This window comes from Oncorhynchus nerka, linkage group LG8 (assembly GCF_034236695.1).
Source record: "Oncorhynchus nerka isolate Pitt River linkage group LG8, Oner_Uvic_2.0, whole genome shotgun sequence".
In the NCBI taxonomy this organism is placed as follows: domain Eukaryota; kingdom Metazoa; phylum Chordata; class Actinopteri; order Salmoniformes; family Salmonidae; genus Oncorhynchus; species Oncorhynchus nerka.
The window spans coordinates 58,584,313-58,713,981 of NC_088403.1; the positions used below are offsets into that span (position 1 = coordinate 58,584,313).

Below are 129,669 nucleotides of genomic sequence, written 5' to 3' on the forward strand. Positions count from 1 at the left end.
AAAGCGAGCATAGAAGTTATTTAGCTCGTCTGGTATGCTTGTGTCACTAGTCAAGGTGAGACTGAACATGGACAAGGCGCAGGAGAAACAGAACAAGAGCTATTTGCACACAAAATAACCCGAAGCTAGTTTTAGTTGTTTCCCTAACACTTATATCTTTTCCTCGTTGTCCTCCGAGGTTTACCTCAGTGGAAGCCAACAATATTATACTGTTGGAGTAGTTGGACGCCCTACACTTCAGTGAAGCTCAATAGACAAGGTATGTTAAACTTTGGTTGACATTTGAGAACGCAATAAATTGTAGTTATGCTAAGCTTATAAAAATAAATAAAAGGATCCCGTCCCCCAGAACCAGTGAGTTTGTATCAGTCTGATTTTCAATGCTCTGAGTCGAGGGGAACCAGCTTGAGGTAGGCTATACCTTCCAAAAGGGTTGAAAAGTATCTCCTCTTTAGAGCACTGCGCTAATCGTAGTCTTAGAGTTAGAGCGTTGGGCCAGTAACCGAAAGGTTGCCGGATCGAATCCCCGAGCTGACAAGGCAGTTAGCACACTGTTCCCCGGGAGCGGGAGACATGGATGTTGATTAAGGCAGCTCCCCGCACCTCTCTGATTCAGAGGGGTTGGGTTAAACAGCAGGAAAACACATTTCAGTGCACAACTGCCAAGGTAATCCCCCTTTCCATCAAATGTTCTCACAGTAAAGTGTAACCTGTGTGTTTGCTTGTTTATGTGTCTGTCTCCTACCGGGTTACCTTTAACTCTGCTCCAGTTCTCCAGGACCAAGGGGTTCTGCCGGGTCCACCGGATGTCCTCCATTACCAACCACCCTCCAACTTTTCATTACATCATCAATAGTTACTGTTTTCATGATCTGCTGAGAAAGTTGTTGCTCTATCATACTGGGCACCTAATATGTGAGTTACACAGATGAACTAAACATACTAGCACTGCAAACACAAAGAGAGCAGCAGTGCCTGGACTTTGCAGCCTCCCTCTTCTGAGACTGGCTGCCTGTTGAGAACAAGTGACAGGCAGAACCTCCCACCCACACAGCAACACCACCGCTATATTCCACACACCAGAATTCTGTATTTTAGTCTGATTGCAATGTGAGTGCCCGCCCCCCCCCAAAAAAACTGTGATAAATGAATGACACTTTACTAAAAATAATCCAAGTTTATATTAAAATATTGGCAGGTTGGTTCACAAGGTGTTCATTGTTGTAAGTTATCCTTTGATGGTATTTATTTGTTCCACATTAATCAGTGTTGTATCCTAGGACCCCCACACACACACACACACACACGAAGTCAAAAGTTTACATACACCTTAGCCAAATACATTTAAACTCAGTTCACAATTCCTGACATTTAATCCTAGTAAAAATTAGGTCAGTTAGGATCACCACTTAATTTTAAGAATGTGAAATGTCAGAGTAATAGTAGAGAGAATGATTTCAGCTTTTATTTCTCTCATCACATTCCCAGTGGGTCAGACATTTACATACACTCAATTAGTATTTGGTAGCATTGCCTTTAAAATTGTTTAACTTGCATCAAACCTTCTTAGTAGCCTTCAACAATAAGTTGGGTGAATTTTGGCCCATTCCTCCTGACGGAGCTGGTGTAACTGAGTCAGGTTTCTAGGCCTCCTTGCTTGCACATGCTTTTTCAGTTCTGGCCACACATTTTCTATAGGATTGAGGTCGGGGCTTTGTGATGGCCACTCCAATACCTTGACTTTGTTGTCGTTAAGCCATTTTGCCACAACTTTGGAAGTATGCTTGGGTTCATTGTCCAGTTGGAAGATCCACTTGTGACCAAGCTTTAACTTCCTGACTGATATCTTGAGATGTTGCTTCAATATATCTACATAATTGTGATTCCTCATGATGCCATCTATTTTGTGAAGGGCTCCAGTCCAGCAAAGTACCCCCACAACATGATGCTGACATGCCCGTGCTTCACGGTTGGGATGGTGTTCTTCGGCTTGCAAGCCTCCCCCTTTTCCCTCCAAACATAATGTTCATTATGGGCAAAAAGTTACATTTTTGTTTCATCAGACCAGAGGACATTTCTCCAGAAAGTACGATCTTTGTCACCATGTGCAGTTGCAAACCGTAGTCTGGCTTTTTATGGCTGTTTTGGAGCAGTGGCTTCTTCCTTGCTGAGCGGCCTTTCATGTCGATATAGGACTCGTTTTACTGTGGATATAGATACTTTTGTACCTGTTTCCTCCAGCATCTTCACAAGGTTCTTTGCTGTTGTTCTGGGATTGATTTGCACTTTACGCACCAAAGTACGTTCATCTCTAGGAGACAGAACGCATCTCCTTCCTGAGAGGTATGATGGCTGCGTGGTCCCATGGTGTTTATACTCGCGTGCCATTGTTTGTACAGATGAACGTGGTACCTTCAGGCATTTGGAAATTGCTCCCAAGGATGAACCAGACTTGTGGAGGTCCACAGTTTTTTTCCCCCTGAGGTTTTGGCTGATTTATTTTGATTTTCCCATGATGTCAAGCAAAGAGGCACTGAGTTTGATGGTCAGCCTTGAAATACATCCACATGTACACCTCCAATTAACTCAAATGATGTCAATTAGCCTATCAGAAGCTTCTAAAGCCATGACATCATTTTCTGGAATTTTCCAAGCTGTTTAAAAGGCACAGTCATCTTAAACTTCTGACCCACTGGAATTGTGATACAGTGAATTATAAGTGAAATAATCTGTCTGTAAACAATTGTTGGAAAAATGACTTGTGTCATGCATAAAGTAGATGTCCTAACCGACTCAACCACAAAAGTGTACCAATGAGTAATGCGAGAATATTTTCTTCTATCATAATAGAGGACTAGTGAAATGCTACTATTTCAGTGTAGATAAGGGCAGATTGAAATAAAAACGACAGCCAGACAAGCCAGTGTCTGAATGAATGAAGAATGAATCCAACGGATTTGCACATGAATGGAGTGGAAATTAGCTTCGTGATCTGTAATGGTAAGAAACTTTAATGTGTCAGGCAGATTGCTACGTTTCGAAAATGGCAACGAAAACATGTCATTTTGAAGACATGGATTTCATGTTGTAATGTTAACAAGGTACCCAAAAGTAGTTTGAATTAATGTTTTCATTTTATTAGCTAAACAAAAAAAAGCTAAATTGGCGTGGAAATCAGCCGTTTGCATAGCGATGATGAAAAGAACAGCATTTAGGCTGTAATGATCTCCAAATTGTTCATCATTAGGTAATTACACCGTTGATATAGCAACGGATGCTAATAGTTTATCGAATACCATTGTGACATAGGAGGGGGACAGTAGTTGGCCCGGGGGACATTATTTGATATGACAGGCCCTGCAAAAGGCACTGTCAGAATAGCTACTGCATTCAGTGATGACTAAAATATCCACCACCGGGAACAAAACAATAACAAGGTGTTAGCGAGAGGACAGAGATGAGAGAGAGCGAGAGAGAGGACAGAGATGAGAGAGAGAGAGAGAGGACAGAGATGAGAGAGAGAGAGGACAGAGATGAGAGAGAGAGAGGACAGAGATGAGAGAGAGAGAGGACAGAGATGAGAGAGAGAGGACAGAGATGAGAGAGAGAGAGGACAGAGATGAGAGAGAGAGGACAGAGATGAGAGAGAGAGAGGACAGAGATGAGAGAAAGAAATGACTGGCAGAAATAGAAAAAGAGACCGACAGTGAAGAGCAAGATGCTAAGACCAGGCGCAACAGTGGACAGACACACAGAACATTTTATAAATAGATACAGAACGACTGAAATAGACAAATGAAACAGACACACAGAGAGCGCGAGACAGAGACGGACAGAGAGTCCCTGTGTGGCAGCCTCGGGGCTCTAGAATAGCTGTGGCAGGAATAGAGAGTTGTGGGCGGCAGCGTACGACGGAGATAAGACACCAAAACAACAGTCAGTTATCCCAGCGTGAGAGGAACACAGAGATTTACACAGACACAAATGAGAGGGGTAAAACAATAGTTCTGGTGTAAAATACCCAGTAGCTCTGGAGGAGGAGTGCACGGAGGTGTGGTTATTGTATTGTCGTCTATAACAAGCTGATGATTTCCAGCGCAGTCCCAACATCCACAATGATCATAGCAGTCTGCATTATCTAACAGGAACACCGCTAACAGAATACAGAACAGCTTCAGTAAATCATCACTGTTTAAAAAAAGACATTAGTTCTACATAAAAGACAAGTGCTTGGAGCTGAAGAAGTATGTAATATAACAGAACTTCAACAGGACATAAAGAATCATATTTCAGACACACATTGGTGGTATGGCAACTGCTCTGCATCGGACGTTAAGGCACTAGAGGTTAGTGCGTACAGCCCAGTACATCACTGGGGCCAAGCTTCCTGCCATCCAGGACCTATATACCCCCCCCCCCCCCACAAAAAGAGACTCCAAAGTCATTGACTGCTCTCTGCTACCGCACGGCAAGCAGCTCCGGGGCTCCGCATGGCAAGCCGCCAAAAGGCTCCTAAACAGCTTCGACCCCAAAGCCATAAGACTGCTGAACAATTAATAAAATGGCTACCCGGACTATTTACTTTGACCCCCCCACTGAAGCTACTAGCTGTTTATCATCTATGCAGTCACTTTACAAATGACCTCGACTAACCTGTACCCCCGCACATCGACTCGGTACACAGTGTGTGACAAGATCTCACAGACATCCAGGGGAACATCTTAGAGAGCCACACACGAGAGAGAGAGGCACATAACACAACACCGGGTGTAGCCTTCGCTTTGCAACAGAAATACAATCAAATAACAACTTGTTGTGTACATTTCAAGGTATTTTCATTGTAAAGAGTAGGGCCGGGACGATACCAGTGTCTCGATACTCGTTAGTATCGTGGCAAGGAAACAAAACACAAAGTGGATTTAACTTAAACAAACATCATTATGTTGTCATCCAGAGTCACATTTCTTTATTTTCCAAGCTACAGCACTAAGGTTGCAAGGGGAGAATATTTTACTGGAAATGTGTACCAGTAAACTACCAGAATGTTTGTATCGTTCAAGGATTTTATTTAAATCTATCACAAGACATCTAGTGGTCATTTAGGGTACTTCAGATCACAGGTGTCTAATTATCTCTGGCTCTATTGCCGTCTCACATGTCAAATATGTAATAAAGTGTGACTACTATCGTCAACATTATGCTTGTAGAGTAGAGGATGGCTCAGTGTAGAAGTGACAGCTAGAGGGACTGTGAAAACAGTTTGACACCTCGTCTCAGTGAGCACGGAAGGACACTCAGTGTTTCGGTCCAGCAAAGAGGCACACTACCCACAATGCTGCAGGGTGTCTCGCCACAGCATGGTGTGAAAACGCTGCGTTGTGAGGATCATGCGCCAATGACAACACACCATTGCAGAGCTGTGATCGTGAAAACAAACGCTCTCTGAATGACTAGCGATGATGGCACATTATAAGACTGTACAATCACAAACCTGCTTTAGATAATATGCTCTCAAGGGGCATTTAGTGTAATTTGCCAGGCGTGACTTGGATACCTTGGTTTTTAATTTCTCGCACGAAAAAAAGGATTTCATTACTGAATATAAGACTTCCCCTTGATAGCTCAATGTCAATCAGAATCAGGGAGAGACAGAGACCAGACGTATTCATTATACAGCACACACACACACCTCTCTCTACAGTAGGTATTACTTCCACTCGAACAGCCGCTCCACTGATGAGCATATAGCAGTCGACAGTAGAAGGCTCCCAGCTGGTCCCGTCAGGAAATTGTGAGATTCCAATGAGCGCTCAAATGTCAATAGATTCTCAAGGCCCTGTACTGGCTAGGAGAATATACAGTATTTACAACAGATCTAACCAATCCTGTGAAATATTATTGCTGCTCTTAAAGTGAAGCTAAATGATAATGGTGACATGGTATTAACCTCACAACACTGGGCAACATGCCCTATTCAAGCTCAGAAACTACAGTACAGCATATGACATCCCTACATCCGTGGTGACTAATGGTGTCAGTGGTGGGATTTCGATGGATCACACAAGGAGACGGAGAGCCTGGCGTCTATTTTTTTCTGCTACATCACGGCAAGCAAAACAGATGCAGCGAGTCTGGAACCAACAGGACCCTGGACAGCTTCTACCCCCAAGCTATAGGACTGCTAAATTGTTAACCAATAGCTACCCGGACTACTTGCATTGACCCTTTTTGCACTAACTCTTTTGACTCATCAAATACGCTGCTGCCACTGTTTATTATCTATCCTGTTGCTTAGTCACTGTATCCATACCTAGATGTACATACACTACACGGCCAAATGTACGTGGGCACCTGCTCGTCAAACATCTCATTCCAAAGTCATGGGCATTAATATGGAGTTGGTCCCCCCGTTGCTGCTATAACAGCCTCCACTCTTCTGGGAAGGAGTCCCACTAGATGTTGGAACTTTGCTGCGGGGACATTGGTCCATTCAGCCACAACAGCATTAGTGAGGTCGAGCACGGATGTTGCGCGATTAGGCCTGGCTCTAAGTCGGCGTTCCAATTCATCCAAAAGGTGTTCGATGGGGTTGAGGTCAGGGCTCTGTGCAGGCCAGTCAAGTTCTTCCACACCATTCAACAAAATATTTCTACATGGACCTTGCTTTGTACACCGGCCATTGTCATGCTGAAACAGGAGAGGGCTTTCCTCAAACTGTTGCCACAAAGTTGGAAGCACACAAATACATTCTCGGTGATTCTATGCTGTAGCATTAAGATTTCCCTTCACCAGAACTAAGGGGCCCAGACCCAACCATGAAAAACAGCCCCAAACCATTATTCCTCCTACATCAAACTTTACAGTTGGCTCTATGTGTTTGGGCAGGTAGCATTCTCCAGGCATCCGCCAAACCCAGATTTGTCGGTCGGACTGCGATGGTGAAGCGTGATTCATCACTCCAGAGAACGCATTTCCACTGCTCCAGAATCCAATGGCAACAAGGTTTACACCACTCCAGCCGACGCTTGGCGTTGCGCATGGTGATCTTCGGCCTGTGTGCGGCTGCTCGGCCATGGAAACCCATTTCATGGATCTCCTGACAAACGAAGTCACTCTTTTTCAGTAAGGCCATTCCAATGCCAATGTTTGTCTATGAAGATTGCCTGGCTGTGTGCTCAATTTTATACACCTGTCAGCAACAGGTGTGGCTGAAATAGCAGAATCCTTTAATTGTAAGTGGTGTACTTTTTATATATAGTGTATCAATTTCCTCGTACCCCTGCACATCGACTCGATACTGGGACCCTGTGTATATAGCTACTCATTGTGTATTTATTCCTCGTGTTATTATTTCTCTGCATTGTTGGGAAGGGCCCGTAAGTAAGCATTTCCCTGTTAGCCTGCTGGTTACAAAGCATGTGACTGATATCAATCAAATAGTTTTGGTGAGCGATAGCAGGGATAGTGCTGACAGTGTCCCCCTGAAAGTTCCAACTGGCTGGGAGCCAAGCGGCCTCTGGCCCTCATATCTCGAACTGGCAGACTGTGTGTATATGGATGGGATAGCCGACACGTGTTTGAGCCGTGATATGGATAAAGCTGGACGGGTCTGGAGGGTAGTGCTTCCTGGTTATGGTGATATTAAAATGTTCAGTACCACAGAGGGCTTTCTTTAGCAATAGTGAGAGATTGCGTGAGGTTTATGGGAAGTTTGTTAGATACAGTGACCACAACTCCGGCATAAACTTAAACTCATCATCTTGTTTATGAGACTCCGTACACACTTCAAAAGGAGTAAGTCAAACAGCTAATTTTGTATGGTAGCCTAAAAAAACACCAATACCCACAATTCCAATGGGCCTCCAGCCAGCCCAGGTGAAAAGGAGAAACTCACTCCATCTTTTATTTGATTCTCCTCTTTTCTCTCTCCACAGAGATATTTCTGTCAAAGATCTCTGGAACATTCTAGGATGTCAAAGACACTGGCAGTAGAGACCCTCGCAAACTTAAGTGAACAGAGTCATCTACATGCAGATTTTTTAGTGTCCTGTCAAGAGTTTGTCTGTTCTGAAGCTGCAGTGAGTGACACTGACAAATGCATACTCTCTCTGGCATTGGGCTCATTATCGTCAACAGAGCTCTTAGCAGAAGGAAATGGCCCAAAGATGTTCTTGAAAACCCCCCTCTACAACCTCTCTTGGACCCAACATGTGGGGACGAGGAGCTTGAGAAACTCTTACCAAATTCAAAAACGCAGCGCATCCAAGTCTATCAGCACAATCTGTATGTGCTTTAAAAGGACACAGTATCTTAGTCAAGTGGAAATGTGTCCAAAACGACTTGAATGTGAGTCAATACAGACACTTCTCACACACTGGGGCCCCTGTGTGTTTCACGATCAACTACACAGGGACAGTCAGATATGACGGTCGATATCCCACGGCGTAGCAAGAACAGCACTTCCTCCCAAAACATCTAGGCCGTTTCCCAGGCAAGCCTCCTCTATTGGACATCACGCCATTGATTTGACATTTCTCCTGTGAGAGTGGTGGATATCCAGTAGAGAAATGACTGGACTGATCCATCTGTCTATCAGTACAATTTGTACTGTGATCGACCTGGGTTAACCGTTGATTAGTGTGTAGCTGTGTAAAAAAAAAAAGAAAATAAAAAAAGGGCCCTTGACAGAAATCAGAGTTATGAAATGATCGTCAAAAGATGGTGGAAATGGAGTAAGAGGAGTTTGTCAAGATGGGGAACACACAGCAGCTGCCAGCTGCATAATCAAAGCTGTGAAAACCGTATTGAGAAAACCACAGGGGACGGGGGATAAATGGAAGAAGTGTTCTTTTGGGGGTAGACACCCTGATAGGATTATTAAAAAGATGGAGATTGAGATAGAGGCTGTGGAGAGAATGAAGATGGTGTGGAGACAGGAACAAAAAAAACAAAAAAAAAGAGGGAAAGTGGGCGAGAGAAACGATGAAAGAGAAATGAGGAGGAATAAAAATAGTGGTCTCGTTGAGGTGAAATGTAAAGAGTGATGCTAGGTGAGAGAAAGGAGAGTTAGTGAGACTGAGGAGGGTGGAGGGGAATGAAAATGGCTCTCTGCACGATAATTACATTTAATGTCTTTCCATTTCCCTAAATGTACACGAGGCCCGGGCAGCCATTCAACGACTGCTGGTTTGGAGCAACACTGTGGTCCTGTAGTAAAACACACCACTGGCACAAATGGGGAATTTTGGGGGGGAAAACAGCAGTAAGCCAATTAGATCCAGAGTCAGAGGAACATCACAAGTGAGGATATTTAGACAAACAGAAATGCCCAGTAGGCCTACAAAGCAAATTACACATTTTCAGGAATCACAATACAGTATGTTACATTACTTTTACTTCAGACATTAGAAGGTAGAAACCCAAAATATCTTACATGCTGAGGTCATCTCAAGTGTTGATGTGTATTGTAGATATACAATGACCTTATGCGTTGCTCTAGGCTTATATCCATTCACAATGAACTGTGTTAGCTAAATGTATGTAAGGGGAAATTTGTCATCTCGGTTTTCATTAGGGTAAATGCAACTCAACTTTGTGTGTGGTGGTGGGGGCAGTGTGCTGCGAGGTGGCAGGGGCAGCGCCGATGACATCGCCCCAGGTGACGGTGGTACACACAACTGTCTCCATGGAAACCCCGAAACAAAAAGTTGTCATTTCATGTTAGCTTCAGCATCCCTCCCTCTACTTCTCTCCCTAATCCTTCACTCGCTGAGAGCAGGCTGGCTTTTAGGTGAACTCCTGTAGGGAGGGGGGGGCAGAGGGTTCAGACGCTATGCTCTTTAACAACATCATGGACACTGAATGAGACGAAAAAATGAAGGTAGAGGGTGACAGTTTCATCACAGGTACATTACTAGAAGTCATAGAGTAGAGCTTAAGAACTATTTATGAGATGTTTCATCACATGTTTTTACAGTAGAGCTTAAGAACTATGTATCAAATGTTCCATAGCATGTTGTTTCTACAGTAGAGCTTAAACTATGTATCAAATGTTCCATAGCATGTTGTTTCTACAGTAGAGCTTAAACTATGTATCAAGTGTTCCATAGCATGTTGTTTTTACAGTAGAGCTTAAGAACTATGTATGAGATGTTCCATCACATGTTGTATTTACAGTAGAGCTTAAGAACTATGTATCAAGTGTTCCATAGCAAGTTGTTTTTACAGTAGCCTGGCAGATGTTGTCCCAAACATCGATAGTAGACTAACATCCCTCTGTTTCTCTCCCAGTCTCCATTTCTGCAGGTCAAAACAAGATTTAGCCTACAGATGGAATGGACCTAAATACTCTGCAAAAATGTCTGGGTGTGGCACTGCATTTTATTCCTGACACACACACACACACACACACACACACACAGTACTGTCATCCAGACTTTTAAGGATAAAGGTTAACATCCAAAGCCTAGAGGAGGAGGACAAGTCTGTGACATCACAGTGGCAGGCCTGCTCACATTTCTACACTTCCATATAGATACATACCAACAGACTCTTAAAAAGAGACAGGGACTGGGGAAATAACCACATGCTGTGTACAATCCTGTACCCCATTACAACATGTGCCAGTTGTGTGTGTGTGTGTGTGTGTGTATGGACAAGACTAACACTGAACAGAGGTTTCGCACTCAGCTCCCACATGTGAGGCTGCATTCATTTGATGACCAGAATTGAAAAATCATTTAGGTTTGAGGCTGTGACTGGACATATTCCAGCTGTAGGAGAGCGAGCCAACACTAACTCAACACTAAAGCAGCCCAGGGACCAACACAACACTAAAGCAGCCCAGGAACCAACACAACACTAAAGCAGCCCAGGAACCAGTTCATTAATTACTCTTAGTAATTGCTGCTGGCTGTTCTTCTAAGTGGAATGTTTTTAATCCACCAACTCTGTTGATAATCTAAAAATACAAAGCTTTGCCATTCCAGGAATGACGAAAGACCAATGAACAGCCAAGAAAAGACAAAAATAACCATTTTGATTAAAATAGAGATGAAGGGATTGTTCTCTCGCTAACATCTAGAACACGTTGGGCTCATTGTGTGATGACTGTTAACGAAGAGACGCACTGATTGACGAGGCTGTAGTAAAGCCCTGGGGACAGATTCATTATGGTGGAATTTGGGCCTGGTGGAGTTTAAAATGTCAACTGTCTGAGCTGCACTGATCTCCAGCCAAATCAAAGTAATCAGGATGGTGTTGTGTGATGCATTGCCCCCATCAGATTATGTTACTATCCGAGCGCCAGTAATCATAAAATCATGTTCCCCAACTAAACTGATGTGATCTATACAGATGTTGTCTCATTCTGTTTATCCTGGTGTTCTGAGCATGATGGCTGATGAGATCTGTCCTACACAATGCTATTGTAAGGAAGTTGAGCCTGATGCTTGAGACCTAAAGCTCACTGGAGGTCAGGTTCAAAGTCAACCTCTCAAGTTTCACACATCCAATGACTAAATCTTTTAGATCCGGATTCGGGAGGATTCTGCTTTTTAATTTAAAAACTGTGGAAACATGTACTCTTCACCCAGGATTTAATGTTTTTCTACTTTAAACCGTCCTACATATAGATGTGTTGGCATGTGAACAGGGGATAGTGTCTGGGATCAAAACAGTCCCGATGTAATCCCTTATCTCTGGAAAACGCATGCCTAGATCCCCACATTCTGTCATGACCTGTAGCAAGTCGTGAATTCCCAGAATTACAGCTATATGGGATTTGTGGATTCAGAGCTTGCCCACAACATTGACTGTAGACCAGAGCCATTCTAACCCCCCATCATTTCCCAGAAAGTTGTAACTACATTAGAATACAGTCTTTACATTGCAAATCCTACCCCAATGAATTTCAGGGATCTGTCATATACATGCACAATTCCCTGGTATTTGTTTTATTTTAGTAGGGTCTCTGCAGGGTAAATATTCCATGTTGTTTTTAGTTTTTTTTACAGGAGAGTTTAACATTACTGGGTAGAAAAGAACATTAGCCTGCCTTCTGAACAACTTAACCTAAGCAGTCTCAGAGAACACTTCATTTACAGAGAAGCTGAGAGGTCTCGTGCGATTAAATCCACCCTGTTTTCTTAGGGAGAGCCAGAGAAACCCAGAGGGGACTAGGTTTCAGTCATGTTGAGACTAGCCTACTAATATAGCTTTAATGTATTATTATTCTCATTTACCATTGTTGTCATATCATTACCTCTACTGTCCGACTATTGTTGTGTACTTTGAACATTTAAGTAATTTAACTTGCCATGCCAATAGAGTCTATTGAATTGAGAGAGCGAGAGAACAAGAGAGATCACACAGGAACGAGAGAAAAGGAAAAGGCGGGAGAAAGAATGAGGTGGGTGTGTCCAACTGAAGCGAAACTCACAAGAAAGTGTGAGCGTGCTACACAAACACAGCTGTGATTAACATCGGTAGACCTTGGCAGGCAGCTCCATGTTTGCAGGAGAGAACCAGGGCAGACATGTTATCTCCAAACCGTCTCCCCCACTCCGGAGTGCTCTCGGCTTGGGAAGCACGAGCGACGTTCAACCTCTCTCCCCCTCTCTGGGGGTATGTTTAAAGGGTGACTCACTAATACCAGAGAGCTGAGGGTTGGTTCTATGAGTCAACGTGTTGGCTGCTCACATTGCTGGTCGCGGCACAGAGCTGGGCTTGTGTTGTGCAGGAGGAAATTTCCCCATACATAAAAGCTTCTTTCTCAGCTACTGTAAGTGGTCCAGTTTTAACAAGACATTGGACTGGGGAAGTGGGAATTATTTACACCTCCAACTGGACATAGGGTCTAACGGGTCGTGTTTTGATACACGGTACGAAAGACTAAGTGACTCAAACTCGTGACATTTTTTAAAAATTCAAGCTCTGTGACGCTTGTGTAGGAGAGTTAAAATGGTCATTCCATCAAATTTAACAAATTATTAAAATAGTGCACTACGCAGAACAACCAGGTTAAGGGCCAGTGACCCAAACCTACAAAAAGGAATATTCCAAGTTTAGACAGAAGGGGAGAGTCAGAGCTCTATGATCTTTACTTTTGGTTTCTATTTTCAATTGTTGCACTACTAGTACTGCCTGTTGATGTTAAGTAGGCAGCTACAGTAGCTGGATGATATCAACATCTTCGATTTTTATTTCATTAAATGCATTTGATTTCATCTGGGTGCTTACGTCACCTAACACTCTGGTACTACCCGTAGCACCCGTTCTCCGCAGTCCGAGAAAACAGAAAAAGTATGTCGCAGATTAGAAATCCATTATGTTAAATAAACAAAGCATCCCAAGGTTAATGCTATAGGTATTGTTATGAGTGTGAGACTATTGAAACATGCAACTTTCAGAGTTTATCATTGTTATTGATATAGTTTTACAGAGTGTCAAAGTATCTTAATACTGTCAACACTGAAAGCAGCTGGCAATGTATTAGAGACAAAGGACAAATGATTGTGGACTACAGGAAAAAGAGGACCGAGCACGCCCCCATTCTCATGGACGGGGCTGCAGTGGAGCAGGTTGAGAGCTTCAAGTTCCTTGGTGTCCACATCACCAACAAACTAACATGGTCCAAGCACACCAAGATAGTTGTGAAGAGGGCACGACAAACCTATTCCCCCTCAGGAGACTGAAAAGATTTGGCATGGGTCCTCAGATCCTCAAAAGGTTTTACAGCTGCACCATCGAGAGCATCCTGACAGGTTGCATCACTACCTGGTATGGCAACTACTCGGCCTCTGACCGCAAGGCATTACAGAGGGTAGTCTATATGGCCCAGTACATCACCGGGGCCAAGCTTCCTGCCATCCAGGACCTCTATACCAGGCGGTGTCAGAGGAAGGCCCTAAAAATTATCAAAGACTCCAGCCTCCCTAGTCATAGACTGTTCTCTCTGCTACCTCATGGCAAGCGGTACCAGAGTGCCAAGTCTAGGTCCAATAAGCTTCTAAACAGCTTCTACCCCCAAGCCGTAAGACTCCTGAACAACTAATCAAATAGCTACCCAGACTATTTGCATTGCCCCCCCCCCCTTTTTTTTTTACACCGCTGCTACTCTCTTATCTATGCATAGTCACTTTAATAACTACCTACTTGTACATATTAACTAACTGGTGCCACCGCACATAGACTCTCTACCGGTACCCCCTGTATATAGTCTCACTATTGTTATTTTGCTGCTGCTCTTTAAATTACTTGTTACTTTTATAAGTAAGAATTTCACTGTAAGTTCTACGCCTATTGTATTCGGCGCATGTGACTAACAACATTTTATATGTGAGACAGGATGTGTTTTACCTTTCTTCATGCTCCTCTATAGAACAACTCGTCAGATGGTGCGTTGGAGACTGATGTGTTCCTGTCCTGTCTTTTCATAATATTACAGATCTATGTAAAAGCCCATAAAGAGAGTGGTGACGCTCTTCACTTCTTGGTTCTTCTGTTGTACATAAAGACCGTTACACTTGCATTTAATATTCATAAAATATATTTTAGATGAGCTTTTTAAAAAAAAGAGCCCATGCAAGCTCCGACACATACTTATCTAATCTACACTTGTGTTTCTGTAATGAAAGCCTTTCATTTTGATCAGAGGTCAGCGGGGGTGAAAAATAACTGCTGTCTCAGTGCAGCAGGAGTCCCCCACCCAAACCCACAAGAAGGAATGAGTGGGAGACATGGTCTGATGCCAGACTAAGAAGAGAGCAGTCCACTAATCAGAGTCCGTCTGTGTGATTAGAGTGGAGAAAGTGATCAGCACGGATTTAGCTTTTCCAGAAAGAACAAGGGAGTAATACTAGTCTTGCGTTGCCATGCCTTCAAAATAACATTGTTGAGAGAATTTTGTTTTGCAAAAACAGTTTGAATTGTTCGGTGATTTTGATTGGATGTCACATTTCAAGAACACTCCCCCACGCCCGTAGAAGGGTTGTTGTTGACTATGCTACTTTGAAGTGCTAGTTTTCAAGTGTGGCCGACAGCCTGCGATTTATTTTGAAATTGGATTACGCTGGTAAAGTCAAATGTCACAACACGTTCTAAAATCGCTCTGATGCCAAAGATCTTTTTTCCTTGTCTCCATTCAACCACATGGTTGTGCTATCTTGATGTAATTATTGTAAATTAAAAACACGGTCTGCAAATGCATTTGTAGATAACTGCCATGGAGGAGGGGGAAATTGCAGCTCCAGCTGTCAGTAAAATGAGAGTGTTGGCTACTGGATAGGACTGGCCATTTTGAGAGAGGACATTAGGAAAAGATTCTCCAGTCCCTCGAGGGTTCAACTTTGAGGACAGAGATAATAGAAACATAATCTTCTGTTTAATTGGAGTATAATGCAGAGGTGAAAGTAAGGCGGTGCGGTCTGGTAAGGCGATCCGGAAAAATAAGTAGTGGAGGGGGGGGGGGGGTACGCCGTACTGGTAAAACATGAGCCGATCACAATAATTAAAACAAAATGTCAAGAAAAGTGGTATAATAGCCTACAGTTATCAGTACTGCATGTCAGCAACATGAAAAACTTGCCAATGAAGTGGTGGTAGACCGATAGCCTAAGCTCTGTGGTTCAACGAAAACACGTAATATTGATATGGCCAGAATGGGAGACTATGTCCTCTTGCTGCGGTTCAGCTCATCTCTAAACAGATAAATGCTGTGAACCCGCGTGCTGCTAACATTCTAAAATGGTTGTGTCACCAGCGGTTGTTTTGTTGGCATGTTTAGTCCTCACTGTTGCTCCTACGGCACTAATCTGGTGAGCACCTTTGAAGCTCCGCGCCACTGATTTACACCGGGTTCTGACCAGTCTTTAGCCGATTTCCGCCATGGAACTTCCCCAGGCTAGTGTAACACTAACATACAGTAACACGTTTGGTTGTTTTGGCTCTGTACTCCAGCACATGGGATTTGAAATGATACAATGACCAACTAGGAGGTTAAATTGTAGCCTGACCGTTTTAATTTGAGAGTATTTTCATCCATATTGAGTGAACCGTTTAGAAATGACATTACTTGTATGTAGTCCACCGCAGTTTTGGCCCAGCATCCGGGTTAGGAGGCCGTCATTGTAAAATAATAATTTGTTCTTAACCGACTTGCCTCGTTAAATACAAATAAATTATATTTGTGCGTCTATAACTTTCTCTTTAAAAAAAAAAATGTTATACCCCTTTTTCTCCCCAATTGGTAGTGTCTACAGTCTTGTCTCATCGCTGCAACTCCCGTACGGACTCGGGAGAGGCGACGGTCGAGAGCCATGCATCCTCCGAAACACAACACAACCAAGCCGCACGGCTTCTTGACACAACGCACATCCAACCCGGAAGCCAGCTGTTGGAGGAAACACCGTGCGACCTGGTTAGCGTGCACTGCGCCCGGCCCACCACAGGAGTCGCTAGTGCGTGATGAGACAAGGATATCCCTACCGGCCAAACCCTCCCTAACCCGGGCGACACTAGGCCAATTGTGCATCGCCCCACGGAGCGGACGGCTGCGACAGAGCCTGGGCACGAACCCAGAGTCTCTGGTGGCACAGCTAGCACTGCGATGCAGTGCCCTAGACCACTGCGCCAACCGGGAGGCCTGCACTCCCGTAACATACAAAGACTGTCTTTACACAGGAAGCCCAGTTATGGTATTTCACCTGATTATTGGCAAAATATCAGAATTGGGCTGCCTGTGTAAATGCAGCCAAACAAACCCTCATCCCAATCTGCCCGTGTCTGTCATTAGTCCAAACCACTTCCCTGGGGGCTTTTGACAGATTTATGAATGTGATTAGTACACTGGAGCAGGAATTAAAACAGTGTAATCCAGCCATCTGGGGTAGAGAGAAGATGCAGTCAGCCTGTGACGCTCTGGCAATGATGCTGAGACTAGAATTCATTGTGATTATACCAATAAAAATAAATCACCTCGTCTATGAAACAGCAATACAGGTAGGTTTGACCTCGGAGACCAGCCAACCCGGACAGCGGATGAAACGAAAGAGAATTACGGTCTGTAATAAAGCACTTTTGTGGGGAAAAAAAACTCATTCTGATTGGCTGGGCCTGGCTACCCAGTGGGTGGGTCTGGCTCCCACGTGGGTTGGCCTATGCCCTCCCAGGCCCACCCATAGCTGCGCCTCAATCCTAATCCATAGATTAGGGCCTCGAATTTAATTGACTGACTTACTTATATGAACTAACTCAGTAAAATCATTGAAATTGTTTCATGTTGCCTTAATAGTTTTGTTCAGTATTAGATAAATGTGCAAATGTTTTTCTAGTGTGGCCCTTATTTTAAAATGTTACATTTTCCCCATTGGAGTCCTCTGAAAATAAGTAATGCGAGTACTCCAACAGTCAAAGGAAAAATGGCCATCTCGATTACCCACATACGTATTTAATACAGACTCTTCAGACACAAAATCATATTTTGCTTCCTCGAAGAGATAACTAGATTTGTAGTAATGAGCGTCTAGATTGGAACGTCCCGGAAACAAACCCCAAACACGGTGATAAGACAATGCAGTAGAAGGCAATACGTCTCAGTCTGCTATATGTCTGTCGAAGAAGTGGGTGACTCATTGCTAAAGCAGAGCCACAAAGCGATGTTGGCTAGGGGTAGAGGAACACACACACACTCATCTGGGATTGTAATGGGTTATTGTTATCATTAGGACAAATGTGAGAGACCTTCACGCAGGGATCATATGCACACTATATCCTTTGATTAATTCGTCTCAACTTGTCGTTGTGAACGAGTTTCAACATTCAAACTGTTTCCCTTTCATTTGACTGAGTGTGTCACCTACATAGGCACATTTGCATATAGGACATGCCAGAACAAGCTAATCAAAAGTGATATGAATCCCAATAGGCAGTGCATTAACGTGTGTGTACACACTCCCGCTCTCTTTCTCCCATTGACGTCGTAGAACTGAGTCATCTTTAACCGGAGGTGGTTCATCTCAACAGCAGTGTGCATCACAACGTCAATTATCTCAAATTGCTTACGAATGTGATCTGCATAATTGCAAAAACTAAAGTCTAATGACAAACTTTCCCTCCATAATCTGAAAAGTCCAAACAGTGTTACAGTGAGTCATATGATACCAGTGTTTCCCCTATATTCATTTTGTTAAATTGTTGGCACCGTACTTTTAAAATGCATAGTCGTAGCTAGCATACAGGCTCATCTCTGACCACACAGAGAATATGCATACAGGATAGAACCCTCATTCTCAGGAAATGGGAGACGGTGGGGCTAAAGCGAACATAGCACTGCCCTCAAAAGGACCTCTTGTTTTTTTTCTCCTCTCAGGACTAGATCGATCAGTCCAGTAGGATGGTGAGAGACGCAGCAGGTGCAGTGGCCCATCGTGTTGACTGGTGGTGGCACAGCATCTGAGGAAGACGCTAGTGGTCACATGGTGAGATTCTCTGCCAGGAGGTGCAGTGGCCCATCGTGTTGACTGGTGGTGGCACAGCATCTGAGGAAGACGCTAGTGGTCACATGGTGAGATTCTCTGCCAGGAGGTGCAGTGGCCCATCGTGTTGACTGGTGGTGGCACAGCATCTGAGGAAGACGCTAGTGGTCACATGGTGAGATTCTCTGCCAGGAGGTGCAGTGGCCCATCGTGTTGACTGGTGGTGGCACAGCATCTGAGGAAGACGCTAGTGGTCACATGGTGAGATTCTCTGCCAGGAGGTGCAGTGGCCCATCGTGTTGACTGGTGGTGGCACAGCATCTGAGGAAGACGCTAGTGGTCACATGGTGAGATTCTCTGCCAGGAGGTGCAGTGGCCCATCGTGTTGACTGGTGGTGGCACAGCATCTGAGGAAGACGCTAGTGGTCACATGGTGAGATTCTCTGCCAGGAGGTGCAGTGGCCCATCGTGTTGACTGGTGGTGGCACAGCATCTGAGGAAGACGCTAGTGGTCACATGGTGAGATTCTCTGCCAGGAGGTGCAGTGGCCCATCGTGTTGACTGGTGGTGGCACAGCATATGAGGAAGACGCTAGTGGTCACATGGTGAGATTCTCTGCCAGGAGGTGCAGTGGCCCATCGTGTTGACTGGTGGTGGCACAGCATCTGAGGAAGACGCTAGTGGTCACATGGTGAGATTCTCTGCCAGGAGGTGCAGTGGCCCATCGTGTTGACTGGTGGTGGCACAGCATCTGAGGAAGACGCTAGTGGTCACATGGTGAGATTCTCTGCCAGGAGGTGCAGTGGCCCATCGTGTTGACTGGTGGTGGCACAGCATCTGAGGAAGACGCTAGTGGTCACATGGTGAGATTCTCTGCCAGGAGGTGCAGTGGCCCATCGTGTTGACTGGTGGTGGCACAGCATCTGAGGAAGACGCTAGTGGTCACATGGTGAGATTCTCTGCCAGGAGGTGCAGTGGCCCATCGTGTTGACTGGTGGTGGCACAGCATCTGAGGAAGACGCTAGTGGTCACATGGTGAGATTCTCTGCCAGGAGGTGCAGTGGCCCATCGTGTTGACTGGTGGTGGCACAGCATCTGAGGAAGACGCTAGTGGTCACATGGTGAGATTCTCTGCCAGGAGGTGCAGTGGCCCATCGTGTTGACTGGTGGTGGCACAGCATCTGAGGAAGACGCTAGTGGTCACATGGTGAGATTCTCTGCCAGGAGGTGCAGTGGCCCATCGTGTTGACTGGTGGTGGCACAGCATCTGAGGAAGACGCTAGTGGTCACATGGTGAGATTCTCTGCCAGGAGGTGCAGTGGCCCATCGTGTTGACTGGTGGTGGCACAGCATCTGAGGAAGACGCTAGTGGTCACATGGTGAGATTCTCTGCCAGGAGGTGCAGTGGCCCATCGTGTTGACTGGTGGTGGCACAGCATCTGAGGAAGACGCTAGTGGTCACATGGTGAGATTCTCTGCCAGGAGGTGCAGTGGCCCATCGTGTTGACTGGTGGTGGCACAGCATCTGAGGAAGACGCTAGTGGTCACATGGTGAGATTCTCTGCCAGGAGGTGCAGTGGCCCATCGTGTTGACTGGTGGTGGCACAGCATCTGAGGAAGACGCTAGTGGTCACATGGTGAGATTCTCTGCCAGGAGGTGCAGTGGCCCATCGTGTTGACTGGTGGTGGCACAGCATCTGAGGAAGACGCTAGTGGTCACATGGTGAGATTCTCTGCCAGGAGGCTCAAAAGTAGAGTACAGAAAACAATAGCTTAGACATAAAATAGAAAATATCCTGAAAATAACCAAACAGCTTCTTCTGCAATAAAATCTAAGAACATATTGTAGGTTAGAGGTTGGCAGTTACACCAAGGAGACCTTTTTCAAAGGCTAATTCAAATGACCTACATCTAGTTGTCATAAGTATGCTACAACATTGGTATTCCTTTTTAGGAAACCTACTGGAAAACAGAAATCGCCGGCTGGCTTCTAGATGTTCTGGAATCCTGGGTTGAGTGAGTTCAGTTTCTCCGCATGGCCTGAGAGTTTAGCTCGACCAGCTAGCCATCTGTTCCTTGAAATCTCCCCCAGTCATCACACACTAATTAGCTCAGGGAAAAATACAAGAGAAAAAAAATATAATAAATAAAGAAGTTCCCTAACAGAGAGCCAGCAACTAAATGAGTGAGGAGACCGTTTTTAAGAAGCCAGAAACTGCATTTACATTTAACAAGTGTGGTCTTTAAGTGATAAACACATGGAAGCCAAACAGGCAAGTTGTATATCGTTATCAAATATAACGTAGGTCCATTTCTCAATGCTCAACATCCAGGCGAGACTCTAGGTTCTACTTATCACAGTAAGAATTCAGACACTATGAAAGCTTAAACCAAGTTTATTCTTCCCAAAAAGGATCTGAACCGACAAAAACATATTTACAACGGTGGTGGTATATGTAGCCCACTTTGGGTGGAGTCTCCTCCTTCTCGCTAAACCTGCTAGGCAGGAAACGAGACGGGCAATAAACTGTTCCTTCTCCCTTAACGTGACCTGACCTCCACCCCCTTCATCACTAATCCATGACTCCCTTTATCAATGTGATTGTTTCCCCTACACTCAGTACATTCCAAGCTTAATTGCCTCCACCATATACCTTCCCCTTACAGATAACCATTAACTTCTGCTGTAAACCCTCTAAACCATGGGACTCAATATTTCAATAGGATACCTGATAATTAACCTTATTTCAGGTTTAGGAGTCAGGACCCAGAATTCATCACTAGAAAGCCGATGCGGACATTGTACGCAACGCTGACCTCTGACCTCAACAGCTTTCGGACTGAACTTGGCAGGACATGTCGTCTAAAAGGTAAACAAACTAAAGCTATCTAAAATTCCCAAGAGAGCATGCATTCCAGCTGTGGTGTGTGTTTACACCATTTCTAAATGTATAAATCTGAGAATGTCTGAATACAGCACATCACTTAGGCTGCGTTTACACAGGCAGCCCAACTCTGATCTTCTGCCCAATTATGGGCAAAGGATCTGATCGGTCAAAAGACCAAATAGTGGCAAAAGATCAGAATTGGACTGCCTGTGTAAACACAGCCTTAGATTAGGCTTTGAACAGCATTGGGAAGTGGTCAAGGTTGGTGGAGCAGTTGCTCACGGCAAGAGCAGATAGCAGTGGTTAAGGCTAAGGTAACCACAGGTGGCTAACCATAGCCACCAGAGAGTACCTGGTAGAGAGCCTATAATGATTGGCAGCCCTGACTCATGGAGCAAGAATGTGAGGAGGACAGTGGTCCAACAGTACAGGTGAGGAGATTTACACTACGGCAAGATAAAAAATAAATACCAGAGGGTTGACTTTATTGATTTAACTGGGCAAGTCAGTTAAAGTCAATAAGAACAAATTCTTATTTACAATGACTGCCTACTCCGGCCTAACCCGGACGATGCTGGGCCAATTGTGTGCCGCCCTATGGACTCCCAATCACAGCCAGCTGTGATACAGCCTGGATTTGATACAGGTACTATAGTGACGCCTCTTGCACTGAGATGCAGTCCCTTAGACCGCTGCGCCACTCGGGAGCCCCTGTGTTTGGGCGTGTGCGTTTGTTCGCCCTAACACAATCGACTGGGTGGCTTGACCTCACAGGGAACAGCATGAGAATAACCTGCTACTACACAGATCCTAACAAACGTCTCATCTCGGTTTGGTGACAGAATGATTGTACTTTACTCCTCTAGTCTCACACCCAGTCAAGATGGAGGGAGAGAGACAGAGAGCTCCTCTAGTCAGGCACCCAGTCAAGATGGAGGGAGGGAAAGGAAGCTCCTCTAGTCAGACAACCAGTCAAGATGGAGGGAGGGAAAGGAAGATCCTCTAGTCAGACAACCAGTCAAGATGGAGAGATGGAGAGACTGCTCCACCAACCTTGACCACTTCCCAATGCTGTTGAAGCTCGCATCCGCTACAAGACCATGGTGCTTGCCTACGGAGCTGTGAGGGGAACGGCACCTCAGTACCTCCAGGCTCTGATCAGGCCCTACACCCAAACAAGGGCACTGCGTTCATCCACCTCTGGCCTGCTCGCCTCCCTACCACTGAGGAAGTACAGTTCTCGCTCAGCCCAGTCAAAACTGTTCGCTGCTCTGGCCCCCCAATGGTGGAACAAACTCCCTCACGACGCCAGGACAGCGGAGTCAATCACCACCTTCCGGAGACACCTGAAACCCCACCTCTTTAAGGAATACCTAGGATAGGATAAAGTAATCCCTCTCACCCCCCTTAAACGATTTAGATGCACTACTGTTCCACTGGATGTCATAAGGTGAATGCACCAATTTGTAAGTCGCTCTGGATAAGAGCGTCTGCTAAATGACTTAAATGTAAATGTAAATGAGAGAGAGAAAGGAAGCTCCTCTAGTCAGACAACCAGTCAAGATGGAGAGAGAGAAAGGAAGCTCCTCTAGTCAGACAACCAGTCAAGATGGAGAGAGAGAAAGGAAGCTCCTCTAGTCAGACAACCAGTCAAGATGGAGAGAGAGAAAGGAAGCTCCTCTAGTCAGACAACCAGTCAAGATGGAGAGAGAGAAAGGAAGCTCCTCTAGTCAGACAACCAGTCAAGATGGAGAGAGAGAAAGGAAGCTCCTCTAGTCAGACAACCAGTCAAGATGGAGAGAGAGAAAGGAAGCTCCTCTAGTCAGACAACCAGTCAAGATGGAGAGAGAGAAAGGAAGCTCCTCTAGTCAGGCACCAAGTCAAGATGGAGGGAGGGAGAGAGCTCCTCTAGTCAGACAACCAGTCAAGATGGAGAGAGAGAAAGGAAGCTCCTCTAGTCAGACACCAAGTCAAGATGGAGGGAGGGAGAGAGCTCCTCTAGTCAGGCACCCAGTCAAGATGGAGAGAGAGAACAAGCCATCACCAGCATCAAGCCTGCTCTCAATTTCCCTGACACTGCATTGGCTGGGTCGCATACAGTAGCAATGGGTCACAAACCGTTCTGTCGCTCGAAGAATAGCTTTTACAGCTACATTATGTCTGTGGACTCTCGAGGTGAATCATGCATCGTTAAAAACACCCTTAATTAGCCTCAGTGTGAACGGTTAATTACCAAGGGAGCGCATGAGGGGCGGCAGGGTAGCCTAGTGGTTAGAGCATTGGACTAGTAACCGGAAGGTTGCAAGTTCAAACCCCCGAGCTGACAAGATCTGTCGTTCTGCCCCTGAACAAGGCAGTTAACCCACTGTTCCTAGGCCGTCATTGAAAATAAGAATTTGTTCTTAACTGACTTGCCTAGTTAAATAAAGGTCAAATAAAAAAATGGAGGTGGCTGGTCTACCACATCCGGGTCATTACTGATGGAGTGGTGCCTGAACATTGACCCTGAAGTTTGTATGAGAGGAACTGATTCCCGGCTCATTAAAGCTCTGGCGTGACAATGTGGCTGATGAACAGAAGAGACGTCATATGACAGATACAAAATGCTACATTGGGGGTAATGTAGAGCAGTAATGTAGCATAAGAGGCAGTGATGACAATCACAGCTTTGAGTTATATACAGTATGATATCAGATGTAGGTTATGAACGCAACACGTGAGGAAACACACACACACACAGGTTCCTCCGCAGTCTATAGACAGGGTTGCACATTTTGGGGAATATTCAGAGGTGGAAACTTTCTGTGGGAATTAACAGAAATATATGCAAATGAATATTAATACCATTTAAATGTAGATGTCTTTTTTGCATTGGAGAGATATATATATATATATATTTACCATATCACATGGAGACAGAAACATAAACCTTATCATAAGTAGACATAATTGCAAATGATAAAATCCCTCCAATAGAAATAAAAACAATTTATTTACGAATTAAACTTTAATTAAATGAGGTGACTCTTCACATGGGATGATTTCACTGAACAACAAAAGATAGGGAATATTGAATGATCCTCAACGATCCGTCGCATCTCCCAAACACGTTTTCAACATACATCTGTAAAATGATAGTCTAGAAACTAAAGCTTTGGTTGTCTTCCTCTCAGGCTTCCATGTCTTCTCCCTGGACCTCCTCAATGTCCACCTCTTGAACGTCAGACTCTTGAGGCCTCATCTTCACTGTCCAACCTTGTTGAGGATAGCTCATTGTCAGGCTGGTTTGAATGATGTCTGTGAGTATAACAGAACTCATACGGCAGGCGACAACCTGAGAAAAATCCAACCAGGATGTGGGAAATCTGAGGCTTGTATTTTTTTTTTAAACTCAGCCCCTATTGTAGATACAGTGGGATATTGGTTATGTTGCACTATCTAAGGCTTCCACTAGATGTCAACCGTCTTTAGAAACTGGTTTGAGGATTCTACTATAGAGGGGCATATGAGAGCTGTTTGAGTAAGTGGTCTGGCAGAGTGCCTTGGGCTTTTGACGCGAGTTAGCTCTCGTTCCATTGCTTTTCTACAGACAAAGGAATTCTCCGGTTGGAACATTATTGAACATTTATGTTAAAAACATCCTAAAGATTGATTCTATACTTAGTTTGACAAGTTTCTACGGGCTGTAACGGAACTTTTTGAACATTTAGTCTGACATTCTGCGCAACCTGAACGCGCTTTTGGATTTGTTTACCAAACGCCCTAACAAAAGAAGATATTTGGACATAACTAATGGACATTATTGAACAAATCAAACATTTATGGTGGAACTGGGATTCCTGGGAGTGCATTCTGAAGAAGATCAAAGGTAAGTGAATATTTATAACGCTATTTCTGACTACCAAATATGGCAGATATCTTTTTGGCTGCTTTGTTGTCTGAATGCTGTACTCAGATTATTGCGTGGTTTGCTTTTTCCGTAAAGTTTTTTTTTTTTTTTTTTTTTTTTTTAAATCGGACACAGTGGTTGCATTAAGGAGAAGTATCCCTCTAATTCCATGTGTAATACTTGTATTCTCATCAACATTTATGTTGTGTATTTCTGTAACTTGATGTGGCTCTCTGCAAAATCAATGCATGTTTTAGAACTACTGAACGTAACGCGCCAATGTAAAATTAGATTTTTTTTATATAAATGTGCACTTTAGCGAACAAAACATATTGTGTAACATGAAGTCCTATGAGTGTCATCTGATGAGGATCATCAAAGGTTAGTGATTAATTTTTATCTCTATTTGTGCTTTTTGGGACTTCTCTCTTGGCTGGAAAAATGGCTGGATTTTTCTGACTTGGTGGTGACCTAACATGACCTAATCATTTGTGGTGCTTTCGCTGTAAAGCATTTTTGAAATCAGACACTGTGGCTGGATTAACGAGAATTTTATCTTTAAAATGGTGTAAAATACTTGTATGCTTGAGGAACTTTAATTGTGAGATTTGTTGTTTTGAATTTGGCGCCCTGCACTTTCACTTGCTGTTGGCGAGGTGGGTCCCACGTATCTCAGAGAGGTTAACTACGCCATCTAATTCCCTGCTCAGCAAGGAGGGGGGGTCACTGACTGCCTGGCCATGTGCCCTCTGCACACAGACACATCACATATGTGGCTGTGTGGAATAAAAATGCATGGCCTGGTCAGGGACAAACCCAGTGCAGCTGGGGTTAACTCCTTCCACCTCACCAGAGACAGCTAGAATAACAGACCCATGAATACATTCATTCAGATGAGGAAGGTAGAATACACTAAGGTGGGGGAGGAGTGAAAGAGAACAGCTACATTCTGCTTGTATTAGGGAGCGTGTAGGACAGACTCGGCTTGGAACATAAGCTAGACTAAAGCACCTGACACTTGCAAGACTGTGTAGCCCGCCGTGGAAGAATGACATGGCGATTGAGAGGATGACTGGTGTCGAGAGGGGATATTCGCAGTGTATATCATACATCTATACGAGTCTCATTACTGCGGTGCGTTTCTACAGGTAGTTCCTGACGCTCACCTCAACACAGAAGACATTTACATGTAACCTCTCTCACAGCAGCCCTAAGGACAGCAAAAGACACCAAGGGTCAGAGGTCAAGGTAAAAAATATATATGATTCCTTGAAAGTTTCCATTCCGTTAGATATCAGAGAGAAAGACAGACACATGACCATAGAAGGCCCGGTGAAGGGTGCCATCGTTCATTAAGAGTGGGAGAGCACCTCTGGGCTCCTGTGGAGTGGCCCCTCTCCCAGACAAAGGCTCTAATTAAGGGAGCCCCCGTCCCCCCTGACTCCCCACTGAGCCTACTGGCCTACTTGCCTAAATGAGGATTTAGACTGAAGCCCCAGGGAAAGGTCACATTTATGGAAATAGACAGATTCATCAGGGACGACAGGCTTTGCTTACATAGATTGGATCCGGGGTTCGATTCAATGTGATACACACAAACAAACGTTGTGTGTGTGTGTGTGTGTATTGGTGTGTGTTTGCACAAATGCAAATCAAAACCTCTTACACATGGTACAAGCTGAATTATTTTGCATTCATTCATGAACTGAAAATCCCTCCTCCCAAGCCCCCTCTGGTAAAAAAACAAAACAGAACAGGAATTCTGAATCAACTTTGATTTTCAGCTGTTTTTTTCTGTATATTATATGAGTGCTGCTACACCTGGCTATGCTATAGTGAAATGGAGGCTTAGATAGCTACCGCTCCATGGGGAGTTCACGTCAGGTCTGAAAATAAACCGAGCACACACCGAAAAATTTGACGCAAACAGGGCTGTTTTAGTCAACTGGAAAATGAGCTTGGAAACAGGCAAAGGAGAGAAAAGGACAGAACTGTTGTTGTTTTTTAAATCACACATGACACATGATCAGTCAGTTTTGTTTTAGTATTAGCGGTGATGGGAGAGTGGATATCTGATAGCCCTAAACACATCAGTCTGGGAAACAAGCGCTTGTGTGTGTATTGAGTGGTGCATAATCCATCGCGGTTATCATTCACAATGAGAAGAGACACTAACTAATTCATATTGATGGCGGTTCCCTCTTTAGAGTCAAGCGATCGATAACTTATCCATCCCCTTGGCAACAAACAAAGCATTTCATGGTTTTATCTAAATGACGAAACAGTAAATCAAAAGACCTGCCACCTCAAAAAAAATATATATATATTTAAGACAAAACATATGGATTTCATGACAAACAAAAACAGACGCATATAGTCTTTCCTGAAAGCACAGGAGACTGCGGTTGAAACCCTTCCTAGAGACGCCAACCCCGTGGTGAGACCAGATTCCATCTCTGGGATTTTCAAATCAAATTGTATTTGGCACATGCGTCAAATAAACCAGGTGTAAGACCTTAGTGAAATGCTTAATTACAAGCCCTTAACCAACAATGCAGTTAGGAGGCTATATCAATGTGGAGGCTATATACAGGGAGACCAGTACAGAGTCAATGTGGAGGCTATATACAGGGAGACCAGTACAGAGTCAATGTGGAGGCTATATACAGGGAGACCAGTACAGAGTCAATGTGTCAATGTGCGGGGGAACCGGTGTCGAGGTAATTGAGATAATTATGTACATGCAGATAGGGTTGTTAAAGTGGCTATGCATAGATAATAACAGAGGGTAGTAGCAGCGTGAGAGGGGGGGGTTGCACAAATAGTCTGGGTAGCTATTTGATTAGCTGTTCAGGAATCTTATGGCTTGGGGGTAGAAGCTGTTTAGAAGCCTTTTGGACCTAGACTTGCCGCTCCTGTACCGCTTGTCATGCGGTAGCAGAGAGAACAGTCTATGACGAGGGTGGCTGGAGTCTTTGGCAATTTTTAGGGCCTTCCTCTTACACCGCCTGGTATAGAGGTCCTGGATGGCAGGAAGCTTGGTCCCGGGAATGTACTGGGCCGTACGCACTACCCTCTGTAGTGCCTTGCGGTCGGAGGTCGAGCAGTTGCCATACCAGGTAGTGATGCAACCTGTCAGGATGCTCTCGATGGTGCAGCTGTAGAACCTTTTGAGGATCTGAGGACCCATGCCAAATCTTTTCAGTCTCCTGGGGGGAAATATGTCGTGCCCTCTTCACGACTGTCTTGGTGTGCTTGGACCATGCTAGTTTTTTGGTGATGTGGACACCAAGGAACTTGAAGCTCTCAACCTGCTCCACTACAACCCCGTCAATGAGAATGGGGGCATGCTCGGTTCTCCTTTTCCTGTAGTCCACAATCATCTCCTTTGTCTTGATCATGTTGAGAGAGAGGTTGTTGTCCTGGCACCACACAGCCAGGTCTCTGATCTCCCCCCTATAGGCTGTCTCATCGTTGTCAGTGATCAGGCCTACAACTGTTGTGTCATCAGCAAACTTAATGATAGTGTTGGAGTTGTGCCTGGTTGTGTAATCATGAGTGAACAGGGAGTACAGGAGAGGACCGAGTACACACCCCTGAGGGGCCCCCGTGTTGAGGATCAGCATAGCGGATGTGTTGTTAGCTACCCTTACCACCTGGGGGCGGCCCGTCAGGAAGTCTAGGATCCAGTTGCAGAGGGATGTGTTTAGTCCCAGGATCCTTAGCTTAATGATGAGATTTGAGGGCACTATGCTGTTGAACGCTGAGCTGTAGTCAATGAATAGCATTCTCACATAGGTGTTCCTTTTGTCCGAATGTGAAAGGGCAGTGTGGAGAGCAATAGAGATTCTTATGTTTGTTTAAGCAATTTCCCTTCGACACGCCGGCTAATAACATGTTCCGATGCACATGTGGCCAAGGCGTAGTGGCTTCCTGTCGTCATGTATCGTTCATGCTGTTCTGGTCTCTTCCCCCACAACTGTTCTTGTCACCGTTTGGCAGAAATGGAATGAAAATAAAAACCTGGACTATATTTAGCGATTCGTCGATGCGACCCAATTTAGGCTACAAATAAATATATTTGATTGATTGATTTGGTCATTCATTGAACATTGTGCAGTCAAATATAAAATAGCTTTGCTAAGGATCTATGAATAGTTTGCTCATTCTGATAGTTCATCACTGACAGACACCATCTCACTCGATCCAGCTCTTCCTCATCTCCCTCCCTCGGTTTCTGTTGTTTAAATGACATATTTTTAGCCTGCCCGTGAAACGCTCAGTCGGGGGGGGGACTGCCAATACACACACGTTCTCCTGACGCCATACCAATCGTTACATCTTTTCATTCCTCTGGTGTTCTAGAACTGCTCGGGGAATGCTCCAGCTTAGTAAAATATCCAGTGTGCTGATTGGCTCTGTCATGTAAAGCATTGAACTTCAGACACACACTATTCTGTAAGATGAGGGCTAAATGGACTGAGGGCTTTGCTCTTACACAAATACAGATTTACAGGAAATAAAACGAAACACTGTTTGTGACTCAACCCCCCCGTCCGTGAGTGTGAGAAGAGAGCAGAGAGCGAGAGAGACAGAGCGAGAGAGACAGCGCGAGAGAGCGAGGATAAGAGAGACCGAGAGAGAGCGAGCATAAGAGAGACCGAGGAGTGCAAGAGAGAAAAAGGAGAGAAGAGCAACAGACAGAGAAAGAAGAGCGAGAGATGGAGAAAAAGAGAGACATACTTAAATACCTCACAGGAGGTATACATGGAACAGAGTGAGAGAAAAAAAATCCCTCACACCTTGGGGAACCTTACAGCACAGTGAGTGCCCCAGATCCCCATATTAGACAGAGCTTTGGGGTGATTGAGTCATCTGTATTCATGCTGGTGTGAACATTCCCAGACACCAAGGTCAGCCATATTGGTCAGGCCGGGGTGACTTGTATTTATGGTGGGCTGTGTGCACGTGTGGAGAGGGGATTCTCAGTCTGTCCTTAACCCGCCGCTGGGCCAATTGTGCGCCGCCCTATGGGACTCCCAATCACGGCCGGTTGTGGTACAGCCTGGAATCGAACCAAGGTCTGTAGTGACACCTCTAGCGCAGACGCAGTGCCTTAAACCGCTGCGCCCCTTGGGAGCCCCCAATTAACCCATAATGTCTGTGTGGGTCTACACCCCTTTCATTAGCAGACAATGAGCCTGACAATGAGCCTGGTAGGATAGCCACAACTTTATGACATTCAGTTGGCTTCAAAAACACATCCTTCCTCATCTAACCACAAAGCAAGAGGCACAAAAACCTATACATACTAAATGCTAACCAATTTATAGAAGGGGGAAGTCACCAAGTGAGAGACAAGAAGAAGTGCAACAAGTCAAAAACACTCCCAAAGCCCATGCATTGACATAAGTGTGTGAGGAGATATAGGTCTGCACCTTCAACACACCTCCACACAGCGAGCCAAAAGGAGTGTGGGTTACCAGGGAGGGTCTATTCCCTAAGGAGTCCTACTATCGCACGAGACTCTGAATTTAGCCTCCCGTCTATCAGAAGTCACACGACCCACTTTGGGAATCCCCAGCGCAAAGAGTAACCTTGAATGTCCGAACTGTAGAACTCATTCCCTCAAACATAAAGTAAGACGGCTGTTATTAGATCAGTGCTCGTGGTGGACACAGAGAAGGGGGGGGACACACATATAGGGACAGACTGATTTGCTAACACATGATCTAACTAAGTCAATACAGAGATTAGATTGCTGAGGTGTTGAATAGAGGGTGGCACAGAGAGGGTTGAGAAAGTGTATTGGTGTTTTTTCCCCCATGATTGATCCCATTCTAGGATTGGCTCCACTGAGCCACGCCCGGCCCATACCCGAGAGAAGATGAGAGGCAAAAGGAGCGGGGAGATAGAGGGAGTGAAATAAATTGCAGTGAACCAAAAACCAATCCACTGTCTATATTTCTGTGCTTTGATAAGGCTTTAATAAACACCCTATAGGGGTATAGATAAAGATCACCCAATTGACAACAATATACAGGTTGGCAGAAGTAGATCACCCTGCATCCCACAGCTGGGATGTAATACCACCCCGGTGTCATGGCTAAATTCCCAACCTGGCCCCATTCCATCATGGCCACCTAATAATTCCTCTCATTCCTAATTGGGAAAATCCTGTATCACTCCTCACCTCGATAGATGATGAGGTGGGCGTGTGGTGAGCGTCCAGGCACAAAAATGTTTGCTGTGCATTGTGAGTGCTGCACATTGCTGGTGGATGAGGTGAGTTTGAGAGGTTTGGTTAAATGCAGAAGACACATTTCGGTTGAATGCATTCAGTTGTACAACTGACTGGGTATCCCCCTTTCTAGTATGTTCCTCCAGTCCTGCCCCTGGTATCTGACTGATACACAGACCTGGGGTTTCCCTCCTCCAAGGTCACCTTCAGCTGAGGAAGGGAGAGATCTCTCCTCCTCATCTCGCCCCACTCGCTTTATCTCTTAAATTCATTCCATTTCTGTCTCTCACAAAATCTTGCACATCAACTCACTTTCCCTCACCCATCTCTCCTCCCATTCCAATTTATTTCACTCCCTCTATCTCCCCGCTCTTTTTGCCTCTTTCATCTTCTCTCGGGTAGGGGCCGGGCGTGGCTCAGTGGAGCCAATCAGTCAAGCCAATCCTAGAATGGGATCAATCATGGAAAAAAAACACCAATACACTTTCTCAACCCTCTCTGGGCCACCCTCTATTCAACACCTCAGCAATCTAATCTCTCTTTACTCTCTGTACCATAAAGGGGATTGTGTAAGGAATTTGCTACAGCTTCCTCTCTCCAGCTATATTCTCTATCCAGTTATTCGTGTTCTGTTCTAGACATAGCTCCTGTCTGTGATACCAGTACATTCCCTTTTTTTAGTCCTAATCATCCCGCCCTCCCTCCCTCCTGTCATTTAGTCCTAATCATCCCTCCCTCCTGTCATTTAGTCCTAATCATCCCTCCCTCCTGTCATTTAGTCCTAATCATCCCTCCCTCCTGTCATTTAGTCCTAATCATCCCTCCCTCCTGTCATTTAGTCCTAATCATCCCTCCCTCCTGTCATTTAGTCCTAATCATCCCTCCCTCCTGTCATTTAGTCCTAATCATCCCTCCCTCCTGTCATTTAGTCCTAATCATCCCTCCCTCCTGTCATTTAGTCCTAATCATCTCTCCCTCCTGTCATTTAGTCCTAATCATCCCTCCCTCCTGTCATTTAGTCCTAATCATCCCTCCCTCCTGTCTCTTCGTCCTTACTTGTCTGTGTATGTGTCTGTCTGTCTGTCTGTCAGCAGCCCATTAAGGTTTGTGGAGGGATAATCAGCAGCACCATACAGACAACGGGAGCCCCGGCCCACGCACCAACCCAACCCGCTCCCCACAGCTGCCTCAGAAAGAAGGAGAGAGAGAAAATAAGGGGGAAAAAAACAGACCCAAGCTACTTCCTGGACAGGCAGTCCATTCTACAAAAGCAAGACTTTGTATAGTAGAACCAGGATATAGACCCAAAGGTCTTGAAGAATGCATTATTTCTACTACTGGCAGTATCCCTTCAGTTACCCCATAGTGACTGTGGTTGTGACACAGAAGACTACACTGTGACTCATGTCAGAAGTCAAAGCAGGTTAACTGATACCAGTATGAGAGTCATAACCTTGCTTGGTGTTTTCATCCCTCGCAAGGGGCACAAGGAAATAAAATGATAGAAGAACTGTAAAGACAGTTGGACATAACCCTGAGCGAGACTTCCCCAGACGTGGTTTGCCTTACTACATCAAATTACAGAAATGACTCATGTTCATACAGCTATGACTGTACATTGTCCACTAAAAAGTAAGCAGGAGCGAAATGTGGGGAAGTTGGAGGGCAGGTCACTTGGTTAAAAAGTGCATGAAGTCCAAAAATCAAGGAAATGTTGGAGATTTTTCCTGTCATTGACTGGTAGACTAAGACATGTGACTGCTCAACATTGCGACACAAACCAGAACCACATACAGCATTCCTCTGGGTAACGTCATTTTATCTGCTATTTACTGACAACTATGTGATAATAATGGGTGCTTCTCTACAAATGCATCACAGGAGGTTGGTGGCACCTTAATTGGGGAGGACGGGCACATGGTAATGGCTGGAGCGGAATGGTATCAAATACATCAAACACGCTGTTTCCATGGTTTCTATGTGTTTGATACCATACACTCCGTTCCAGACATTATTATGAGCCGTCCTCCCCTCAGCAGCCTCCTGTGAACTGCATACTAATGTAATTGCCATATTACCATGTAATGCGAAGAAAAACGCCAGGTAAAAAACTTACAACCATCACCTTTTTGTTTCTCACTGGAAACTTTTGACAGGGAGCTTTGGGGTATTCAGTCGTGTTCAACAAAAACTGCCAAGACAAGGTAAAGACACGGTAAAGACACCTACCCCGAGCAGATAGCTTCTTAGTGTTGATGATTTTGGCAGCATACTCCTGTCCGCTGGAGATCCTCATACATCTTTTCACTATGGAGAAAGCTCCCCTTTAGGACACACAAAGACGGTGATGAGTAGACGATCAAACTGACATGTTAGAACAATAGTGATGGCGTCTTTTTGTCGCCACTAATTTCGCCATGGTTCGTTTTTGAACAAATGCTGAAAATAAGGTCTGGTAAACACAGGCTTTGGAGAAGTTATACATTTTGTTCCATCGAAAAACCCTTTCCTTTCTCTATAGAGTGGTGAGGAGGAATCTACCGTGTCTGGAAGGGACTTCACCATACATTTTCTGGATTCATGTGCACCCAGCTATATCCTCTCCCAGATTTGTTTTCCCTGACTAAATTTGCTGGCTAGTTGAACTATGCTAATTTTTGTCCACATTGCCAAACTTCATAAATACTGCACCCTCAACTTCAAAACTCATTTTCTAGTTATACAATCATGTAACTAATACATTTGCTGAAAATAAACTTAAATGATTTATTGTTTTGTTGAATAGTCATGACTGGTTCGAGCTATCTGTTCGAGTCGTAAGACAACAGTGGCGAATTACATAATTTCCGGGTTTTAGGACTGCAAGCTATATATGGCAAGATAGCGAGCTCTGTTAAGCGCTAGCTTGTAGTCCTAACACTCGGAAATAAGACATGTCAGGTTTGTTCAGCCATTCCTAATGAATAGGGAATGAATAGGGTTTTGGAATAAACGCCAAAAATAAGGTCAGAGGTTAACACAGGCTTAGGAGATCTCATACTTTCTGTTCTATGAGATAATATCAGTCAGTTAACATGACCTTTATGAATTATGAAGCCTTTATGTGCTTTTTATCATTACATCAATTCTCCAACATTCACAAAAAGTGTCGTTACCCAAGAAGGCAAAGGTAACTGAACTAAATGACCATCGCCCCATAGCACTCACTCCTGTCATCAGGAAGTGCTTTGAGAAGTGAGTCAAGGATCATATCACCTCCACGGTCACCCTAGACCCACTTCAAATGTACCTACCGCCCCAATGGGTCCACAGACGATGCAATCGCCATCACACTGCCCTATCCATCTGGACAAGAGCAATACCTATGTACGAATGCTGTTCATTGACTATAGCGCAGCATTCTACACCACAGTACCCTCCAAGCTCATCATTAAGCTCGAGACCCTGGGTCTCAACCCCGCCCTGTGCAATTGGGTCCTGGACTTACTGACGGGCCACCCCTAGGTGGTGAAGGTAGGAAACAGCTCCACGTCACTGATCCTCAACACTGGGGCCCCACAAGGGTGTGCGTGCATACCCCTCCTGTACTCCCTGTTCCCCCATGACTGCATGGCCATGCACGCCTCCAACCCAAATCATCAGGTTTGCAGACAACAACAGTAGTAGGCTTGATTACCAACAACAAGACAGCCTACAGGGTGAGGGCGAGGTGAGGGTGAGGGCACTCGGAGTGTGGTGTCAGGAAAACAACCTCTCACTCAACGTCAACAAAAGGAGACGATCGAGGACTTAAGGAAACAGCAGAGGGAGCACACCCCTATCCACATTGACGGGACAGCAGTGGAGAAGGTGGAAAGTTAAGTTCCCCAGTGTACACATCACAGACAAACTGAAATGGTCCATCCACACAAACAGTGTGGTGAAGAAGGCGCAACAGCGCCTCTTCAACCTCAGGAGGCTGAAGAAATGTGCCTAGTCACCTAAAACCCTCAAATTTTTACAGATGCACAATTGAGAGCATCCTGTCGGGCTGTATGACCGCCTGGTATGGCTACTGCACCACCCACAACCGCAAGGCTCTCCAGAGGGTGGTGCAGTCTGCACAACGCATCACCGGGGGCAAACTACCTGCCCTCCAGGACACCTACACCACCCGATGTCACAGGAAGGATAAAAAGATCATCAAGGACAACAACCACCGAGTCACTGCCTGTTCACCCCGCTACCATCCAGAAGGCAAGGGTCAGTACAGGTGCATCAAAGCTGGGACCTAAAGCTGAAAAACAGCTTCTATCGCAAGGCCATCAGACTGTTAAACAGCCATCCCTAGCACATCACTGCCTACACACAGACTTGAAATCATTGGCCACTTTAATACATGGATCACTAGTCACTTTAATAATGTTTACATATCGTGCATTATTCATCTCATATGTATATACTGTATTTTATACCATCTTGCCTATGCCGCTCTGTCATTGCTCATCTATATATTCATATTCCATCCCTTTAGATGTGTGTGTATTAGATAGTTGCTGTGTAGTTGTTGTGGAATTGTTAGATTACATGTTAGATATTGCTGCGTTGCAATAACATCTGTTAACCATGTGCATGTGACCAATACAATTTGATTTGAAGATTATTATTGAACAAAATGTAGAAAATCTCCTTAGCCTGTTTGCCACAGACCTTATTTTCGGCGTTTATCCTAAACTGCCTTTTATTTTCCCCATAGGCTTTGTCCAACGAACCATGTATTTGACCTGATGCATACAACTCCAAAGAAATAGGGATATACTGAAAATATGCATCTAAATATTTCGTTTATTTGCGTCAATGGTGTACACAATAATTCAAGTTTTAGTAGTCAAACTCAGATGGAGATGGCCGTGAGAGGCCCATGCTCAGTGGACCACTGTGGAGAGTAGGCCTAGGCTAGAAGATGCAACCTCACGCTGGAAAAAGCACTGAAGACCGCGTAAGTGCAAGTGACCTAATTGTCCCCAACCCCGCAAAGCCGCCCGTGCTTTGCTGGTAAAGTAGGGCAGGCTACAGTCAGTAATGTCAAGGGATTCTTCTCAGTCACCCAGGGTTAGCGCTGCTTTTAAAAACATTTAACGCCGTAACCTTTCGCTCTGCCATGCTTTAAAACCCATCACTCATATCGATGCGTTTACATTGTTGCTAAAACTATGGCATTTATTATTTTGTTTATGGTTATAAATAGACCCAATAAAACCATGTCGAAATGGGCATGTGCGCTGGCCGCTTGGCAATAGCAATCAGTGGATCAATAAGTCATATTTATGTCAATTTCATTTTGCTATGAGCAAGGAATGACATCACAGCTGGGAAAACAAGGGATTTCTCCATAATTTCTCCATAAATGTAGACACTACCAATTACGACCGCTAGGAAATTACCGCCCCAATACAGTTGTTGTTCCACTAAAAGGGCGGTGACTTGTTAGACGAAAATGTCAAGAGCGATTGAAATACTACGTAAACATTCAGAAAAGATATCAAAACAAACGCAACGACGGTTTTGGAAAGAAAAGTTAGGAAATATACATTTTGAAGACCAAACGTACGGTTTGAATACAACGGGTACGGTTTCTGTGCACCACACACAGGTAACAGGTAATCGAGAATAACCACCCGTTTAGAGCACCAGTAGCTAAACATAATCCAATGCAGATATGTATTGGAGATAAATAACAAAAACATTGAAAATACTTACTTTCCCAGCTCTTCGTAGAGATTAAACTCGTCGGTAAATCTGGTACAGGTTGTCAAAGCCATGGCAAACGACGCGTGCAGGGGAGAGGGAAGACTGTCTCTTTCGGTCGGGACTTTAAACCTCAGTCTCCAACGTTTCAAAGTGATACTTGTCTCCTCTGAAACGATAAAACAAAATAACAGAATAAAAATTAACTGCAAATCTTCTTTTTACTTTTCCTGGTCAGTTTCCGAATCCAGGAATTGTTCTTGGCACGGAGTTCACGGGTTATCAAGGACGTCGATACTCCGGGTCGCGTTCCCCTGCGCAGAAGTTACATGAATTAACCAATGGTTGCGTGCAACATCATCGACTGTGTCATCGTCTAGCAGATGGCTATAACATATGATGTGGTTAGTTAAAGTTAAAATACCTTTCTAGACGTTGTAAGGTTTGGCATACGTCAGCAACGCTTGGGCAGAGGCACGCGTCCCTTCTATTATCTGTGCCTGCCTACACTTCGCTTTGAGTGCGATACTTTTTCTATCGAGCGCTTCCTGATTTTGAAAACTGTGGAGTACAACGCCTCCCCCTAGTTGTAACCACGGACCCTTTACAGTCAATGTCACGGACCCTCACTGTGAAGAGGCCAACATTTATCAACGACTGTAGCCCAGGGATCATCAACAAAATTCAGCCGCGGGCCTATTTTTCTTGAGTGGATGGTCAGGGTTCGGAACATAATTACAAATAATTTGTAGGCTGCAAATTGGCCTCATGAAGCCCAAACGGATATAATATTGAACTAAAACAATAATTCCAGACCTTACTGCCTTCTATATGATCACATATCTCTTATGTGTGGGAATACTTTGGAACATAGTATTTCCCAAATTAAAATAACTTGGAGCTGATTTGCTGGTGTTTTAGTATTTAATGTCGTCGTCCCCCCGTCCCCCCATAAAAAAAAAAATCAGAGTAGAGCACAGTAATCTGGGTAGCAGGCAAGCGGCGCATTACAATATTTTTTCAGATCAGAAAACGTATAAATAAAATCAACCCTGCTGTAGCCTATAGTGCATTCGGAAAGCATTTAGACCACTTCCCCTTTGTCCACATCTTGTTACGTTACAGCCTTATTCTAAAATGGATCAAATATTTTTTTCCCCCTCACCGAGCTACACACAAAAACCCATAATGCCAAAGAAAAACATTATTTTTAGAAGCTGTTGCACTTTTATTAAAAATAAAAACAGAAATACCTTATTTACATATGTGTTCAGACCCTTTGCTATGAGACTCGAAATTGAGCTCAGGTGCATCCTGTTTCTATTGATCATCATTGAGATGTTTCTACAACTTGATTGGAGTCAAACTGTGGTAAATTCTATTGATTGGACATGATTTGGAAAGGCACAAACCTGGCTATGCAAGGTCCCACAGTTGACAGTGCATGTCAGAGCAAAAACAAGGCATGAGGTCAAAATAACTGTCCGTAGAGCTCCGAGACAGGATTGTGTCAAGGAATGAATCTGGGGAAGGGTACCAAAACATTGCTGCAACATTGAAGGTTCTAAGAACAGAGTGGCCTCCATCATTCTTGAATGGAAGAAGTTTGGAACCACCAAGGCTCTTCTTAGAGCTGGCCGCCCTGCAAAACTGAGCAATTAGGGGAGAAGGGCCTTGGTCAGGAAGGTGACCAAGAACCCGATGGTCACTCTGACAGAGCTCCAGAGTTCCTCTGTGGAGATGGGAGAACCTTCAAGAAAGACAACCATCTCTGCAGCACTTCACCAATCAGGCCTTTATGGTAGAGTGGCCAGACCGATGCCACTCCTCAGTAAAAGGCACATGACAGCCCACTTGAAGTTTGCCAAAAGGCACTTAAAGACTCTCAGACCATGAGAAACAAGATTCTCTGGTCTGATGAAACCAAGATTGAACTCTTTGGCCTCAATGCCAAGCATCACGTCTGGAGGAAACCTGGCACCATCCCTACGGTGAAGCATGGTGGTGGCAGCATGGTGGATGTTTCTTAGCGGCAGGGACTGGGAGACTAGTCAGGATCGAGGAAAAGATGAACGGAGCAGAGTACAAAGAGATCCTTAAAGAAAACCTGCTCCAGAGCACTCAGGACCTCAGACTGGGGCGAAGTTTCACCTTCCAACAGGACAACGACCCTAATCACACAGCCAAGACAATGCAGGAGTGACTTCGGGACAAGTCTCTGAATGTCCTTGAGTGGCCCAGCCAGAGCTCGGACTTGAACCCGATTGAACATCTCTGGAGAGACCGGAAAACAGCTGTGCAGCAACGCTCCCCATTCAACCTGACAGAGCTTGAGAGGATCTGCAGAGAAGAATGGGAGAAACTCCCCAAATGCAGGTGTTCCAAGCTTGTAGCGTCATACCCAAGAAGACTTGAGACTGTAATCGCTGCCGAAGGTGCTTCAACAAAGTACTGAGAAAAGGGTCTGAATACTTAAGTAAATGTGATATTTTAGTACATTTTGTCAAATAATTTAGCAAAAATGTCCAAAAACCTGTTTCTGCTTTGTCATTATGGGATATTGTGTGTCGAGTGATGAGGAAAGAAACAAACAAATGTTTTTTTGTTGTTTAATTTTTACCCTTTTTTCTCCCCAATTTCGTAGTATCCAATTGTTGTAGTAGCTACTATCTTGTCTCATCACTACAACTCCCGTACGGACTCGGGAGAGACGAAGGTTGAAAGTCATGCGTCCTCCGATACACAACCCAAGCAAGCCGCACTGCTTCTTAACACAGCGCGCATCCAACCCGGAAGCCAGCCGCACCAATGTGTCAGAGGAAACACAGTGCACCTGACAACCTTGGTTAGTGTGCACTGCGCCCGGCCCGCCACAGGAGTCGCTGGTGCGCGATGAGACAAGGACATCCCTACCGACCAAACCCTCCGTAGCCCGGACAACGCTAGGCCAATTGTGCGTCGCCCCACGGACCTCCCGGTCGCGGCCGGTTACAACAGAGCCTGGGCCGAAGCCAGAGTCTTTGGTGGCACAGCTGGCGCTGCAGTACAGCGCCCTTAACCACTGCGCCAAGAAACAAACAATTTAATCAATTTTAGAATAAGGCTGCAACCTACATTTTTTTTGAAAAAGTCAAGGGGTCTGAATAGGTTCCAAAGGCTGTATGTTGCATATTTTGTATTTTTTTAAATATATTTGTGGAAAAAAAGGTGTAGATTGTCCCGTCTTTCAAGATCCTTGAGCAGTAAAACAAATACATTTTCTCGCACCCTCATGGCAAAATGTGTAAAATAGCATGAGATTAGCTATAAAACTGCACATTTTACTCTCTGCCCCATGGTAAAATAAAATATCCTACAAATATTTTTACAGACCTTGTAGTGGGGCCTCGCGAAACTTCACTACACCACAGGAGACTGCTGAGGGGAAAATGGCTCATAATAATCTGTGGAACGGAGGGAATGGAATGGCATCTACCACGTGTTTAATGCATTTGATACCATTCCACTAATTCCACTCCAGTCATTACCACGAGCCCGTCCTCCCCAATTAAGGTGCCACCAACCTCCTGTGATGCATACATACAGGCGAAAAAGTAATCCAACAATTTTAAACATCTAAACGTTTGTTGTGTGTATTTAAATGAGTATTTATTGTGGTTTTATTGAATGGCTAGGGTGAGAAGACAGGAAAAGTGTGAGGAGTGCGAATCTGAAGGGCAGTTATTTATACTCAAACCCTCGTCAATTGTGATATTCTTATATGCCGGGCTCAGTGACACTTAGTCTGGCTAACACCTAACACTCTAAGTCCTCTTGACTTCAGAGTCTGGGATGGCTCTTTGATGTTATCGGCACAATAATGAAGGGGGCTGTGCTTTTACTGGTTGGCTCTCCTCTGTGTCTTTCCTACTTAAACATCGACATGCACAGCCATTCACAGCCCCCGAGTGCCACCCCCTTCCATTACAGTGGTTGGATTCTCAAATCCAAACGAGAGGTCTGAACCCCCGAGTGGAAAAAAAATAATAAACATTTGAGTGAACCAATCAAACCCGTTGCACAATTTCTGAGCAAATATCGCGTTAATCAAACGGCCTCCTCTCCAGACGAGTGTGTCACAGCTCTCCCTGAAAGGGTAGGCAACACTGTTCCCGGATTGCCACAGGTACTGTGGGATTTTGTTCCAACTAGGCACCACATCTGACCAACTGAGCAAATTGATCAGTTCAATGGCCTAAATTCGACACCCCTGGTCTTCCTGGTAGGTTCAATCCAAAACATGAAGTGGCTGTGGCCCTCCAGGACCAAGGTTGCCTGCCCCTCCACGACCAAGGTTGCCTGCCCCTCCAGGACCAGGGTTGCCTACCCCTCCAGGACCAAGGTTGCCTACCCCTCCAGGACCAGGGTTGCCTACCCCTCCCCAGGACCAAGGTTGCCTACCCCTCCAGGACCAAGGTTGCCTGCCCCTCCAGGACCAAGGTTGCCTGCCCCTCCAGGACCAGGGTTGCCTGACCCTCCAGGACCAAGGTTGCCTGCCCCTCCAGGACCAAGGTTGCCTGCCCCTCCAGGACCAAGGTTGCCTGCCCCTCCAGGACCAAGGTTGCCTGCCCCTCCAGGACCAAGGTTGCCTGCCCCCCCAGGACCAAGGTTGCCTGCCCCTCCAGGACCAAGGTTGCCTGCCCCTCCAGGACCAAGGTTGCCTGCCCCTCCAGGACCAAGGTTGCCTACCCCTCCAGGACCAAGGTTGCCTGCCCCTCCAGGACCAAGGTTGCCTACCCCTCCAGGACCAAGGTTGCCTGCCCCTCCAGGACCAAGGTTGCCTGCCCCTCCAGGACCAAGGTTGCCTGCCCCTCCAGGACCAAGGTTGCCTGCCCCTTTGCACTAGACCAAACACATATTGTCCTGCTCTGTCAAATTGTTAGAAATAGTGTCACTTCTGTCCCATCATATGATAGAGATTATAGTCATACAGGCGACATTCGATTATTTCCCAGAATGCCATTCACATTTCTTACCATATTTGCATCAGCTCCATCAATGTTCTATATTTGGAATAACTGAGGTGTCTGTGCACTAGCCCAGTGGTTCCCACCCAGGAGTACTAGGACCCCTGGGGGTACTTGGTCTATCCACAGGGGTACTTGGTCTATCCACAGGGGGGGTACTTGGTCTATCCACTGGGGGTACTTGGCCTATCCACAGGGGTACTTGAGAAGACTCATGAGACAAAATGCACATGAGGGGAACTTCAGGGATACTCCGGTTAGAGCATAATTCAGTTGGTGGTACAGTAACCCAAAACGTTTGGGAACCACTACACTAGCCTACTGATTTCTGGACTCAGACCGCCCTCTTGTGGGAATATTATTATTATTGTATTTCACCTTTATATAACCACGTCGGCTAGTTGAGAACAAGTTCTCATTTACAACTACGACCTGGCCAAGATAAAGCAAAGCAGTTCGACACATACAACGACACAGTGTTACACATGGAATAAACAAACATACAATCCATAAAACAGCAGAAAAATAAGTCGATATACAATGTGAGCAAATGAGGTGAGAAGTAGGGGTAAAGGCAAAAAAGGCCATGGTGGCGAAGTAAATACAATATAGCAAGTAAAACACTGGAATGGTAGAATTGCAGTGGAAGAATGTAGAGATAAGTAGAGAATGTAGAGATTATGTTGGGGTGCAAAGGAGAAAAATTATAAATAAATACAGTAGGGGAAGAGGTAGTTGTTTGGGCTAAATGATAGAATATAAGGATGGTGCATGCACTTTGCCCTGCCCCATGTCTCACTGCTCAGTCTAGACATCACTGCTCCATTTATTGTCTGATCATGGTCATGTCCTGTGTGACCACAACTGACCGATACTGACTACATTAACTTTCATGCCCAGTGAACTATCACATACACAGATTAAACTGATCAGAATGTCAGGCTATGGCCAGACCCTGACCATACAAGGATAATGTCAGGCTATGGCCAGACTCTGACCATACGAGGATAATGTCAGGCTATGGCCAGACTCTGACCATATGAGGATAATGTCAGGCTATGGCCAGACTCTGACCATACGAGGAGAATGTTAGGCTATGGCCAGACCCTGACCATACGAGGAGAATGTCAGGCTATGGCCAGACCCAGACCATACGAGGATAATGTCAGGCTATGGCCAGACTCTGACCATACGAGGAGAATGTCAGGCTATGGCCAGAGTCTGACCATATTAGGAGAATGTCAGGCTATGGCCAGACTCTGACCATATGAGGAGAATGTCAGGCTATGGCCAGACTCTGACCATACGAGGAGAATGTTAGGCTATGGCCAGACTCTGACCATATGAGGAGAATGTCAGGCTATGGCCAGACTCTGACCATACGAGGAGAATGTTAGGCTATGGCCAACCTCTGACCATATGAGGAGAATGTCAGGCTATGGCCAGACTCTGACCATATGAGGAGAATGTCAGGCTATGGCCAGACTCTGACCATATGAGGAGAATGTCAGGCTATGGCCAGACTCTGACCATATTAGGAGGAAGAGATCAGAATAATTTGTTACAGAGTAAAAAGGGAGAGTCAGTCAAACATCCTATTTATTTACATGTCAGGGGTGACTGGCAGTACATAATACCTAGGGGAGAGTGGGGTAAGTTGAGCCACCCTGTCCCGCAGTTCAACTTACCCTGTCCCTCAGTTCAACTTACCCTGTCCCTCAGTTCAACTTACCCTGTCCCTCAGTTCAACTTACCCTGTCCCGCAGTTCAACTTACCCTGTCCCGCAGTTCAACCTACCCTGTCCCTCAGTTCAACTTACCCTGTCCCTCAGTTCAACTTACCCTGTCCCTCAGTTCAACTTACCCTGTCCCTCAGTTCAACTTACCCTGTCCCTCAGTTCAACTTACCCTGTCCCGCAGTTCAACTTACCCTGTCCCGCAGTTCAACTTACCCTGTCCCGCAGTTCAACCTACCCTGTCCCTCAGTTCAACTTACCCTGTCCCGCAGTTCAACTTACCCTGTCCCTCAGTTCAACTTACCCTGTCCCTCAGTTCATCTTACCCTGTCCCTCGGTTCAACCTACGGTGTCCCTCAGTTAAACTTACCCTGTCCCTCAGTTCAACTTACCCTGTCCCGCAGTTCAACTTACCCTGTCCCTCAGTTCAACTTACCCTGTCCCTCGGTTCAACTTACCCTGTCCCTCAGTTCAACTTACCCTGTCCCTCAGTTCAACTTACCCTGTCCCTCAGTTCAACTTACCCTGTCCCTCAGTTCAACTTACCCTGTCCCTCAGTTCAACTTACCCTGTCCCTCAGTTCAACTTACCCTGTCCCTCAGTTCAACTTACCCTGTCCCTCAGTTCAACTTACCCCATACTTACCCCATAAGCTGTTTTCAAACCTGTCATGTTTACGTGAATTCTGATTATCTACACATCCTGAAATCTATGTAGATAACTTTGTTAGAAACAATATTTCCCTTGATGGAGTGATGCTGAATGTACAAAATGGCTCAACTTACCACTTACCCAACTCTCCACTGCCTCATGCCATACTCCTTCCATGTGTGCGTGTGTGTCCATGTGTGTGTGCGTGCGTGTCCGTGTGTGCGTGCGTGTGTGTCCGTGTGTGCGTCCGTTCGTGCGTGTGGGTTTGTGACCACTCATACAACTGTTTATGAAGCCAAGATGTTTGGGAAAGTTTCTGACATGGGCTACAAGTGAAAATGTCTCAAATCAATGATTTTATTTATACAGTAACACGTGTCAGAAAGGACAACATCTTTCCATGTATAATTTAGGATGAATATATTTCCATATGAATTGTGATCCCTCGTATTTTGACAGTGATTAGACGCAACTGACACATATGGATACACATTCTACACAGCATCATATGCGGTGCCGTCACGTTTGATAATGATTGACAGTTTGACATTAGACATCCTCATGTTCTCTACCCGCACAGTTTAATCCTGACTAAATATGCACACTATGACATTTCCCAAGCGGCCCGTCATTAAAATGAACGATGAACTAACTCATGACCTTACATTTAATAATGGTACATCTTTCTCTTGACGCAGGGAGAACATGTGGACTTCACATGAAGCCTCGGAGCTCCTCTGATATCTCTATCTGCTTCAGTGGGAAGGTCAACAATAGACTCGGAGCTCCTCTGATATCTCTATCTGCTTCAGTGGGAAGGTCAACAATAGACTCGGAGCTCCTCTGATATCTCTATCTGCTTCAGTGGGAAGGTCAACAATAGACTCGGAGCTCCTCTGATATCTCTATCTGCTTCAGTGGGAAGGTCAACAATAGACTCGGAGCTCCTCTGATATCTCTATCTGCTTCAGTGGGAAGGTCAACAATAGACTCGGAGCTCCTCTGATATCTCTATCTGCTTCAGTGGGAAGGTCAACAATAGACTCGGAGCTCCTCTGATATCTCTATCTGCTTCAGTGGGAAGGTCAACAATAGACTCGGAGCTCCTCTGATATCTCTATCTGCTTCAGTGGGAAGGTCAACAATAGACTCGGAGCTCCTCTGATATCTCTATCTGCTTCAGTGGGAAGGTCAACAATAGACTCGGAGCTCCTCTGATATCTCTATCTGCTTCAGTGGGAAGGTCAACAATAGACTCGGAGCTCCTCTGATATCTCTATCTGCTTCAGTGGGAAGGTCAACAATAGACTCGGAGCTCCTCTGATATCTCTATCTGCTTCAGTGGGAAGGTCAACAATAGACTCGGAGCTCCTCTGATATCTCTATCTGCTTCAGTGGGAAGGTCAACAATAGACCACTAACGCCCCGAAGGAATTAAACCTCACTTTCTTTATTACAAAACAAAAATAAAATATTCTTTGGAGAAGATAAAGGTTAAATCAAATGAAACAAATTAAAAGTAAGGACAGATGGTGAGAGGGGCCATATCATTTCAGCCCACTAGTGTAGTAGACTATGCATCCCAATATTCTCCTTTCCAGATGTTGGATCAGATTGTGATGGGAAACTTTACCTCCTTCGACTAATACCATGAGTAGGGCTCTGGGGAAAAACCCAAAGGCTTATAATTGCAGAGCAACTATAGCTGTAGGACACAACTACTGCTGCCCATACTGCTGTCCTGCCTATTGCCCATACTGCTGCCATGCCTATTGTCCTGCCTGCTGCCCTGCCTATTGTCCTGCCTGCTGCCCTGCCTATTGCCCATACTGCTGCCCTGCCTATTGCCCATACTGCTGCCCTGCCTATTGTCCTGCCTGCTGCCCTGCCTATTGTTCTGCCTGCTGCCCTGCCTATTGTCCTGCCTGCTGCCCTGCCTATTGACCATACTGCTGCCCTGCCTATTGCCCATACTGCTGCCCTGCCTATTGCCCATACTGCTGCCCTGTCTATTGTCCTGCCTGCTGCCCTGCCTATTGCCCATACTGCTGCCCTTCCTATTGCCCTGCCTGCTGCCCTGCCTATTGCCCATACTGCTGCCCTGCCTATTGTCCTGCCTGCTGCCCTGCCTATTGCCCATACTGCTGCCCTGCCTATTGCCCATACTGCTGCCCTGCCTATTGCCCATACTGCTGCCCTGCCTATTGTCCTGCCTGCTGCCCTGCCTATTGCCCATACTGCTGTTGTATCTTCGGAGGGCCGCAACTCCACTTGTACATTTTCCTCTCCCCATGTCTCTTTCATTAACTCCCTCTTTTTCTCTCTCTCTGTCAGTCCCTTCACCTCTCCTCCCCGCTCTCTCGCTGCTCTAACTCTCCCTCCCTCTTTCCCTCTGTTAAGACTTTCGGCAATAGGAAACCTTGGCTGCCAAATAAACTGGTTGGAGCCCTCAGAGGCAATGAGACTCCTGAGTGGTTTTCGTCTGAAGGGTGAAGGGTGGACATGTGGGAGGGAGGGGACTGGCACTATGACGACGGCTCTGGTAGGGGCTGACGCACCCCAGCTGTGCCCTCACCTCCAGAAAGACAGAGGGCTCTAGGAGTACCACACTCCTTGGTGCTCCAGGCTCTTTACACACACACTACATGCAGTACATCGCAAGTACACTATACACACACACTCACTTGTGCGCACACATGCACAGTCAGTGCATTTATTTGTTAAATGCTGGCTCATCCTGGGTTATTAATGAATAGGGTGTGTGCTTGAAAATGATGATTATAAATGACTGGCTTCTCTGAGGAACATTCCAACCTAGTTGACAGAGAGCTGTCCAACACTTCCTCCACTTCCTGAGTCAGTTGACAGAGAGCTGTCCAACACTTCCTCCACTTCCCGAGTCAGTTGACAGAGAGCTATCCAACACTTCCTCTACTTCCTGAGTCAGTTGACAGAGAGCTATCCAACATTTCCTCCACTTCTTGAGTCAGTTGACAGAGAGCTATCCAACACTTCCTCCACTTCCTGAGTCAGTTGACAGAGAGCTATCCAACATTTCCTCCACTTCTTGAGTCAGTTGACAGAGAGCTATCCAACATTTCCTCCACTTCTTGAGTCAGTTGACAGAGAGCTATCCAACACTTCCTCCACTTCCTGAGTCAGTTGACAGAGAGCTATCCAACATTTCCTCCACTTCTTGAGTCAGTTGACAGGAAGCTATCCAACAGTTCCTCCACTTCTTGAGTCAGTTGACAGAGAGCTATCCAACATTTCCTCCACTTCCTGAGTCAGTTGACAGGAAGCTATCCAACATTTCCTCCACTTCTTGAGTCAGTTGACAGAGAGCTGTCCAACACTTCCTCCACTTCTTGAGTCAGTTGACAGAGAGCTGTCCAACACTTCCTCTACTTCCTGAGTCAGTTGACACAGAACTGTCCAACACTTCCTCCACTTCCTGAGTCAGTTGACAGAGAGCTGTCCAACACTTCCTCCACTTCCTGAGTCAGTTGACAGAGAGCTGTCCAACACTTGCTGAGTCAGTTGACAGAGAGCTGTCCAACACTTCCTCCACTTCCTGAGTCAGTTGACAGAGAGCTGTCCAACACTTCCTCCACTTCCTGAGTCAGTTGACAGAGAGCTGTCCAACACTTCCTCTACTTCCTGAGTCAGTTGACAGAGAGCTATCCAAGCACTGTTCATAACACAAACTGTTCACACCACTCTTGTTGGTGGAGAGACATTTTGAAGGTTTAAAGCTCATTTTATGCAAAACTACACATTTTGTCATTGGGTGCAGAGAAAATATTGCTGTTTTAAAGCTAATTTTCTTGCAATTCTATGCGTTTTGCCATGTCTAATATGTATTCATGTGATATTTGAGTGATTCAAACATTACAACAATATATGGGTTAAAAAAACACTAGCTAATAAAAACTAGCTGGCATGGACTAGTTGATCTGGACATTTCTGACAAGTTATAAATAGCTCTCTAAGGTCTGCAATCATTGACATGACAAGAGGAACTGATGATGTACTACCCAATTAAAACATTGCACCTTGTGCCTTCTACTATTACAACTTTCAAAAGTAAGTTGAATGCTGGACTGAGTTCCTTTAAAATACAGTATATATATATATATATATTGCGATGCGCCCCACAGTTTGGGAACCACTGATATAGACAACGCTGTGAAAACCTGCTGGCGCTCAGTTTGCTTTCTGTTTCATACATGATGACAGAGAAACAGCGGAGGACTGATCTCATACGCATCATTTGGATTGGGAATATTCATAATATATTCATAATAAATTCATATTCATAATAGATATTCATAATTTCCTTCATCTGCCAATGAAGGACATAGAGTAAATAGTCTGCATGTTTGCCTCAATTAGCATATTTCTCTCTAGTCTCCCAATGGACAAACTAAACAGTCAATGTGTGTTTTGAGAAACTGAATGTGATTAATCAAAGAAGGAGGAGCCAGTGAATCATCAACCAATACAGGTTACATCATTGGTCATTTGGTAAAATAAATCTGCCTTTCAACCTGGGAAACGTGCTTGTTCCACGCTTGGACCTGCCTTCCATTGTCAGCTATGGGTAGTGGCCACGGTCAAGGGACGGCTAGGATCAGAAGGGGTCACCCATGACATCATTGCAAACAGAAACACTAGTTCCTGCATATCCTATGATATAGGAGAGAACAAGATATTCCTTTCTCATGGTCCGTCACGCGAACCTGCAACCAAAATTACAGAAAGCCATAATCTATGACATCATCATACCTCTGAGTGATGCGTGTGACTTGTGAGTTGATGAATTGATTCAACCATAACTTTTGGTCAGCGCATTCATTGTTGAGGGTGTAGTCTTTAGAGTGTTCTTGCCAGTATAATCAGTGACTCCGGGTCAGAGTGGAGGAGGAAATCCTCCTGGCCATTGTCATGGTGTATTCTGTATGGGAGTAGAAGGCGTTACCCCTCCTGTGGCTAATGGTATGGCCCAGCTCTCAGTGGGCGGAGCAGGGCGTGTGGTCAGCGGATCTGATAGAGAGCATGCTGTTGAGAGATGGATAGGTCCACTGGGGGTGGGAGTGTTGGGGCCCTCATTGGAGAGAGCTTAAAGCTGACAGCACAGCTGGAGGGCTAGCTCCCCCACAGGCCTGGGCCTGTGTTAGAATGGGAGAAAGGGGGGGGGGGGGGAGACTATGGAAAGACAAGCAGGAGAAGAGTAGACAAAGAAGAGAGTGAAGGATTGAAATAGAGGGAGACGGGGATAAACGCAGACAAGTGAGGGGTAGGGATAGAACTAACTAGAGGATAGATTCAATCAAAGATCTGCGATATAGTGCAATTGAAATGTAAAGGTCATTTCAGACTGAGCCGACATATTCAGTGTTTACCGTGAATGCAGTCTCTGCAAAACACATACGTCCATACACACAAACACTATACTGACAGAAGCACACATGTACTTAAGCACACACACGCCAACGCCCACACTCCACACCTCCACACAAGGACCAATAGATGTCACTGTTAATATTTAGGCTTAACTCAGTTGTGTATGTGGAGCTGTAATTTTGCATGACAAGAGAACACTATGTTTTTCCAGCTGCAGGTATGACACGCAAAGTGTGTGTGTACAATGTGTGACTGTGTGTTCCTACATAAACTTCCCATCATAACAAAGCAAGGCAGCTCCTGTTCCCACAGGCAATGGATGTAACATCCTAACACATCAATCACTAACCTTGAAGACACTTCCTGGGCGGAGCGTCTTCCTCCTGGGCAGAGCGTCCCCACCACCAAATGATGATTATTTTTCAATGTTTTTATGGGGCAGAATGACAGATGAACAGTATTAAAGCTAATCCCATTGCTTTTTACACATTTTGCCATTAGGATTAGAGAAAATGTTGCTGTTTTAGAGCTCGGGACAATCTCAACTTTTTCCCCACAAATATTTGTCTTAATATTTAAAAAAAATTTTTTTTATATATTTTGATAGACCAAAGTATCAGCTATCACATTATGTAAAGGTACAATATCTTAATAAAATACAAAAATTATTGAATCATCACAACTAATTATAAGGCATTTCATTTGTACAAGTATTGTCCAACAAGTGTTTAAAGGCCTTGATTGTTTAATTTGATTATTCCAATATGTAATACAAATCTCCAAACTTGTTTTTGTTTTGTTTTATATCACTGTATAATACTCCAGAGCTAATTTTGTTAGCATTTTGGCATGTTTTTCTAGATTTAGAATGTAAAACAACATTAATATAGCAAACATGAACCCTTAGTTCTAACAGAAAATTCTTCCATTGTTTAAGATTGTTGCAGAACAGTGACCTAACCTAAACTTAACCACACTGCTAACCTTATGCCTAACCCTAACCTTCAATTAAGACCCAAATTATATATTTTGTTTTCATTCATTTTTACAATATAGCACATTTTTACTTTGTGGCTGTAGTAACTAGTGGAAACCACATTACACCATTGACAAATATGAGTGAGGTGGCGGCCATCTTTAATCCCATAGAACCCCTTATTAAAAACTCCATTACTTCTCCTGATTGGAATGTGACATTCCTGCCAAGAGATTTGGGAGTGCAGACTTGCAGTGTTTGCTATATGTGTGCTTTTGCAAGAGTGCCAATTACATTTGCCGTTTTTGGTTGCATTTACGAGATTTCACATGGATTATTACATCTATGTATGTTTTTCTTCGTTGGACAACAGCTGCATGGCATTCTGTATCATCTTTCATCGCTGAGAGAGAGAGAGACGATGTACATCAGGATCTTAGCTGTGTCAAGGTGTTCAGATGTAGTCACTGCCAGCTGATCCGGCCTTCTCTAATTTGCACCTTGATCATGCGGAAACCCAAACCGTACAGACATGGCTGTTCGCATGAGTGCTGAATGAAAAGTTACCACAATTATCAGGATCAAAGCATATTACTGTGTTATTATTTTACCTTTATTTAACTAGGCAAGTCAGTTAAGAACAAATTCTTATTTTCAATGATGGCCTAGTAACAGTGGGTTAACTGCCTGTTCAGGGGCAGAATGACAGATTTGTACCTTGTCAGCTCTGGGATTTGAACTTGCAACCTTCCGGTTACTAGTCCAACACTCTAACCACTTGGCTACCCTGCCGTAGGTGACCAAATACTTATTTTCCACCATAATTTGCAAATAAATCCTACAATGTGATTTTCTGGATTTTTTTTCTAGTCATTTTGTCTGTCATAGTTGAAGTGTACCTATGATGAAAATTACAGGCATCTCTCATCTTTTTAAGTGGGAGAACTTGCACAATTGGTGGCTGACTAAATACTTTTTTGCCCCACTGTAAAGTGTATATATATATATATAATGTATATATAGTGTATACATGGATAAAAACAGAGGTGTGTATATATAGTGTATATATGGATAAAACAGAGGTGTATATATATAGTGCATATATAGTGTATATATAGTGTATATATGGATCAACTCAGAGGTGTATATATATAGTGTATATATGGATCAACTCAGAGGTGTGTATATATAGTGTATATATATAGTGTATATATGGATCAACTCAGAGGTGAGGGTATATATAGTGTATATAAATAGTGTATATATGGATCAACTCAGAGGTGAGGGTATATATAGTGTATATATGGATCAACTCAGAGGTGAGGGTATATATAGTGTATATATATAGTGTATATATGGATCAACTCAGAGGTGAGGGTATATATAGTGTATATATGGATCAACTCAGAGGTGAGGGTATATATAGTGTATATATATAGTGTATATATGGATCAACTCAGAGGTGAGGGTATATATAGTGTATATATATAGTGTATATATGGATCAACTCAGAGGTGAGGGTATATATAGTGTGTATATATAGTGTATATATGGATCAAATCAGAGGTGAGGGTATATATAGTGTATATATGGATAAAACAGAGGTGAGGGTATATATAGTGTATATAAATAGTGCATTTTTGGATCAACTCAGAGGTGTGTATATAGTGTATATCTGGATAAAAACAGGGGTGTGTGTATATATAGTGTATATATATAGTGTATATATGGATCAACTCAGAGGTGTGTATATATAGTGTATATATGGATAAAATCAGAGGTGAGTTTATATATAGTGTATATATATAGTGTATATATGGATCAACTCAGAGGTGTGTATATAGTGTATATCTGGATAAAAACAGGGGTGTGTGTATATATAGTGTATATATATAGTGTATATATGGATCAACTCAGAGGTGTGTATATATAGTGTATATATGGATAAAATCAGAGGTGAGTTTATATATAGTGTATATATATAGTGTATATATGGATCAACTCAGAGGTGTGTATATAGTGTATATCTGGATAAAAACAGGGGTGTGTGTATATATAGTGTATATAGTGTATGGATCAAATCAGAGGTGTGTTTTTATAGTGTATATAATGTATATATTGTGTATATATGGATAAAAACAGAGGTGGCACCACAGGTTCAAAAGTGGTGTGGCAAAATTCCTACCGGTCTTTTCTGGAGCCTGGAGTTTTTCCTGATCTCATGACCTGGTCAGGTAAAACTCTGGGTCCTATTTATAGGCTATGACAAAATATTATGTTTTATTATTGAAGATGGCTTCCCTTTTCATCTGTGCTATGACAATAGGACTGGGGTTTTTCTTGTCGGGTCATGTGACTTGGAAAAACTCTTCTCGGTCGGTTAGCCTCGGTCGGTTAGCCACCATAGAGGGGGTTTATGTGGTGTAGCTTGAGATCATGACTTGGCACGGATTGGGTTAGGGGGAGGTGGGGTGGTCTGTATGGGAGAAGAGTGCATCACGCTCTGGGGAAGGTTCCAGCAGCGAGCCCCTATCTCTGGCTGTCTGGATGGGGACCATCCAATAGTATGGAAAGATTGTATTTCTAGACCTGGTTGGGTTAGTTGAAATGCGAGCTAACATTCCGGTATTCCACTTTGTGGAATTCTACTTTGTCATTTGGATTTAAAGTAGCAAACAATTTGGTCGTCCTTGGTTACATTCTTGAGCTATGACCAGCTGTGCATCCCATGGGGAGAGCGGCTTAGCATGGGGATCTGGTCATGATTAAAAAACGACATTTTAGATTTACAGGAGAGAAAAGAAAAAACTACAGAAATGGGTCTCTTTACTCAATTGTAGCACCACCAGTAATAGCACCAAGCACAAGGCTCACATTAATACGAGCATGTGGAATGCATGTAAAGAGCAGCACTTAACAACATCACACTTTTATAGAGATACATTTAGGTGGGGATCTATCATCATCAAGCATTGTATATAGCTTTAGGGGGCATTTAACAGTCATTTAGCATCATTAAATGACTGATTTGGCCATAAAATACAAATAAAACGAAGCAACAGCACCTCTTTCGTTTTTTAAACGTTGGGGTGCGTACCTCATCAAAAAGTGTGCGTTCGGCCTCCCGAGTGGTGCAGTGGTCTAAGGCACTGCAGTGCTAGCTGTCCGACTAGAGATTCTGGTTTCAAGTCCAGGCTCCGTCACAGTCGTTCGCGACCGGGAGACACATGGGGCGGCGCACGATTGGCCCAGCGTCGTCCGGGTTAGGGGAGGGTTTGGCCGGGCAGGGATGTCCTTGTCTGATCGCGCACTAGCGACTCCTGTGGTGGGCCGGGCGCAGTTCACACTGACACGGTCGCCACAGTGTTTCCTCTGACACATTGGTGTGGCTGGCTTCCGGGTTAAGTGGGCATTGTGTCAAGAAGCAGTGTGGCTTGGTTGGGTTGTGATTCGGTGGACGCACGGCTCTCGACCTTCACCTCTCCCGAGTCCGTACGGGAGTTGCAGCAATGAGACAAGACTGTAACTACCAGTTGGATACCACAAAACTGGGCAGATAAAGGAGTAAAAAAAATAAGATCAAAATACAAAAGAAAATAAATAAGTGTGCGTTCGTGCCTGTGTACACGTCTATTGACCACGCCATGGAACAGGAAGTCAAATGAAACACCTTGATGTATTGGTTGTGAGTTACGTTCCTCTGCCCATCCCATGTGAGTTGTTCCCATTAATGGGATTTCTGTTTTTCCCTTGAACGTTTAGCTGTTCAACACTAAGACTGATAAATCTGATAAATTTGAGCATTATATTATTTTTCTGGTCACAAATAAACACTGACTGCCGCCCGACATATGAGACAAATGGGTCTGATAAAAATGTCGATAAATGCTTGAGACAGGGAGCGAGAGAGAGAGAGGGAGCGAGAGAGACAGGGAGCGAGAGAGACAGGGAGCGAGAGAGCGGGAGCGAGAGAGAGAGAGAGTGGGAGAGAGAGAGCGGGAACGAGAGAGTGGGAGCGAGAGAGAGACAGGGAGACAGAGAGCGGGAGCGAGAGAGTGGGAGCGAGAGACAGGGAGCGAGAGAGAGCGGGAGTGAGAGAGAGAGAGAGAGAGAGAGAGACAGGGAGCGAGAGAGAGAGAGAGAGACAGGGAGCGAGAGAGAGAGAGTGGGAGCGAGAGAGAGAGAGAGAGAGAGAGACGGGGAGCGAGAGAGAGAGAGTGGGAGCGAGAGAGAGACAGGGAGCGAGAGACAGGGAGCGAGAGAGAGCGGGAGTGAAAGAGAGAGAGAGAGAGAGAGAGAGAGACAGGGAGCGAGAGAGAGAGAGTGGGAGCGAGAGAGAGAGAGAGAGACAGGGAGCGAGAGAGAGCGGGAGTGAGAGAGCGGGAGCGAGAGACAGGGAGCGAGAGAGAGAGAGACAGGGAGCGAGAGAGAGCGGGAGCGAGAGAGAGACAGGGAGCGAGAGAGAGACAGGGAGCGAGAGAGAGAGACAGGGAGCGAGAGAGAGACAGGGAGCGAGAGAGAGAGACATGGAAGTACAGAGAGAGAAAGATGGTGAGAAAGACAAGAGGTGGAATGAGACAAATGAGAGAATGAGAAAAACATATTTTATTTTGTTAGCTAATTTGTTTTACATTCAGGTTTATCTGGTGCCAGACTAGACAGAACTAATGGGGAGAACATAGATTGTTCTAAAGTTCAGACGGACTGTCCTCATGAAACAGAGTAAATCTCAGTTGACTATCCAATATAAATCCGACATTTTGTTTTCATTTTCTTGCAACACTACAATCAACAGCTAATATAACATAACTATTCATCTTTTTTCTTTTTCTTTAGCCCAAATATATGGTGCTGTCTACAAAGATTCATTCTATATTTATTTTCTCTTTGCCTAAATGTCAGAAATCTAATAAAAATCGTAAGGTCACAGAAGTTCAAGCATGCAATCAAAATCTAGAAAAATAAACATTATATAAAGGCCCTAACTCATAGTCTTGAGGTCATAGGTGCTGGGTCTGACAGTAGTTATTAAAGTGGGTTGTTTCCTTAAAGCCTACTCTCTGAGGCAAATATAGGTCCATTTGTCCATTGAGTTAATGTAATATCCAAAGCACCAGTCCATTAAAGTCTTCAAATCATTGAGCAGGACAATCTTTAAAGAGCGATCGTGTGTCAATCCCTGAGATCTGACCATCTAAACGTCTTTCACAACAAAAAGGCACAGCAATAAATAAAAAGACTAGTCCTCCACCTTTCTTTCAGTCCTTCAGCTTCCTCTTCTTCACTTTCTTCTTCCGTCTCTTCTTGGCCAGGTTGTTGGTAAGGAGGTTAGTCTCTCTATCATCTTCATCCTCTTTGTACCAGGGTCCCCACACCCCTCCGTTGAAGTTAGGATTGGAGCGGGAGTCTTTAGCAGGGTAGCGCACCGGGATGGCCGTCCTATTGTACTGTGCTAGCCGCATTAGCATCTTCTTCACTATGTGTGGGTAGCGTAGAGACAGGTCCACTCTCTCGTAGGGATCGGCTATGATGTTGAACAGCCAGACGGACTTCCCCTGGTCCCAGCGGACATATTCGTTATGCCAGCGGTTGGTCAGAAGCAGATTGGAGAAGGTCTGCGGAGGGACCCAGTCGCTGTAGCCAGGCACCCCCGTGAGAAGCTTCCAGTGGCCCACCCGGAGGGCGGCTCGGATGGCCGTATTCCAGAGGCCATAGCCAGCCTTCCATGAGCCGTTCTTTGCCTTGGTGTAGATGGGGTCGATGTTGTGCAGAATGTCGTGGCGGGGGGACTGGCGGCCCTCGCTGATGGCCTCCCACACGTCGTAGCCATCCAGGTTGAGATCTTCGTCCAGGGTCCCCTCCCCCAGGGACACCAGGGTGGGGAACCAGTCTGTGATGTGGATCAATGCCCGGCATCGGGTCCCCTTGTTCAGTAGCAGGGGACTGTGAACGAAGCCTACGGCCCGGATTCCCCCCTCCCAGTAGGTGGCCTTGCTCCCCCTGAGAGGCCAGTTGTTGCCCCCGGCCATGGGCTGACCCCGTTGTCTGACGAGTACACTATCACTGTATTGTCGTAGAAACCGTAACGCTTCAGTGCCAGCGTGAGGTTGTGGACGGCCTCGTCCAGGCAGGACACCATGGCGGCGTACTTGCGACGATGTAAGTTAGGGATGGACTTGTAGCGCTCCAAGTAGCGAGCGGGCACCTGTAGCGGGGAATGGACTGCCTGAAAGGCCAAGTAGAGGAATAAGGGTTTCTGGGGGTTGTGGTGTGCCAGGATGTCCACAGCTTTTTGGGTGAACATCAAGGTTGAGTATCGGCCCCGATCCTGTTCCCAGGCTGCCTCCTCCCCTTCGTACAGGTCATAGCCACACATGCCGGGACCGTCACATTTATAGTGGCTGTAGTAGTCACCACTACCCAATAGGGACCCAAAGAATGTGTCAAAGCCGCGCTGAGTGGGCATGCAGCCACGCTTGTAGAAGCCCAGGTGCCACTTGCCCACCATATGGGTGGCGTAGCCTGCCTGCCGGAGCTTTTGGGGTAGTGTGACATTCTCCAGGGGCAGGCAGTTGGCCTGGGTGGGCCTGATGACCGAGTGCTGGAGGCCCGTGTGGATCTGGTACCTGCATGTGACACAGAGAAAAGAAAGGCTGTTAGTCAATCAACCAGTCAACCAATCGACCAAGCAAATCTTATATATGACCTTTGCTACAAAGTACACCTCTAAAGAGAAGGCCAAGGTGACCGTGTCTATGAAACATAGCTAGTTTGGATAAACATTGTGAACCAGAGCGCAGAGGGAGAGACCATCCTCATCTGGCCAGTCAGAGTATCCAAAACCAGTCATACATCAAATAAAGTGTTTGCTAACATTTACAGTTAAATATAATATAGTTGGATGCAGTATTGTGGTATGACAGGTCCATACATGTGTCATGATTCTACCATGGTGTTTGGATTTGTCCTTCCTCACTATCTGACATACACCCGTTAGCTTGGCTTCCTAAACCTCGAATCCTTGGAATTCTATGCTTGAATTGTAGAATTCTATGGTATATGATGTGCACAGAAATAGTTCCAGATAGGTATAGGCTATACTAGAAAGATACTTTTCATACAATTTGAATATGATACGGTATGATTTCCAAATAAACCAAACAGTCTGCCAAGGTTCTGGTAATACATTGACAATTCATCCAGTTTAAGTTTCTAAAACGCCAGATTAGGTCGTTTCTTTCACTCTACAATGAATCCTTTCACAGAGATTTTAAATGCAATGAGACGGCACAGAATCAGCGTTGTATTACACACAGTACGCATTATTCAACCTCATTCTAATTGCAATGGACTTAATCCAAAGCCAACAGGTATAGACTGACAGCTGAGCGAGTTTGACAGGAGATGTCCAAGAGCAATATGCCAGAGGATGAAGTCATTGTAGTGGTGAAATGACTTAACAGCTACAATTACCTCTGGACTGACTTCATCATTGTCTGACTCTCCTGCTATCAGACAGAGAAAACCAGACTTCCTCAATCCCTTTTTTCTCTCTCTTCCTCCTTTGCCTTCCCCTCCTCCCCTTCTCACTCATCCCTCTTTCTCTGCTGTGGCCAGTGGCAAAAAGGCACAATCACTCACCAGGGAAATGGGAAATGGCATAGGCGGTCGGTGTGCACGTTGAAAAAGGAGGCTTCGTTTGGAGGGTGGTCTGGCGAACCAGGGCTTTCTTTGAAAAAGGAGGCTTCGTTTGGAGGGTGGTCTGGCGAACCAGGGCTTTCGTTGAAAAAGGAGGCTTCGTTTGGAGGGTGGTCTGACGAACCAGGGCTTTCTTTGAAAAAGGAGGCTTGTTTGGAGGGTGGTCTGGCGAACCAGGGCTTTCTTTGAAAAAGGAGGCTTCGTTTGGAGGGTGGTCTGGCGAACCAGGGCTTTCGTTGAAAAAGGAGGCTTCGTTTGGAGGGTGGTCTGACGAACCAGGGCTTTCTTTGAAAAAGGAGGCTTCGTTTGGAGGGTGGTCTGGCGAACCAGGGCTTTCTTTGAAAAAGGAGGCTTCGTTTGGAGGGTGGTCTGGCGAACCAGGGCTTTCTTTGAAAAAGGAGGCTTCGTTTGGAGGGTGGTCTGACGAACCAGGGCTTTCTTTGAAAAAGTAGGCTTCGTTTGGAGGGTGGTCTGGCGAACCAGGGCTTTCTTTGAAAAAGGAGGCTTCGTTTGGAGGGTGGTCTGGCGAACCAGGGCTTTCTTTGAAAAAGGAGGCTTCGTTTGGAGGGTGGTCTGACGAACCAGGGCTTTCTTTGAAAAAGGAGGCTTCGTTTGGAGGGTGGTCTGACGAACCAGGGCTTTCTTTGAAAAAGGATGCTTCGTTTGGAGTGGTCTGGCGAACCAGGGCTTTCTTTGAAAAAGGAGGCTTCGTTTGGAGGGTGGTCTGGCGAACCAGGGCTTTCTTTGAAAAAGGAGGCTTCGTTTGGAGGGTGGTCTGACGAACCAGGGCTTTCTTTGAAAAAGGAGGCTTCGTTTGGAAGGTGGTCTGGCGAACCAGGGCTTTCTTTGAAAAAGGAGGCTTCGTTTGGAGGGTGGTCTGGCGAACCAGGGCTTTCTTTGAAAAAGGAGGCTTCGTTTGGAGGGTGGTCTGACGAACCAGGGCTTTCTTTGAAAAAGGAGGCTTCGTTTGGAGGGTGGTCTGGCGAACCAGGGCTTTCTTTGAAAAAGGAGGCTTCGTTTGGAGGGTGGTCTGGCGAACCAGGGCTTTCTTTGAAAAAGGAGGCTTCGTTTGGAGGGTGGTCTGGCGAACCAGGGCTTTCTTTGAAAAAGGAGGCTTCGTTTGGAGGGTGGTCTGGCGAACCAGGGCTTTCTTTGAAAAAGGAGGCTTCGTTTGGAGGGTGGTCTGGCGAACCAGGGCTTTCTTTGAAAAAGGAGGCTTCGTTTGGAGGGTGGTCTGGCGAACCAGGGCTTTCTTTGAAAAAGGAGGCTTCGTTTGGAGGGTGGTCTGGCGAACCAGGGCTTTCTTTGAAAAAGGAGGCTTCGTTTGGAGTGTGGTCTGGCGAACCAGGGCTTTCTTTGAAAAAGGAGGCTTCGTTTGGAGGGTGGTCTGACGAACCAGGGCTTTCTTTGAAAAAGTAGGCTTCGTTTGGAGGGTGGTCTGGCGAACCAGGGCTTTCTTTGAAAAAGGAGGCTTCGTTTGGAGGGTGGTCTGACGAACCAGGGCTTTCTTTGAAAAAGGAGGCTTCGTTTGGAGGGTGGTCTGGCGAACCAGGGCTTTCTTTGAAAAAGTAGGCTTCGTTTGGAGGGTGGTCTGGCGAACCAGGGCTTTCTTTGAAAAAGGAGGCTTCGTTTGGAGGGTGGTCTGGCGAACCAGGGCTTTCTTTGAAAAAGAGGCTTCGTTTGGAGGGTGGTCTGGCGAACCAGGGCTTTCTTTGAAAAAGGAGGCTTCGTTTGGAGGGTGGTCTGGCGAACCAGGGCTTTCTTTGAAAAAGGAGGCTTCGTTTGGAGGGTGGTCTGGCGAACCAGGGCTTTCTTTGAAAAAGGAGGCTTCGTTTGGAGGGTGGTCTGGCGAACCAGGGCTTTCTTTGAAAAAGGAGGCTTCGTTTGGAGTGTGGTCTGGCGAACCAGGGCTTTCTTTGAAAAAGGAGGCTTCGTTTGGAGGGTGGTCTGACGAACCAGGGCTTTCTTTGAAAAAGTAGGCTTCGTTTGGAGGGTGGTCTGGCGAACCAGGGCTTTCTTTGAAAAAGGAGGCTTCGTTTGGAGGGTGGTCTGACGAACCAGGGCTTTCTTTGAAAAAGGAGGCTTCGTTTGGAGGGTGGTCTGGCGAACCAGGGCTTTCTTTGAAAAAGTAGGCTTCGTTTGGAGGGTGGTCTGGCGAACCAGGGCTTTCTTTGAAAAAGGAGGCTTCGTTTGGAGGGTGGTCTGGCGAACCAGGGCTTTCTTTGAAAAAGGAGGCTTCGTTTGGAGGGTGGTCTGGCGAACCAGGGCTTTCTTTGAAAAAGGAGGCTTCGTTTGGAGGGTGGTCTGTCGAACCAGGGCTTTCTTTGAAAAAGGAGGCTTCGTTTGAAGGGTGGTCTGGCGAACCAGGGCTTTCTTTGAAAAAGGAGGCTTCGTTTGAAGGGTGGTCTGACGAACCAGGGCTTTCTTTGAAAAAGGAGGCTTCGTTTGGAGGGTGGTCTGTCGAACCAGGGCTTTCTTTGAAAAAGGAGGCTTCGTTTGAAGGGTGGTCTGTCGAACCAGGGCTTTCTTTGAAAAAGGAGGCTTCGTTTGAAGGGTGGTCTGTCGAACCAGGGCTTTCTTTGAAAAAGGAGGCTTCGTTTGAAGGGTGGTCTGGCGAACCAGGGCTTTCGTTGAAAAAGGAGGCTTCGTTTGGAGGGTGGTCTGACGAACCAGGGCTTTCTTTGAAAAAGGAGGCTTCGTTTGGAGGGTGGTCTGGCGAACCAGGGCTTTCTTTGAAAAAGGAGGCTTCGTTTGGAGGGTGGTCTGGCGAAACAGGGCTTTCTTTGAAAAAGGAGGCTTCGTTTGGAGGGTGGTCTGACGAACCAGGGCTTTCTTTGAAAAAGGAGGCTTCGTTTGGAGGGTGGTCTGGCGAACCAGGGCTTTCTTTGAAAAAGGAGGCTTCGTTTGGAGGGTGGTCTGGCGAACCAGGGCTTTCTTTGAAAAAGGAGGCTTCGTTTGGAGGGTGGTCTGACGAACCAGGGCTTTCTTTGAAAAAGGATGCTTCGTTTGGAGGGTGGTCTGACGAACCAGGGCTTTCTTTGAAAAAGGAGGCTTCGTTTGGAGGGTGGTCTGGCGAACCAGGGCTTTCTTTGAAAAAGGAGGCTTCGTTTGGAGGGTGGTCTGACGAACCAGGGCTTTCTTTGAAAAAGGAGGCTTCGTTTGGAGGGTGGTCTGGCGAACCAGGGCTTTCTTTGAAAAAGGAGGCTTCGTTTGGAGGGTGGTCTGGCGAACCAGGGCTTTCTTTGAAAAAGGAGGCTTCGTTTGGAGGGTGGTCTGACGAACCAGGGCTTTCTTTGAAAAAGGAGGCTTCGTTTGGAGGGTGGTCTGGCGAACCAGGGCTTTCTTTGAAAAAGGAGGCTTCGTTTGGAGGGTGGTCTGGCGAACCAGGGCTTTCTTTGAAAAAGGAGGCTTCGTTTGGAGGGTGGTCTGGCGAACCAGGGCTTTCTTTGAAAAAGGAGGCTTCGTTTGGAGGGTGGTCTGGCGAACCAGGGCTTTCTTTGAAAAAGGAGGCTTCGTTTGGAGGGTGGTCTGGCGAACCAGGGCTTTCTTTGAAAAAGGAGGCTTCGTTTGGAGGGTGGTCTGGCGAACCAGGGCTTTCTTTGAAAAAGGAGGCTTCGTTTGGAGGGTGGTCTGGCGAACCAGGGCTTTCTTTGAAAAAGGAGGCTTCGTTTGGAGGGTGGTCTGACGAACCAGGGCTTTCTTTGAAAAAGGAGGCTTCGTTTGGAGGGTGGTCTGGCGAACCAGGGCTTTCTTTGAAAAAGTAGGCTTCGTTTGGAGGGTGGTCTGGCGAACCAGGGCTTTCTTTGAAAAAGGAGGCTTCGTTTGGAGGGTGGTCTGGCGAACCAGGGCTTTCTTTGAAAAAGGAGGCTTCGTTTGGAGGGTGGTCTGGCGAACCAGGGCTTTCTTTGAAAAAGGAGGCTTCTTTTGGAGGGTGGTCTGTCGAACCAGGGCTTTCTTTGAAAAAGGAGGCTTCGTTTGAAGGGTGGTCTGGCGAACCAGGGCTTTCTTTGAAAAAGGAGGCTTCGTTTGAAGGGTGGTCTGACGAACCAGGGCTTTCTTTGAAAAAGGAGGCTTCGTTTGGAGGGTGGTCTGTCGAACCAGGGCTTTCTTTGAAAAAGGAGGCTTCGTTTGAAGGGTGGTCTGGCGAACCAGGGCTTTCTTTGAAAAAGGAGGCTTCGTTTGAAGGGTGGTCTGTCGAACCAGGGCTTTCTTTGAAAAAGGAGGCTTCGTTTGAAGGGTGGTCTGGCGAACCAGGGCTTTCTTTGAAAAAGGAGGCTTCGTTTGGAGGGTGGTCTGACGAACCAGGGCTTTCTTTGAAAAAGGAGGCTTCGTTTGGAGGGTGGTCTGGCGAACCAGGGCTTTCTTTGAAAAAGGAGGCTTCGTTTGGAGGGTGGTCTGGCGAACCAGGGCTTTCTTTGAAAAAGGAGGCTTCGTTTGGAGGGTGGTCTGGCGAACCAGGGCTTTCTTTGAAAAAGGAGGCTTCGTTTGGAGGGTGGTCTGGCGAACCAGGGCTTTCTTTGAAAAAGGAGGCTTCGTTTGGAGGGTGGTCTGGCGAACCAGGGCTTTCTTTGAAAAAGGAGGCTTCGTTTGGAGGGTGGTCTGGCGAACCAGGGCTTTCTTTGAAAAAGGAGGCTTCGTTTGGAGGGTGGTCTGACGAACCAGGGCTTTCTTTGAAAAAGGAGGCTTCGTTTGGAGGGTGGTCTGGCGAACCAGGGCTTTCTTAGCCGCATCTTAAATGATTTCAAACGTATCCACCAAAACACTCGCTTTATTCACACTTGGACACAGTTCTATTCAAGTCTTTGCATGTCATTTTAGCAAACTGTATCTTGGAAGTGCAAATACTGTAGTCTACTTACTGCAGTAACATCTTGCCCTTGACTTGAACTTTAATAGCAGATAGCATTACTCTATGTGTGTTATGGAAACTGGCCATTAAATCCCTGGAAAACATTTAGTTTAGTTGATGAAACATTGGAGTGTTCTTAGTGATTTTAGATTGAATTGGTTGTTCCCTAGGTAATTCACTTAACATTTTCACACAGCATTAAACTGTCAGACAGATGTTGACCAGGGTTTGCAAAATGTCATTAGGTGTGTGTGTGGTTTGTGAGCTGTATGTGTGTGTGTGTTAGTGTGCGTATGCCTGAGTGTGTGTTTGCATGCAGGGATTAGCTAATGGACATCAGAAAAAAGTGGGGGTGAGGGTAATGGTGTAGTCTCTGTATTTGTATTTGTTAAGGATCCCCATTAGTTCCTGCCAAGGCAGCAGCTACTCTTCCTGGGGTTTATTATGGATCCCTATTAGTTCCTGCCAAGGCAGCAGCTAATCTTCCTGAAGTTTATTATGGATCCCCATTAGCTGTTGCCAAGGCAGCAGCTACTCTTCCTGGGGTTTATTATGGATCCCCATTAGCTGTTGCCAAGGCAGCAGCTACTCTTCCAGGGATCTGGCAAAATGAAGGCAGTTATACCATTTTTAAAACATTACAATACATTCATAACAGATTTCACAACACACTAAGTGTGTGCCCTCAGGCCCCTACTCTACTACCACATATCTACAACACAAAATCTATGTGTACGTATGTATAGTGTGTATGTTATTATGTGTGTTTGTGTTGCTTCAGAGTCCCCGCTGTTCCACAAGGTGTAACTCCTTACAGTACAGTATACTATGCCTCAGGAGTCAGTCAGGTGGGAGGACTGTCTGTCTCAGTGAACAACTGAACACATGGAGCACCTCCTCCTCCATCTCTCCTCCTCCACCACCTCCACCTCTCCTTCTCCTCCTCCACCACCTCTCCTCCTCTACCTCTCCTCCACCTCTCCTTCTCCTCCTCCTCCACCTCTCTTCCACCTCTCCTTCTCCTCTACCTCTCCTCTACCTCTCCTCCACCTCTCCTTCTCCTCCACCTCTCTTCCACCTCTCCTTCTCCTCCACCTCTCCTCCTCCTCTCCTCTACCTCTCCTCCACCTCTCCTTCTCCTCCTCCTCCACCTCTCTTCCACCTCTCCTTCTCCTCCACCTCTCCTCTCCTCTACCTCTCCTCCACCACTCCTCCTCCTTCTCCTCCACCTCTCCTTCTCCTCCTCCTCCTCTCCCAAACCTCTTTTTCTCCTCCACCTCTCATTCTCCTCCTCGTCTCCTCCACAATCTCTCCTCCACCTTTCCTCCTCCTTCTCCTCCACCTCTCCTTCTCCTCCTCCTCCCCTCATCCACCTCTCCTTCTCCTCTACCTCCTTCTCCACCTCTCCTCCTCCTCTCCTCCACCTCCTCCTCCACCTCTCCTTCTCCTCCACCTCTTCTTCTCCTCCTCCTCCACCTCTCCTTCTCCTCCCCCTCCTCTCCTCCACCTCTCTTTCTCCTCCTCCTCTCCTCCTCCTCTCCTCCACCTCTCATTCTCCTCCTCCTCTACTCCACCTCTCCTCCACCACCTCCTCCACCTCTCCTTCTCCTCCACCTCTTCTTCTCCTCCTCCTCCTCCACCTCTCCTTCTCCTCCACCTCTCCTTCTCCTCCCCCTCCTCTCCTCCACCTCTCTTTCTCCTCCTCCTCTCCTCCTCCTCTCCTCCACCTCTCCTTCTCCTCCTCCTCTACTCCACCTCTCCTCCACCACCTCCTCCTCCACCTCTCCTTCTCCTCCACCTCTCCTTCTCCTCCTCCACCTCCTCCTCCACCTCTCCTCCTCCACCTTTCCTCCTCCTCTCCTCTCCTCCTCCACCTCCTCTCCTCTCCCCTCCTACACCTCTCCTTCTCCTCCTCCACCTCTCCTTCTCCTCCTCCTCTCCTCTACCTCCTCCTCCACCTCTCCTTCTCCTCCTAAACCGCTGTGTGGCAGACCGTTAACAACACACTTGGTAGCAGTGTTGCTGTTTGTTCCCATGTCCTTAAGAGTGTAGTGTAATTACAGTACATTCAACAAGCAGAGATAGGGACATTATACCCAACATAGTATACCCAACACCCGTCATTTAAACCCCAAGATCCTCAGGGGCTCTATTTTAACAAACCTAACACAATGAGAAATATAAACCCTGGTGGTAGCACTTTTGGTCCTGGGGTTTGTCCGAAATATTTTCACGATTTTCATTGCCATTATTATGAGCTCAATAGCTGCCGGTAGTGTGAAAAGAGCTGGGTTTTGATAAATAAACAAGTTGTAGGTGTGATGAGGGCCACTCACGGGTCAGTTAAGGCGTTCCAATGTTTAAGAAGGCATGCGATTGTCTCACGTTTTGTCGGTTATTGACGGTCTTTGAGATGTCATCATCTCCAATTCGTCTGGGGCCACGGAATATTCTAGTCCTAGTCCATTGTGGATCGATACTACAGTTTATTAAATAGCAGAGGCTAACGACTGATAGCAACATAAAACAGAAACATACAGTGTTGGCTCAATATGTTTGGATTGTTGACAGTCAACATTGTTGTAATTGGCTTCAAACGAGTATAGGCCTTAGGCATCGCACTCTCCTCAAATAAAAAATACTAAGCTCCTGTAAATTGTGCGAGACATGTGTGAGACATGTTCTCAACAAGCCAGATATAGCCTAGGACTGCTGTTGATATGGTGTTATAGGACTGGAACTTTTGTTTGGAGGAGCGTGTGTTTGGTAACTGGACAAGAGGCGGCGTTTGGAAATGGGGATCGATATATACAAGCGGAATGGAGGATTCACAGCAGGTAGGCCTATGTGAATTAGGAATAATTCATTCCAAAGCATGTCGGCAAAAGCCTCACAAGCATAAACCTTTTATGTATCGACTCCTTGGCTAACGGATGGCCAGGATCAGAGAGACCAGGCACGTTGTTGTTGAACCCGCTTCCGTTATAGCAGGGAAAGGGGCTTGCTTTTTATTCAAAAAGAAATACAATACAAATTGTTAAAGGAAAATAACTTAAAATGTTTCTAAAGAATGTCCCTGGGTTGTCTCATTCCATGATGGGCATATAACCTCCATGGAGGAGTTGTACTGTACGTCCACAAGAACAACAGGAGCTGTCTGAAATAATGTAATAGCCCACATAGATAAAAAGGGGATGTCCTCTCACAGCCTTGTCAAACTTGACCTTATAATAAAGCTTTAGTGATTGTGGTCTCACGAGAAACCCTTTATCGATAGTCTGGGCGACTTGGCGACAGCATAGGGGTATGACAAAAAAAAACTTTACTGAGAGGAGGAGAGGCTATGCTTGGCTTTTAAAGAGTAATTTTCATGAACATGTTTTTTTCTTCATGTAAAACCAGATGTTTTAGGCTTATTTATAGTGAAACACGTCAATTCTGGGCTTCATTTTGACAGATGGTTCTAAAAGTGATATATTTCGGTCTTTTAGTAATAAATCTAGATATTTTGGACCCTAGCGGTTGAACTTGACCATTGAAATCGTGACGTAGACAATAGTGTGCCACTGCAGCCTGCAATTCTGGGCGTTCCTGCAGGTGGGCATTCCCCCCTCGAGCATCCCATTGGTTCCTTCATGAACCCCCCCCCCCCCGACATTGTTATGTGTGGCACTTTTGGGTCTAAAGGAAAATAAGCGTATGATCTGTGTTTTCCCAGCCCCACCTCCCAGAGTCCTCCTTGCTAGCTAGCGGCAGTGACACTGCTAGACGGCGTCCTTCGCTCCCGCCTGCCCTCACAGTCGTGAACAAAACTGTGGGAACCTGACAGGCGGGGGCGACTGCACTGGAGCACCCCCACCTTCCAGAGTGGAACGTCCCAAATTGCAGGCTGCAATTGCACCCTTCTCGATGTAGAGGCACATCATCTCAAGGGAGTAGTCGGTATGAAATACATTCCTTTCTAAATGTACTGGGTGGTACAATATATTTGCATGATGCTTCCTTGATTAGACTACTGACGTTACAAAAAAATTCAAAAGGCACATTTCCGCATATGACCAAATGAAACATGTTTGCTTACCGTTTCATGCACATTCAACTAGAAAATCACATTGTAAGATTTTTAATGAATTTATTTGCAAATTATGGTGGAAAATAAGTATTTGGTCAATAACAAAAGTTTATCTCAATACTTTGTTATATACCCTTTGTTGGCAATGACAGAGGTCAAACGTTTTCTGTAAGTCTTCAAGGTTTTCACACACTCTTGCTGGTATTTTGGCCCATTCCTCCATGCAGATCTCCTCTAGAGCAGTGATGTTTTGGGGCTGTTGCTGGGCAACACGGACTTTCAACTCCCTCCAAAGATTTTCTATGGGGTTGAGATCTGGAGACTGGCTAGGCCACTCCAGGACCTTGAAATGCTTCTTACGAAGACCCAGCCACGTTTCATCTTCAATGCCTATGCCCTTGCTGATGGAAGGAGGTTTTCACTCAAAATCTCACGATACATGGCCCCATTCATTCTTTCCTTTACACGGATCAGTCGTCCTGGTCCTTTTGCAGAAAAACAGCCACAAAGCATGATGTTTCCACCCCCATGCTTCACAGTAGGTATGGTGTTCTTTGGATGCAACTCAGCATTCTTTGTCCTCCAAACACGACGAGTTGAGTTTTTACCAAAGAGTTATATTTTGGTTTCATCTGACCATATGACATTCTCCCAATCTTCTTCTGGATCATCCAAATGCTCTCTAGCACACTTCAGACGGGCCTGGACATGTACTGGCTTAAGCAGGGGGACACGTCTGGCACTGCAGGATTTGAGTCCCTGGCGACGTAGTGTGTTACTGATGGTAGGCTTTGTTACTTTGGTCCCAGCTCTCTGCAGGTCATTCACTAGGTCCCCCCGTGTGGTTCTGGGATTTTTGCTCACTCTTCTTGTGATCATTTTGACCCCACGGGGTGAGATCTTGCGTGGAGCCCCAGATCGAGGGAGATTATCAGTGGTCTTGTTTGTCTTCCATTTCCTAATAATTGCTCCCACAGTTGATTTCTTCAAACCAAGCTGCTTACCTATTGCAGATTCAGTCTTCCCAGCCTGGTGCAGGTCTACAATTGTGTTTCTGGTGTCCTTTGACCGCTCTTTGGTCTTGGCCATAGTGGAGTTTGGAGTGTGACTGTTTGAGGTTGTGGACAGGTGTCTTTTATACTGATAACAAGTTCAAACAGGTGCCATTAATACAGGTAACGAGTGGAGGACAGAGGAGCCTCTTAAAGAAGAAGTTACAGGTCTGTGAGAGCCAGAAATCTTGCTTGTTTGTAGGTGACCAAATACTTATTTTCCACCATAATTTGCAAATAAATTCATTAAAAAAATGTTTTTTCTCATTTTGTCTGTCATAGTTGAAGTGTAACTATGATGAAAATTACAGGCCTCTCTCATATTTTAAAGTGGGAGAACTTGCACAATTGGTGGCTGACTAAATACTTTTTTGCCCCACTGTATATATATATATTATTTTTTTCCTCTTTTATTTACAATATTCATCCCGTTGCCACACTCTTCTAATTGTGAAACGTGAAAGCATACCTGTGAGAGGGGTCGCCCTGGCATTAGGTTTTTATACAGTACCCAAGACCAATCTGTGAGTTAATTGGACTATTGGAAAAAGAGCAACTGCGTAAATACTGCAATGCAGATTGGATTGAGCCCCATCTCTTCATTTTCTAGGTGATGATTGCACCTTTCGTCCCAACACAATGTGCCGCAATAAATGTGAGTCTACATTTCAAATATTTTTTTGCGCCCCATGGGGGATTGGAATTTACACCGCAAGTGGCAATAGATGTCAGGAACTCGGTGCCTTACCACTGTGAGATAACTGTACAGAGCCTTATCGCCGTGAGATAACTGTACAGAGCCTTATCGCCGTGAGATAACTGTACAGAGCCTTATCGCCGTGAGATAACTGTACAGAGCCTTATCGCTGTGAGATAACTGTACAGAGCCTTATCGCCGTGAGATAACTGTACAGAGCCTTATCGCCGTGAGATAACTGTACAGAGCCTTATCACCGTGAGATAACTGTACAGAGCCTTATCACTGTGAGATAACTGTACAGAGCCTTATCGCCGTGAGATAACTGTACCGAGCCTTATCGCTGTGAGATAACTGTACAGAGCCTTATCGCCGTGAGATAACTGTACAGAGCCTTATCACTGTGAGATAACTGTACAGAGCCTTATCGCTGTGAGATAACTGTACAGAGCCTTATCACTGTGAGATAACTGTACAGAGCCTTATCGCTGTGAGATAACTGTACAGAGCCTTATCACTGTGAGATAACTGTACAGAGCCTTATCACTGTGAGATAACTGTACAGAGCCTTATCACTGTGGGATAACTGTACAGAGCCTTATCACTGTGAGATAACTGTACAGAGCCTTATCACTGTGAGATAACTGTACAGAGCCTTATCACTGTGAGATAACTGTACAGAGCCTTATCACTGTGAGATAACTGTACAGAGCCTTATCACTGTGAGATAACTGTACAGAGCCTTATCACTGTGAGATAACTGTACAGAGCCTTATCGCTGTGAGAACTGTACAGAGCCTTATCGCTGTGAGATAACTGTACAGAGCCTTATCACTGTGAGATAACTGTACAGAGCCTTATCACTGTGAGATAACTGTACAGAGCCTTATCGCTGTGAGATAACTGTACAGAGCCTTATCGCTGTGATATAACTGTACAGAGCCTTACCACTGTGAGATAACTGTACAGAGCCTTATCGCTGTGATATAACTGTACAGAGCCTTATCGCTGTGAGATAACTGTACAGAGCCTTATCGCTGTGAGATAACTGTACAGAGCCTTATCGCTGTGATATAACTGTACAGAGCCTTATCGCTGTGATATAACTGTACAGAGCCTTATCGCTGTGATATAACTGTACAGAGCCTTATCACTGTGAGAACTGCTCGTGATGCTGTGAGAACTGCTCGTGATGCTGTGAGAACTGCTCGTGATGCTGTGAGAACTGCTCGTGATGCTGTGAGAACTGCTCGTGATGCTGTGAGAACTGCTCGTGATGCTGTGAGAACTGCTCGTGATGCACATCATTTTATTATCAGAGCGTACCTCTGGACTTCTGGTAAGTATGCTTTAGTGAGAAAGTGTTGTTCGGGATCAGGTACAACTATGTTTATCCCAAGATGAATAACTTCCTTCACCCACAACTTCTCACATGAAGGCATACATTTTTTAAAAGTTGTTGGGGAAAGGCTGAAATTGGGGTTGGGAACAAATTGGGAACAAAAAAAGCACATATGTCTTGTTTCATGTGCATATGGTTACTGTGCGTCACGGCTGGATAGGCAGCGCTTCTTCTGTCAAAATCCATGTCGTAGCCAACCCGTTACCACTAAAACCAGCTCTTAAATATCCCCACCAGAGCATTACTGAAATTGCCACTTCGGCACACGTTTTTAAGGACACACCTCAGATATTGCCTCCCCACCTCAGCACAAGCCAACTCATATAAAACGGGTAAATGACCAATCCTGGCTCTAGGGTTGGAAAATAGAAGAGCGACGGCTTTACCAGGTCAAAATCACTAACGACTGTGCTTTTGACAATTACGCTGGCTTCACGCCAGCCACAAACAGAGCGTCTAGTGTCTTTTTAAAGGAAAGGAGCTGTATGTTGAAGAAGACACTGTGGAAGGAGCTGTATGTTGAAGAAGACACTGTGGAAGGAGCTGTATGTTGAAGCAGACACTGTGGAAGGTGCTGTATGTTGAAGACTCTGTGGAAGGAGCTGTATGTTGCAGAAGACACTGTGGAAGGAGCTGTATGTTGCAGAAGACACTGTGGAAGGAGCTGTATGTTGCAGAAGACACTGTGGAAGGAGCTGTATGTTGCAGAAGACACTGTGGAAGGAGCTGTATGTTGAAGAAGACACTGTGGAAGGAGCTGTATGTTGCAGAAGACACTGTGGAAGGAGCTGTATGTTGAAGACACTGTGGAAGGAGCTGTATGTTGCAGAAGACACTGTGGAAGGAGCTGTATGTTGCAGAAGACACTGTGGAAGGAGCTGTATGTTGAAGACACTGTGGAAGGAGCTGTATGTTGCAGAAGACACTGTGTAAGGTGCTGTATGTTGAAGAAGACACTGTGGAAGCATCAGTGTTAAGTACATCTGAATGGGTCCTGAGATTCTCAACACTGGCAAATAACAAATGGAGACCTTAAAATTGATATATACATTTTTAAATATAACATTTAAGATATTGATATATCAGAATTCATCTTTAAAGTCGAGACCGTGAGGATAGAAATGGAAACGATCATTTAATGTTCACCATCCATAAGGGCACAGAGAGGAATCCATACTGGTACCAGAGAGGAATCCATACTGGCACCAGAGAGGAATCCATACTGGCACCAGAGAGGAATCCATACTGGTACCAGAGAGGAATCCATACTGGCACCAGAGAGGAATCCATACTGGCACCAGAGCAGAATGCAAACCAGGGAGTGTTGGTTTCATGTGGACCTGGGATGATCTGGGAACCAGAGTGTTTGTTGGTTTCATGTGGGCCTGGGATGATCTGGGAACCAGAGTATTTGTTGGTTTCATGTGGGCCTGGGATGATCTGGGAACCAGAGTGTTTGTTGGTTTCATGTGGGGATGATCTGGGAACCAGAGTGTTTGTTGGTTTCATGTGGACCTGGGATGATCTGGGAACCAGAGTGTTTGTTGGTTTCATGTGGGCCTGGGATGATCTGGGAACCAGAGTGTTTGTTGGTTTCATGTGGGCCTGGGATGATCTGGGAACCAGAGTGTTTGTTGGTTTCATGTGGGCCTGGGATGATGGCTTCTCACCAGTTAGTAGTCTGAGCAGGGGACTGTTGCCCACCACTCCACAACAAACACACTCACTGGGGAATAAAGGAAGCATTGTTGTGCTGACTGGATATCATTAGCTGGATCCAATATGTCTACAAAGAACTATTAGATGGATGGGAAAAAGAGAGAGGAGGGGGAACCAACATCTGTCTTAGGGTAGAGACTAGAGAGACTCAATGAAGTGAGCTCTTTGGAGATCCGTAGTGGAACTTGGAGCTGAGCTTGTAGGCTTCGACTACAGCTATAATATATTAATCGACATATGTGGACTTTATCTCAAAGGACTTTACAATGCTATATAGAATGTGCAGAGCAAGCTTTCATAAAACGCTTTAGTTTCCATCTATAGGCCGTTATCTCTACAGCTCTTTTCACAAGCAATTACACGTTTATATTTATTCTCGTCCTTTGTCGATAAATGTCCATTAAACATTGTTCCTGGAGGTTTTCTGCTCCATTATATTCCCTCTCTGCCAGACATGGACCACTTTGTTTAGATTCTATCGGCGCATATAATCAATATTCCAGTCCATGCCGTCAGTTCATTTGTTTTTATTTGTCCAGCTTCGTGTTAAAGCCAAGGATTGAAATCTAGGATTGAGAGGAAAGAACAATATCTCCCTGAGGGTATCTTAACTTCCAGATGATCAAGCCCCACAAAATCACAATGGGACACAACTACAAGTGCAAATGCATCCTAGAGCTGTGTGCGTTTGTGTTCATGCGAAAGGGAGGGAGAGAGTGCTTGTGTGAGCAAGGAAGCTCGTGAGTTCATCATATACTCCTAACCCTCCGGAGTCTTGGGTGTTGCTGGTGCTCACACACCAAAAGGTTACTGACTTGTAATGAGAATGTCATGCCATGCATGGAATCTCTGTTTCCTACATAGATCAGTCATCTGAACAGAATATCTTGATGTGGACTGGTACAAGGTGGAACTCCAGGAAGTCTATATCTATCTATCTATACCTGTAGGATTTGGGGATTTCAAGAGAATGGTACGGGTCTTTAGTGGTTGAAGAACAGTTCTACTTTCTAGTCTTTTAGGCCCTTAAAAAATATGACTGGAGTCATGAGCATATTCAAGATGTGCCCCACTTCCCTCAGCCACACCCCATGTTAAATACAGCCCATTTACAAACACCTTTTAACATATTTCATGGCATGAACAGGCCTCTAGGTGTCAAAGGTTGAGGGCTGAAGGCCAGACAGCTCCACTTTCGATGCCCAACAAGGAGTCACACCAGGCAGTAAAAACCTTTAGCAGTTGTTTCCTACTTCTGCTTCCCTTCCCTGTAATCACACTAACTGTCTCTTTGGTGTCTTTACACAACCACTGGAGCGCTAGGCCAACAAAACACACACGCCATTAAACACAAATCACCAAACACAGAGTCCAACAAGGCACGAGGGGAAACAACTACTAGGCCACCCAGCCTCCGAGTTCTAGGCCTGTACCAGTTTCCAAACCATCACTATCCCCGGGCCCGGGCCCCGGCTGCATGGGCCAAACATGTAACTGTTCCACGTCTTCCCTACATATGGTTCAAATAAGCAGCCTCTCCTCGGCTTTCTAAAGCTTCGAAAATTCAGCCTTGGAGCAGTGTGGCTCTCTGGCTTATTCCCTCCCTCCCTCCCCCTCCTCACTTCTATTCACTCAGCCTTCCACTATCTCTCTGGCTTATTCCCTCCCTCCCCCTCCTCACTTCTATTCACTCAGCCTTCCACTATCTCTCTGGCCTATTCCCTCCCTCCCCCTCCTCACTTCTATTCACTCAGCCTTCCACTATCTCTCTGACTGACACCGTCCCTTCAATCTATCTCTGCTGCTACCGCCTTGGCACTCCTCTTTAAACTCTATCATACGTTCTCTTCCAGGACTCAAAGTCAAACGTTCAGACCCTACCTAACACATTCTTCATTCCCTTACACACACGTTGGCCTTGCTTCACTTATCCACAGGTTCAATTCATCAACCAGCCCAGTGTGTATTAGATCTGCAGCACAGTGTGTATTAGATCTGCAGCCCAGTGTGTATTAGATCTGCAGCCCAGTGTGTATTAGATCTGCAACCCAGTGTGTATTAGCTCTGCAACCCAGTGTGTATTAGATCTGCAGCCCAGTGTGTATTAGATCTGCAACCCAGTGTGTATTAGATCTGCAGCCCAGTGTGTATTAGATCTGCAGCCCAGTGTGTATTAGATCTGCAACCCAGTGTGTATTAGCTCTGCAACCCAGTGTGTATTAGATCTGCAGCCCAGTGTGTATTAGCTCTGCAACCCAGCGTGTATTAGATCTGCAGCCCAGTGTGTATTAGATCTGCAGCCCAGTGTGTATTAGATCTGCAGCCCAGTGTGTATTAGATCTGCAGCCCAGTGTGTATTAGATCTGCAACCCAGTGTGTATTAGATCTGCAACCCAGTGTGTATTAGCTCTGCAGCCCAGTGTGTATTAGATCTGCAACCCAGTGTGTATTAGATCTGCAACCCAGTGTGTATTAGCTCTGCAACCCAGTGTGTATTAGATCTGCAACCCAGTGTGTATTAGATCTGCAACCCAGTGTGTATTAGATCTGCAACCCAGTGTGTGGTGAGTAGATCTGCAACCCAGTGTGGACTCTGCAACAGGGACAGTGTGTATTAGATCTGCAACCCAGTGTGTATTAGATCTGCAACCCAGTATGCAGGGATGGAGTGAGTATATGGGGTGAAGGAGAGAGGGAAAGGAGGTGGTGAGTGAGAGAAGCAGGGAGGCTGTGGACAGAGTCAGGGACAGGAGGTGGTGAGTGAGAGAAGCAGGGAGACTGTGGACAGAGTCAGGGACAGGAGGTGGGTGAGTGAGAGAAGCAGGGAGGCTGTGGACAGAGTCAGGGACAGGAGGTGGTGAGTGAGAGAAGCAGGGAGGCTGTGGACAGAGTCAGGGACAGGAGGTGGGTGAGTGAGGAAGCAGGGAGACTGTGGACAGAGTCAGGGACAGGAGGTGGGTGAGTGAGAGAAGCAGGGAGGCTGTGGACAGAGTCAGGGACAGGAGGTCGTGAGTGAGAGAAGCAGGGAGACTGTGGACAGAGTCAGGGACAGGAGGTGGTGAGTGAGAGAAGCAGGGAGACTGTGGACAGAGTCAGGGACAGGAGGTGGTGAGTGAGAGAAGCAGGGAGACTGTGGACAGAGTCAGGGACAGGAGGTGGTGAGTGAGAGAAGCAGGGAGACTGTGGACAGAGTCAGGGACAGGAGGTGGTGAGTGAGAGAAGCAGGGAGGCTGTGGACAGAGTCAGGGACAGGAGGTGGTGAGTGAGAGAAGCAGGGAGGCTGTGGACAGAGTCAGGGACAGGAGGTGGTGAGTGAGAGAAGCAGGGAGGCTGTGGACAGAGTCAAGGACAGGAGGTGGGTGAGTGAGAGAAGCAGGGAGACTGTGGACAGAGTCAAGGACAGGAGGTGGTGAGTGAGAGAAGCAGGGAGACTGTGGACAGAGTCAGGGACAGGAGGTGGTGAGTGAGAGAAGCAGGGAGGCTGTGGACAGAGTCAGGGACAGGAGGTGGTGAGTGAGAGAAGCAGGGAGGCTGTGGACAGAGTCAGGGACAGGAGGTGGTGAGTGAGAGAAGCAGGGAGACTGTGGACAGAGTCAGGGACAGGAGGTGGTGAGTGAGAGAAGCAGGGAGGCTGTGGACAGAGTCAAGGACAGGAGGTGGGTGAGTGAGAGAAGCAGGGAGGCTGTGGACAGAGTCAGGGACAGGAGGTGGTGAGTGAGAGAAGCAGGGAGACTGTGGACAGAGTCAGGGACAGGATGTGGTGAGTGAGAGAAGCAGGGAGGCTGTGGACAGAGTCAGGGACAGGAGGTGGGTGAGTGAGAGAAGCAGGGAGACTGTGGACAGAGTCAGGGACAGGAGGTGGGTGAGTGAGAGAAGCAGGGAGACTGTGGACAGAGTCAGGGACAGGAGGTGGGTGAGTGAGAGAAGCAGGGAGGCTGTGGACAGAGTCAGGGACAGGAGGTGGGTGAGTGAGAGAAGCAGGGAGGCTGTGGACAGAGTCAGGGACAGGAGGTGGGTGAGTGAGAGAAGCAGGGAGGCTGTGGACAGAGTCAGGGACAGGAGGTGGTGAGTGAGAGAAGCAGGGAGGCTGTGGACAGAGTCAGGGACAGGAGGTGGTGAGTGAGAGAAGCAGTGAGACTGTGGACAGAGTCAGGGACAGGAGGTGGTGAGTGAGAGAAGCAGGGAGGCTGTGGACAGAGTCAGGGACAGGAGGTGGTGAGTGAGAGAAGCAGGGAGGCTGTGGACAGAGTCAGGGACAGGAGGTGGTGAGTGAGAGAAGCAGGGAGACTGTGGACAGAGTCAGGGACAGGAGGTGGGTGAGTGAGAGAAGCAGGGAGGCTGTGGACAGAGTCAGAATAGGATCTGGAGAAGTGGAAGATGAGACTTCACTGGGGTCAGAGGTAAAAGGGGTACAAGTAGCTCTGTGCAAATAAACTACGACTCTGCCTGAGGTTTGATAGTTACAACTTGCAGCGCCTCGACACTCTAAGAGAACACAGTGCTTGGTTTTACAAAGCTGCTCTTAAAAGTTGGTTGCTATCCACATTGGCAATCTCCTCCAAGCGACCCAGAAGGCACCAGGGGGGCATTCCTAATTATTTGTTTGTTGACTGACAGTGGTTCATCAGAGATGTGGGCCTTTGATAGCAACATTTAATTTAGCTTTACGTCGATGCCTCCTGCTTGGCAGGTAGTCAAGAGTGACCGCTGAGTTGTCCCCTGTGGGAAGCAGGGAGTGAGGGAGTGAGGGAGTGAAAGAGAGATATAGAGGGGGATGGAGTGAGAGAGAGAGGGGGGGGAGTGAGAGAGAGTGGGGAGGGAGGAGAGAGAGAGGGGGAGGGAGAGAGAGAGAGAGAGAGGAGAGAGAGAGAGAGATAGAGTGGGGAGGGAGTGAGAGAGAGGGGGAGAGAGAGAGAGAGGGGAGGAAGTGAGAGAGAGAGAGGGAGGGAGTGAGAGAGGGGGAGTGAGAGGTAGAGAGAGATGGGGGGGAGGGAGGGAGTGAGAGGTAGAGAGGGGGAGGGAGTGAAAGAGAGAGAGTGGGAGGGAGTGTGAGAGAGAGGGGTGGGAGTGAGAGGTAGAGGGGGAGGGAGTGAGAGAGAGAGAGAGAGAGAGAGAGAGAGGGGGAGGGAGTGAGAGAGAGAGGGGGAGGGAGTGAGAGAGAGAGGGGGGGAGGGAGTGAAAGAGAGAGAGTGGGAGGGAGTGTATGTTTCAGTAGATGGAGGAGGAAAGGTCTTCTGGCTTCCTTTACAATCGTTTTTATTAGGCTGGCCACGTACAAATCGATATTAAAGGAGTATGTCTGAGGATGTCCATGTGGAGTTATACAGATGGAGGATCTTAATTTGAACCACTTTGCTACAGCAGGAACATAATCCTGTAGCAACAGGAAATGTGAATTATTATGTGGATTATAATTAATTACATTTTTTGTTGAGATTTAACTTTTTTCGTAAGGTAAAAATAAAGTCTGAAATTTCAAAATGGAAATTACAAACTTCAGAAGCCTTTTTAAACCTCACACTACAAGTTTAACATTTCTTATTTACAATGACGGCCTACCCCAGACGATGCTGGGCCAATCGTGCACCACCCTATGGGACTCCCAATCACGTCCGGATATGATACAGCCTGGATTCGAACCAGGGACGGCAGTGACGCCTCTTGCCGTAACACCGCTACGCGACTCAGGACGTTCAGGACGTTCAACAGCAACAGGGTGATAAAGTTACAGTTCTACACTCAGGACGTTCAACAGCAACAGGGTGATAAAGTTACAGTTCTACACTCAGGACGTTCAACAGCAACAGGATGATAAAGTTACAATTCTACACTCAGGACGTTCAACAGCAACAGGGTGATAAAGTTACAGTTCTACACTCAGGACGTTCAACAGCAACAGGGTGATAAAGTTACAGTTCTACACTCAGGACGTTCAACAGCAACAGGATGATAAAGTTACAGTTCTACACTCAGGACGTTCAACAGCAACAGGATGATAAAGTTACAGTTCTACACTCAGGACGTTCAACAGCAACAGGGTGATAAAGTTACAGTTCTACACTCAGGACGTTCAACAGCAACAGGGTGATAAAGTTACAGTTCTACACTCAGGACGTTCAACAGCAACAGGGTGATAAAGTTACAGTTCTACACTCAGGACGTTCAACAGCAACAGGGTGATAAAGTTACAGTTCTACACTCAGGACGTTCAACAGCAACAGGGTGATAAAGTTACAGTTCTACACTCAGGACGTTCAACAGCAACAGGGTGATAAAGTTACAATTCTACATCTGTGCGAAGTTTCCAAAGTTTTGACAAAGAGAATTAGGTGTGTTTTCTGAATGCCTTATTCCACACCCGTGCTCTAAAAACCTGCGACAGAGGACACACGTCTGCTCTGTCTGGACACGTCTGTTGTCGTCTCCCAAGCTGTTAAATACTCCATCTTTGACACGGACAGAAGTGTTGACAAAGTTCCATTGTCCCGGCCGCCTTGTTCAGGTATTTCAGAGAAACTGATCTTCAGCACCACCCATTGTCTTGCCATGTCTCCCGCATTCCGCAGACATAGTCCACATTCTTCAACTTTAAAAGAACAGCAGACCCACTGCCAGACCAATGCAACCTCTGCCTTTTCCTTGGCATAACTCATTGGACTCTCCAGGAAACCAGTGAATAACTGAGAACAGTGAGAGTTCACAGGGTTTGAAGAGTCAAATTAGCCGTTGAACTTGGAGGAAAACGCTCCACTACAGCCTCCAATCGTCTAATAGGTTGTGGCGCTCGCGTTCAGAGCTGCTGCCGAGAGGTCAGGTACCGTAGCAATCTGTTCTGCAGCTCCTGTCATGGGGGACATTTTAACTGCTTTACCTCAGCAGCACAATGAGGTTTCACTTGTCTGTCTCCTACTCTTCTCCATTACTGACTCCATAACGTTATCTCAGTCTAGATGACCTGTTGAGGTTGACGGAGGTGAAGACTGAAATATGTTTCTTAAAAGGAGCAGGGTCAGTCTTGCATTCTGCCAGCAGGTCACTGGTGTCTGATAGAGAAGGTCCAGAGGGCAGGAGACAGTGGGCATCTGTGTGTGTGAAAGATCAAGCTGGGCTTCTTTCTGGTGTCCAGGTTGAGTGGGTTAGGGTTAGAAAACATCCGATCCTGACCATCTCTAACTCTTCTGCACCAGTTGATTCTGGAAAAACCCTTGCTGCCCATAGAACATCGTCACCGTCACAATGATAGCTTCTCTTTTTAGGATCAGTGACCGCAATGATAGTGTGTGGGCATGGTCGTAGGGAGAGGGGGCGCATCGGGGTTGAGCAAGAGGGTTGAGAGAGATTTTGGGATGATTGTGCAGACCGACTCCTGAACTAAAAGCATATTCAATAGAGAGTGCTTCACAGTCCAGGACTATGCTTTATCGGGCTTCATGCAAGGATGTTTCTTCAGCTGGTCTTTCCACTGAAAGGCTTCAACACCAACTCCTACTATGCAAACACAGGAGATGAAACACACGGTAATGTAAATGTCCAGTCAGTGGCAGTGACATGAGGAATAAGACTGAAGAAATGGCTGATATTCGCTCTACGTGAACCTCATTACCATACATGTCAACGTGCGCCAGGATATCTGGATGTTTACTTGGACCTGTCAGTCATGTTCAGTCCCCTAGCGAGAGTTGAATATTTATGAGGGAAGACAACCTGTACATATAGTGACAGTTGAGAAAAACACATTTAAAATCTATGGCTCTATTGTGTATAAGGGTGGTTTACAATGGGGGAGCAAAACAATCTATAACGGAATCACTGCAACTATCGGAATACAGTACAATACAGTACAGTACAGTAGAGTACAGTCCAATACAGTACAGTACAGTAGAGTACAGTAGAGTACAGTACAATACAGTAGAGTACAGTCCAATACAGTACAGTAGAGTACAGTCCAATACAGTACAGTAGAGTACAGTCCAATACAGTACAGTAGAGTACAGTCCAATACAGTACAGTAGAGTACAGTACAATACAGTAGAGTACAGTACAATACAGTACAGTAGAGTACAGTACAATACAGTACAGTAGAGTACAGTCCAATACAGTACAGTAGAGTACAGTACAATACAGTACAGTAGAGTACAGTACAATACAGTACAGTAGAGTACAGTCCAATACAGTACAGTAGAGTACAGTCCAATACAGTACAGTATAGTACAGTACAATACAGTACAGTAGAGTACAGTACAATACAGTACAGTAGAGTACAGTCCAATACAGTACAGTAGAGTACAGTCCAATAGAGTACAGTAGAGTACAGTCCAATACAGTACAGTAGAGTACAGTCCAGTACAGTAGAGTACAGTCCAATACAGAACAGTAGAGTACAGTCCAATACAGAACAATATAGTACAGTAGAGTACAGTCCAATAGAGTACAGTAGAGTACAGTCCAGTACAGTACAGTAGAGTACAGTCCAGTACAGTACAGTAGAGTACAGTCCAATAGAGTACAGTAGAGTACAGTACAATACAGTACAGTAGAGTATAGTCCAGTACAGTACAGTAGAGTACAGTCCAGTACAGTAGAGTACAGTCCAAAATAGTACAGTAGAGTACAGTCCAATACATAACAGTAGAGTACAGTCCAATAGAGTACAGTAGAGTACAGTACAGTAGAGTACAGTAGAGTACAGTCCAATACAGTAGTGTAGAGTACAGTCCAATACAGTAGTGTAGAGTACAGTCCAATACAGTACAGTACAATACAGTCCACAATAGTACAGTAGAGTACAGTCCAATACATAACAGTAGAGTACAGTCCAATAGAGTACAGTAGAGTACAGTACAATACAGTACAGTAGAGTACAGTCCAATAGAGTACAGTAGAGTACAGTACAATAGAGTACAGTAGAGTACAGTCCAATACAGTACAGTACAATACAGTCCACAATAGTACAGTAGAGTACAGTCCAATACATAACAGTAGAGTACAGTCCAATAGAGTACAGTAGAGTACAGTACAATACAGTACAGTAGAGTACAGTACAATAGAGTACAGTAGAGTACAGTCCAATACAGTACAGTAGAGTACAGTCCAATACAGTACAGTAGAGTACAGTCCAATACAGTAGGGTAGAGTACAGTCCAATACAGTAGAGTACAGTACAGTACAGTAGAGTACAGTAGAGCACAGTCCAATACAGACCTGTAGAGTACAGTCCAATACAGTACAGTAGAGTACAGTCCAATACAGATCCATAGAGTACAGTAGAGTACAGTCCAATACAGTAGGGTAGAGTACAGTCCAATACAGTAGAGTACAGTACAGTACAGTAGAGTACAGTAGAGTACAGTAGAGTACAGTCCAAGACAGAACAGTAGAGTACAGTCCAATACAGTACAGTAGAGTACAGTAGAGTACAGTCCAATACAGATCCATAGAGTACAGTAGAGTACAGTCCAATACAGTACAGTAGAGTACAGTCCAATACAGTACAGTAGAGTACAGTACAGTAGAGTACAGTAGAGTACAGTAGAGCACAGTCCAATACATAACTGTACAGTCCAATACAGTAGGGGTAGAGTACAGTCCAATACAGTAGAGTACAGTCCAATACAGTACAGTAGAGTACAGTCCAATACAGTAGAGTACAGTACAGTCCAATACAGTACAGTAGAGTACAGTCCAATACAGTACAGTAGAGTACAGTCCAATACAGTACAGTAGAGTACAGTCCAATACAGAACAATACAGTAGAGTACAGTACAGTCCAATACAGTAGAGTACAGTAGAGTACAGTACAGTACAGTAGAGTACAGTCCAATACAGTAGAGTACAGTACAGTAGAGTACAGTACAGTAGAGTACAGTCCAATACAGAACTGTACAGTCCAATACAACAGTAGAGTACAGTCCAATACAGTACAGTAGAGTACAGTCCAATACAGTAGAGTACAGTACAGTACAATACAGTTCAATACAGACCTGTAGAGTCCAAGACAGAACAGTAGAGTACAGTCCAGTAGAGTACAGTAGAGTACAGTCCAATAGAGTACAGTAGAGTACAGTCCAATACAGAACAGTAGAGTACAGTCCAATACAGTAGTGTAGAGTACAGTCCAATACAGTACAGTACAATACAGTCCAAAATAGTACAGTAGAGTACAGTCCAATACATAACAGTAGAGTACAGTCCAATAGAGTACAGTAGAGTACAGTACAATACAGTACAGTAGAGTACAGTACAATAGAGTACAGTAGAGTACAGTCCAATACAGTACAGTAGAGTACAGTCCAATACAGTACAGTAGAGTACAGTCCAATACAGTAGGGTAGAGTACAGTCCAATACAGTACAGTAGAGTACAGTCCAATACAGTACAGTAGAGTACAGTCCAATACAGAACAGTATAGTACAGTAGAGCACAGTACAGTCCAATACAGTAGAGTACAGTAGAGTACAGTACAGTACAGTAGAGTACTATCCAATACAGTAGAGTACAGTACAGTAGAGTACAGTACAGTAGAGTACAGTAGAGTACAGTCCAATACAGAACTGTACAGTCCAATACAACAGTAGAGTACAGTCCAATACAGTACAGTAGAGTACAGTCCAATACAGTAGAGTACAGTACAGTACAATACAGTTCAATACAGACCTGTAGAGTCCAAGACAGAACAGTAGAGTACAGTCCAGTAGAGTACAGTAGAGTACAGTCCAATAGAGTACAGTAGAGTACAGTCCAATAGAGTACAGTAGAGTACAGTCCGATGGAGTACAGTAGAGTACAGTCCAATACAGTAGTGTAGAGTACAGTCCAATACAGTACAGTACAATACAGTCCAAAATAGTACAGTAGAGTACAGTCCAATACATAACAGTAGAGTACAGTCCAATACAGTAGTGTAGAGTATGTCCAATACAGTCTATCAGTACAATACAGTCCAAAATAGTACAGTAGAGTACAGTCCAATACATAACAGTAGAGTACAGTCAATACATAACAGTAGAGTAAGGTAGAGTACAGTCCAATACAGAACAGTAGAGTACAGTCCAATACAGTACAGTACAATACAGTCCAAAATAGTACAGTAGAGTACAGTCCAATACAGTACAGTAGAGTACAGTCCAATACAGTACAGTAGAGTACAGTCCAATACAGTAGGGTAGAGTACAGTCCAATACAGTAGAGTACAGTACAGTACAGTAGAGTACAGTACAGTACAGTAGAGTACAGTAGAGTACAGTCCAATACAGTACAGTAGAGTACAGTCCAATACAGTAGAATTACAGTACAGTACAGTAGAGTACAGTCAGTATACAATCCAGTACAGTAGAGTACAGTCCAATACAGACCTGTAGAGTATAGTCCAAGACAGAACAGTAGAGTACAGTCCAATACAGTACAGTAGAGTACAGTCCAATACAGACCTGTAGAGTATAGTCCAAGACAGAACAGTAGAGTACAGTCTCTACAGTAGAGTACAGTCCAATACAGATCCATAGAGTACAGTCTACAGTCCAATACAGTACAGTAGAGTACAGTCCAATACAGTACAGTGAGTACAGTCCAATACAGTACAGTAGAGTACAGTAGAGTACAGTCAATACAGTAGAGTACAGTCCAATACAGTACAGTAGAGTACAGTCCAATACAGTAGGGTAGAGTACAGTCCAATCCAGTACAGTAGAGTACAGTCCAATACATAACAGTAGAGTACAGTCCAATAGAGTACAGTAGAGTACAGTACAGTAGAGTACAGTAGAGTACAGTCCAATACAGTAGTGTAGAGTACAGTCCAATACAGTACAGTACAATACAGTCCACAATAGTACAGTAGAGTACAGTCCAATACATAACAGTAGAGTACAGTCCAATAGAGTCAGTAGAGTACAGTACAATACAGTACAGTAGAGTACAGTAGAGTACAGTACAATAGAGTACAGTAGAGTACAGTCCAATACAGTACCTCCCCAATACAGTCCACAATAGTACAGTAGAGTACAGTCCAATACATAACAGTAGAGTACAGTCCAATAGAGTACAGTAGAGTACAGTACAATACAGTACAGTAGAGTACAGTACAATAGAGTACAGTAGAGTACAGTCCAATACAGTACAGTAGAGTACAGTCCAATACAGTACAGTAGAGTACAGTCCAATACAGTAGGGTAGAGTACAGTCCAATACAGTAGAGTACAGTACAGTACAGTAGAGTACAGTAGAGTACAGTCCAATACAGACCTGTAGAGTATAGTCCAAGACAGAACAGTAGAGTACAGTCCAATACAGTACAGTAGAGTACAGTAGAGTACAGTCCAATACAGATCCATAGAGTACAGTAGAGTACAGTCCAATACAGTACAGTAGAGTACAGTCCAATACAGTACAGTAGAGTACAGTCCAATACAGTACAGTAGAGTACAGTACAGTAGAGTACAGTAGAGTACAGTAGAGCACAGTCCAATACATAACTGTACAGTCCAATACAGTAGGGGTAGAGTACAGTCCAATACAGTAGAGTACAGTCCAATACAGTACAGTAGAGTACAGTCCAATACAGTAGAGTACAGTACAGTCCAATACAGTACAGTAGAGTACAGTCCAATACAGTAGAGTACAGTAGAGTACAGTACAGTACAGTAGAGTACAGTCAATACAGTAGAGTACAGTACAGTAGAGTACAGTACAGTAGAGTACAGTCCAATACAGAACTGTACAGTCCAATACAACAGTAGAGTACAGTCCAATACCGTACAGTAGAGTACAGTCCAATACAGTAGAGTACAGTACAGTACAATACAGTTCAATACAGACCTGTAGAGTCCAAGACAGAACAGTAGAGTACAGTCCAGTAGAGTACAGTAGAGTACAGTCCAATAGAGTACAGTAGAGTACAGTCCAATAGAGTACAGTAGAGTACAGTCCAATGGAGTACAGTAGAGTACAGTCAATACATAACAGTAGAGTAAGGTAGAGTACAGTCCAATACAGAACAGTAGAGTACAGTCCAATACAGTAGTGTAGAGTACAGTCCAATACAGTACAGTACAATACAGTCCAAAATAGCACAGTAGAGTACAGTCCAATACATAACAGTAGAGTACAGTCCAATAGAGACAGTAGAGTACAGTACAATACAGTACAGTAGAGTACAGTACAATAGAGTACAGTAGAGTACAGTCCAATACAGTACAGTAGAGTACAGTCCAATACAGTACAGTAGAGTACAGTCCAATACAGAACAGTATAGTACAGTAGAGCACAGTAGAGTACAGTACAGTACAGTAGAGTACTATCCAATACAGTAGAGTACAGTACAGTAGAGTACAGTACAGTAGAGTACAGTCCAATACAGAACTGTACAGTCCAATACAACAGTAGAGTACAGTCCAATACAGTACAGTAGAGTACAGTCCAATACAGTAGAGTACAGTACAGTACAATACAGTTCAATACAGACCTGTAGAGTCCAAGACAGAACAGTAGAGTACAGTCCAGTAGAGTACAGTAGAGTACAGTCCAATAGAGTACAGTAGAGTACAGTCCAATAGAGTACAGTAGAGTACAGTCCAATAGAGTACAGTAGAGTACAGTCCAATGGAGTACAGTAGAGTACAGTCAATACATAACAGTAGAGTAAGGTAGAGTACAGTCCAAAACAGAACAGTAGAGTACAGTCCAATACAGTAGTGTAGAGTACAGTCCAATACAGTACAGTACAATACAGTCCAAAATAGTACAGTAGAGTACAGTCCAATACAGTACAGTAGAGTACAGTCCAATACAGTACAGTAGAGTACAGTCCAATACAGTAGGGTAGAGTACAGTCCAATACAGTAGAGTACAGTACAGTACAGTAGAGTACAGTAGAGTACAGTCCAATACAGTAGAGTACAGTCCAATACAGTACAGTAGAGTACAGTCCAATACAGTAGAGTACAGTACAGTACAGTAGAGTACAGTAGAGTATAGTCCAATACAGTACAGTAGAGTACAGTCCAATACAGACCTGTAGAGTATAGTCCAAGACAGAACAGTAGAGTACAGTCCAATACAGTACAGTAGAGTACAGTCCAATACAGACCTGTAGAGTATAGTCCAAGACAGAACAGTAGAGTACAGTAGAGTACAGTAGAGTACAGTCCAATACAGATCCATAGAGTACAGTAGAGTACAGTCCAATACAGTACAGTAGAGTACAGTCCAATACAGTACAGTAGAGTACAGTCCAATACAGTACAGTAGAGTACAGTAGAGTACAGTCCAATACAGTAGAGTACAGTCCAATACAGTACAGTAGAGTACAGTCCAATACAGTAGGGTAGAGTACAGTCCAATCCAGTACAGTAGAGTACAGTCCAATACAGTAGGGTAGAGTACAGTCCAATACAGTAGAGTACAGTAGAGTACAGTAGAGCACAGTCCAATACAGAACTGTACAGTCCAATACAGTACAGTAGAGTATAGTCCAATACAGTAGGGTAGAGTACAGTCAATACAGTAGAGTACAGTACAGTACAGTAGAGTAGAGTACAGTAGAGCACAGTCCAATACAGACCTGTAGAGTACAGTCCAAGACAGAACAGTAGAGTACAGTCCAATACAGTACAGTAGAGTACAGTCCAATACAGATCCATAGAGTACAGTAGAGTACAGTAGAGTACAGTCCAATACAGTACAGTAGAGTACAGTACAGTAGAGTACAGTAGAGTACAGTCCAATACAGTACAGAAGAGTACAGTCCAATACAGAACAGTAGAGTACAGTCCAAGACAGAACAGTAGAGTACAGTCCAATACAGTACAGTAGAGTACAGTCCAATACAGATCCATAGAGTACAGTAGAGTACAGTAGAGTACAGTCCAATACAGTACAGTAGAGTACAGTACAGTAGAGTACAGTAGAGTACAGTCCAATACAGTACAGAAGAGTACAGTCCAATACAGAACAGTAGAGTACAGTCCAATACAGAACAATACAGTACAGTAGAGTACAGTCCAATACAGAACAGTAGAGTAGTCCAATACAGAACAGTAGAGTACAGTACAGTAGAGTACAGTCCAATACAGTAGAGTACAGTAGAGTAGAGTACAGTCCAATACAGTACAGTAGGGTACAGTCCAATACAGTACAGTAGGGTACAGTCCAATACAGTACAGTAGGGTACAGTCCAATACAGTAGAGTACAGTACAGTAGAGTACAGTAGAGTACAGTCCAATACAGAACTGTACAGTCCAATACAGAACTGTACAGTCCAATACAACAGTAGAGTACAGTCCAATACAACAGTAGAGTACAGTCCAATACAGTAGAGTACAATACAGTTCAATACAGACCTGTAGAGTCCAAGACAGAACAGTAGAGTACAGTCCAGTAGAGTACAGTAGAGTACAGTCCAATAGAGTACAGTAGAGTACAGTCCAATAGAGTACAGTAGAGTACAGTCCAATGGAGTACAGTAGAGTACAGTCCAATACAGTACAGTAGAGTACAGTCCAATACAGTACAGTAGAGTACAGTCCAATACAGTAGGTAGAGTACAGTCCAATACAGTACAGTAGAGTACAGTCCAATACAGTAGTGTAGAGTACAGTCCAATACAGTACAGTACAATACAGTCCAAAATAGTACAGTAGAGTACAGTCCAATACATAACAGTAGAGTACAGTCAATACAGTACAGTAGAGTACAGTCAATACAGTACAGTACAATACAGTACAATAGAGTACAGTAGAGTACAGTCCAATACAGTACAGTAGAATACAGTCCAAATAGTACAGTAGAGTACAGTCCAATACAGAACAGTAGAGTACAGTCCAATAGAGTACAGTAGAGTACAGTCAAAATAGAGTACAGTAGAGTACAGTCCAATACAGTACAGTAGAGTACAGTCCAATACAGTACAGTAGAGTACAGTCCAATAGTACAGTAGAGTACAGTCCAATACATAACAGTAGAGTACAGTCCAATAGAGTACAGTAGAGTACAGTACAATACAGTACAGTAGAGTACAGTCAATAGAGTACAGTAGAGTACAGTCCAATACAGTACAGTAGAGTACAGTCCAATACAGTACAGTAGAGTACAGTCCAGTACAGTAGGGTAGAGTACAGTCCAATACAGTACAGTAGAGTACAGTCCAATACAGTACAGTAGAATACAGTCCAATACAGAACAGTATAGTACAGTAGAGCACAGTACAGTCAATACAGTAGAGTACAGTAGAGTACAGTACAGTACAGTAGAGTACTATCCAATACAGTAGAGTACAGTACAGTAGAGTACAGTAGAGTACAGTCCAATACAGAACTGTACAGTCCAATACAACAGTAGAGTACAGTCCAATACAGTACAGTAGAGTACAGTCCAATACAGTAGAGTACAGTACAGTACAATACAGTTCAATACAGACCTGTAGAGTCCAAGACAGAACAGTAGAGTACAGTCCAGTAGAGTACAGTAGAGTACAGTCCAATAGAGTACAGTCCAATAGAGTACAGTAGAGTACAGTCCGATGGAGTACAGTAGAGTACAGTCCAATACAGTAGTGTAGAGTACAGTCCAATACAGTACAGTACAATACAGTCCAAAATAGTACAGTAGAGTACAGTCCAATACATAACAGTAGAGTACAGTCCAATACAGTAGTGTAGAGTACAGTCCAATACAGTACAGTACAATACAGTCCAAAATAGTACAGTAGAGTACAGTCCAATACATAACAGTAGAGTACAGTCAATACATAACAGTAGAGTAAGGTAGAGTACAGTCCAATACAGAACAGTAGAGTACAGTCCAATACAGTACAGTACAATACAGTCCAAAATAGTACAGTAGAGTACAGTCCAATACAGTACAGTAGAGTACAGTCCAATACAGTACAGTAGAGTACAGTCCAATACAGTAGGGTAGAGTACAGTCCAATACAGTAGAGTACAGTACAGTACAGTAGAGTACAGTAGAGTACAGTCCAATACAGTAGAGTACAGTCCAATACAGTACAGTAGAGTACAGTCCAATACAGTAGAGTACAGTACAGTACAGTAGAGTACAGTAGAGTATAGTCCAATACAGTACAGTAGAGTACAGTCCAATACAGACCTGTAGAGTATAGTCCAAGACAGAACAGTAGAGTACAGTCCAATACAGTACAGTAGAGTACAGTCCAATACAGACCTGTAGAGTATAGTCCAAGACAGAACAGTAGAGTACAGTAGAGTACAGAACAGAGTACAGTCCAATACAGATCCATAGAGTACAGTAGAGTACAGTCCAATACAGTACAGTAGAGTACAGTCCAATACAGTACAGTAGAGTACAGTCCAATACAGTACAGTAGAGTACAGTAGAGTACAGTCCAATACAGTAGAGTACAGTCCAATACAGTACAGTAGAGTACAGTCCAATACAGTAGGGTAGAGTACAGTCCAATCCAGTACAGTAGAGTACAGTCCAATACATAACAGTAGAGTACAGTCCAATAGAGTACAGTAGAGTACAGTACAGTAGAGTACAGTAGAGTACAGTCCAATACAGTAGTGTAGAGTACAGTCCAATACAGTACAGTACAATACAGTCCACAATAGTACAGTAGAGTACAGTCCAATACATAACAGTAGAGTACAGTCCAATAGAGTACAGTAGAGTACAGTACAATACAGTACAGTAGAGTACAGTAGAGTACAGTACAATAGAGTACAGTAGAGTACAGTCCAATACAGTACAGTACAATACAGTCCACAATAGTACAGTAGAGTACAGTCCAATACATAACAGTAGAGTACAGTCCAATAGAGTACAGTAGAGTACAGTACAATACAGTACAGTAGAGTACAGTACAATAGAGTACAGTAGAGTACAGTCCAATACAGTACAGTAGAGTACAGTCCAATACAGTACAGTAGAGTACAGTCCAATACAGTAGGGTAGAGTACAGTCCAATACAGTAGAGTACAGTACAGTACAGTAGAGTACAGTAGAGTACAGTCCAATACAGACCTGTAGAGTATAGTCCAAGACAGAACAGTAGAGTACAGTCCAATACAGTACAGTAGAGTACAGTAGAGTACAGTCCAATACAGATCCATAGAGTACAGTAGAGTACAGTCCAATACAGTACAGTAGAGTACAGTCCAATACAGTACAGTAGAGTACAGTCCAATACAGTACAGTAGAGTACAGTACAGTAGAGTACAGTAGAGTACAGTAGAGCACAGTCCAATACATAACTGTACAGTCCAATACAGTAGGGGTAGAGTACAGTCCAATACAGTAGAGTACAGTCCAATACAGTACAGTAGAGTACAGTCCAATACAGTAGAGTACAGTACAGTCCAATACAGTACAGTAGAGTACAGTCCAATACAGTAGAGTACAGTAGAGTACAGTACAGTACAGTAGAGTACAGTCCAATACAGTAGAGTACAGTACAGTAGAGTACAGTACAGTAGAGTACAGTCCAATACAGAACTGTACAGTCCAATACAACAGTAGAGTACAGTCCAATACCGTACAGTAGAGTACAGTCCAATACAGTAGAGTACAGTACAGTACAATACAGTTCAATACAGACCTGTAGAGTCCAAGACAGAACAGTAGAGTACAGTCCAGTAGAGTACAGTAGAGTACAGTCCAATAGAGTACAGTAGAGTACAGTCCAATAGAGTACAGTAGAGTACAGTCCAATGGAGTACAGTAGAGTACAGTCAATACATAACAGTAGAGTAAGGTAGAGTACAGTCCAATACAGAACAGTAGAGTACAGTCCAATACAGTAGTGTAGAGTACAGTCCAATACAGTACAGTACAATACAGTCCAAAATAGTACAGTAGAGTACAGTCCAATACATAACAGTAGAGTACAGTCCAATAGAGTACAGTAGAGTACAGTACAATACAGTACAGTAGAGTACAGTACAATAGAGTACAGTAGAGTACAGTCCAATACAGTACAGTAGAGTACAGTCCAATACAGTACAGTAGAGTACAGTCCAATACAGAACAGTATAGTACAGTAGAGCACAGTAGAGTACAGTACAGTAGAGTACAGTACAGTAGAGTACAGTCCAATACAGAACTGTACAGTCCAATACAACAGTAGAGTACAGTCCAATACAGTACAGTAGAGTATAGTCCAGTACAGTACAGTAGAGTACAGTACAATACAGTTCAATACAGACCTGTAGAGTCCAAGACAGAACAGTAGAGTCAGTCCAGTAGAGTACAGTAGAGTACAGTCAATTAGAGTACAGTAGAGTACAGTCCAATTTACAGTGAACATTCAGTCCAATGGAGTACAGTTGTACAGTCAATACATAACAGTAGAGTAAGGTAGAGTACAGTCCAAAACAGAACAGTAGAGTCAGTCCAATCCAGTAGTGTAGAGTACAGTCCAATACAAACAGTACAATACAGTCCAAAATAATACAGTAGAGTACAGTCAATACAGTACAGTAGAGTACAGTCCAATACAGTACAGTAGAGTACAGTCCAATACAGTAGGGTAGAGTACAGTCCAATACAGTAGAGTACAGTACAGTACAGTAGAGTACAGTCTGCCTGTACCAGAGCAGTCCAATACAGTAGAGTACAGTCCAATACAGTACAGTAGAGTACAGTCCAAGACAACACAGTAGAGTACAGTACCAGTACAGTAGAGTACAGTAGAGTATAGTCCAATACTCTACAGTAGAGTCAGTCCAATACAGACCCATCTGTCTATCGTATAGTCCAAGACAGAACAGTTACCAGCCCAGTCAATACAGTACAGTAGAGTACAGTCCAATACAGACCTGTAGAGTATAGTCCAAGACAGAACAGTAGAGCTACAGTCCTGAGGACAGTAGAGTACAGTTCTGGGCAATACAGATCCATAGAGTACAGTAGAGTACAGTCCAATACAGTACAGTAGAGTACAGTCCAATACAGTACAGTAGAGTACAGTCAATACAGTACAGTAGAGTACAGTAGAGTACAGTCAATACAGTAGAGTACAGTCCAATACAGTACAGTAGAGTACAGTCCAATACAGTAGGGTAGAGTACAGTCCAATCCAGTACAGTAGAGTACAGTCCAATACAGTAGGGTAGAGTACAGTCCAATACAGTAGAGTACAGTAGAGTACAGTAGAGCACAGTCCAATACAGAACTCACTCAGTCCAATACAGTACAGTAGAGTATAGTCCAATACAGTAGGGTAAGTACAGTCCAATACAGTAGAGTACAGTACAGTACAGTAGAGTAGAGTACAGTAGAGCACAGTCCAATACAGACCTGTAGAGTACAGTCCAAGACAGAACAGTAGAGTACAGTCCAATACAGTACAGTAGAGTACAGTCCAATACAGATCCATAGAGTACAGTCAGAGTACAGTAGAGTACAGTCCAATACAGTACAGTAGAGTACAGTACAGTAGAGTACAGTAGAGTACAGTCCAAAACAGTACAGAAGAGTACAGTCCAATACAGAACAGTAGAGTACAGTCCAATACAGAACAATACAGTACAGTAGAGTACAGTCCAATACAGAACAGTAGAGTAGTCAATACAGAACAGTAGAGTACAGTACAGTAGAGTACAGTCCAATACAGTAGAGTACAGTAGAGTAGAGTACAGTCAATACAGTACAGTAGGGTACAGTCCAATACAGTACAGTAGGGTACAGTCCAATACAGTAGAGTACAGTACAGTAGAGTACAGTAGAGTACAGTCCAATACAGAACTGTACAGTCCAATACAGAACTGTACAGTCCAATACAACAGTAGAGTACAGTCCAATACAACAGTAGAGTACAGTCCAATACAGTAGAGTACAGTACAGTACAATACAGTTCAATACAGACCTGTAGAGTCCAAGACAGAACAGTAGAGTACAGTCCAGTAGAGTACAGTAGAGTACAGTCCAATAGAGTACAGTAGAGTACAGTCCAATAGAGTACAGTAGAGTACAGTCCAATGGAGTACAGTAGAGTACAGTCCAATACAGTACAGTAGAGTACAGTCCAATACAGTACAGTAGAGTACAGTCCAATACAGTAGGGTAGAGTACAGTCCAATACAGTACAGTAGAGTACAGTCCAATACAGTAGTGTAGAGTACAGTCCAATACAGTACAGTACAATACAGTCCAAAATAGTACAGTAGAGTACAGTCCAATACATAACAGTAGAGTACAGTCCAATAGAGTACAGTAGAGTACAGTACAATACAGTACAGTAGAGTACAGTACAATAGAGTACAGTAGAGTACAGTCCAATACAGTACAGTAGAGTACAGTCCAATACAGTACAGTAGAGTACAGTCCAATACAGTAGGGTAGAGTACAGTCCAATACAGTACAGTAGAGTACAGTCCAATACAGTACAGTAGAATACAGTCAATACAGAACAGTATAGTACAGTAGAGCACAGTACAGTCCAATACAGTAGAGTACAGTAGAGTACAGTACAGTACAGTAGAGTACTATCCAATACAGTAGAGTACAGTACAGTAGAGTACAGTAGAGTACAGTCCAATACAGAACTGTACAGTCCAATACAACAGTAGAGTACAGTCCAATACAGTACAGTAGAGTACAGTCCAATACAGTAGAGTACAGTACAGTACAATACAGTTCAATACAGACCTGTAGAGTCCAAGACAGAACAGTAGAGTACAGTCCAGTAGAGTACAGTAGAGTACAGTCCAATAGAGTACAGTCCAATAGAGTACAGTAGAGTACAGTCCGATGGAGTACAGTAGAGTACAGTCCAATACAGTAGTGTAGAGTACAGTCCAATACAGTACAGTACAATACAGTCCAAAATAGTACAGTAGAGTACAGTCCAATACATAACAGTAGAGTACAGTCCAATACAGTAGTGTCCTACAGTCCAATACAGTACAGTACAATACAGTCCAAAATAGTACAGTAGAGTACAGTCCAATACATAACAGTAGAGTACAGTCAATACATAACAGTAGAGTAAGGTAGAGTACAGTCCAATACAGAACAGTAGAGTACAGTCCAATACAGTACAGTACAATACAGTCCAAAATAGTACAGTAGAGTACAGTCAATACAGTACAGTAGAGTACAGTCCAATACAGTACAGTAGAGTACAGTCAATACAGTAGGGTAGAGTACAGTCCAATACAGTAGAGTACAGTACAGTACAGTAGAGTACAGTAGAGTACAGTCCAATACAGTAGAGTACAGTCCAATACAGTACAGTAGAGTACAGTCAATACAGTAGAGTACAGTACAGTACAGTAGAGTACAGTAGAGTATAGTCCAATACAGTACAGTAGAGTACAGTCCAATACAGACCTGTAGAGTAAGTCCAAGACAGAACAGTAGAGTACAGTCCAATACAGTACAGTAGAGTACAGTCCAATACAGACCTGTAGAGTATAGTCCAAGACAGAACAGTAGAGTACAGTAGAGTACAGTAGAGTACAGTCCAATACAGTACAGTAGAGTACAGTCCAATACAGTACAGTAGAGTACAGTCCAATACAGTACAGTAGAGTACAGTCCAATACAGTACAGTAGAGTACAGTAGAGTACAGTACAATACAGTAGAGTACAGTCCAATACAGTACAGTAGAGTACAGTCCAATACAGTACAGTAGAGTACAGTCCAATCCAGTACAGTAGAGTACAGTCCAATACATAACAGTAGAGTACAGTCCAATAGAGTACAGTAGAGTACAGTACAGTAGAGTACAGTAGAGTACAGTCCAATACAGTAGTGTAAGTACAGTCCAATACAGTACAGTACAATACAGTCCACAATAGTACAGTAGAGTACAGTCCAATACATAACAGTAGAGTACAGTCCAATAGAGTACAGTAGAGTACAGTACAATACAGTACAGTAGAGTACAGTAGAGTACAGTACAATAGAGTACAGTAGAGTACAGTCCAATACAGTACAGTACAATACAGTCCACAATAGTACAGTAGAGTACAGTCCAATACATAACAGTAGAGTACAGTCCAATAGAGTACAGTAGAGTACAGTACAATACAGTACAGTAGAGTACAGTACAATAGAGTACAGTAGAGTACAGTCCAATACAGTACAGTAGAGTACAGTCCAATACAGTACAGTAGAGTACAGTCCAATACAGTAGGGTAGAGTACAGTCCAATACAGTAGAGTACAGTACAGTACAGTAGAGTACAGTAGAGTACAGTCCAATACAGACCTGTAGAGTATAGTCCAAGACAGAACAGTAGAGTACAGTCCAATACAGTACAGTAGAGTACAGTAGAGTACAGTCCAATACAGATCCATAGAGTACAGTAGAGTACAGTCAATACAGTACAGTAGAGTACAGTCCAATACAGTACAGTAGAGTACAGTCCAATACAGTACAGTAGAGTACAGTACAGTAGAGTACAGTAGAGTACAGTAGAGCACAGTCAATACATAACTGTACAGTCCAATACAGTAGGGGTAGAGTACAGTCCAATACAGTAGAGTACAGTCCAATACAGTACAGTAGAGTACAGTCCAATACAGTAGAGTACAGTACAGTCCAATACAGTACAGTAGAGTACAGTCCAATACAGTAGAGTACAGTAGAGTACAGTACAGTACAGTAGAGTACAGTCCAATACAGTAGAGTACAGTACAGTAGAGTACAGTACAGTAGAGTACAGTCCAATACAGAACTGTACAGTCCAATACAACAGTAGAGTACAGTCCAATACAGTACAGTAGAGTACAGTCCAATACAGTAGAGTACAGTACAGTACAATACAGTTCAATACAGACCTGTAGAGTCCAAGACAGAACAGTAGAGTACAGTCCAGTAGAGTACAGTAGAGTACAGTCCAATAGAGTACAGTAGAGTACAGTCCAATAGAGTACAGTAGAGTACAGTCCAATGGAGTACAGTAGAGTACAGTCAATACATAACAGTAGAGTAAGGTAGAGTACAGTCCAATACAGAACAGTAGAGTACAGTCCAATACAGTAGTGTAGAGTACAGTCAATACAGTACAGTACAATACAGTCCAAAATAGCACAGTAGAGTACAGTCCAATACATAACAGTAGAGTACAGTCCAATAGAGAGTACAGTAGAGTACAGTACAATACAGTACAGTAGAGTACAGTACAATAGAGTACAGTAGAGTACAGTCCAATACAGTACAGTAGAGTACAGTCCAATACAGTACAGTAGAGTACAGTCCAATACACAGAACAGTATAGTACAGTAGAGTACAGTAGAGTACAGTACAGTACAGTAGAGTACTATCCAATACAGTAGAGTACAGTACAGTAGAGTACAGTACAGTAGAGTACAGTCCAATACAGAACTGTACAGTCCAATACAACAGTAGAGTACAGTCCAATACAGTACAGTAGAGTACAGTCCAATACAGTAGAGTACAGTACAGTACAATACAGTTCAATACAGACCTGTAGAGTCCAAGACAGAACAGTAGAGTACAGTCCAGTAGAGTACAGTAGAGTACAGTCCAATAGAGTACAGTAGAGTACAGTCCAATAGAGTACAGTAGAGTACAGTCCAATGGAGTACAGTAGAGTACAGTCAATACATAACAGTAGAGTAAGGTAGAGTACAGTCCAAAACAGAACAGTAGAGTACAGTCCAATACAGTAGTGTAGAGTACAGTCAATACAGTACAGTACAATACAGTCCAAAATAGTACAGTAGAGTACAGTCCAATACAGTACAGTAGAGTACAGTCCAATACAGTACAGTAGAGTACAGTCCAATACAGTAGGGTAGAGTACAGTCCAATACAGTAGAGTACAGTACAGTACAGTAGAGTACAGTAGAGTACAGTCCAATACAGTAGAGTACAGTCCAATACAGTACAGTAGAGTACAGTCCAATACAGTAGAGTACAGTACAGTACAGTAGAGTACAGTAGAGTATAGTCCAATACAGTACAGTAGAGTACAGTCCAATACAGACCTGTAGAGTATAGTCCAAGACAGAACAGTAGAGTACAGTCCAATACAGTACAGTAGAGTACAGTCCAATACAGACCTGTAGAGTATAGTCCAAGACAGAACAGTAGAGTACAGTAGAGTACAGTAGAGTACAGTCCAATACAGATCCATAGAGTACAGTAGAGTACAGTCCAATACAGTACAGTAGAGTACAGTCCAATACAGTACAGTAGAGTACAGTCCAATACAGTACAGTAGAGTACAGTAGAGTACAGTCCAATACAGTAGAGTACAGTCCAATACAGTACAGTAGAGTACAGTCCAATACAGTAGGGTAGAGTACAGTCCAATCCAGTACAGTAGAGTACAGTCCAATACAGTAGGGTAGAGTACAGTCCAATACAGTAGAGTACAGTAGAGTACAGTAGAGCACAGTCCAATACAGAACTGTACAGTCCAATACAGTACAGTAGAGTATAGTCCAATACAGTAGGGTAGAGTACAGTCCAATACAGTAGAGTACAGTACAGTACAGTAGAGTACAGTCCAATGGAGTACAGTAGAGTACAGTCAATACATAACAGTAGAGTAAGGTAGAGTACAGTCCAATACAGAACAGTAGAGTACAGTCCAATACAGTACAGTAGAGTACAGTCCAATACAGATCCATAGAGTACAGTAGAGTACAGTAGAGTACAGTCCAATACAGTACAGTAGAGTACAGTACAGTAGAGTACAGTAGAGTACAGTCCAAACAGTACAGAAGAGTACAGTCCAATACAGAACAGTAGAGTACAGTCCAATACAGAACAATACAGTACAGTAGAGTACAGTCCAATACAGAACAGTAGAGTAGTCCAATACAGAACAGTAGAGTACAGTACAGTAGAGTACAGTCCAATACAGTAGAGTACAGTAGAGTAGAGTACAGTCCAATACAGTACAGTAGGGTACAGTCCAATACAGTACAGTAGGGTACAGTCCAATACAGTAGAGTACAGTACAGTAGAGTACAGTAGAGTACAGTCCAATACAGAACTGTACAGTCCAATACAGAACTGTACAGTCCAATACAACAGTAGAGTACAGTCCAATACAACAGTAGAGTACAGTCCAATACAGTAGAGTACAGTACAGTACAATACAGTTCAATACAGACCTGTAGAGTCCAAGACAGAACAGTAGAGTACAGTCCAGTAGAGTACAGTAGAGTACAGTCCAATAGAGTACAGTAGAGTACAGTCCAATAGAGTACAGTAGAGTACAGTCCAATGGAGTACAGTAGAGTACAGTCCAATACAGTACAGTAGAGTACAGTCCAATACAGTACAGTAGAGTACAGTCCAATACAGTAGGGTAGAGTACAGTCCAATACAGTACAGTAGAGTACAGTCCAATACAGTAGTGTAGAGTACAGTCCAATACAGTACAGTACAATACAGTCCAAAATAGTACAGTAGAGTACAGTCCAATACATAACAGTAGAGTACAGTCCAATAGAGTACAGTAGAGTACAGTACAATACAGTACAGTAGAGTACAGTACAATAGAGTACAGTAGAGTACAGTCCAATACAGTACAGTAGAGTACAGTCCAATACAGTACAGTAGAGTACAGTCCAATACAGTAGGGTAGAGTACAGTCCAATACAGTACAGTAGAGTACAGTCCAATACAGTACAGTAGAATACAGTCCAATACAGAACAGTATAGTACAGTAGAGCACAGTACAGTCCAATACAGTAGAGTACAGTAGAGTACAGTACAGTACAGTAGAGTACTATCCAATACAGTAGAGTACAGTACAGTAGAGTACAGTAGAGTACAGTCCAATACAGAACTGTACAGTCCAATACAACAGTAGAGTACAGTCCAATACAGTACAGTAGAGTACAGTCCAATACAGTAGAGTACAGTACAGTACAATACAGTTCAATACAGACCTGTAGAGTCCAAGACAGAACAGTAGAGTACAGTCCAGTAGAGTACAGTAGAGTACAGTCCAATAGAGTACAGTCCAATAGAGTACAGTAGAGTACAGTCCGATGGAGTACAGTAGAGTACAGTCCAATACAGTAGTGTAGAGTACAGTCCAATACAGTACAGTACAATACAGTCCAAAATAGTACAGTAGAGTACAGTCCAATACATAACAGTAGAGTACAGTCCAATACAGTAGTGTAGAGTACAGTCAATACAGTACAGTACAATACAGTCCAAAATAGTACAGTAGAGTACAGTCCAATACATAACAGTAGAGTACAGTCAATACATAACAGTAGAGTAAGGTAGAGTACAGTCCAATACAGAACAGTAGAGTACAGTCCAATACAGTACAGTACAATACAGTCCAAAATAGTACAGTAGAGTACAGTCCAATACAGTACAGTAGAGTACAGTCCAATACAGTACAGTAGAGTACAGTCCAATACAGTAGGGTAGAGTACAGTCCAATACAGTAGAGTACAGTACAGTACAGTAGAGTAGTACAGTAGAGTACAGTCCAATACAGTAGAGTACAGTCCAATACAGTACAGTAGAGTACAGTCCAATACAGTAGAGTACAGTACAGTACAGTAGAGTACAGTAGAGTATAGTCCAATACAGTACAGTAGAGTACAGTCCAATACAGACCTGTAGAGTATAGTCCAAGACAGAACAGTAGAGTACAGTCCAATACAGTACAGTAGAGTACAGTCCAATACAGACCTGTAGAGTATAGTCCAAGACAGAACAGTAGAGTACAGTAGAGTACAGTAGAGTACAGTCCAATACAGATCCATAGAGTACAGTAGAGTACAGTCCAATACAGTACAGTAGAGTACAGTCCAATACAGTACAGTAGAGTACAGTCCAATACAGTACAGTAGAGTACAGTAGAGTACAGTCCAATACAGTAGAGTACAGTCCAATACAGTACAGAAGAGTACAGTCCAATACAGAACAGTAGAGTACAGTCCAATACAGAACAATACAGTACAGTAGAGTACAGTCCAATACAGAACAGTAGAGTAGTCCAATACAGAACAGTAGAGTACAGTACAGTAGAGTACAGTCCAATACAGTAGAGTACAGTAGAGTAGAGTACAGTCCAATACAGTACAGTAGGGTACAGTCCAATACAGTACAATAGGGTACAGTCCAATACAGTAGAGTACAGTACAGTAGAGTACAGTAGAGTACAGTCCAATACAGAACTGTACAGTCCAATACAGAACTGTACAGTCCAATACAACAGTAGAGTACAGTCCAATACAACAGTAGAGTACAGTCCAATACAGTAGAGTACAGTACAGTACAATACAGTTCAATACAGACCTGTAGAGTCCAAGACAGAACAGTAGAGTACAGTCCAGTAGAGTACAGTAGAGTACAGTCCAATAGAGTACAGTAGAGTACAGTCAATAGAGTACAGTAGAGTACAGTCCAATGGAGTACAGTAGAGTACAGTCCAAATACAGTACAGTAGAGTACAGTCCAATACAGTACAGTAGAGTACAGTCAATACAGTAGGGTAGAGTACAGTCAATACAGTACAGTAGAGTACAGTCCAATACAGTAGTGTAGAGTACAGTCCAATACAGTACAGTACAATACAGTCCAAAATAGTACAGTAGAGTACAGTCCAATACATAACAGTAGAGTACAGTCCAATAGAGTACAGTAGAGTACAGTACAATACAGTACAGTAGAGTACAGTACAATAGAGTACAGTAGAGTACAGTCCAATACAGTACAGTAGAGTACAGTCCAATACAGTACAGTAGAGTACAGTCCAATACAGTAGGGTAGAGTACAGTCCAATACAGTACAGTAGAGTACAGTCCAATACAGTACAGTAGAATACAGTCCAATACAGAACAGTATAGTACAGTAGAGCACAGTACAGTCCAATACAGTAGAGTACAGTAGAGTACAGTACAGTACAGTAGAGTACATCCAATACAGTAGAGTACAGTACAGTAGAGTACAGTAGAGTACAGTCCAATACAGAACTGTACAGTCCAATACAACAGTAGAGTACAGTCCAATACAGTACAGTAGAGTACAGTCCAATACAGTAGAGTACAGTACAGTACAATACAGTTCAATACAGACCTGTAGAGTCCAAGACAGAACAGTAGAGTACAGTCCAGTAGAGTACAGTAGAGTACAGTCCAATAGAGTACAGTCCAATAGAGTACAGTAGAGTACAGTCCGATGGAGTACAGTAGAGTACAGTCCAATACAGTAGTGTAGAGTACAGTCCAATACAGTACAGTACAATACAGTCCAAAATAGTACAGTAGAGTACAGTCCAATACATAACAGTAGAGTACAGTCCAATACAGTAGTGTAGAGTACAGTCCAATACAGTACAGTACAATACAGTCCAAAATAGTACAGTAGAGTACAGTCCAATACATAACAGTAGAGTACAGTCAATACATAACAGTAGAGTAAGGTAGAGTACAGTCCAATACAGAACAGTAGAGTACAGTCCAATACAGTACAGTACAATACAGTCCAAAATAGTACAGTAGAGTACAGTCCAATACAGTACAGTAGAGTACAGTCCAATACAGTACAGTAGAGTACAGTCCAATACAGTAGGGTAGAGTACAGTCCAATACAGTAGAGTACAGTACAGTACAGTAGAGTACAGTAGAGTACAGTCCAATACAGTAGAGTACAGTCCAATACAGTACAGTAGAGTACAGTCCAATACAGTAGAGTACAGTACAGTACAGTAGAGTACAGTAGAGTATAGTCCAATACAGTACAGTAGAGTACAGTCCAATACAGACCTGTAGAGTATAGTCCAAGACAGAACAGTAGAGTACAGTCCAATACAGTACAGTAGAGTACAGTCCAATACAGACCTGTAGAGTATAGTCCAAGACAGAACAGTAGAGTACAGTAGAGTACAGTAGAGTACAGTCCAATACAGATCCATAGAGTACAGTAGAGTACAGTCCAATACAGTACAGTAGAGTACAGTCCAATACAGTACAGTAGAGTACAGTCCAATACAGTACAGTAGAGTACAGTAGAGTACAGTCCAATACAGTAGAGTACAGTCCAATACAGTACAGTAGAGTACAGTCCAATACAGTAGGGTAGAGTACAGTCCAATCCAGTACAGTAGAGTACAGTCCAATACATAACAGTAGAGTACAGTCCAATAGAGTACAGTAGAGTACAGTACAGTAGAGTACAGTAGAGTACAGTCCAATACAGTAGTGTAGAGTACAGTCCAATACAGTACAGTACAATACAGTCCACAATAGTACAGTAGAGTACAGTCCAATACATAACAGTAGAGTACAGTCCAATAGAGTACAGTAGAGTACAGTACAATACAGTACAGTAGAGTACAGTAGAGTACAGTACAATAGAGTACAGTAGAGTACAGTCCAATACAGTACAGTACAATACAGTCCACAATAGTACAGTAGAGTACAGTCCAATACATAACAGTAGAGTACAGTCCAATAGAGTACAGTAGAGTACAGTACAATACAGTACAGTAGAGTACAGTACAATAGAGTACAGTAGAGTACAGTCCAATACAGTACAGTAGAGTACAGTCCAATACAGTACAGTAGAGTACAGTCCAATACAGTAGGGTAGAGTACAGTCCAATACAGTAGAGTACAGTACAGTACAGTAGAGTACAGTAGAGTACAGTCCAATACAGACCTGTAGAGTATAGTCCAAGACAGAACAGTAGAGTACAGTCCAATACAGTACAGTAGAGTACAGTAGAGTACAGTCCAATACAGATCCATAGAGTACAGTAGAGTACAGTCCAATACAGTACAGTAGAGTACAGTCCAATACAGTACAGTAGAGTACAGTCCAATACAGTACAGTAGAGTACAGTACAGTAGAGTACAGTAGAGTACAGTAGAGCACAGTCCAATACATAACTGTACAGTCCAATACAGTAGGGGTAGAGTACAGTCCAATACAGTAGAGTACAGTCCAATACAGTACAGTAGAGTACAGTCCAATACAGTAGAGTACAGTACAGTCCAATACAGTACAGTAGAGTACAGTCCAATACAGTAGAGTACAGTAGAGTACAGTACAGTACAGTAGAGTACAGTCCAATACAGTAGAGTACAGTACAGTAGAGTACAGTACAGTAGAGTACAGTCCAATACAGAACTGTACAGTCCAATACAACAGTAGAGTACAGTCCAATACCGTACAGTAGAGTACAGTCCAATACAGTAGAGTACAGTACAGTACAATACAGTTCAATACAGACCTGTAGAGTCCAAGACAGAACAGTAGAGTACAGTCCAGTAGAGTACAGTAGAGTACAGTCCAATAGAGTACAGTAGAGTACAGTCCAATAGAGTACAGTAGAGTACAGTCCAATGGAGTACAGTAGAGTACAGTCAATACATAACAGTAGAGTAAGGTAGAGTACAGTCCAATACAGAACAGTAGAGTACAGTCCAATACAGTAGTGTAGAGTACAGTCCAATACAGTACAGTACAATACAGTCCAAAATAGCACAGTAGAGTACAGTCCAATACATAACAGTAGAGTACAGTCCAATAGAGTACAGTAGAGTACAGTACAATACAGTACAGTAGAGTACAGTACAATAGAGTACAGTAGAGTACAGTCCAATACAGTACAGTAGAGTACAGTCCAATACAGTACAGTAGAGTACAGTCCAATACAGAACAGTATAGTACAGTAGAGCACAGTAGAGTACAGTACAGTACAGTAGAGTACTATCCAATACAGTAGAGTACAGTACAGTAGAGTACAGTACAGTAGAGTACAGTCCAATACAGAACTGTACAGTCCAATACAACAGTAGAGTACAGTCCAATACAGTACAGTAGAGTACAGTCCAATACAGTAGAGTACAGTACAGTACAATACAGTTCAATACAGACCTGTAGAGTCCAAGACAGAACAGTAGAGTACAGTCCAGTAGAGTACAGTAGAGTACAGTCCAATAGAGTACAGTAGAGTACAGTCCAATAGAGTACAGTAGAGTACAGTCCAATGGAGTACAGTAGAGTACAGTCAATACATAACAGTAGAGTAAGGTAGAGTACAGTCCAAAACAGAACAGTAGAGTACAGTCCAATACAGTAGTGTAGAGTACAGTCCAATACAGTACAGTACAATACAGTCCAAAATAGTACAGTAGAGTACAGTCCAATACAGTACAGTAGAGTACAGTCCAATACAGTACAGTAGAGTACAGTCCAATACAGTAGGGTAGAGTACAGTCCAATACAGTAGAGTACAGTACAGTACAGTAGAGTACAGTAGAGTACAGTCCAATACAGTAGAGTACAGTCCAATACAGTACAGTAGAGTACAGTCCAATACAGTAGAGTACAGTACAGTACAGTAGAGTACAGTAGAGTATAGTCCAATACAGTACAGTAGAGTACAGTCCAATACAGACCTGTAGAGTATAGTCCAAGACAGAACAGTAGAGTACAGTCCAATACAGTACAGTAGAGTACAGTCCAATACAGACCTGTAGAGTATAGTCCAAGACAGAACAGTAGAGTACAGTAGAGTACAGTAGAGTACAGTCCAATACAGATCCATAGAGTACAGTAGAGTACAGTCCAATACAGTACAGTAGAGTACAGTCCAATACAGTACAGTAGAGTACAGTCCAATACAGTACAGTAGAGTACAGTAGAGTACAGTCCAATACAGTAGAGTACAGTCCAATACAGTACAGTAGAGTACAGTCCAATACAGTAGGGTAGAGTACAGTCCAATCCAGTACAGTAGAGTACAGTCCAATACAGTAGGGTAGAGTACAGTCCAATACAGTAGAGTACAGTAGAGTACAGTAGAGCACAGTCCAATACAGAACTGTACAGTCCAATACAGTACAGTAGAGTATAGTCCAATACAGTAGGGTAGAGTACAGTCCAATACAGTAGAGTACAGTACAGTACAGTAGAGTAGAGTACAGTAGAGCACAGTCCAATACAGACCTGTAGAGTACAGTCCAAGACAGAACAGTAGAGTACAGTCCAATACAGTACAGTAGAGTACAGTCCAATACAGATCCATAGAGTACAGTAGAGTACAGTAGAGTACAGTCCAATACAGTACAGTAGAGTACAGTACAGTAGAGTACAGTAGAGTACAGTCCAATACAGTACAGAAGAGTACAGTCCAATACAGAACAGTAGAGTACAGTCCAATACAGAACAATACAGTACAGTAGAGTACAGTCCAATACAGAACAGTAGAGTAGTCCAATACAGAACAGTAGAGTACAGTACAGTAGAGTACAGTCCAATACAGTAGAGTACAGTAGAGTAGAGTACAGTCCAATACAGTACAGTAGGGTACAGTCCAATACAGTACAGTAGGGTACAGTCCAATACAGTAGAGTACAGTACAGTAGAGTACAGTAGAGTACAGTCCAATACAGAACTGTACAGTCCAATACAGAACTGTACAGTCCAATACAACAGTAGAGTACAGTCCAATACAACAGTAGAGTACAGTCCAATACAGTAGAGTACAGTACAGTACAATACAGTTCAATACAGACCTGTAGAGTCCAAGACAGAACAGTAGAGTACAGTCCAGTAGAGTACAGTAGAGAGGCCCGTAATCATTCATTCAAACAGCACTTTCGTGCGTTTTGCCAGCAGCTCTTTGCAAGCACAGCGCTGTTTATGACTTCAAGCCTTTCAGCCTAATGGCTAGTGTAACCAATGTGAAATGGCTAGCTAGTTAGCTGGGTGCGCGCTAATACGGTTTCAAACGTCACTCGCTTTTAGATTTGGAGTAGTTATTCCCAGCGGCTTTTGTGGAGCGATCACTTCTAAAGGGCCCTAATCGCTCACTTCTAAAGGGCCCCTAATCTCACACATCACTTCTAAAGGGCCCTAATCTCACACACACACACATCACTTCTAAAGGGCTTCTCAAAGGGCCCCTAATCTCACACACATCACTTCTAAAGGGCCCCTAATCTCACACACACATCACTTCTAAAAGGGCCCCTAATCTCACACACACATCACTTCTAAAGGGCCCCTAATCTCACACACACATAACTTCTAAAGGGCCCCTAATCTCACACACACATCACTTCTAAAGGGCCCCTAATCTCACACACACACATCACTTCTAAAGGGCCCCTAATCTCACACACACACACATCACTTCTAAAGGGCCCCTAATCTCACACACACACAGATCACTTCTAAAGGGCCCCTAATCTGACACACACATCACTTCTAAAGGGCCCCTAATCTCACACACACATCACTTCTAAAGGGCCCCTAATCTCACACACACACACATCACTTCTAAAGGGCCCCTAATCTCACACACACACACATCACTTCTAAAGGGCCCCTAATCTCACACACACACATCACTTCTAAAGGGCCCCTAATCTCACACACATCACTTCTAAAGGGCCCCTAATCTCACACACATCACTTCTAAAGGGCCCCTAATCTCACACACACACACACATCACTTCTAAAGGGCCCCTAATCTCACACACACACATCACTTCTAAAGGGCCCCTAATCTCACACACACACACACATCACTTCTAAAGGGCCCCTAATCTCACACACACACATCACACCCCTTCTAAAGGGCCCCTAATCTCACACACATCACTTAATCTAAAAGGGCCCTAATCTCACACACACATCACTTCTAAAGGGCCCCTAATCTCACACACATCACTTCTAAAGGGCCCCTAATCTCACACACACACACACACATCACTTCTAAAGGGCCACTAATCTCACACACACACATCACTTCTAAAGGGCCCTTATCTCACACACACATCACTTCTAAAGGGCCCCTAATCTCACACACACACACATCACTTCTAAAGGGCCCCTAATCTCACACACACACACACACATCACTTCTAAAGGGCCCCTAATCTCACACAGACACACACACACATCACTTCTAAAGGGCCCCTAATCTCCTCTTTGGAGGAGCCCCTTCTCCTTTGAATCATAGATACACAGACACACACATCACTTACCACCACTTTCTCCTTTGAATCATAGATCATCCTCCCAGAAGTAACCTGGTAACGTAATAGAATATACACCTACATTTCCATATGGATGCTACTACCACATTATCAGCCCTTTTTACTGTACAAGAGGGGTGAGTGGAGTCGGCAAAAGGGGAGACACTTTTCTCCTTATTTTCCCAGACGCTAGCCAGAAGAGGTGCCTAGCAACCTTCCCGTTTCCTAAGGAGCGAAACAGATGCTGGTGTAGGCAGGCATCTCTATAGGGACAGTCCTGTGTGTGTGTGTCTGTGTGTGTGAGAAAAATGCTGATGTGAAACATCGTAGGACTAATAAACATACAGTATAAACTACACTACAAAGTGAAACTGCAATCAGGCTACCGTTATGTATTCACCCCTGCTCTCTAATATATCTGTAGCGTTGCCTTCCGTGGACCCAAAACACAAGGTGGTTGCTGTAGGGAAAGCCAAGAGTGGCTCCACTTGCAAACGGTTAACTTGTTACTGTGCTGACATGCACCTTTGTTCTCCGGCATCCAATTATGTGTTTTGTCATTTAATTTGCAGCAACCTTGTTGCGCTTCCAGCATTTTTATACGGTGTGCTTTTGCATTTCAGTGTCTTGAAAACATACCGTGACTCTACAGTCGGTCTGCACGGCCGGTTGTGATACAGCCTGGAATCGAACCAGGGTCTGTAGTGACGCATCTAGCACTCTAGCCTTAGACCTCTGTGCCACCGAGGAAAGATTAAAGACCACATCAAAAAACGAACTAGGCTTCCCTTTTTATATGTTGATTAATCATCGGAGTAGAGAAACACACTGTTCTTTATGACTCCTGGTAAAAATTTGACAAAGAACCAGCTAAAAAGAGGCCCATTTGCATGTCAAGTAAAATTACAACCCAATGTTCCTCTCCTAAGACAAACAAGTTAGCAACAGCTAACTAGCTAAATGTCCATGAATGTTTCAAGTGTGTTTCGACCTGCCATCAAATGAACATAGTTGGTTCACGGTTGGTTTTGATATTTGAACCTGTCATGATGGTGTTGGTGAGGATGGACAAAATCAACATGCACGTGATGGCGCACCCCGACTCACGCGCCTGCTGGTGTACTCAGCAAGTTACTCACCTCTTGACTTTAACACATTTATAACACATTTATATCACTTTATAACACATTTAAAACACTTGCATTGTCCATTGACCACAACTGAATGGCCACTAAACAGTAGGATAAACGTACCTGCCAGTCATCAATTGACTCCTGGAGGGGCTACAGAGAGGCTGCACATAGTAATTCTCCAGTTTCACTCCCTGCCCTGCCAGCCTGTCCAGAGTTGGGGTTTTGATCTCGGACCCATGGTAGCCCACGTCCCGGAAGCCTTGGTCATCAACCAGGATGAAAATGATGTGAGGTTGAGTAGTTGGACTGTCATGTTCATTCACTCGGTTTTGCAAATTGTTATTCCAATTTTCCCATGACATCTGATAGCCACATGTTGGTGAAGTAAACGCGAATAAACTTGCCAGGACACTGAAGAGAAACATTTCCAACCCCTCCGTTTACGCTGCATCAAAACATTCCAATCACTGCATCACTCTCTCGAAAAAATAAAAGCATAATTGTTTGCTACATTGCACATTGCAACAAAGTTGCTGGTTGTCATAATGGACACAGCGTGAGTGCAGTGGCGCGCTGCACATGTTCCGGGATAACAGAAGTGGGTTCGCATTGTTCTCAATAGACTATTCTCCTACTCTAGATGGCGTTTATGTTCGGAAGCCGACGAAATACCAGTACAGTCCTTTCAAATTCTGCAACAAGTGTCTTTGTGATCACCTAAACGTTCATCTAAACTTTTGGAATGTAAAAACACATCTTTCCGTCGGAATGTTTTATTCCTCGTTTGAAACGTGGTTCTTACCAAAGTCATTGGATTTACGTCACTGTCTTGCTCTGCAAACAGTCCAAAAATCAATCCCGAACCTCATTCTTTCGTCTGGGACGTGGGACATCGCTCGACAGGTTGGTTTTTGGAGCTCAGTTTCTTTCCATCCGAATGGTCCTCCTCTCTCAACAACGGCGAATCTGCTTTTCAAGAACCTCCCTGACATGCCAGCACGCGCTGTCAGCTCGGTGGGCTGTTCCGTGTGTGCGCTCTCCTCGCGCTCACGGTCAACTGCTCAACACCGCAGAACTGAAAGCTCAATTCATGCAGCATTTTAACACTGCCTCTGCGTTCTGGCATTTCAACATCCCTGTCTGACTCTCTCTTCCAAAGTCCACATATGTAAATGAGAGTAGGGCAGTGGGCTACGATAAAACATCTGCGTCAACCTTTTGGGTTATGAGTGACAGTGTCAATGCAAATAATGGGATCCATTTCAACCGTCTTCTCGAATATAATTGATTTGTTTCCCCATAACTCCTAGAGGAAAGCTGTTTTACTTCTCTGGATTTGCAGACCTGCGAGGAGCGACATTTGCAGTGGCGATTTTAGCATGTACATCTTGGAGGCGCAAACGAAAAAAATGCGACTAGACAACACATCACTAACAATACATTAATTGCATTATAACGGTGACAAATGGTACCCACAAACTGCTAGGGCCTTACAGCAGTCCCAACACCTTATTACTGCTACACCTGGTTATCAGTGGAGCCTTGTCTAGCAGCGAAACAGTTCATTCAGCCTTATTTACTGCCTTAAAAAACATAGCTGATATGGCTGACTTGACCTATGAAGGATTAGCACCTTTTATTACATTTTTTTGCAGAAAATGACATAATCTAACTGCCTATAGCTCAGGCCCTGAAGCAAGCATATGCATATTCTTGGTACCATTTGAAAGGAAACACTTTGAAGTTTATGGAAATGTTAAAGGAATGTAGGAGAATATAACACATTAGATCTGGTAAAGGATAATACAAAGAAGAAAAAAATGTTCTTTTGTATTTGTTTTGTACCATCATCTTTGAAATGCAAGAGAAAGGCCATAATGTATCATTCCAGCCCGGATGCTATTTAGATTTTGGCCACTAGATGGCATCAGTGTATTTGCAAAGTTCTAGACTGATACAATGAACCATTGCATTTAACGAGAATTGAAGCTTTCTGCCAATATCAGAAATGTCAATGTCCTGGGAAATGTTCTTGTGTTCTCTTACAACCTCATGCTAATCGCATTAGCCTATGTTAGCTCAACTGTCCCGATGAATGGACACCGATCCCGAGGAAATGTGGTTTCTACTGATAATTGAGATGTAAAAGCTATTGCATAAGGGGACGACAAGCGGATAAGAGGCAAGCCGTAATTTTGATTAAGACGTTAATGAGCGAGCTAGGACAGACATAGTCAATATAACTATTTGTTCAGCACTTTGAAATGCACATCAACAGAATTCAGAACATGGGCCATTCTTACACTATTCTCCCTGTACACCAAGTCAGAATCGTAGGATAAATAAAGGGGGCATATAAGCAGACAATGAAAGCTCTTATAATATTTGATGATGACATTTCTCTAAAACAGGCTATAGGCCACATGTGAACCAACAAGTCAGAACAGTTGGCAAAATTAGGAAGGAAAAAATGACCAAATTATTAGGGTGAGGCACATGGGCTACTAACAGCTTACTACACAACATACACTTAGTATTACTTTCTTAGCTACAGTATACATATCTACCCCCCTGGCATATTACATAATTTATGCGGCAGTATACAAGACATTTTTGGACTCAACTTGTTGTGCTGTGCTCATTTGAACAGGAAGGTGGCGCGGCTGTTCTTTGTGGGCAAATTTTCTCATCAAACTTTGTCATCGAAGTCTGACATTCTCTGGATTTATGGTGCTTTCAAGACAACTGGGAACTCAGAAAAAACAAGGTCAAATCATGACGTCAGTGATCTTCAGGTCGGAGCTCTAGAAAGAGGCCTTAGTTCCCGACTTGGAATCATGACATCAGTGATCTTCAGGTCGGAGCTCTAGAAAGAGGCCTTAGTTCCCGACCTGAAATTCAGAGTTGGATTATCGTTCAAAAACATATTTTCCCAATCAGGGGTCGTTTTCTCCCAGTTTCCAGTTGTTTTGAACATGGCAGAAGTCATGCTGGATTGACAGCATGGCCAATATTTAATGTTTATCCTTTTAAGCTTGGAAAAGAGACCCTTAAACTCAGATTTGGACCACACTCCCACTCCACTGAATAGCAGACTAGTGATTGCTTTGCAATGCTTGCAGTTAGCCACTGATTCCTTCCAAACCACGAATTGTTGAATTTGCGATTTCCAACTTGTTATGTAATGTTTATGTCCGATGGACGATGAGCACTGCTATGTTTTATCTATAATTTCTCTTCATTATTTCTCTTCATATGACAAGGATTGAAAGGATTTGCCAGTAGATTGTCAACTTGATTCATAATGATGAATCATACTACGGTAGATGTAACGTGATTTGACATCATTTTATCTGTGGCCAATGACCTTGAGCCTTCTTGGATGGGCACTTCTAATATAAATCTATGGCAGCGCTCAAAGGGCTTGAATTTTCGTGCTCTCCCCATAGCTTTTGCGGTGACATAATGTCCGCATGAGTGACAGAGCACTGAGCCAATCACTGCGCAACTAGAGAACATTACCAACCCCTACGCTCCGTATTTTCCGCTGACTGCCCCACCACCACAGAAAGCACTGAGCTAGGCTGAAACACCTGTATTTTGGACCTGCCTTACTCAAGAAAGCAAAAAGAGACCATGTTTGTTTGCGGCTTTATTAACTAAATGATTACAATATAAACATGAAAAAAACTGATATATGACACGTATTAATGTCAAAATAACATGCAAAACAGGCAAAAAAACATGATTTTTTTTGTAGCTAAACAGGTGGTGCTCTAAACAGATGGTGCTCTGCCCTACCTGATGGTTTGCCCTTGGAGTCAGTCACAAAGTTTGTAATACAATTTTTGGGGAGATACAGTGCATTCGGAAAGTATTCAGACCCCTTGACTCTATCCACATTTTGTTACGTTACAGCCTTATTCTAAAATGTATTACATTGATGAGGGTAAAATATATATATACACACAATATTCCATAATGACAAAGCAAAAACAGGTTTTTCCAAATGTTTGCGATTGTATAAAAAAATATGGAAATATCACATTTAGTTTTCAGACCCTTTACTCAGTACTTTTTTGAAGCACTTTTGGCAATAATTACAGCCTTGAGACTTATTGGGTATGACGCTACAAGTTTGGCACACCTGTATTTGGCACACCTGGGAGTTTCTCCCATTCTTCTCTGCAGATCCTCTCAAGCTCTGTCAAGTTGGATGGGAAGCGTTGCTGCACAGCTATTTTCAGGTCTCTCCAGAGATGTTCAATCAGGTTCAAGTCCGGGTTGTGGCTGGGCCACTCAAGGACGTTCAGAGGCTTCTCCCGAAGCTACTACTGCGTTGTCTTGGATGTGTGCTTAGGGTGATTGTCCTGTTGGAAGGTGAACCTTTGCCCCAGTCTGAGGTTCTGAGCGCCCTGGAGCAGGTTTTCATCAAGGATCTCTCTGTACTTTGCTCCGTTCATGTTTCCCTTGATCCTGACGAGTCTCCCAGTCCCTGCCACTGAAAAACATCCCCTCACGATGATGCTGCCACCACCATGCTTCACCGTAGGGACGGTGCCAGGTTTCTTCCAGATGTGACGCTTACCATAAAGGCCTGATTGGTGGAGTGCTGCAGAGATGGTTGTCCTTCTGGAAGGTTCTCCCATCTCCACAGAGGAACTCTGGAGCTCTGTCAGAGTGACCATCGGGTTCTTGGTCACCTCCCTGACCAAGGCCCTTCTCCCGTAATTGCTCATTTTGGCCGGGCGCCCAACTCTAGGAAGAATCTTGGTGGTTCCAAACTTGGAGGAAGCCACTGTGTTCTTGGGGACCATCAATGCTGCAAACATTTTTTTGGTACACTGCCCCAGATCCGTTCCTTGACGTTCCTATATATGCTGAGTGTATACAAAACATTAAGGACACATCCCCTTCTGCCCTCAGAACAGCCTCAATTCATTGGGAACATAGACTCTACAAGGTGTCAAAAGAATTCCACAGGGATGCTGGCCCATGTTGATTCCAACGCTTCCCACAGTTGTGTCAAGATGGCTTGACATTCTTTGGGTAGTGATTATTATTGATACACATGAAAAACTCAGCAGCGTTGCAGTTCTCGACACAAACCGGTGCACCTGGCACCTACTACTACTACTACTACCTACTACTACTCCTGTTCAAAGGTACTTACAGCTTTTTTCTTGCCCATTCACCCTCTGAATGGCACACATGCACAATCCGTGTCTCAATTGTCTCAAGGCTTTTGCACATGTGACATGCTGGTAGAAATGAGGTAAAAGGGATTTAAAAAAAAAAAAGCATCGGTTTGTGGTGGTAAATAGACAGCTGCGAAAAACATAGATGAAAACTCTCTTGGTAAATAGTGTGGTCTACAGTTTATCATGATATACTCTACCTCAGGCGAGCAAAACCTTGAGACCTCCTTAATATTAGATTTGGTGCACCAGCTGATAATGACAAGTAGACACAACCCTCCACCCCTCAACGCACGGACAACCCAGCCAACTGTATATTATCCATATCGTCGTTCAGCCACGACTCAATGAAACATAAGATATTACAGTTTTTAATGTCCTGTTGTTAGTCTTGAACGGAGCTCATCCAGTTTAGTTTCCAGTGATTGCACGTTGGTCAATAGAACAGATGGTCGAGGCGGGTTACCCACTCGCCGACGAATTCTCACAAGGCACCTGGACCTGCGTCCCTTGGCGTCTCTTCTTCATGTGAATATCAGGGATTTGGGCCTGGTCCGGTATCAGCAGTAAATCCTTCGCGTCCGACTCGTTAAAGAAAAAATCTTTGTCCAGTTTGAGGTGAGTAATTGTTGTTCTGATATCGAGAAGCTCTTTTTGGTCATAAAAGATGGTGGCAGAAACATTATGTACAAAATAAGTTACAAACAACGTGAAAAAACACACAAAATAGCACAATTGGTTAGGAGGCCGTAAAACGGCATCTCCTCCGGCGCCATTATAAATAACCAACTTATCATCCAGCTTTGTTTATTTGAATCAGCTGTGTAGTGCTGAGGCATAAACCTAAATGTGCAGCCCACTTGGCTGGAGTAGACTGATTGTCAGAGAAAAACGGTTTATTTTCTTAGAGGGATTCAGCCGCCGGTTAAATCAAGTAGTACTACGAAACTAGTCTTAGTATTATGATACTGACTGAGTTTCATATAAAGAGCTGGTGAGTTTGTGAATTGGGCCAGAGGTGTCTGGGGAGGAGGCGGTGGTGGGATTGTACAGTGTGTGTGTGTGTGTGTGTCTCCATGAAAGCCTCTGAAACAGACTCTTGACTTTCTAGGATCCAGGGAGAGTTAATGCATGGACCCACATAACGACTCCGAGAGAAGGTGTCTGAGACGTGAATTAATTTGCTGCTTGGCAAACAAGGTTGACAGACACCAACGACTTAGTGTAAATAGGAGAATGGCTCCAGAATGTCTAGCGGTCCAAATGTGAATGTAACAAGGGACAAACGGTGACTGTACCTGTTTCCACTCTATGCACCGGCCGGACCGGCCCACGATGATGATGCACCGGCCGGACCGGCCCACGATGATGATGCACCGGCCGGACCGGCCCACGATGATGATGCACCGGACGGACCGGCCCACGATGATGATGCACCGGACGGACCGGCCCACGATGATGATGCACCGGACGGACCGGCCCACGATGATGATGCACTGGACAGACCGGCCCACGATGATGATGCACCGGAAAGACCGGCCCACGATGACGATGTACCGGACGGACCGGCCCACGATGACGATGCACCGGACGGACCGGCCCACGATGATGATGCACCGGACAGACCGGCCCACGATGATGATGCACCGGAAAGACCGACCCACAATGATGATGCAATGGCATTCAGGATGCAAGGATCCGGACGTGTGTGGTTGTGTGTGTGTGTGTGTATGTGTGTGTGTGTGTGTGTGTGTGGAAAAATCCCCTTGCTTTGGAAGATTGGAAGACTTAAGACTGCAAGTCTTATTTCCAAGGAATTTGTTTTACGGCGAATTTTAGACTTAAAGTGCAAATGCCCATGCATGTAGGCCACCCCACACAGACACTGGCAGATGCTGGGGCCTGCCAGCCCACAATCTCTGTTCCAGGAACCAACCTCTCAGCACATTCCCACTGAGCTGTCTTCCTGCGTAATTGCCTCCCTGTTGAGGTGACTCATTTTACATATGGAGGCAAGATGAAAAACACCAAACTGCCAAAGAATAATGAAGCTTCATGCTGAGGCTTTGAAGAAAGCGTATTTGATTCGCGGAACGACAGGTTCTGTGATAAACCGGCCCACCTTCTGATAGCTCTCTGCACCAACAATTATAGACATTTACACAAGACATTCATGATTTCCTGCCTTTGAATAGTGGTGAGACTTTTTACCAAGTTGCATAGTTAATGTTTCCTTACACTCAAAATGTTTAGTCTAACAGGGCTAACACTGAAATGACCCTTTTTGTTATCAGTAAAGAGGAGACACATCTCCTTGTTATTTCCATGCTCAGGTGTTCACATTGAGATTACAGTTGGGTCAGTCAGTGACTGAGTGTGACCCACATGACCTGAGGCACTCAGCCAGCAGTACTGTCATTGTCAGACATTCCAGAGTGTGTTATGGGAAATACCAACGTGGGAGGTGAAGGTCCCTACGGCGATATGTACTGCAGTACTGTACATAACTATCCCTGATCTGCCGATATGGAGGGAATGTGAACCACCTTCATCAAAAGAGACAGTGTGCGGTCAAGCGGCTGACCCGATCATCTGGAAATAACTTATCCATCCCTCCGACAAATGTAATGAGTCAGTCAGCTGATCTCCTGACTGAGGTGCTGCATGACCCCTGTGACCCCTGTGGCTATCCCTTCAAAATGGCTGGCTAATCCAATCACAGATAATTATGGTTATAATGGGCTACAGGCACACTACAGGGCTGATTTAAAAACAGCAGTAGGAACACAGAGTTTATTTCCTCTCAGAACAAATCACAGACCAGCTCCTGGGTTTAATGGGCCAAAACAAGCTGTTTTGTGGAGCGCTTCCTGTCGGCCAAACGCGCCAATCATCCCCATCTGAAAATGGGGAGAAAACTTAAGAAGTGTCTTGTTCTAGTCAGGAGCAGAGAAATGGAAATGAAGTTTTCTCTATGACGTTGTCAATATACTGTAGATATGATATTCAGACTTGTTGATATTCAGATTGTTGATATTCAGACTTGTTGATATTCAGATTGTTGATATTCAGACTGTTGATATTCAGACTTGTTGATATTCAGACTTGTTGATATTCAGACTTGTTGATATTCAGATTGTTGATATTCAGATTGTTGATATTCAGATTGTTGATATTCAGATTGTTGATATTCAGACTTGTTGATATTCAGATTGTTGATATTCAGACTTGTTGATATTCAGATTGGTGATATTCAGATTGGTGATATTCAGATTGGTGATATTCAGATTGTTGCTATTCAGATTGTTGATATTCAGACTTGTTGATATTCAGACTTGTTGATATTCAGGTTGTTGATATTCAGACTTGTTGATATTCAGATTGTTGAGGAGATTGAGGGTGTCACCCAACTCTATAGATGGTGTTTAATGAGACACGATGGTGAAACAATGCTTGTTTTCTCCTTTCCATCGATGGGCGGCTGTCCAAGCCAGCTCCCTACTGCTTTGTTGGCGTGTCAAACATGCCCCAGCATAGACATGACGACTCACCGACCGGGCTGAGAGAAAAAGCCTTGTTTGGTCGTGCTCTGGTGAATTCAGGTATGTTATTTTCCTAATAGAATCACTGTCTGGATGTGATTGTTACTATGGTGGTGGACGAGAACAAGCAAGAAGTCCCACCTGGTTGAGTTGGAGGTGTAACTTGCAACAGAGCCTTTGTCTCGTCAACCAAAATCGAGCAATGTCAATTTGTTCATGACAGCAATGTCTGGTTGCCCACTCAGGTATTGGGTGTTGAGTGAAAGTCATCCTTGCTAAGTGGACACACATGCTGGTGTTAACTGATCTGAGATAAGCAGGTTCAGTCGTTTCATCTCCCTCATTTTGTCTGATTGTGCTTATTGCACAATCTCCTTAGCTGTGTTGTGCATTGGGAATATGAGACGCTGGGAATACGAGACGAAAACAAAACAAGAGTCTGTAGAAGCATAGCTAGCTTTCAGGCAACAACCAAAATACCTGATTAAATCAAATCAAATCAAATTGTATTTGTCACGTGCTGAATAAAACAGGTGTGTAGACCTTACAGTGAAATTCTTACTTACAAGCCCTTAACCAACAATGTAGTTTTAACAAAATACCCCCAAAAAGTAAGAGATAAGAATAACAAATAATTAAAGCGCAGCAGTAAATAACGATAGCGAGACGATATACAGGGGGTACCGGTACAGAGTCAATGTGGAGGTTATATACAGGGGGTACCGGGACAGAGTCAATGTGGAGGTTATATACAGGGGGTACCGGGACAGAGTCAATGTGGAGGCTATATACAGGGGGTACCGGTACAGAGTCAATGTGGAGGATATATACAGGGGGTACGGGTACAGATCAATGTGGAGGCTATATACAGGGGGTACCGGGACAGAGTCAATGTGGAGGCTATATACAGGGGGTACCGGGACAGAGTCAATGTGGAGGCTATATACAGGGGGTACCGGGACAGAGTCAATGTGGAGGTTATATACAGGGGGTACCGGTACAGAGTCAATGTGGAGGCTATATACAGGGGGTACGGGTACAGAGTCAATGTGGAGGCTATATACAGGGGGTACCAGTACAGAGTCAATGTGGAGGCTATATACAGGGGGTACCGGGACAGAGTCAATGTGGAGGTTATATACAGGGGGTACCGGGACAGAGTCAATGTGGAGGCTATATACAGGGGGTACCGGGACAGAGTCTTTGTGGAGGCTATATACAGGGGTACCGGTACAGAGTCAATGTGGAGGCTATATACAGGGGGTACGGGTACAGAGTCAATGTGGAGGCTATATACAGGGGGTACCGGGACAGAGTCAATGTGGAGACTATATACAGGGGGTACGGGTACAGATCAATGTGGAGGCTATATACAGGGGGTACCGGGACAGAGTCAATGTGGAGGCTATATACAGGGGGTACGGGTACAGAGTCAATGTGGAGGCTATATACAGGGGGTACCGGTACAGAGTCAATGTGGAGGCTATATACAGGGGGTACGGGTACTGAGTCAATGTGGAGGCTATATACAGGGGGTACCGGTACAGAGTCAATGTGGAGGCTATATACAGGGGTACCGGGACAGAGTCAATGTGGAGGCTGTATACAGGGGTACCGGGACAGAGTCAATGTGGAGGCTATATACAGGGGGTACCGGGACAGAGTCAATGTGGAGGCTATATACAGGGGCAACGGGTACAGAGTCAATGTGGAGGCTATATACAGGGGGTACCGGGACAGAGTCAATGTGGAGGCTATATACAGGGGGTACGGGTACAGAGTCAATGTGGAGGCTATATACAGGGGGTACCGGTACAGAGTCAATGTGGAGGCTATATACAGGGGGTACCGGGACAGAGTCAATGTGGAGGCTATATACAGGGGGTACGGGTACAGAGTCAATGTGGAGGCTATATACAGGGGGTACCGGTACAGATCAATGTGGAGGCTATATACAGGGGGTACCGGTACAGATCAATGTGGAGGCTATATACAGGGGGTACCGGGACAGAGTCAATGTGGAGGCTATATACAGGGGGTACCGGGACAGAGTCAATGTGGAGGCTATATACAGGGGTACCGGTACAGAGTCAATGTGGAGGCTATATACAGGGGGTACCGGGACAGAGTCAATGTGGAGGCTATATACAGGGGGTACCGGGACAGAGTCAATGTGGAGGCTATATACAGGGGGTACCGGTACAGAGTCAATGTGGAGGCTATATACAGGGGGTACCGGTACAGAGTCAATGTGGAGGCTATATACAGGGGGTACCGGTACAGAGTCAATGTGGAGGCTATATACAGGGGGTACCGGTACAGAGTCAATGTGGAGGCTATATACAGGGGATACCGGTACAGAGTCAATGTGGAGGCTATATACAGGGGGTACCGGTACAGAGTCAATGTGGAGGCTATATACAGGGGGTACCGGTACAGAGTCAATGTGGAGGCTATATACAGGGGGTACCGGTACAGAGTCAATGTGGAGACGATATACAGGGGGTACCGGTACAGAGTCATTGTGCTGGGGCACCGGTGTCTAGGTAATTGAGGTAATATGTACATGTAGGTAGAGTTTTTAAAGTGACTATTCATAGATAATAACAGAGAGTAGCAGCAGCATAAAAGTGGGGGGCAATGCAAATAGTCTGGGTAGCCATTTGATTAGAGGTTCAGCAGTCTTATGGCTTGGGGGTAGAACCTGTTTAGAAGCTTCTTTGACCTAGAGTTGGCGCTCTGGTTCCGCTTGCCATGCAGTAGTAGAGAGAACAGTCTATGACTAGGGTGGCTGGAGTCTTTGACAATTTTTAGTCCCAGGGTCTTTAGCTTAGTGATGAGCTTTGAGGGCACTATGGTGTTGAACGCTGAGCTGTAGTCAATGAATTGCATTCTCACATAGATGTTCCTTTTGTCCAGGTTGAAAAGGGCAGTGTGGAGTGCAATAGAGATTGCATCATCTGTGGATCTGTTGGCGCAGTATGCAAATTGGAGAGGGTCTAGGGCTTCTGGGATAATGGTGTTGATGAAAGCCATGACCAGCCTTTCAAAGCACTTCATGGCTACAGACGTGAGTGGTACGGGTCGGTTGTCATTCAGACAGGTTACCTTGGTGTTCATGGGCACAGGGACTATGGTGGTCTGCTTGAAACATATAGGTATTACAGACTCAGACAGGGAGAGGTTGAAAATGTCAGTGAAGACACTTGCCAGTTGGTCAGCGCATGCTCGGAGTACACGTCCTGGTAATCCGTCTGGCCCTGCGGCCTTGTGAATGTTGACCTGTTTTCTTCACTTGACCACTTTTTTATAGACCGAGTCATTGGTGCTTCCTGCTTTAGTTTTCGCTTGTAAGCAGGAATCAGGAGGATAGAATTATGGTTAGATTTGCCAGATGTGTCTTACCAGAAGCTGCTGCTCTATCCTGCCGATAGTGTATAACCCGCCAGCTGTTATTAATGTCGTCGTTCGGCTACGATTCTGTGAAACATAAGATATTACAGTTTTTAATGTCCCGTTGGTAGGAGATACGTGCTTTCAGTTCACCCATTTATTTTCCAGCGATTAAACATTAGCTAGCAGGACAGATGGCAAAGGCAGAATAGCCACTCGTCGCCTGATCCTCACAAGGCACCCCGATCTCTTTCCGCAAAATCTCAATTTCTTTCTCCTGCGAAGTACTGGGTCCATTCGGGTGGCTGGAGTAAATCGCTTTTGTCCGACTCATTAAAGAAAATGATTTGTCCAATTCAAGGTGAGTAATCGCTGTTCTGATGTCCAGAAGCTCTTTTCGGTCATAAGAGACGGTAGCAGCAACATTATGTACAAAACAAGTTACGAACAACGCGAAATAACAAACAAAATAGCACGGTTGGTTAAGAGACAATAAAATAGCAGCCATCCTCGCCGGCGCCATGATACCATCTCAATCAGTCTCTACCATCTCCCGGTTTGTCATTTCACTTCAAGATAAGGTGTGAGGAGTGGAGGTAAGAATCATGGATAAATCCACCCTGACAAAGTGAGGTTGTAGGTTCATGCTCTACAACATCCGCAGAGTACTACCCTGCCTCACACAGGAAGCAGCGCAGGTCCTAATCCAGGCACTTGTCATCTCCCGTCTGGATTACTGCAACTCGCTGTTGGCTGGGCTCCCTGCCTGTGCCATTAAACCCCTACAACTCATCCAGAACGCCGCAGCCCGTCTGGTGTTCAACCTTCCCAAGTTCTCTCACGTCACCCCGCTCCTCCGCTCTCTCCACTGGCTTCCAGTTGAAGCTCGCATCCGCTACAAGACCATGGTGCTTGCCTACGGAGCTGTGAGGGGAACGGCACCTCAGTACCTCCAGGCTCTGATCAGGCCCTACACCCAAACAAGGGCACTGCGTTCATCCACCTCTGGCCTGCTCGCCTCCCTACCACTGAGGAAGTACAGTTCCCGCGCAGCCCAGTCAAAACTGTTCGCTGCTCTGGCCCCCCAATGGTGGAACAAACTCCCTCACGACGCCAGGACAGCGGAGTCAATCACCACCTTCCGGAGACACCTGAAACCCCACCTCTTTCAGGAATACCTAGGATAGGATAAAGTAATCCTTCTCACCCCCCTTAAAAGATTTAGATGCACTATTGTAAAGTGGCTGTTCCACTGGATGTCTTAAGGTGAACGCACCAATTTGTAAGTCGCTCTGGATAAGAGCGTCTGCTAAATGACTTAAATGTAAATGTAAATGTAGGAAGATATTGAAGGAAAAGAGAGTGAAGGATGAGGAGGAGAGCAAGGGCAGAAGAAGAGAGAGAACAGTTCCCTGTGTTCTGATTCGAGAACCCCAATTTGACCTTTGGCCTCTCAACATGTCCAGCCAGAATAGGGCTCTTGTGTTGAAGAAAAACACAGGTGGGCTTCTAAGCACACATAGTCTCCACTGGTTCAGTATGTCATAGGCTGTTGTTGGAACTCAAAACCCAACTAAAATCAACGACCAATATCCTAAACAAAGTTGACTGGTTAATAATGAAGTTTACCCACCGCTCAGGTAAATCACATCCCAATACGGCTATGCGATATCTATTAGGGGGCTCATGTTAACTCAGCATGGTTTCTTTTGGTCACGTGCACAGCTGGTGCGGAGCACAGCTCCAGTTAGTATGGTCTAATGTGTTATCCAGTTGACTCGGATGACTGTATCAACAAGACCTGTTTCCTCTGCCCGTACGATGAATTAGGGTGACCCCCCTTCGCCAGCAACCCCCTTCGCCAGCAGTCCCCACCGGAGAGTCGTCACGGTTCCCAAAACAAGGTTCTAAAATATGTCCAGCTTCAATGGATGATACAACCTTCCTGTAATGTGAATGTCTACCTAGCAAGAGAAAGCAGAGAAGAGAGAGATGGATTGATAGGGAAAACATTTAGGGTCACTCTTGAAGGCTGGAGCGACGTACTGCTGGCTTTTGGCCCAGTGTTTGTCTTTGGTCCGGAGGAGCTTCTGCTCTCCTCCTCAAAAAGTTCTGGGATTTCAGGAGCTCTGTCTTGCTTACTTTCTCTCTCTCTCTCTTTCTCACTCTCTCTCTCTCTCTCTTTATCTCTCTCTCTGGAGGCAAAGTATAACAAATAAACAAACATACAGTAGGCCCCGTGAGAGAGCTAGAGAAAGAGAGAGAAGGAAAGAGAGAGAGAGAGAGAGAGCTGTTTGTGGCTGAGAAGCGATGTCTGGAGCTCCAGGTGGGTCCTGAGGTCCTGATTCCACTCCAGCAGCAGGCGGGAGAACAGAGAATGGAGAAGAGAGGAGGCACAGGAAAGGAGGGAAAAGAGAGGCTGGAGAACAGAGAATGGAGAAGAGAGGAGGCACAGGAAAGGAGGGGAAGAGAGGCTGGAGAACAGAGAATGGAGAAGAGAGGAGGCACAGGAAAGGAGGGAAAAGAGAGTCTGGAGAACAGAGAATGGAGAAGAGAGGAGGCACAGGAAAGGAGGGAAAAGAGAGTCTGGAGAACAGAGAATGGAGAAGAGAGGAGGCACAGGAAAGGAGGGAAAAGAGAGTCTGGAGAACAGAGAATGGAGAAGAGAGGAGGCACATGAAAGGAGGGAAAAGAGAGGCTGGAGAACAGAGAATGGAGAAGAGAGGAGGCACATGAAAGGAGGGAAAAGAGAGTCTGGAGAACAGAGAATGGAGAAGAGAGGAGGCACAGGAAAGGAGTAAAAAGAGAGGCTGGAGAACAGAAGAGGCAAACGTGCAGCAGAGAGGTTAGAGGAGAGAGGAGAGAGGTTAGAGGAGAGAGGTTAGGGGAGAGAGGTTAGAGGAGAGAGGAGGTTAGAGGAGAGAGGTGGAGAGGAGAGGTTAGAGAGAGGAGACAGGTTGGAGGAGAGAGGTTAGAGAGAGGAGAGAGGTTAGAGGAGAGAGGAGAGAGGTTAGAGGAAAGACGACAGAGATGGAGGAGAGAGGTTAGAGGAGAGAGGTTAGAGGAGAGAGATTAGAGGAGAGAAAATGTATTAGAGGAGGAGGTTAGAGGAGAAAGGAGAGTGTTTAGAGATTAGAGGAGATAGGAGAGAGGTTGGAGGAGATAGGAGAGCGTTTAGAGATTAGAGGAGATAGGAGAGAGGCTAGAGGAGATAGGAGAGAGGTTAGAGGAGAGAGTTTAGAGATTAGAGGAGATAGGAGAGAGGTTAGAGGAAAGATGAGAGAGTTTAGAGATTAGAGGAGATAGGAGAGAGATTAGAGTAGATAGGAGAGAGATTAGAGGAGATATGAGAGAGGTTTGAGGAGAGAGGAGAGAGTTTAGAGGAGATAGGAGAGAGTTTAGAGGTTAGAGGAGAGAGGTTGGAGGAGATAGGAGAGAGGTTAGAGGAGAGAGGTTAGAGGAGATAGGAGAGATGTTAGAGGAGAGAGGTTAGAGGAGAGAGGTTAGAGAAGAGAGGAGAGAGTTTAGAGATTAGAGGAGATAGGAAAGAGATTAGAGGAGAGAGGTTGGAGGAGATAGGAGAGAGTTTAGAGGAGAGAAGAGGGAAGTTAGAGGAGATAGGAGATAGGTTAGGGGAGATAGCAGAGAGGTTAGAGGAGATAGCAGGGAGGTTAGAGGAGTTGGGGGAGGTTAGAGGAGATATGAGAGAGGTTAGAGGAGATAGGAGAGAGGTTAGAGGAGATAGGAGGTTAGAGGAGAGAGGAGAGAGGTTAGAGGAGATGGGAGAGAGGTTAGAGGAGAGAGGTTAGAGGAGATAGGGGGAGGTTAGAGGAGAGAGAGGTTAGAGGATAGAGGTTAGAGGAGATAGGAGAGAGGTTAGAGGAGATAGGAGAGAGGTTAGAGGAGAGAGGTTAGAGGAGAGAGATTAGAGGAGAGAGATTAGAGGAGAGGGGTTAGAGGAGAGAGGTTAGAGGAGAGAGGTTAGAAGAGATAGGAGAGAGGTTAGAGGAGAGAGGTTAGAGAAGAGAGGAGAGAGTTTAGAGATTAGAGGAGATAGGAAAGATATTAGAGGAGAGAGGTTGGAGGAGATATGAGAGAGTTTAGAGGAGAGAGGAGGGAAGTTAGAGGAGATAGGAGAGAGGTTGGAGGAGATAGGAGAGAGGTTAGAGGAGATAGGAGAGAGGTTAGAGGAGAGAGGAGATAGGAGAGAGGTTAGAGGAGATAGGAGAGAGGTTAGAGGAGATGGCAGAGAGGTTAGAGGAGATAGCAGGGAGGTTAGAGGAGTTGGGGGGAGGTTAGAGGAGATATGAGAGAGGTTAGAGGAGATAGGAGAGAGATTAGAGGAGATAGGAGAGAGATTAGAGGAGAGAGGTTAGAGGAAAGAGGTTAGAGGAGATAGGAGGTTAGAGGAGAGAGGAGAGAGGTTAGAGGAGATAGGAGAGAGGGGAGAGGTTAGATGAGATGGGAGAGATGTTAGAGGAGAGAGGACAGAGATGGAGGAGAGAGGTTAGAGGAGAGAGGAGAGAGATTAGAGGAGAGAAAATGTATTAGAGGAGGAGGTTAGAGGAGAAAGGAGAGTGTTTAGAGATTAGAGGAGATAGGAGAGAGGCTAGAGGAGATAGGAGAGAGGTTAGAGGAGAGAGTTTAGAGATTAGAGGAGATAGGAAAGAGGTTAGAGGAGAGATGAGAGAGTTTAGAGATTAGAGGAGATAGGAGAGAGATTAGAGTAGATAGGAGAGAGATTAGAGGAGAGAGGTTGGAGGAGATAGGAGAGAGTTTAGAGGAGAGAGGAGGGAATTTAGAGGAGATAGGAGAGAGGTTGGAGGAGATAGGAGGTTGGAGGAGATATGAGAGAGGTTAGAGGAGATAGGAGAGAGGTTCTGGGAGATAGCAGAGATATTAGAGGAGATAGCAGGGAGGTTAGAGGAGTTGGGGGGAGGTTAGAGGAGTTATGAGAGAGGTTAGGGGAGATAGGAGAGAGGTTAGAGGAGATAAGAGGTTAGAGGAGAGAGGTTAGAGGAGATAGGAGAGAGGAGAGAGGTTAGAGGAGATGGGAGAGAGGAGAGAGGTTAGAGGAGATGGGAGAGAGGTTAGAGGAGAGAGGTTAGAGGAGATAGGAGAGAGATTAGAGGAGAGAGGTTAGAGGAGATAGGAGAGAGGTTAGAGGAGAGAGGTTAGGATAGAGGTTAGAGGATATAGGAGAGAGGTTAGAGGAGAGAGATTAGAGGAGAGAGGTTAGAGGAGAGAGGTTAGAGGAGATAGGAGAGAGGTTAGAGGAGAGAGGTTAGAGAAGAGACGAGAGCGTTTAGAGATTAGAGGAGATAGGAGAGAGGTTGGAGGAGATAGGAGAGAGGTTAGAGGAGATAGGAGAGAGGTTAGAGGAGATAGGAGAGAGGTTAGAAGAGATAGGAGAGAGGTTAGAGGAGATGGCAGAGAGGTTAGAGGAGATAGCAGGGAGGTTAGAGGAGTTGGGGGAGGTTAGAGGAGATATGAGAGAGGTTAGAGGAGATAGGAGAGAGATTAGAGGAGAGAGGTTAGAGGAGAGAGGTTAGAGGAGAGAGGTTAGAGGAAAGAGGTTAGAGGAGATAGGAGAGAGGGGAGAGGTTAGAGGAGTTGGGAGAGAGGTTCGGGGAGATAGCAGAGAGATTAGAGGAGATAGCAGGGAGGTTAGAGGAGTTGGGGGGAGGTTAGAGGAGTTATGAGAGAGGTTAGGGGAGATAGGAGAGAGGTTAGAGGAGATAAGAGGTTAGAGGAGAGAGGTTAGAGGAGAGAGGTTAGAGGAGATATGAGAGAGGTTAGAGGAGAGAGGTTAGAGGAGAGAGGAGAGAGGTTCGGGGAGATAGCAGAGAGATTAGAGGAGATAGCAGGGAGGTTAGAGGAGTTGGGGGGAGGTTAGAGGAGTTATGAGAGAGGTTAGGGGAGATAGGAGAGAGGTTAGAGGAGATAAGAGGTTAGAGGAGAGAGGTTAGAGGAGATAGGAGAGAGGAGAGAGGTTAGAGGAGATAGGAGGTTAGAGGAGATAGGAGAGAGGGGAGAGGTTAGAGGAGTTGGGAGAGAGAGGTTCGGGAGATAGCAGAGAGATTAGCGGAGATAGCAGGGAGGTTAGAGGAGTTGGGGGGAGGTTAGAGGAGTTATGAGAGAGGTTAGGGGAGATAGGAGAGAGGTTAGAGGAGATAAGAGGTTAGAGGAGAGAGGTTAGAGGAGATATGAGAGAGGTTAGAGGAGAGAGGTTAGAGGAGAGAGGAGAGAGGTTCGGGAGATAGCAGAGAGATTAGAGGAGATAGCAGGGAGGTTAGAGGAGTTGGGGGAGGTTAGAGGAGTTATGAGAGAGGTTAGGGAGATAGGAGAGAGGTTAGAGGAGATAAGAGGTTAGAGGAGAGAGGTTAGAGGAGAGAGGTTAGAGGAGATAGGAGAGAGGAGAGAGGTTAGAGGAGATGGGAGAGAGGTTAGAGGAGATGGGAGAGAGGTTAGAGGAGAGAGGTTAGAGGAGATAGGAGAGAGGTTAGAGGAGAGAGGTTAGAGGAGATGGGAGAGAGGTTAGAGGAGAGAGGTTAGAGGAGATAGGAGAGAGGTTAGAGGAGAGAGGTTAGAGGATAGAGGTTAGAGGAGATAGGAGAGAGGTTAGAGGAGAGAGGTTAGAGAAGAGAGATTAGAGGAGAGAGGTTAGAGGAGATAGGAGAGAGGTTAGAGGAGAGAGGTTAGAGAAGAGACGAGAGCGTTTAGAGATTAGAGGAGATAGGAAAGAGATTAGAGGAGAGAGGTTGGAGGAGATAGGAGAGAGTTTAGAGGAGAGAGAGAGAGGTTGGAAGAGATGGGAGAGATGTTAGAGGAGATAGGAGAGAGGTTAGAGGAGATAGGAGAGAGGTTAGAGGAGATAGGAGAGAGGTTAGAGGAGATAGCAGGGAGGTTAGAGGAGTTGGGGGAGGTTAGAGGAGATATGAGAGAGGTTAGAGGAGATAGGAGAGAGATTAGAGGAGATAGGAGAGAGGTTAGAGGAAAGAGGTTAGAGGAGATAGGAGGTTAGAGGAGAGAGGTTAGGGGAGATAGGAGAGAGGTTAGAGGAGAGAGGTTAGAGGAGAGAGGTTAGAGAGAGAGGTTAGAGGAGAGAGGTTAGAGGAGAGAGGTTAGAGGAGAGAGGTTCGGGAGATAGCAGAGAGATTAGAGGAGATAGCAGGGAGGTTAGAGGAGTTGGGGGAGGTTAGAGGAGTTATGAGAGAGGTTAGGGGAGATAGGAGAGAGGTTAGAGGAGATAAGAGGTTAGAGGAGAGAGGTTAGAGGAGATAGGAGAGAGGAGAGAGGTTAGAGGAGATGGGAGAGAGGTTAGAGGAGATGGGAGAGAGGTTAGAGGAGAGAGGTTAGAGGAGATAGGAGAGAGGTTAGAGGAGAGAGGTTAGAGGAGATGGGAGAGAGGTTAGAGGAGAGAGGTTAGAGGAGATAGGAGAGAGGTTAGAGGAGAGAGGTTAGAGGAGATAGGAGAGAGGTTAGAGGAGAGAGGTTAGAGGATAGAGGTTAGAGGAGATAGGAGAGAGGTTAGAGGAGAGAGGTTAGAGAAGAGAGATTAGAGGAGAGAGGTTAGAGGAGATAGGAGAGAGGTTAGAGGAGAGAGGTTAGAGAAGAGACGAGAGCGTTTAGAGATTAGAGGAGATAGGAAAGAGATTAGAGGAGAGAGGAGAGAGGTTGGAGGAGATAGGAGAGAGTTTAGAGGAGAGAGGAGAGAGGTTGGAAGAGATGGGAGAGATGTTAGAGGAGATAGGAGAGAGGTTAGAGGAGATAGGAGAGAGGTTAGAGGAGATAGGAGAGAGGTTAGAGGAGATAGCAGGGAGGTTAGAGGAGTTGGGGGGAGGTTAGAGGAGATATGAGAGAGGTTAGAGGAGAGAGATTAGAGGAGATAGGAGAGAGGTTAGAGGAAAGAGGTTAGAGGAGATAGGAGGTTAGAGGAGAGAGGTTAGAGGAGATAGGTTAGAGGAGTTGGGAGAGAGGTTAGAGGAGAGAGGTTAGAGGAGATATGAGAGAGGTTAGAGGAGATAGGAGAGAGGTTAGAGGAGATAGGAGAGAGGTTAGAGGATAGAGGTTAGAGGAGAGAAATTAGAGGAGAGAGGTTAGAGGAGAGAGGTTAGAGGAGAGAGGTCAGAGGAGATAATTGAAAGGAAGAAAGGGTAGAGCAGTGAAGGAGAGGAGATGAGAGAGAAAAGAGTAAGGAGAAAAGATGAGGCGACAAGAGAGCGGCAGAGTTAGGAGTCAGTAGGAGTAAACAGAAAGAGTTAGTAACAAACCTCACCCACATGGGAGCTATCTGTCAACTATCCTCCACCCTCTCTCTAACCCCCAAACACCCACACATTCTCTCCTCAACCCAAGAACCACTCTAGGACAGAACTCTGCCAAGTATCGAGCCACTCAGAGTGTAAAGTGAGTGCTTGGCACATCCAACCAGCCAAGGACTGGATTACTGCATGAGAAAACTATGTGAGTTGCTGCCTGCATAATGACCACCAGGGCAGGCAGCAACACACAGACGCTGCTCTTTACAATGATGTATCCTGCAGAAACTGTGGGAGCCCCTGGCCTTGACCTCGCCAAAATAAAGGAGCCGTAATAGTGTTGTGTGTACATGGTGTTACCACGTCGTAAATTTGAACCTTTCCTGCTGTGTGCTGGCCTGTGTGACGTCGCCGTGCCGTGCAGCTCGACAGTGACACACACTGCTGAGGTTGTCATCGGTTGTCTTAGTTGATTGGAATGGTGTGAAGATGTGGCTTTGTTCACTCAGTTTGCTGTCTCCTCCCACAGTTGTCGTCTTTCTCTCCTCCCCGATCTCTTTTTCCCATCTGCTTGTCCCACATCCTTCTCCTTTATCTCCATCTTATTCCCACTCATTTCTCTCCTTCTTTCTTTCAATGGTGGGTTCAAGTCCATTATGGTGGAACGGTTTCCACCCCTTACTCAACACCACTGACCCCGGTAGCACTTCCTGTCTGTGACTCATATCAACTCACA

At 44.7% G+C, this 129,669-nt stretch overlaps 2 protein-coding genes and 1 long non-coding RNA gene across 14 annotated transcripts in view; all 3 read right to left on the bottom strand.

Moving 5' to 3' along the window:
* LOC115133659 (calcium/calmodulin-dependent protein kinase type II delta chain) overlaps positions 1-37,748 on the bottom strand; it is a 112,976-nt gene extending 75,228 nt beyond the window's left edge. For 4 of the 11 annotated variants that reach the window (XM_029667134.2, XM_029667131.2, XM_029667133.2 and 1 more), the window contains exons 1-3: positions 37,643-37,742; positions 37,231-37,532; positions 33,721-33,815 (exon numbers count right to left, since the gene is read on the bottom strand). In XM_029667134.2, coding sequence (XP_029522994.1) covers positions 33,721-33,815; positions 37,231-37,292 — 157 coding nt within the window. In that variant the 5' untranslated portion in view covers positions 37,293-37,532; positions 37,643-37,742. Of the gene's footprint in view, positions 1-33,720; positions 33,816-37,230; positions 37,533-37,642 lie in introns of all 11 variants that reach the window. The other 7 variants (XM_029667143.2, XM_029667141.2, XM_029667142.2 and 4 more) reach the window with 5 other exon arrangements.
* Positions 9,290-22,695, bottom strand: LOC135572958 (uncharacterized). 2 transcript variants are annotated; one of them, XR_010464597.1, is made up of 2 exons: positions 20,437-22,695; positions 9,290-20,170 (listed from the first exon to the last, which is right to left on the bottom strand). It is a non-coding gene; the product is annotated as an uncharacterized LOC135572958 (long non-coding RNA). The 2 variants fall into 2 exon arrangements; XR_010464596.1 differs by having other exon boundaries at positions 9,290-20,206.
* A 17,832-nt stretch (positions 37,749-55,580) lies between the features above and the next one.
* LOC115133866 (arylsulfatase J-like) lies at positions 55,581-109,656 on the bottom strand. The gene is given in 3 exon segments (XM_065021939.1): positions 55,581-57,030; positions 57,033-57,619; positions 108,660-109,656. Coding segments are annotated over 3 exon segments (1,671 nt in total). The 5' UTR covers positions 108,965-109,656; the 3' UTR covers positions 55,581-56,251.
* Between the last annotated feature and the right edge of the window lie 20,013 nt (positions 109,657-129,669).